This window comes from Phalacrocorax carbo, chromosome 3 (assembly GCF_963921805.1).
Source record: "Phalacrocorax carbo chromosome 3, bPhaCar2.1, whole genome shotgun sequence".
NCBI lineage: Eukaryota > Metazoa > Chordata > Aves > Suliformes > Phalacrocoracidae > Phalacrocorax > Phalacrocorax carbo.
Window position 1 is genome coordinate 112,932,274 of NC_087515.1, and position 142,721 is coordinate 113,074,994.

At 46.3% G+C, this 142,721-nt stretch overlaps 2 protein-coding genes across 6 annotated transcripts; one reads left to right on the forward strand and one right to left on the reverse strand.

Annotated features, from left to right (window-relative positions):
* Nucleotides 1-11,063: 11,063 nt before the first annotated feature.
* On the forward strand, nt 11,064-80,678 carry HPCAL1 (hippocalcin like 1). Of its 5 annotated transcripts, none has more exons than XM_064448029.1 (5): nt 11,066-11,409; nt 30,031-30,077; nt 74,924-75,326; nt 76,499-76,604; nt 79,488-80,678. In XM_064448029.1, the coding sequence occupies exons 3-5, from the start codon at nt 74,949-74,951 to the stop codon at nt 79,583-79,585; spliced, it is 582 nt and encodes a 193-aa protein (XP_064304099.1). In that variant the 5' UTR covers nt 11,066-11,409; nt 30,031-30,077; nt 74,924-74,948; the 3' UTR covers nt 79,586-80,678. The 5 variants fall into 5 exon arrangements, with proteins under 5 accessions (XP_064304103.1, XP_064304099.1, XP_064304100.1 ...); XM_064448030.1 differs by lacking the exon at nt 11,066-11,409 and adding an exon at nt 11,888-11,989; XM_064448033.1 differs by lacking the exon at nt 30,031-30,077 and having other exon boundaries at nt 11,064-11,409.
* Nucleotides 80,679-103,191: 22,513 nt separating this feature from the next.
* On the reverse strand, nt 103,192-109,895 carry ODC1 (ornithine decarboxylase 1). The gene is made up of 11 exons (XM_009514925.2): nt 109,790-109,895; nt 109,508-109,653; nt 109,166-109,339; nt 108,828-109,000; nt 108,411-108,545; nt 108,176-108,257; nt 107,767-107,850; nt 106,334-106,496; nt 106,132-106,244; nt 105,635-105,849; nt 103,192-103,672 (listed from the first exon to the last, which is right to left on the reverse strand). The coding sequence occupies exons 2-11, from the start codon at nt 109,607-109,609 to the stop codon at nt 103,531-103,533; spliced, it is 1,383 nt and encodes a 460-aa protein (XP_009513220.1). The 5' UTR covers nt 109,610-109,653; nt 109,790-109,895; the 3' UTR covers nt 103,192-103,530.
* Between the last annotated feature and the right edge of the window lie 32,826 nt (nt 109,896-142,721).

Here is a 142,721-nt window from a genome sequence, read left to right on the forward strand (position 1 = left end):
TTACAGCCCTAAGGCTTTGTTCAAATTTCACTTGAGTTGGAACTTAGGAGGCATGTTTGGAGGGCATGGAGACACCAAAGCACAGACCTATGAGGCTGCTGCCAGCAGAGCTCCGCCAGCTTCCTTGGCTAGGGACAGAGTGGTCTCCAGCACAGGGGTGCGGGGAGCAGCACCTGCATTGAGGTGTCACTGCCTCCCTCACCAGGCTCACCCCATCTGCCCAGGGAGTCACAGCCACTTCTTTCACTCAGCCCTTTCCCTTGGAGGCTGCCGCTCACACGCTGGGGGTTTCCATCACATGCAGTGGTGCTGAAAGGTCCACACTGCAGCTGCCAGGCTCTGAGCAGGACCCTGGTTCCCCTGCAATTGGCTCTGCAGAGGCAATACAGCAGTGGAAAATGAGATTGAGCCTCTTCTGCCTCCCACATCCTCGTTTGGGTAAGTGCAGAGTGTGTACTTTAATTAGCAATGATACATGAGGGAGACAGGAGATGAAGCAATGTTCAAATTAAGTATCTGCAGAGCTGGTGAAAAGGTAAATACGAACTCTCAGACTTGCGGGATTTTTTTTTTTGGCCCTTCATCTGCAGCAACAGTTTGAGTTTTAATTTAAAAAGCAAAGAAATCATTTTTGTAGCAATTTTTTCCCCAAACCCACCACCTTTGACGTCCACCCGCACAGACCCCTGTGCTTAATGGTATTGGAAAACCCAGGTAGGGTTAGCTGGGCTCCGGCCGTGGATGGGGACTGGGTCCTCCCCATGTACAGCTTTTCATCAGGCAAATGGATGCTGCTCCCATGTTGCAAACCCATGGGGAGGGTGATAGACCGATGCCTGCATGACACCACCGGCCCTCCTGCAGCAAATCACCCTTTAGCAGAAGAAAAACACAATATGTTTGGGGTCTTTTGTCAGAGGTGGAGGCTTCAGCAACCTGCTCGACTCCTCTCTCCGCTTTGCACTGTTCGGGGTGGGGGGAGCTGTGGGTAGACCTCTGCCCCCACCCCTGCAGGCATTTCTGCTCCCACGATCAGGAAGCGCCAATCACAACTGCTTACAGTCATGTACTTTGTACCACTGCCCATCCCTGGGACATCCAAACACCTCATCCTTCATGCTGAGCGTCCTTTTCCCTGTAGGCATGGATGGGGACTTCAGACTTAAAGTGGATGGGATGCTGAACACAAATATTACTCATATGTCATGAGGATAAGTGAAGGTTTACTGAAGCATAGGTTAGCCTTATATTTCAAAATTGTTGTTTCTTAAGCGCTTGACTTCCTCTGTGCCCTGTAAGACAGATTTTTTTGCTTGCTTTTGTAAGTAATACAGTATTTAATTACTGGACAAAGTGTGCTCCATAGCAAAATATGGTTTCTAGTGCATTTTAAACTGATAAATACCAAGTATTCACACCCCCTTTGCTACAATTTCACTTTAATAATGATTTTGGTGTTTCAGTATGAGTCAGGCAACAACACAGGAATTGCTGAAAAAATTTCACTGAAAACCTCTCAGAAAAAACAGTTATGAGTCAGAGGAAATACAGCCAAATTTTACTGGTTCAGGCCTGACTTGGTTGGGTCTGTAATTTCAGAAACCAAATTTCACATCTGGAATTGTCTATAGTTTGGCTATTATTAGGACGTCTGTATTTTTATTTCAATAACACCACCAAGGGATGGGACCTGCCTTGGGGAAGACAGCGGCCACCAGCACCCACCGCTGCGTGGCAGAGAAGACCTTGCTAGAACAGGAGATTTCCTGCAGAGATGACTCAGAAAAAATGACCTTTTTTTCAATGGAAGAATGCATTACCCAATGTGAAAGGAAACCATAAAGAGAAGCAGCCAGGAGAGGAAGACACTGGAAGACCCCAAAGGCTCCAGAGTCCCTACTTTTTGCTTTCTGCCCCTGTTAGTGTAAGTTATTTACCTACCTTTTTGTTACCCAAACCTAAATTTATATGCCATTAAAGGCTGGCTGTTCCCAACAGGAGCCCAAAGCAAACCAGCAGTTGTGTCATTCCTGGGAGTTCACGTGTGCAATGGTAGAAATGTGCTCTTTGCATGGTTGAGGCCAAACTGTACATTAATTAAGCAGTGGTGAAACTCTACCAGTTTATGTTAAAGGCGACCCAGTCCAACACTTTTTAGGAATTCATCTGGTATAGGAACTCATTGGGTGCCCTTTATTGCTTCTTAATCTCTGTCTGCATGAAGGGATGTCTCTAAAAGTCTCTATCAGACAGAATTAATGTCATTCAGATACCCCCAGCATGGAGTAGTAACTGAATTTCTCTTTCTTGCCTGGATATCATTTTATATAAAACAGGACACCTGGTATCATGATAATATGAAAAATCTGGTGGTATTTGCATGGCAATCTGAGTGCAGAGAAGCTGCTGTGGCTTCAATAAGCTGTGCCACTGTTTGCCTTTGAACGCTGTTGGGTGTATTACTGAGACCAGCTGCACTGGTGGGTGCCATGAGCACCAGTTCTTTGCCAGAACACCAGTGGGATGCTGATGAGAACATGGTATCGTGCATTGTCCAGGATCCTGCTAGGAAGCTATTTTATTGGATTATTGTCTGTTTGGAGGGGGAAAAACTACACTCTGCTTGAAGTAAAATGCCTCATGGTTTGTGTTGTGATAAAAGGTGATAATACATACCTGGAAACCACTTGCTTTTATTTGCAAAGTTGCTGCCTCTCTCTCTGTTGGTTTTATAAAAAAATGCATGTTTTGGTAGCGCTGTGGCAAAGGTAGGGCAGGATGCTTGACAGTGCCAGAAAATAACCTGCCCTCTGGAAAAGTCCTCCCATTTCAGCAAGAGCCTTCTATATTTTGCTGTGATATCTCTATCGGGTGAACAGCACTAGCTGCTGATCAAGGTCCTGTGGGGATCCTGCTCCCCTCTGTGCCTGCCTCAGGCCCACCACACTGATGGGTTCTCCACCCCCCTCTGTTTCTGCACCCACCAGGTCAGGCACGGAGCCTGTGTTGCCACCTGTCCCAGCTAAGCCCATCCCAGCTAACCCCAGTGCCCGGTGGGTCAGAGGCCTCAGCAGTGCCTTCACTCAGCCCGCAGGCTGCTGTTGGCTTTGTGGGATTGTACACTGCAATCTCCATCCCATCGGAAACGCATGTGGATTTCTCAGGCAAAGGACGACGAGTGAAATGTGGTTGTCTACATGCTTGAATGATCAGAGGGATGGAATATCTCTCCTATGAAGAAAGGCTGAGAGAGTTGGGGTTGTTCAGCCTGGAGAAGAGAAGGCTGTGGGGAGACCTTATTGTGGCCTTTCAGTACTTAAAGGGGGCTTATAAGAAAGATGGGGTCAAACTTTTTAGGAGGGCCTGCAGCAATAGGACAAGGGTTAACTGTTTTAAACTAGGGGGTAAATTCAGACTAGATAAGAGGAAGAAACTTTTTACAATGAGGGTGGTGAAACACAGGCACAGGTTTCCCAGAGAGGTCATGGATGCCCCATCCCTGGAAACATTCCAGGTCAGGTTGGACAGGGCTCTGAGCAACCTGGTCTAGTGGAAGATGTCCCTGCTTATTGCAGGGGGGTTGGACTAGGTGACCTTTAAAGGTCCCTTCCAACCAAAACTATTCTATGATTCTATATTTCACTCCTTGAAATCAAAGCTCGAGGCAGCAGAATTGGGACATTCCTGCAACAGCACAGAGGATCTGGTGATTATCTAAACATGTAATCAATACTACCATTTAATTATTAGTGTGCATTTGTCAAATACCCAACGTGATTACCCTATTTAAGGATTTTCTCCAGGCATAAACCAACCTTTTTAAAATTACTTTTTTCTTATTGAAAGAGTTGTTAATTAATACTTTTATTGTCCTCCCCTGTGATTTGCTTTCTCTTAATTACCAACAGGAGCAACACAAGAGTGCTCTATCACCCATGCCAAAATTAATCTGACTTCCTCCAAATTGCACTGAATGATCCACATGGCCTTGCCTTCGGGTACTGAGCGGGAGACCTTGATCCCACGGGAAATGCTGCTTTTTGAGGTCCTCTGATTTCACTGAATCATGGAACGGTTTCAGTGGGAAGGGACCTTTTAAGGTCATCTAGTCCAATCCCCCTGCCATGAGCTGGGACATCTTCAACTTGATCAGGTTGCTTAGAGCCCCATCCAACCTGACCTTCAACGTTTCCAAGGATGAGATATCTACCACCTCTCTGGGAAACCTGTTCCATTATTTCACTACCCTAATTGTAAAAGATTTCTTCCTTATATCTAGTCTGAATCTACCCTTTTTTAGTTTAAAACCATTAACCCTTGTCCTATTGCTACAGGCCCTGCTAAAAAGTTTGTCCCCATCTTTCTTAAAAGCCCCCTTTAAGTATTGAAAGGAATTTCAGTACTAAGTATTTCAGGGTCGATTTATGCAGATGGGAGTGGCGTGAGGACACAAATGTCCCAGCAGGAAGGTCTGAGCCCCAGATGAGGGGTGCAGCATGATGCAAAGCCTCTTAACTCCAGAGGACTGGGGTAGCAGCCTCCTGATGCCGGCAGGTGGGGTCCCACAGCTCTCGCAGGGCTCTGGAAGGCATCCTGGAGCCCGAAGGCTGGCAGAGCACTAAATTAGCATCTTATTGGCTCCAACATCCCAGAAAGCACTGTCGGGTTTCTTTCCTTTCCTCTTTTGTTCAGCATATGAAAAAAAAAGTGGCCTTAGCAAAACTGAAAGTCACTGTGGGAAAATACTGGGTTTACTATACTATTTTTTTATTGCTGTGATTGAACAAAAATACTTTGCATTGGTTTGCTTTATAAAGCTTTTGTAATGCCTGGCTAAAACATGATTTTCATTTAGACACACTGGTGTTTTTCACACTTAATTTCTGGCTTTTGCATTTTGCTGTTGTGATTCAAAATAGAAACAAGTAACAGCATCGATATTTTCTGCTGCATAGAAACACCTGAGTTTTCTTACTCTGTCCCACCTTTCTTAGCATAAATCTGCCATTTTGGACCACAAACCACAGAGTTCACTCTGGTGCATCCCATAGACATGACTGTCTTTTTATGGCTCTGTGGACCTCTTCCATTTCAAAGGCTCCCTGTTACTTTTTGCTCAGACAAGCTAGACAGAGCATTTTGTGTTTTGATATTGCTGCTGCTGGTGCGGGTTAAAACCCTGGGTAGGAATGCCAAGACCAAAGTTGCTGAGGCCCTCACCTTGCCACGAGATTATGATGAATACCCAAAGCCCTGCTGCTCTGACCTGATAGCAGGTATCCTTGCATGTAGAGCCCGCAGGAGAACTAGGTTCTTGGCAGATGCAACTCAAAATAAGCATGTACAGGCTATGCAGCGTAGGAAATACCGATTTTTCTAAATAGTTTTAGTTAAAATGCCCCCTGCCCCATACTTTTTTTGATGATAAATCCCAGCAACCATTGTGGCAAACCCTGGTGTACCATGGAGAGAAATGAGACTTTAATTTTCCCTACTTAGCAAGGTTTTTTCCCTCTTTGTGTAAGAAGCTTTAATATTAAAATTTTATCTAAAACATCTAACTTTAGTGTCTGGCATAGCAACTGCAGCCTTGGAGGCAAAATCACGTCCCTTTTAGATTCCCATGTAATAAACTGGTAGACAACAGTAAATGAAATGAAAATGTGCTGGTTTAAGTCATAAATTTGTTACCTCTGTCAGGCCTAATTTTTTTTTTAATATTTCCTCCCTCAGTCATTCCATTATGGGAGAGAAAAACCGTGCAGCCAATTTTCCTTTATGTTGCTTTAATAGTTGCTTTCTTTGACTTTGAAAAGGACACCAAGTGTTCTTATACATGTAAATGTGCCTCATGGCCTTGGCTGATCATATGCTAAGTCCCCCGTAGGCACTGGGGTATCCCTGGGGCAATCTTAATACAAATATAGGTAGCAAACTGCATTTTTTTCTTTGTCCAGCTGTGCAGGTTCAGGTTCACATGTCTTGTTCTCAGGCTTACTGCCAATCCTCACAGCTCTTACTATTCATTTTTCCTTGCAGGGGAAGAAAGCACCCAAAACAATCTCCTGCTAAGAGAAAGAGCAGAAATCACGCAATGATGGAGTATTGCCACTATTTTTGTTACTTTTTTTTTTTACATCTATCCAATGTTATTGGCCCAGCGGCAGGCATAGCAAGTAGGTTAGAGATGAAAAAGCATGCAAAAAACCTACATTAAATATTGTGTTGTAACTAAATTCTCTGAACATCCATTTTCACTTGTTCCACATTATATTATTCAAATTAGACAAAGAGACTCTGGAGGGTACTAGCAGATTCCTCCCTCCTGCCTCTCCCCATCCTCCAAGGTCATTTAAAACAGGCCAGGGAAGTACACTAGAAGACACTGCAGGGAACAATCCTGCCTTGGCAGGAAAATGCACTGTAAAAACATACCTGCTCTTTTCCACCTCCAGTTTCTGTGATCCAGACAACTGGCAAAACCCCTTGGCATATTTCTTTTGGTAGTACATTAAATACTGGGTCTGCCTGTCCAGGTGATTCTGCTTGCCCATACTGCGGGTGAGAGCAATGACTACAGCTGGCATCTCCCAAGTTATGTTTATTTGCCTCTTATGTCCAAGCTGGAGATGCAAAAGGAAAGGAGCACAAAGAGCAGTTAAACTGATGCAGGCGAAGAGTCAAGCCCCAGCATCTGGTAGCAAAAATCCAGGAGGCTCCAGGGTTTTATTACTGGAAGACAAAACTTATCAAAGAAAATAGTTCTGATAAACCATTTTCCTTCATATTTCCCCAAGCACCTGCCATCCAACTTGGCTCTATCACAGTGAAATAACACTGGCTGTGCTTCTCCGTTGCTGTTTTCATTTGAATTTCTCTGAAGTGACTCCTTGGTGAGGGATTTCCAACAGCAAAATTAAAACAGGATAAAAGAAATAATTAGTGTCTTTCAAAACATTGCTTTCTTCCACTGAACGTAAGTTGTGAGGATGCTCAGTGAGGAGCTGCTCCCATGATGTTGTCCTGCATATGCCCCAGCCGGGCAGGACCCTCCTTCCCAGGCTGGCCAGCAGCTCCCCCCTAGAGAAGTGCCATCCACCTTCAGGAGGGCAGCTTGGGGATGATCAGGATGACCACATCCCCAGCTCAGAGCCAGAAGACATGCTTTTGCTGCCACTGTCTGCAGCAGAGGCAAGTCCTGGCTCTTCTGGGAGAGGCAGAGCAAAGCCTGTCTGACCCATGCAAGCGTTCCAGCAGACACCTGACCTGAAAGCAGCTGGAGCAACCAGCCACCTTCAAGGATGCCGTTGCTGACCAGCCCTTCCTGAAGCTCTGGAGTTTTCCATCCCGACAACCACGACAGGTATCAGGAGACCAATGGGGAAAGAGCAGGCTGAATCATTAACCCTTGCCAGCAGTTTCTTCCTTTGTTTTTTTTGGTGCTGGGTTGTCCAGGTCAAGCTGATGAACTGCTTAGAAAAGGTAAATATCGCTTTAATCTATTCCTCAAGTTAATCATGCCAAACCACAGGAGGGCAGGTAATAACTCAAGATTAGCAATAGCCTTGTGAAGCTCACATTATTATCGTAGATATTTAAAGAAAGGAGCATGTCACACACCTCAAATACTTGAGTTTCCATCTAATCCCTGGTGATTAGGATCAGGGATTAGGTGAAGGAATTTCACACAGTATTTTCAAATTCAGCATAGTAAGAGTGATTCAGATGAATCTAATTTAATCCCTTTGTTTCACTCTCCTGACTCTGGAAACAGAACGAAAAGCAGAAAGAAAAAAGAAACAGAAGGTGAGATGCCAGAGCAGCTATGGATTTAATTTTGCAAAGGCCCACACTAGGTCATCACAGGAGCATTACAGATAGGCTTAATGAACATAACACCATCAAAAGAAGAACTTTAAATAAGCGAGATACACCCAGTGAGCCCAATCTTGCAAATGTGCCTACTTTCATAGAATCATAGAATCATTTAGGTTGGAAAAGACCTTAAAGATCATTGAGTCCAACCGTAAACCTAACACTGCCAAGTCCACCACTAATCCATGTCCCTAAGTGCCACGTCTACATTTGTTTCAAAACCTCCAGGGATGGTGACTCTACCACTTCCCTCAGCAGCTTCTTCCAATGTTTAACAACCCTTTCAGTAAACAATTTTTTCCTAATATCCAGTCTAAGCCACCCCTGGTGCAACTTGAGGCCATTTCCTCTTATCCTATTGCTTGTTACTTGGGAGAAGAGACCAACACCCACCTCACCACAACCTCCTTTCAGGTAGTTGTAGAGAGCAATAAGGTCTCCCCTCAGCCTCCTCTTCTCCAGGCTAAACAACTCCAGTCCCCTCAGCTGCTCCTCATAAGACTTGTTCTCCAGACCCTTCCCCAGGTTTGTTGCCCTTCTCTGGACACGCTCCAGCACCTCAATGTCCTTGTACTGAGGGGCCCAAAACGGAACACAGTATTTCACAGGACATTAAGTTCTCATAGTAATATGCTCAAGTACGCACTTAAGTGCATATTATGAGAAGGTAACTGACTATATATGAATCCTAACTGGCAAGTGCAGGGCTTGACAGTCTTCATGTGGCACATTCTCTGAAGAGGAGAGCAGATCTGGGAGGCTGCAGAGCAGGAGCAGCAGCCCTCACAAACTCATTGCAGGAAAAAGTCTGCAGCTTCTTTTCATCTCAGATTGTGAAGAGCTGGTGACTTTCTAAGGTCATCCTTCCTTGTTTCCCAAGGGAATACTGTAACTCAGGAATTGCTCATTATCAGGCATTAGGACTCAAAATCATCTGAAATCTTGGTGGTGTTTCTTTGGTTGGTCATCTGGATCACACCACCTTGTATCCAGTCACAGCCGGAAGGGTGCAATTCTTGAAGAAAGAAGTTGGGTATAAATGTGAGTAGCGCCTCATTTGGTTCTTGTTGTGTGTTCCCCAATAACTGTTGAATCCAGAAATATTTTCAGTATTTATGCAATTTATCATGGGATAATATACAGAATACCAGAGGGATTGAAGGGAGAAGCAGCCATGAGTCCTTCTCAAGTAAGTACTTACTGGCCATCAAACGTCCTGGAGTGTCCCAGCGTAGGCAGCTCCCGGCAGAAATGTTTGAGTGCTGTGCCGAGTGGGGTGCAGTGCAGCAGTGGGGCGCACACCTGAGGATCACCCCAAACCGAGGGCAGGGTGTTCGCAGCCGCTGAGCCCCATCAAACCAGGGCACCCTCGCCAGGAATCGCTGCAGCCTCCAGCAACAGCTGCCGGTCTCATCTCACAGCCTGTCCACTGCAGGACGCCATGCAGAGGAAAAACCGCTGTTGTTGCGGCTACTGGGTGGCAACCACGTTAAAAATGAAAGCAGGATTGAGTGCCCTAAACTGCCTCCTCTTGCCAGACGTCGGCCTGAAGAGCTGTAAATCTCATAGGCCTCAAGCAGGTACTTGCTCTGTTGCCACCTATTCCTGGGTGGAGAGTGATGCCGTCGGCTGCGCCACCGCCTTCCCTGGCAGGGCAGCTGGAGAGGCACGGCGACAGCCCCATTCCCACGGCCGCTGCACTTACATGGGCAATGCTCGCGCAGGGAAGGGTTTGCGGGGAAATCAAGGGGATTACTCACGTGTAATCACCTCCTGCAAGGGGAACCCAGCTTCAAGTATGTGAAGTTGGCAGCGATGGTGGTGGCATACAGTTTTCCATTATATGTTCCTGTTCGAGTTGCTTCTAGTTTTTTAACTGTTCAGGTTCTTTAGTTTCCAAGCTTGGTCTTTGCCTTGGGCCGACATTTTAATTATTTTTTTTTTTAAGATGGCAAAATGGTTGAACTACTTGTGAAAGGTCTTGGAGAAAATGGTTATTGTTGAGTAACATTTTCATCTCTTTGCACCAATATATTCAGTTTCAATGTATTCAAGCTTTGGAGTGGATGTGAAAGATTCGGGTTTTTTTTTTTTTTTTCCCCCCCCCCCCCCGTCCTTACAAAAATGCATTGGACTTAGTACAGAGATAAGCTTTGAAAAACTGCTGCTGTGGTGGTGGGATTTTTCTGTTTGTTCTCATCCCCGCTTGCCTCCCAAGGTTTATTGCTAAAATCTTTAAGCATCTTTTTCCTGGTGTGGCCTTGATTTCAGCTCTATTCAGTTCTTATCTTGTGACTGCACTGAATGTGCTCAGCCTCCTATAAGGGGAGGCAGAGTGAAAGCTACCGATAAGGCACGGTGGCAACTACATTAAACTCTCCATTTATTTTTGACTTGAAAATGTGCTGGGCAGGAGTTGGGGCGGGGGGGAACCCTAACGGGAGGATTCGTTCCTTTGTGCTGCAGACCATATTTCTGAGCAACACTTCCAATTACATCCCTCAGGAAGCATATTAGCATCAATCCCTAAATCCCCTCCATTTTGTGATGGGGTACGCGGGTGAACTGTGCAAGTTCACATCTCGCACAGAGCCGCGAGCGCCTGTCCCCGGCAGGGTGGGACTGCACCCATCCACAGCCTCAGCTGGCGGAACGAAATTTACCCGCACCAAATTCACCTGCATGGCTACCGGCCTTGGCGGGGGGCACTCTGGGTGGCGCGGGGGCTTGTCCCTACCGCCCTGCTCAGCGGGGAAGGTGAGGGGTGTAGCGAGGCTGTTGTACTCGCTTCCAGCGGCCGCTCCAGGGCTGCCACCGTCCTCCCCGCACACCGAAAACTTGCTGCTGGAGATGCGCGCAGGGCCTGGCATGAGCCGGTGCCGGGGGAGTCCTGTTTCACCGTTTCCTTATTTGCTTCGGGGTTAAAAAAAAAAAAAAAAAAAAAAAGCCACAACAAAAAACCAGGAAAAAAACCCGAAAAATCCAAACTTTTGTCCGTCCCACTCCCCACGGCCACGGCCAGGCCCGCGCAGCCGGCGGCCGGGGCCGGCGGGGCGGCCGCCCCCCGCCGCGGGCGCGCAGCCCCCCGGGGCCGCCTCTCCGCGCTGCCCCGCCGGCCCCGCACTTCCTGCCCGCCGGCGGCGGCGGCCCGGGCGATACCAAGTGGGCCGCTGGGCGGGAGCGCCGGCGGCGGGGCCGGCCCTGCGCGGGGCTCGGCGCTGCGCACCCCGCGGGGCGGCCGCGGAGCAGCGGCGCGGTGCGCTCCGCTCCGCCCCCCGCCCCGCCGCGCCCGCTGCCCCGCCGGGGAAGTGGAGCCCCGTCCCTCGCTCTCCCCGGTCCCTCGGCGACGACTCCTTCCTCCCCCTCCCTCCAATGCGCCTCCCGCTCATTTCCTCTTTTCCTCCCCGCTCGCCGCCGCCGCTCCGCAGGCGCGGGGCTCGCCCGGGCGCCGCCGCGGAGTTGTAGCTCCCAGGAAGCCGCCGCGCCCCCGCCGCCGCTTCCCGGGCCGCCGCGGGACCCCGCTCCGCCAGCCGGGTAAGGGGCTGGGGCTGCCGCGCCGCCGCCCGCGGAGCGGCGCGGAAACTTCGGCGGGGCCGCGGGAGAGCCGCGCTGCTGCCTGCTGCTGCGGGCACTGTGGGGCAGCGGAGTTGGGGGGTGGGGTGTGTGAGGGGCTTTCCGGCTTTTTTGGGGGGGTGGGGTGGGTGTTTTTGGTGAGGGAGGGTTGGAAAGATCCCGGGTGGATTGCGGGCGCGGAGCGGACCCCCCGGCCCCGCCGCCGGGCTGCGGTGGCAGCCCCCGCCTCGCCCCGCGCAGCGCGGGGTGCCGGCGCTTCCCCTGCCCTTGAACGCACACAGGTGTGCGTGCTTGTGCCTGCTGCTCTCGGTGTGTGTGTATATACACACACGCAGCCCGCGTGTGTACTCGGGGTGTGTGCGCGTCTCGCCTGGCGATAAAGGGAGTTACGCAGCTCTGCTTTATGGTGGTTAATGGTTTACCCGGCGAAGTTCCCGCCGCATGAATGTTGCAGGGCGCTTTGAGTCAACTCCTTCAGATCCAGACTTCCTATTTGCCACCTTCCCAAACAGCCTCTCAAAAATGCTGGCGTTTGCCTCTGGTGAGTAGGCTTTTTTGGCTGCCTTCTCCGCTGGGAGATGTCTGCGGCCGCGCTGGAGGCCGGACGGCTGCGGCCGAGGTCACCCCGTCCCCTGAACCCGGGGCGAGGGGGGACACCCTGCTCCCGTGGGTCGCGGCAGCAAAGGCATCTGCCAGCCTTGCTTTGCATCGAGCTGCCGGGGACCTGCTGGAGCGCAGGGCTCTGGTGCGCGGTAGCTGCCGGAGTGCAGAGAATCGCAAGAAATAGGGACTAAAACAGGGCAAGTGTGTTTATAAGTGAGTTTTTATGCAAATAAGTTTCTGCTCGATTTGGGAAAAGGTCGTGTAATGCATCATCTGGAATGAAACGTTTACCGCAAAAACCAGCAGGGTGTTCAGTAGGTCTGTGGCTCCTGCTTGCAGCTTGGTAATTTATACCTTTATGACAAAATCCTGAGTTTTTTCACAGGTATAGTTATAGGTGTGCAATATACAGTACTTATAGCACTGGAACTGAGCGTTATCGTGTAATCCCATTGACAAATGAAAATCTGGTAGGGAGATCAAATTTTTTTTCTGCGGGGGAAAGAAAGGAGGAATCAATTACTCCTTCCCCAAAATATTCTGCAGTTTTCCCAGTAGGAGCCATTTGTCATGGTTTTGCATTCAAAAGCTTTTCTTGCCTGAGCTGAAACTTGAGGAGAGACCACAGGGCTGTTTTAGCAGCCCGGTGGCGTGATAAGGCTGTCCTGCGTGGGGTCCCACCGGCGTCACTGGGCGCTTCCTGCGGCGGCCGGGGAGCCGAGCCGGAGAGGAGCCCGCGCGGGGCCCTGCCTGCTCCGGGGCCGAATATCCACCTCGCTTCCAGTGTCTCCGCTCTTCTCGGGAGCATCGATCGGGAGCCCTTTGATTCAGGCAAAAGGATCTTACAACTGCGTTTGTTTGATTTCATCTGGTGTGGTAAGGCTCAGAAAAGCAGATAATCTCCCCACTTCTTCCCTTAGGTTAGGCGGGGAGATGCTGGCCAGCCAGCAGGGCACGTGTCGCCTATTCCTGACACCTATTTTATGCTTTTCTTTGTTTCTTGCCTTAAATTTAGGGTTTCCTCTGTGTAGAGTTGGAAGTGTAGGAAACTGGGAGGGGAAAAAACGCGTTTGCCGCTATAGAGTGGCTGTCGCAACGCTGGCAGCAGCTCTGCTGAGGAGTCAGCTATGCTGGCAAAAAAGTGTTGGGTGTTTTTTTTTTGGCACAGCTGAGTCCGTTCAGGGAATTGCAGTGATGAGAAGAGTCCTGCCAGCTGCAGGAGCAGGGTTTGCCCTTACAGCTGGATGCTGTGTGAGTGTAGACAAACCTTCTGAGCTCCGGAATGAGGCTGTCACTGTGGAGGTGCTGGCGATGCTTTGCTCAGTCTGTGTCACAGCTGGCACCATGGTACCTGGTTCTCCTACCCCAGCTCACAGGCACGGCCATAACACGGGCCAGTAGGGAGCTGATGATAAGAGATTACTTTGTAGCCTAAGCAACATTAAACATGGATTATGACTCTGCAAAAAAAAAAAAAAAGCGAAAGACCAAAAGCATGTGATCTGTGATTAGAAGTGGTTGCAATTGAAAATACTCATGCAACATGATTTTATTTTTTTTCAAGACAATATTCTTTTGCGCGTTAATTACTTTGACATGAGTAAGACAGGAATGCTGGTAGACCAAGGGGGCAATCTGAATTAAAATCCTATATTGCTGGGGTTTTTTTCCTTGCTTTCAGTGATGTGAGGCTGTTAGGAATGAGGTGGTGCTGTCTGTGTATGCAAGATGCACTGATACTCATGGGAGGAGAATCTTGCACTTTTCCAAAGAGCTGTGGGTCTTTCCTTCAAGCGTGACTTCTAGGTCAGATCCAGTAACAAATGCAATATGTTTTCTAGTGAATGAAAGAAAAACAGTTTGGTTTGGGTTTTTTTTTTTTTTTTTCAAACATGCTTCCCATAATGTCTGTATGTGGGATCAGTTTCTTTGTTGGTCGTCTGTATTAGAAAATAGTTTGTGTCCAACTTCAGTATCTTCATGGAGCTTAACTCGGACTGAAGTTAAATTTCTTTTGGCACAAAGTGATTTCATTTTAGCTCATGTTGACTGTATTACTGTGTTGTGTGGGACCCTACCCATGGATTGTGGAAGGATTTGCTCTTGCTAAATTGGTGGGTTTTAGCTTTAATGAGCAGAAAGTGTTTTAAAACAATGCCTGAAATTTCCATTGTTCCAATAATCCTCTACCATCCTGAGAGTATAACAAATGCAAACAACTATCTTCACTTCATCAGCCTTGTGCTGTATAAAAGTTTTCATGGGTGGGTTGTGTTTTGCTAACCTGCTAATTAACCCGTCGATTTCTGCATTTCTTGACTTCCCCAGATAATGTCTTCTGCCTATTGTCACGCTCTCATAGCACAGTCATTGTGAATCCTTAAGCAGTGGGGACAAATAGTCCATGAAGGAGCTCCTTACCTTACCTCCCTGAGGCTTTCAATGGATGGGAGAAAATATCCTTCAGCTGAACCTCCTGGAAATGTGACCTTTCTGGAAGTTCAATGTTACATTGCTTAATGACTGGGAGACCTGTAGGACTGACTGCAGGATGAATTATGCATTCTCCTGCGCTGATTGCACTGGAATTAGAAGGCAGGAGCTGGCGGGGGCTGGATCCATCTTGTAATCTAAGAAATGCTGCAGTTCTTTGGGATTGCACTGCATGAAATATACCTTTATTATTATTAAGAAATGTTGCTTATCTACAAACCCACTGTGTGAATTATACCTGTGAGTAACCAGGCTGGAAGAGATGGCAATGGTACTCTGAGTATTTCAGTGTTGCTTGTCCTGTAGGTGTATATCTTTTTAAAGTCAAATAAAGCAGCAAGTAGTTTAAGGAACTCTCCCTGGTGATCTGTGTTAGTTGAGATCCTGTGGAAACCCATGCCAGCAGCATTCCGTGCAAAAGATGCCAGCTGCAGCCTGGTCAGCTTTTCCCTTCCCTTGCATGCCGCGTGTTTTCAGCAACAAAACTTAGATGTATAGTTACATACAGTTCATGCAGCAGCCTTTGACACCCTCTGCCAGTTTGGGGTTTTTTTGGTGACTTCTGCAGATATATATTAGCCTTACTTTCTTTTTGTGCCCTCTCTTTTCAGGGGAAATCAGGCTGCCTAAATGGAACGGGGTGCAGCTGGATAAATGCATGTTTAACAACTGGGAAAAAAAGCATGCTTGCGAGTATTTCAGTTGCTGTAATCTTAATGTGTTCAGAGAGGTGTTCTGAGCTGATGGCATCCCTTTAAATATCTACTTGGGTTGAAAACACTGGATTTGGGTGACAGGGACACCTGGACACTTCAAAGGTAGAAGGCATGGCTCACACCCACAGAGAGGCTTGCTGGAAACAAGGCGCACTGAGATCCTAACATGCTTGCCAAGAGCAACAGCTAAACCTGGGCAGCTGGTTTAGCAATTGGATTATGTTTTTGTTTTGGACAATGGGTTTATCGTAATGAATTAACTGGTGGGCTAGTCAGAGTGGCAAACGGGTTTTTGATTCCCCAACCGTGCAGCATGCCAGCATCGGGAACGTGCTTCCCGCCAGTGGAATCGCAAGAAGCGTTTCTTATGAATGCCCAGGGAGCGCGCACGTGTGTGTGTTCTGGTCTGCAAACACCAAATTCTTGTGATTTCTTGAAAATACAAACGTGATGGATGGTATAACTTGGGCATGGGATAAGAAAATACATCTTGCTGATGCTTGAAAGTTGGCACATGGCTCATGCAAAGTCATTTTAGAATAGGCGGGGGTGGTGGTGGTGGGAGGAGGGAGGGAAAGAAATGCCTTTGGGGCCGGGAGCCAGGGCGTGGGCGTGCTGCAAGCCTTCCTCGCAGTGCGTCTCATTCACCTCTGCTCCTCACAGGCTAGCATGTCTGTGCAGAAGGGATGCTTTTCCTTGCTCGGAGGTAGCAGGTTTTTTTTTTCAGTTTGTGGGTTTGTTCCCCTCTCCCCAAGGGCATTGTGCGCAGGGTACTCTGCTCTCGGCAGCTCACCCATGGTGCTAGGGGAGAAACCTTGCTGCTTTTGGTCATGCTGCAGATAGCTGCCGTCAAAGCCAGTTAGCGTTTGTGGGGCATCCTTTCCTTTTTCTCTTTAGCAAAGCTTATGTTTTTTAGCAGGTAAATGGTGTTTCTCAAAAGGCAGTGCTTTGTCTTTCTTAAAGCTTATCTGGGGAGAAGCAGACTTTCCTTCTGAGGACGATTTGGGGCTGGTTGATGAGGGGAGTGGGAGTTACAAGGGAGGAGGTCGTGGATGCATAACCGTTAGCAATGTCTTTAATTATGACATGTGTGTTCAAAAGAAAGCAAGTGTACTTTGTGGTGCTTAGGAAAGGGCCTAGAAGCAACATCTGTTAAATATGTTAGAAGATGCTCAAAACCCTGTATCCCCCTCACCAGAGCTGAAGGGAAGACAGCAGCTTGGAAAGCAGGCTTGGCAGGAGCTGCCTGGCTGGTGGGCATCGCAGGCAGCTGCCTTCTGTAGTCACCTCCACAGTGTGGTCAGAGCACCATATATGAGCAAGCCAGGACTTCTGCTGTTCCTTCCAGTTTCCAATGCGCTTTTCTTCTCGACAGTCAATACTCATGTCACCTTTCTTCCATCTCCTCTCCCTGGTGTCTGTCCTTCTAAAGCTCTTGTACTGAGACAGCTGGAGTTGCTGTCAGAGGAGAGGGGAGAAGAAAGTGGACTCAGCATAAAATGCCCTCTGTGATTAGACACCACTTTGATTTTTGTTGGGCTGGGTTTTATTGCTCTTGAGCTCCTGTATGTCAGTTTTGCTTCAGAGGGATTCTGGGGGACTTTCCAGAAAACAGATACTCCTCTGGGTAGGAGTTTATTAAAGGAGGAACTTAAAATAAAACGGGGGTTGGAAATGCAGGTACTTGACAACCACCTTTTAGTGACCAGTCTCTGAAGGCCAGAACTATTTAAATGACAATGAGCATGTGCCTGGCTTTGTGCAATGAAGCCTGCCTGTCCTTGGTGTAAGGAGCCTGATTCCCCCAAATCTCATGGCAAATGATTGTCCTTGGCTTAGGTTTGATGAGGAGCAAAACCACTGAAATCAGTTGTAGGAGACCTTTTCCCTTCAGTTAGCTCCCTTGCTGTTGGTAACTCATTGGCCCGGGGGGGAGGAGTGGAGGGGTTGCTGGGTGTTGTACTCTGTGTAGGCTGTGGCCCCTTCTCAGGCTGTCAGGACAGGAATTTGGTCACTGCACGTGTGCCTGTTCCCCTGGGGAGCACAGTGTGTGCCTGGGGGTGCTGCACTCCTCTGTGCCAGGCTAGTCCCAGGAGCAGCAGCTCTGCCTGGGCTGGTCAGGGGCCCTTCTGGGGTTGTCACAAGATGTATCAGAAGATTTCTTTTCTTTTTTTTTTTTTTTTGTAATGGAAATTGGATTTCATTCCAGCTGAGGGTAATTGGAGCTGTGGTAATGATGTGAAAGTAAATGAGAATGAGCTCTGTAGACTCCAGCCACAACTTTCTGTTCTGCTTGTGTCATGCTTCTTAAAATGGATCTCATTCCTAAAACTGGCCCTAAATCTCTAAGAACTGTGTTTTTCTCAGGAGTTACACAAAGTGAGGGAAGAACATCCTTCATTTGTAATTCACCCTCTAGTCCTCCTCTCCCATCTCCTTAAGGATCCTGTGAACCTGCAGGCAGACTGGCCCAGCCAGGGTTGTTCCCGTGCAAAACCCCCTCACCCTGGTGGCACTTTGCGAAGGAGCAGAGAGCCTGCCTTCATCATCCTGAGATTGTGAACAGCTGTGGCTGGACCCTCCAAGCAGCCTGCAGTTGCAGGAGGAGGAATCTCTGACTGCAGTAACATCTCCCTGCTTGACTGGAAGGAGGAGAGGAGTCTCTGCAGAAGAAAATCCCATCGCCAGCACCTGCCGAGGTACCGCTGGATCCTCCACAGCGGAGAAACAAGGCAGGTACTGTGGCTGCCACAGGAGGAGGTCTCTCTTCTGACAAAATGACTTGCTGTATGCATGTTTTGCTAGGTCTGAGCTCCTCAGCCGCACCGACTGTGATTTCTCCCAGATCTCTTGGTGTTTGCCTGTGCCTTTCATCACCCCCAATGGGGATTGTCAGCAGGCTGTTTGCAAGGTGTGTGCTGCAGCTTTCCAGAACTCCTGTGCCTTAAGTGAAGTGAGCTGTTACGAACTGATAGCACCAGAAACAAGTGAATTTAGTGAATGCTCACTTTTATGGGCATAGTTCAGAAGGCATGATCTGGAAGTGAAGATGTTCTTGTTTGCTGCTTCCAGAGCTCTGGCTTGTTGCAGGACATGTTCAAGGATCTCCTTCCTCAGCAGTTGGCTTAGCCATTGTCTTCTGGGGACTGGAGCTTCACAGCCAGGTGTTCACTAGTTCCATTTGTGTTGGGAGATTTTGAGTTAGCTGCTTCTTGGTGCTGAGCTGTGTTTTCAGACGCTTGGTGACCCTGTCTGGAGTGCTGGGGGCCTTGTGTGCCTCGTTCCCTGGCCCTGCTGGCTTTTTATGCTTGGCAGGGAGACATGTTTCTAACAAAAGTTGTCTGCATTGCTTGGTTTTAGGAAAGCACTGCAAAACCATTTTGGGAAAGGTTTTAATATTCTTGAGCTGTACATGTGCAAAAGGCCAGGCTGGCTATTGAATATTAATGCCTGTTCAGGGGCTTGTAACAAGGATGCCTCCTGGTATAATAGTCATTAGATGGACAGACAAACTCTCAGTGGCTTTTAAATATCACGAGCGGTATGGCATCATGCCTCCTGCTTTCCGTGCAAGCACACTCGCTGTCTCTCGCCTGCTGTTTGGGCGGACTCTGACCTGGGGAAGACATGCAGGTGTTGGGGCAGAGCAGTGCCGCAGGCTTTGCTCCTCAGGGCCAGCCACTGCTGCCGCCTCTGTCTGTGGCTGTGTTTGTGACATCTCCGTGCTGGGTTCTGCAGCTCTGGTCCACGCCCGCGGCTGGCGTGACGTGGCATTTGCAGGGTGCCTGTTTGCCACCACTTGTCTCCTCTCCTCTCCCAGCTCGCCCTGCTGTCCACGTCAAGCCACGGAGATGGCAGGCTCTTGCTTCCTGTTATCAGCCTCCATTTAAACCTAAGCTTGGCTGCAGCATTTCTTAATGTCAGTCAGCAGTGGAAGGAGAGGGAAAAATCCCTAACCAGAGTATCAATGGTGACAGATCCCAAAGCACAGACTTCAAGGTGGTCACCCATCAGTCTTCTTCAGGTACCTCGTTCCCACCAAGTAGAAAGAGGAGGGGACTTCTAGTGCTGTCACCCAAGTGTCTCGTCGGCTCCCAGGGAAGGGCTCACCCAGCTGTGTTTCGGACGGCCCTGCTGCTGGCGGAACCCCATCTCCATGTCCCCTGGTTGTGCTGGGACAGCCTGTGCCAGGGTAAGCTGTGGGCTGCGGGAGGGCTGCCTGCGTGGAAGCAGCAGCCTGTCCTGCCAGAGCAGGAAAGACACATCAGCCTGGAAAAATCTTTGTCACCTGAGGTTGATATTTTACAGCCTCTCAAGCCATGATCAATGTGTGCAGGAAGTTTTGCTCTTAATGTTGCTTTTCCACCTCTCTGGAGGTTAACAAGACACCGGCGCATCTGGTTTTTGCTTTGCTTTCAAGGTGGTTTCCCCCATATAATTATAAGGCTGAGCATGTGTAAATTTTTTTTTAAATGAATAAATGATCTGCCCAGGGGCACTAGTTTGTGATAAACTCAATTTAAACACAGCTGCACATTCTGTAGCTGGAGTGTGGTTTTATGTAGCGTAGAAGAGCCCCAATATGGAGAGAGGGTTAAGGTTATATGAGGTACCTTGTCTGTGCCATAACAGTATTTATCACTGTAATTTTGTTTTTGAATAAATTCAGGCTTCATTCAACCCTTGGAAAGTTTTTGAACTCTTTAAACTACTGCTCTGTTCTGTCCTTCCACCTGGTATCTTAGCTGATACAAATTTGCAATCTCCTTCAATAAAAGGCAGTTGACACTATGTCCTGTGTAGCTGCTTAGCAAATCTAATTTTAGCAGATACCTCCCTTCCCATGACCTTTCTTATTCACTCCATTCCTTCCAAATCTTCATTGTGTAACTTGAATGTAATGTTTAGTTTAGAGCATCCTGTGAAGCAGGGGAATGCAACTGAAAAGGAGGCTGAAATGGGGAAGAGAGAAACTTCCTGGACAATGAATGTGTAATGGCATAATTTAGTTAATTGTATTGGGAAAAAGTTTAAAAGAGGAAATAGAGTAAATAACTGGCACTGTTCTGTCCCCAACTGCCTGCATCCTTTTTAACTGTAGGCTGATCACTTCTGTGCAAGTCAGACCAGGCAGTACGTGGCATTTGTCTGTAGTCTTTCTGGGGAAAAAACAACGAAACCAACGCTGCAATTCAGTAAGGGGAAAATAGTTAAGTAAAATTAATTAATCTTGTTCTGACACTTTAAATTAGATGTAACACATTTAGTCATAGCAGAGTGTTTGAATTTCCATACTTTCCTTTCCTCCTTTCATGCGCATGCAGCTTTTAGGGGAGCTTAGTGCAGTACACGAGCTTATACAACTTACTCTGGCAATTGATTCTGTGATAACATCAACTTACCCAATGTGGCTTCTAGTCTTAGCGCTAGTGCTGTCCTGAAAAAGCCTTTGCTTACCCTTGAATTTGTAAACCTTCCCTACCCTGTTGTGGTTTCCTTTTTTGTTGCTTTTGTGGAACCCAAGTCTGGGGTGTGTTTAATAAGCCACAAGTTTTGCCTGTGTAAAGCTCTGTGTAAAGGACTGCAAATAGTAATCACTCATTAAATTGGGCAGAGGATGTTTGTACAGCTTCCTCACCCCTCTGAAGTGGGTCATCCTCAGTGGCCAAAGGTTATCTCCCAACTTGTGAGAGGGTCCATTAGCAGGAGGGACTGGAGTCAAAACTGACATATAAGGCAGAAATGCAATCTGCAGCTTTAGGTTGAAGTGAGAAAAACTCATCCAAAGCCAGGGGAATTGCATCTGAGACGAATCTGGCAGTGTAGCCCATTATATATTTCATGATAGGTCTTGCTGGCGTGTAGGTTTCTCCTTTGTACGGGCTTCTTTTGGTTTCCTTTGGTTGCCTTGTTGTTCCCCTGAATCTGGCAGGGGTAACTGTTTGTGTTACGACAGCGTCAGTCACAGATAAGATTCTTGTACTGCACGCTTCAGGCTGTTCTTCAGTCAATGGTTTAACCACTACATTGCAGCTGTGTTCAATAAATAAACCTTCGGGGATGCTCAAGAGTGGGGGTTTTGGAGATGTGAAACAACAGTTACTCTCTGTAGACCTACTCTTCTACTGATTTTGGTCCAAGCTTTTTGGATTGCACTCCAAATGTATCTATGCTGTAAAGAAAGCTCCAGCATGGCAGATGTGCAGTGGAGATGTGTGGGGCAGCATGGAGTGTTTCCTAAAATCCCACAGTAAAAATTGAGGGGATAGATGTTTTCATTTGACAGGATTTCTGTGACTCCTGTGAGCCCAATGCGGACGTGTCATGGCTAAGGTGATGTTTCTGCTTGGGTAGGAGCACAAGTCACAAACGGTCTTCCAGACAGAGACATAAGTCTCTTACTCAGAGAGTTTACATTTAAGCACCCAGGTAAATGTCTTGTTGTGCTCTCAGGGCTTGTTGACTTACCTGATAGACCTGAGTGCCAAGGGGAGCTAAGGGAAAACAACTTTCTGCTGGGGCAGGGATTACAACACCACACCCAGCAGCCCCACTCTCCCTGTTTTGTGTGGGTTTTGGTTTGGTTTTTTTTTTCCCAATGGTACAAATCCACCATTCTTTGTTTTCTCTTCTCTGCTGAGAGGTAGACCTTGCTTTGTGTTTCACCTCACTGTTATAGGTTAAATTCATCAAGCAGTGTCAGGGTGGCTTTGTGAGCAGGTGTAGGTACTGGTGATGCTGCAACATGCTTCAGGTTGCATAAATTTGTGTAGGAAAGTTGTCCAAATAAACTGCAGAGGGGGAAAGCCTGAAGGCAGAGAGCTGGCAGGAGCTGGACACCTTCTGAAAATGCAGGCTGCTTTACAGCGTGAGATATCAGAGTAGCTGGGACACTGTTCAGTCTGTCAGTCAATAGGTCCAGGACGTGCTTCAAATAATCAAACATGGCCTCCAAGGAATGTTTTGAACTCTTCTTTGTTGCTGTTTCCTGATACTGTCTGTGCTTGGTGGTTCCTTCAAGCCCTGGCAGCTGCCTGGTTACAGTCTTCCCTGTGAGAACTGGTGTTTTGCTATGGTGACTGCCAGCAACTTTCACTGAGAGTTTCTGGGCTGTGTGACCATCTCTGTGCATATACCCAGTTTGATGCATTCAAGTTGATGTTCACTGTTGTGGTTGTGGTGACAGCTGGAAGCAGGTATCGGGCTTATCTCCTGTCTGCTACCAGAACTGATGCACTTGTGGCTTGGCTGATGGCCTGGGGCTTGAGGGAGCGCTGTTCAATCTCTGACTTAACCGTATGCGTCCTGAGATGTTCCTGGGGAGGCTGCAGGGTTTCCATGCGTGCCCATTGCAGTGGTTGGACCTGCACTGGGGGTGTTGCAAGCACGTTGCTTAAGTCAAATGTCCAAGGCAGAGAAGGAGAGGCAGCAATTTATTCTGTTGACACCACAGAAATCTCTCTCAGCAGTACCAGCCCCTCAGGGGACACACAACCTGAGGTGTATCTGCACCGCAGCCATAGCTGGGTATTGAGGAGAATGCTTGAATTAGCTTTTACATCAGTCAGCATCTAAATCTCTAGTTGTAGCACCCTGGAGCTCAGTATGGGCTAGAAAACTGAGTAACTGAAACATGGTGGGATGCCTTAAACGACTGGGGCATTGCAATGGACGGTTATAAGCTCTTTCGTAAAGACAGGCAGGGTAGAAGTTGCACTCTACATCAAGGAACACCTTGAATGTATCGAAGTCAACTATGGTGATTGCGACTGCTCTATCGAATGTCTCTGGGTTAAAGTCAAAGGGGTCATATCCAAGCAGGACCTCACAGTGGGCATCTGCTGTCGACCTCCTAACCATGGTGATGAAGCCGACGAAGTGATATTTGGGGCACTAAAGCAAGCTTCTGGCCAACAGAACCTGGTCCTGATGGGTGATTTCAACTACCCGGACATCTCCTGGAAGAACAATACGGCAGCTTGCATGTCATCTACCAAGTTCCTGGAATGTATAGAGGACTGTTTCTTGATACAAATGATAGATGTGCCAACCAGGAAGGAGGTGCTGCTGGACTTGCTATTCACACACCAAGAAAGCCTGCTTTGTAATATCTCGGTTAGTGATAGCCTTGGCTGCAGTGACCACAATATTGTGGAGTTTGGGATCCTGCTGAGTGTGCTGAAGGTCAGCTCTAAGACAAGGGTTCTGGATTTTAGAAGAGCAAACTTCAGTGCACTAAGGGCTCAGCTGGGAGGGATTCGATGGGAGGCTTCCATGGAATACAAAGGAGCTAGTGAGAGCTGGGAATTCTTCAAGAACTCTCTATTGGAAGCACAAAACCAGTTTATCCCCCACAAAGGAAAAGGAAGTAAGCGGAACAAGAGGCCCCCATGGCTCAACTGTGACCTCCTGGGTCTACTCAAATCCAAAAGGGAAGCACACCAGAAATGGAGAAGTGGAGGATTGTCCACCGAGAGCTACAAGGGCATAGCCAGGGAGTGCAGAGACGCAGTCAGAAAAGCAAAAGCCCAATTTGAATTTAAACTGGCTGTAGACATAAAAAATAACAAGAAAGGGTTCTTCAGACATGTCAACCATAAGAAGAAAAAGAAGGAAAACATAGGCCCATTGTTAAATGGAAAAGGAGAATCAATCACGAATGATGCAGAAAAGGCAGAGGTCCTCAACACCTTCTTCACCTCGGTCTTTACCAGCACTGTAGGGTCCCAGGCTTTGGGAACAAAACTGCCAATTGAACCAAACACCGACCCACCATCAGTGAAGGAAGAGTTAGTATGTGAATTACTACAGGAGCTTGACCCCCACAGATCAATGGGCCCTGACGCCACCCACCCAAGGGTGTTGAGAGAGCTGGCTGACATCATCACAAGGCCGCTCTCCATAATCTTTGAGAAGTCATGGAGAACAGGGGATGTCCCAGAGGACTGGAGGAAGGCAAATGTTACCTCTATTTACAAGAAGGGCTCGAGGGAGGATCCGGGTAACTATAGACCCATCAGCCTTACTTCAATCCCTGGGATTGATATTGGGCCCAATGTAATTCAACATCTTTATAAGTGATCTGGATACCGGCATCAAGTGTAGCCTGATGAAGTTGGCTGATGGCACCAAGTTGAGTGGGGAAGTAGACACTCCAGAAGGGACAGCTGCTCTGCAGGGAGATCTGGATAGGCTGGAGGAGTGGGCCAGCAAGAACCATATGAAGTTCAACAAGGAAAAGTGTAAGATCATGCACCTGGCAAAACATAATCTGGGAGTGCAGCACAGACTGGGATCCACCTGGCTGGAGAGCAGCTCTCTAGAAAGGTCCTGGTGGGCAGGAAGCTCAACATGAGCGAACAGTGTGCTGCTGCGGCCAAGAAGGCCAACAGGATGCTGGGTTGCATCAAAAAGGGCATCGCCAGCAGAGAGAAAGAAGTCATTATCCCACTCTGCTCAGTGCTTGTCAGGCCACACCTGGAGTACTGTGTACAGTTCTGGTCCCCGCTGTACAAAAAGGATGTGACAGGCTGGAAGGGGTCCAGAGAAAGGCCACCAAGATGATCAGAGGACTGGGAAGCTGCCATATGAGGACAGGCTGGGAGAGCTGGGTTTGTTCAGCCTTGAGAAAAGGAGGCTTAGAGGGGATCTCATCACCGTGCACCAGTACTTAAGGGGTAGCTACAAAGAAGACAGAGACTCCCTTTTTACAAGGAGTCACATGGAGAGGACAAGGGGGAACGGACACAAGTTGCTCTTGGGGAGATTCCGATTGGACACCAGAGGGAAATTTTTCACAGTGGGGACAGTCACCATTGGAATAATCTCCCCAGGGAAGTGGTTGACTCTGACACATTGGACACTTTCAAGATTCGGCTGGACAGGGTGCTGGGCCATCTTGTCTAGACTGTGCTCTTCCTGGAAAGGTTGGGCTAGATGATCCCTGCGGTCCCTTCCAACCTGTGATTCTGTGAAAACCTGCCCAGGAGCTGAGGGAAATGAGCCTACGCTGGCCTGTGGTGGTGTCTGGGCTCTCTGAGCCATGCTGAGCAGTTTAAGTGATCCTTGGGACGTAGGCAGGTTGGAAATGAACTTGGGTAGTGACAATCCTTTGACAGGCAGGGAGAACTGACTGACTCCTCTTCTGGGATGTAGGGGCCTTAAAGAAAACAAAGCTGGAGGATAGAGTCCTGTGGGAGTTCCCTTGTACTGTGGGTTGAATTACATGTCAAGTTGGGATCTCTCAGATCTGCTGGGTGGGCTCTGAGTGTGGTTGCTCTATGGGAGTGGTGTGAAAGGTGAGGAGGAGAAAGGGGGCCAGAGGTGAGTGGGAAGAGATTGTGCTATGGAGGAAGGAGTGGGTGGACACACTCCAGAGCAGTTTGTCAGCTGTCATGAGGGCTGGCACAACTACACATGCAGTGTGAATGCTTCCACAAGCATGTGTAGAAATGCAAAAGCCAAAGGTGAGGCGCAGTAGTGGGTGGTGAGCTGACTGGCTGGACGGGACTGGGGGAAAATGAGAAGAGAATAAAATAGTTCTGCTGGAATGGACCTACAACGATCATCTAGTCCAACTGCATAGCAAGTGGCAGGACAGTTAGTTTCTTGGCTGTCCACGGACTATTCCTACCCACATGTAAAGGGGACTGCAAAATAGGATGTTCTACAAGCCTTCACCAGTTGCCATTTGCAAGAAAAAAATAGGTTTTATAAAATAGCAGAATCTAGTTGAGAAAGAAATTGCAAATAAAGGAGAGCAGAGACTTCATGTGGTGCTGGGGGTTATATCCACTGCCGTGTGTGGTGTTTGCAGGCAGGTCACACCATCCACAAATGTAGCAATGTTAATAACAGTATTGATTTGTCTTAATGCAGTTATGAAAGCTGAACCTTGGAGGTGTGGGAGGGTCTTATCAGTAATCAGCATTGAGATTGATCGAGGATTGTATCAGCCAAAGGGGAACAAATGGAGGCTAGAACAGGGCAGGGTAAAATAGTGGCCACTGAAGGAAGAAAAGTGCCCGCAACACTTGAGACTTCTCCATCATGTAGAAAGAAATCTACTTAGTATATTATGTCTATGACTCGAAGCAAAGGAATGCAGTTAAAATCACTTCAGAAAGCAAACGAAAAATAAAGGTGTCTGCAACGGTTTTAGTGCAAGCTAAGGCAGGTCTGTAGACGCTGCAGAACGTGGCAGAGCTGCAGTGCCCATGGGGGAGGCAGGGGTGGATGATGTGTGACTGTCGGGAGGGAGTTTTACCCTTGCCAGATAGGTCAAAATATGGTCTGGGGAAAAAAAAAAATAGTCACCTTGGTTTCTCCAGTCCATCAATGAAGCCCTTTATATGAGGAGGACCTTTACAAATGACTTTTTGGAACAGTCTCTTCCTTAAGCTTTTTGCTAGCAGCTCTGAAAATAATAGATTGATGCACTTGTCTCTTCCTGCCCGGCCTCCAAAAGTTACTGACATCTCTTCCTTTAACGCTGCTTTGTAATTGAATTTCTGCCATAAGTTGCTTCTGCTAATTCAATTATACCTTTTAATTGGCAGTGGATTTAAATACTTCATGTGCTGCTAACATAGGAATTAATGTGTGCTGCCTTGTTACCCTCTACTCCCTTGGGTTGGAGCAAAGGTTTTGTAAGATTATAAAAAATTAAGCAGCCTTTTTTTTTTTTTCTGAAAGTCTTTTGGGATGCCAGAATCTAGCCAGGAACTGGGAAGTGCCATTTATTTTGAACATACAAATATGGCCAAATAATCTTTCACTGTTCTGTAAGGTTTGTTGAATGGGGAAGGCACAACAGTTGTGTACCAGTAATACAGAAGAGAAATCAGAAGAGCTTGTAGGTTGTTTTTCCTATTCTGCCATTGACCAGGTTCAATCCTTACCTTGCCTTTCCATTGGGTTGGTAACTTGGAGAGGTAATGTCCATCCCTGTGTAAAATGAGGATACCAGGTTTTCTTCCTAAAAAGATACTGAAGCTAAAATGACTTGCATAAATGCTTGTATTGCTATCAGGTTGCAACATTTTTGAGTATCTGCCTGGGGATCTCAAGAGTAATAGAAAATTTCACGGAGTCTTGGATCTTCCTTCCTGTGAGCAGAAGACTGATGTAGTTAACATCTGCACTGACAAGGGAAGATACCAGGATAAAATAGGAAAAGAATAATTTAGGGAGCACTCGCTTAAGGGTGTTTTGGTTTGTGGTTTTTTGGTTTTGTTTTTTTTTGGGGGGCGGGGAGGGTGGTGGTGGTGGGTGTTGGGGTTTTTTTGTTGTTGTGTTTGGTTGTTTATTTTTTTAACTTCCCAGTTCTCTGGGCTTTAGGGAAGGGTTTGTTTAAAACAACCCTTGAGATGCTGGGGGGATGCATGTGGCAAGGCTGGTCTTCAGTAAAAGCCTGTCAACCAGCACCACCAGTGATCAGGGGAGCGGGCACCTGAAGGAGGTGGATGGTGACCCCACGACACGGCGGGATGCCCTGACCTCACCTCCAAGACACTTGTCTCATTCTCATGATTTGTAGAAGGAGCTGGATTTCAGCTGGCTGCTTGACTTCACTTTACAATTTCTTCTGGGTGATTATTTCTGAAAACCTGTGGAGAATTTGTGAGGTTTCCATAACAATGAAAAAGCAAAAAATATGGTGCTAAATTTTTAAAAAAGGAGAAGCTGGAATTGCAGTACAACCAGTCTGACTTTTATTACATTATCTTCCTGGAAGGTAATAAATTATTTCCCACCTAGGCATCTTCTAGATGCATATGAGTAACAGTCAGCTTGGATTAGTCCAAATAAATCATGTCAGACACCCTAATTTCCTTCGACAGCAGGCTAACAGGTCTTGTGGATAGAAGAGCAAATGATATGATGTACTTCAGTCCTAGTTAGGTTTTTGGCACTGTTTTGAAATTCTTAGAAGGAAACTAGGGAAAAGACATTTTGGTGAAGCTTTTGCCTAATGGATGGTGCAATGTAGGTGTGCTAACCATGCTCCAAGCTTAGCTCCTGTATGTCACCAAGTTCAGCAGTATTGGGTGGGGATTTCCAGAGGTGGACCCTGTGGCTTGGGTCATTGTAATTGATGCATTTGATAAAATCCTTGTTCAGACTCAACAGGTAGCACCAAACTAGGGAAGGTTACAAGCACTTGGGAGGAGGCATTAGTTTTTCAAATAGCTTTGGACAAAAACAGAAAATTAACTTGGAGGGTCCATCATTCACACCCAAAAGTGTTAATGTGGGCTTGCAGTTATCCCTGGTGCATTAGTTGGCTGTACAGACTACCCAGGGGTGGTTGGAAGAGCTCCACTGAAAAACGTCTTGGGGTTGTGGTGAGTCACACACCACTTTGCCAACATCATCCTGCCCCAACAGCAGCAGACACAGTCTTCATAAACAGAAGGATGGCCTTGCTGTGTCCTGTGTTGCGTCTCCTGGTGCTTTGGCATTGCTGGAGTACTGGAGCCAGCATGGGGCACTGCTTCTGGGGGAAGAGGTGGAGAAGTGAGAGAGGCCAGCAGGGATCTGAAGAACAGGACTGAAGAGGAAAGATGGGAAGGAGTGGGGTGTTTGGTCTGGAGAGAAGGGGAAGGATTGGCACAACAGATTTGCAGTGTCTAGGAGATTGCCATGAGTGGAGAAATATGAAACCTCTGCCCCATGTCTGCAGGGGTTAGGGCAAGCAGTAATGAGTTTGAATGGTATCACAAAAGGAAGAAACTCCTATTGTAGGGGTGGTGAAGCGCTGAAGAAGACTGTTGGGAGGCTTTGGTAAAGTCTGGGATCTCTGTGGCTGGAGTTTTGCATTGGGCAGACCGAATGTGTGTGTTATGGGTGAGCTGGAGGTGCCTGGGGGTAGGGTCCCAAACCTGGCAGGATTTTGCTTGCAGGAGTTATAGGGTTATTGGGTCAGACAAGGGTCTGGTGGAAAGAAGTTGGTGTGGTGGGGATGGAGATGTTGGGCTGGAGGAGATGAATGCTTCCCAGCCGTGCCCAGCCTTGGCAGTGGGGGAAATGATGGAAGGCTCTGTGGGGTGGTGGGAATGGGAGCGAGTGACTTGTGTTCGCTTTTCTGATCCATAGACTTTGAGAGATTAGGAGTTGCAGGAGCAGGTGAGCTTGCTCCTGGTGCTCTTGTCTGTGACTCCTTAAGCACTGATGAAACCTCAGAATTCACAGCTGGCAGATGCTGAAGGAATGCAAATTCTTATACTCTGCTTTCTTGAGAAGCTGCTCAGTGCAAAGAGAAGTGTTTTCTAACCATTCAGAGCAATGCTTAGTGGCTCCAGAAAACTTGAAACTGACTCCCTCATATTTTATTTCTTTTTCTCCTGTTTTTAGATCTTGATACAGTAATATTTTGAGGTATAAGCCAAGCAAACCTTCTGAATCTGAACTTGATACTTGCTTATTTTGAAAGATGAGCTTTACAAAAAGGATTTAAAGTAGGAAGGGTGGTTTCAGCAGATTTTTGAATGCCAGAAGAATTTGCTGTCTGAGTTAGAAATCTGTGCATTTTTCAACATGGAAGCTGTTTTCTATTTCAGAACAAATAATAAAATGCAAATGCAGGAACAAAGTTGTTTCTCAGTGTAGGGTAAGAACTGGAGCAGAGTTTTTACATGTTTAGATTAATTCTGATTTCTTTTTCAGCTAGGAAAATTGGTTTTTACAGGGGAGGCCAAAAAGTGGGAAGGTTGTCACTTAAAAGAAAACTGTAATGTAAAGCATGTTTGGTTTGTGTCTTCTCCTCCAGGCAATCGAGCCCTGTGGACTTTCTTTGAAGAAGTTCCAAGATAGGTGGTGAGTACTTTCCAGAGCCTGCTCCTTTCAAGGCACTCTTTAAATTAGTAATAGAAAAATTAAATTAGTAATAGAAAATACAAGTGCTGGTTTTTGTTCTGCATCGGGTACAGAAGTTCGAGTTTGCTGAGCTTGTGACATGCTTTAATTTTAGAGCTGGCAGGGCTAATCTTTGAGTAGGGGTTTGGCATCAAAATGCTAAGTTTTACCTTTGCACCAGAAGGAATTTTCTGAGACTTGATTAATGAAATAAATGTGTTATTTTCAAAAATACTTGACTTTAGGGAAATTCTGTAAAAATTACACTGTATTTTTTACTAAAAGCCTACACTGTCCAGTGGGGCAAAGTATCTTCTGTGTCAGAGAGCAACCTTAGGTGTTTTTTTCTTCCCTTTCTGTTCTGACCATCTGTGTTAATCTAAAGGAATGCAACTTCCAGAGGGTTAAATGACCTGCGTAACTCATGCTAATCTCTGCTCCATGTGACTGACTTTGTCCTGCCTGCACCCAAGACTTTGAAGTATTTTATTTGTATGCACTTCATTAAGTCCTTATTTGTAAGTAAGTGAAACATTAAACCAGTAAAGAGCTGCAGAAATGCTGATGTTGTGGCGTTGCAGCCGGAGAGCTACCCCTTGCACTGATTTACATCAGTGTAATTTCTTTCCCTCTGGTGGAGTTGATGTCTTCCGGTGAATGCCAGCTGGGACTCTGCTCTGTAGCACCCTTTGCTGTTTGTTGTCGTTGTTTCTAGAGAAATACGTACCCTGTTTTCTCTTTCAATTCTAGATTTCTTTCCAATGAGATTAACCAGATTATATCATTACCCATTAATTGCTCAGGAAGTTTATTCTTTAGTTGCATTTCCCTGGTGCACAGGATATAAGCTATTAAGAGCTCTTGTGGGTTCAGACTGACTAATGAACTACAGTTGAATATCCCAAGCCTCTAATGGACTTCTCCATCTTCCAAATTAATGTATTTTCCATAGATAAGGTATCTTTTGATACAGGTGGTCCCAGGTTGAATTGTCAGTACAGCTGAAATGTAGCCATCTGCACTTGTTCCTTGTCAGGGTAGGGGAAGATGCTGGGGTTTGGTGTGTTGTACTGTGCTTGTTTTCATTTTGGCCAGAAAATGTTTATTTAACACTTATAAGGATCTTTTTTTTAATGCACCTTAAATGTATTTGTCACCAATTACATCTTTCATTGACGAAAACATCCCCTGCTTAATAAACTGTTGCCCATGTTTTCTTTATAAGGGGAGCTCATTTAACCCCAGACGGTCCTTCTGACTAAGGCTTATGTCCATAAACCATGAGTCTTATAAGGCCAAATTATGAATCCTGTGTGCCTTTTGCCAACATGCTCTTGTGAGTAATAGTATGAAAACCTCCTCTCCCCCAGCCCCGCAGCTATGAATGGATCTGTATTATAAACCTGCATGCTGTTTGTACTGATAATTGCTATATTGGGACCTGAATCATCAGTTGATCTTTTTGAGATGTTGCAAGAAGAATCAAGCTCTTTCCTGAGGGCAGAGGAGAGTATGGGGTCAGTGGCACTAATACCATGTGTAAAGGCCAAGCAATTTTAAACTGTCAGTTTAAATTGTACTTACAATTGACTTTTCTTGTTGTTTCAGGTAACATCTGAATAGATTATAAGCAAAAAACCCCAACTTGTTAATACTCTAGACTCTGCTTGCCAGAGTTAGTTTCCTTCCCCTGGGTAGACCCTTGGGTAGTGCTTTCAAAAGCATGAAGGTCCTGTGGTCTTTTGGGGAAACTTGGGCTCCCGGTGCAATTTTGCAGAGTTTAGAGGTGTCAGGTGTTTATACACCACATTTTTGCTGCTTTAATGGTCTGTATTCCTCCTCACCTTTTCAAATTCAGGTCTGTCCTTTATTCCAATTTGGGAATTTAGCTGATCCGTACCAGTATGAAGGTACATCTCCAGGGTGTAACTGTTTCTGTATGGAGCCTTACAGTGGTCTGGCTGTGTTGATTCATGTTTAACATACAGTAAGAGACAGACTTGAAGGCAGAGTGGTGCTGAGCCAGCTGGCCATTTTCCAAAATGTAATGTGTGGCCAGTGGCACATGGGTGGCTTCAGAGCAAAATACAGCTTCGCGAAAACAAAATATATTTGAAAGTGCCTGAAAGTAGCTTGGATTTTACCCCAGCTGAGCACACCTGGAGGTGAGGGTGCTGGCTGAGGAGGAGGGGAACAGGCACTTGAGTGCTCTTCTGACGGGGTACTCTGGGATCTGACAGGGCAAGCTGCTTACCCGTGTTTCGCCTCTAAGCTCATAAGCAGCTCTGAGCAGCAGAGAGTGGGGAGCCAGGCACACGACAGGAGATGCACCCGCGGCAGGGCCGCCTTGGGCAGGATGGCTGAATCGGCACCCGGGCTGGGGGTCTCATGCCTCGGTGTGTTTCGGGGTGCTGCTGGGGTGCTTGTGCCAGGAGGTTGGAGGTGTGGTGTGGGCATGAGGGCCATCTCGGTCCCAGATGTGATGTGGTCGGGCTGCAGCAGTGGCATTACTGTAGCCTCTGTGCTGTTTCAGAGGAGCGCATGAGCAACTGTGCCCATGGCCAAGGGAGGCAGAGGACAGGCCATGAAATGGCATGAACAGCAGAGACTGCCTGTTGCTTGCATGGATGTGGGGCTCTGCAGCTGAAATGGCTCTTCTCGCTCCTCTGGTCCAGCAAGGTGTGCATCGCTGCAACATCCAGGATTTGAGTTTTGAAGTGAAACTTTTTGTAGCCAAAGACCTGGCAGATCTGTCCTACCAAACTGGCTTTGAGAAGCATTTTATTTTTAAACTGCAGCTGAGCTGAAACCTGTGCAATCTTTGTTTTTGAGGGAAGGTGGCTCCCCTTGAATGGGAGGTCACATGGAGTACTGGAGGGTTGGACTTCTGGACATGCCTCAGGACTGCCTGTGGCTTAGCACTGAAATTAGTGGATGCTCTTGCTGTTGGTGCTGGAGTGTTTTTGGAAATAGTCCTGTGCATAGAGTGGGGCCGTGGGCACCTCCCCATGGCCTGACTGTGACCCTCTCCATCATGAGGACACCCCCCTCACTGGGATGTCCTCAGCCCTGAGCCCAGGTGCCTGCCAGCATGGCTCCTCCTCTGCTGTCCCAGCCAGCACCTCCCTGCCTTCCCCACAGGCCACCCGTGTCCCTGTCTCCGGGGTCCTGCAGGGTCACTCTCCCTGTGAGCATCCTCTGTGGGGAGGAAAAACCAGCAGCAGAGGCAGGCTGAGCACAGGGATGGAGGAGGGAGGAGCAGGCAAGTCAAGGGGGAGCTTGAGGCTGTGTTCCACTTTCCCTGGGCATCCTCTGCCCTACCGCCTTGGAAAACTCCCTAGTTTGAGGACTCAAATCCTGTTGGGGAAAGGGAGACCTTTCAGTGTTGTTGCCTTTCCCCACAGTCTGCTAAAACCCTCTGGAGGAAGCTGCAAGGGCCAGGTGTCTGCCATATGTATGACTATACTGCAGTGGGGGGAAGAAAAGTGCAATTCATTGGAAAATGTGTCTTAAAAAAGAACAAATGGGGAGCACAACGGCAATACCCAAATAGCACCTTGTGTGAGTGGCTTATGTAACGAAGTAATTAAGAAGAATTTATTATGGTTTAATATGTCACTAATCAAAGCTTGCATTTTCCCTCCCTACCACCTTTAGAAATTGGTATTTGAGTGTGTTGTCTATATTTTGAATACAAAAAGGGTTCATTATTTTCACTGATGAAGCATTTCTATGTTGTATTGTGCATTTGCTTTCCATATACACTGTTTACTTATGCAAGGATATTAAGAAAATAACCAGAATGAATATGCAACACTGTTGTTCATCCATGTTTGTTTTTATGAATGAATCTTCTGCCTGGTTGCACACAGGCTTCAGGATAGCCCACTCCTAAAATTCAAACTTTTTCATGAGTTCTTTACTCTGATGGGGGAAGTTAAAAGCAGGCTTTGCTTTTAAAAAATGCAAGGTATTAGCCAAGATTTCCAAGCTCAAAAATAGCAGGGTGCCAGGTTTGTATTATAAAATAATAGCGCTGTTTTCCCTGCCGTGTACTGTGCCTCCTACAAACACCACCTCCCTTCTACATTTTATATAGATGTTGCTATATAGCATGAAAAAGGAGCGTCTCCTAATGCAAGTATCTCATGTTGATTCACTGCTGTACAACTGTTCATCCTCTAATAGTGTGGGATTACAAAGCATTATCATCCTCAGATTGACTCAGGTAGTGCTATTTTTATTTAAGCTGTATTAAGGTATCATTGTGAATCTTTGGTCTCGCAGCACAGAGGTAATACCATTTACTATTTTTATAAAAAATCAACATGGCTGTACAAACCCTGTCCATAGCAAGAGCTGCAAAAATTCATCATGAGCTCAGTGCTTTTTTTCCCTTTCCTCTACAGTGAGTCATTAAATTTTTAGTTTTCATGTGACCTCAATCATGTTGGCCAGGCTTGGAATAAAATAAAAGGGTGCCTTGGCTTATGGTCAGGGACTTGGTACTTGCTCGGAGAAGCTTTGGTGTAAGCAGGGGCTTGAGCAGGTTTGGAGATGCTCAGTGGAGTTACCTGGGCAACCGCTGAAGGGATGCAGTGGATTTCATCCATCTGAGCATTTGTGGGGTCATCTAATTCAAGCAAATGAGACCTCCCATGGACATCATACCAGCACCTGTGCCCCCCCACCTCACAGGCCCTGCCCCTCTTAATTAAAAAAAACTGTGATAATTTGGTGTGGATCCTTTCCTCACTTCTCTCCTGCTTATCACCCTGCAGCAGCTTGGTGTGCTGATAAAGCAAAAATAAACATATGTCCTGGGGTATAGGTTGGCTGAGGGGTGCAGTCAGAGCTATCTATGGAGAATATGTCTGTCTGGATGCCTGTGGGTTGGATGGGCTGCCAGATATTGTGGTTCTGGGGGTGGGGAGGGGAAGCATAATCAGGGATCACTTTCCATAGGTGGTTTGGATGCAGCTCCCTTTCTGGGGATCGTCATAGAAGGGACATCACCCATGGGTGCACAGCGCAGCCCCAGACTTCCCACCTCCAGGATTTGCTGGGACAGGGTGCTGCTTCAGAGCAGGGGATGTAGCACTGTCTCTTCTGGGGAGTTTCTGGACATATTTCTGGCCTTTGTGAGAGTTCAGAAGAGGAGGTGATGGTTGACAGAAGGGGAGTGGTGGTAGAGCTGCTCCATGTGCCCCAGCAGCACGCATATGCTTGTGGGCATCCTCCTGGTCTCTGCATCCCAGGGAGTCCTGGCTTGCAATCTACTTAATTGCTCTAATTAGCTCATGGCACCCAAAGGCATTACGATCCTGGCGGGAATGCTACCATGAGCAGCCACAGTGGTCTCAAGCGCGATCCCCAGCTGTGCGAGCATGAACATGTGGGGAGACACAGGGCCTCAGCCCGCAAAAAAAATTAGTGTTTCCATCCCCTTCAAGTCTTCATTTGAAATGAAGTAGACATTCAACAGTGGGTATTTTTACTGCTTTCTCTTTATCAGGAATGCAGAATAACTTTCAATAGCTACTTGATTTCTACCTTATATAGAAAAAAAGCCAGTGGTGGTGGCTGGATGCTCCACTGTTCAGCATGGGCAGCACAGAACATCCATTGGAAGGGGTGAGAAGATGCTGTAGGTTTGCCACTGCAGCACCGCAACTGGCTTTTTGCAAAGGCTTTCAGTCCCGTTCCCAACTCAACAGCTTGTGGTCAGCTGGGTATAGGAATGAGCTGGTGAAGTCTGATCTCCATTTTGCCGTTTAGAGTAGAGGAACTTAAATTGTCAATTTTGCCATAAGAAAATATGTGAATAATTTTGATGTGGGATGCGTGCTGGGTTTCAGAATAGCCAAGCTTGAAGGCAGGGAAAATTTTATGAATGTTAATTAAAAGGTTTTTTGGAATGAAAGCTGAAAACCCCAACTTATTGTGAGGGTTTTGACCTAACATGTTTGGCTCTTTAAAAAGAACAACATCCTCTGTTCATTGTACCCCTTTTTATGCTTTACATGTATTTTAGTTATATTTAAGTATTTCAGTAGCAAAGTTAACCATTTAACTATCTAACCACACACAGACTTAAAGGTCTGACAAGCATTTTGCTGCAGCCTCCTTGCTGCATTCCTGCTGCGGCCAGGGGCTGGGGCTCCATTGCTTTGTTAACAGTTTGGTTTTGGGGGGGAAGGGGAGGTTGGTTTGGAGTTGTTTTGGGTTTTGTTTTTCTTTCTCTCTCCCCTGACACCTGTTGCATCTACATTGGCTGTTGGGTCCAGGCATCTCCTTCTCCTGCACAGCGTCCTGGTGAAATTCCAGAGGAGAGTATGGGTAGGTTTGGTGGGATGCAAACTCATCCTTGTGTGAGAAAAAAGGGTTTGAGCTAAGCCAGACAGTTTTGCTTCCTTCTCCCTAAACATTCAGTATCTATAAATACTGCTCTTGGGTTACCAGAAAATCTTGTCTCTTAGCAATCACAATCCAGATTGCTCCCTTCCAGAGAGCTGCCCTTCATCGCTGGGGGAAGCAGATGTGGCTGTCAGACCCTTGTTGCTGTCTTCTCGGGTGAAGCATCAGGATCTGCAGTTGGACTACATGATCGTTGCAGGTCCCTTCCAGCTGAACTCTCCTCCCTTCTCCTCCTCTCTTCTCATGTAGACAGGACTGGGGAGCTGGAAGAAGACTGGGCTGTAGATCCCAGCCAGTATCTCTGTTCCTGCTTTGGTGCAGGAGGGGTGGGAGAGATTTTCTTTGCTAGGTGCTTGTTGGCTGTCTTATACTGTAAAGCCTGAGAATGAATTGTCTCAATTTTGATTTCATCGGCAAATGGAGTGTGGGCTTAAAAGGTAGTGAATCTGCTACAGTAAAACTGAAGTGGGTTGAAATACAGAATTTTCATTTCAGAAAAAAAAAAATTGTCTTCACTGAATTTCAAGGGGAATATAATTTTACATTTTCTTCAGTAACACACCAGAAAAAAATATTTAGGAAAAATCATAATTTTTCTAATTTGTGGGAGAGATTTCATTTTAGGGGTTTACCATCAATAGATTATTTCGTGGCACATCAGTATTAAGGCATGTATCATTAAGGCTGTATCATGTTTCATTGTTTGTTATGTACTGTTACTACCTACAAGTCAAAATAGTTTATTTTCTAGTTCTGAGCATTTGTATTGGAATCATTAAGGCAGTTTGGTTTTAAGTCTTTTTCTAGGTTAAAATACCTTTTTTCTGAATGATGATGAAAAATTTTTAACGCTATAAGGAGGAGCACAATAAATCTGTTAATGTAAGAGTATGAAAAAAGAAACCTCAGGATTCAAAACCTTGAGCAGATTGGTTTCAGAATATATCAGGACTACCTTCCCTGAGTTTGCATATGCTTCCTAAGTATTTTGAATCTGAAAAAAAAGGAAGTTGTTTCCTTTTGCTTTGCTTAGGTTTTGGTTGGGTTTTTTGTTTTAAGTTAGACCAAATGTATTTGACAAACTCTGCTCCTCACTTGAATAGTCAAGTAAGAGGATTGAATGGTCCCTGTTCACCACTGTAAAGACGGAGGTGAATTTACCTGCAAAATGGCAAGTGAATTGAGGATTGAGGGATGCCAGCATGTACAAAAGACATTTCAAAGCAGGAAGACACTAAATGTTGAATGGTAGATTACTTCAGGTTGTTCTCTTGAATCAGTGTGCTTTTAAAGATCATAGGCTGGGTCTCTAAGAAAAGGGGTTCAGTTTTCCAGGTTAGCTGGTTCTCTCGTTTTTTCCAGACATCTACCAGCTCTGTGGTGGTGTTCCCCTCCAGCCACATGCTTTCGCTGCACTGTGGATAAAGCGTGACCTAGTAGGACAGTGGGACTTTACCATGCTCTCAGTCCCTTCCCGTGATGGCAAGGGAGTTGTTTTGTCTACTTCTAGCTGAACAAATATAAAAGTTTGATTTTATTTTTCATTGCATCTCAAGCATCCTTCTCCCTTCAGCCTCCCATGCTCTGGGAGATTCCCTGGTCAGGGGTGACGATGGCTCTGCATGGAATTCCGGGTACCCCAGGGGAGCAGAGCAGCATCCATCTCCGTGACAGCACCCAGGCAGAATCCAGGGTTTATTATGCCTAAACGCAAGTCAAAACCTGCAAGAAGTGGTTTAATAATGGGAATGTCAGCAGACCCCTGAGTACAATGATGCTGCTGGATGCTTCCATAAATCTAGAGTTTAGGGATGACAGTTATGATGCATGGCACTGGGAGAATGTGAAACTGCAGTCATTAAACAAAAATGGGCTTTTAAACTAATGGAAGCTGCCTAAACAGTTTTGCTGTGATGCAGATTCCCTTAGGCTACCATTCTTCAAATAACACAGGTCCTATTGACTTCAAAAAAAGCCAGGAAAATATTTTGTTTTGGTTCTGTAGCACTGCTTTTAATTCATCCCAAAGGTCAGGCTGCTAAGTGTTTGCAGGGTTTTAAGCTGGAGGTGTTAGAAAATAATGAATGGCAACATTTCCAGATAAGTCATTCATCATTATTCCTCTGAATTAAGCCATTGGCAATACCAAGGATTCACACCTGTTCCTAGATTGGTTTCCAAGTGAGCATGGGGGCACTTTTCTCCATCCAAACTCAGCTGTGTTTAACCCAGTAGGTAGTTCTGTACAATGTCTCTTTTATACAGAATTTTATCCAAATATCTCCATCAAAACCTGTTCCAACTCCTGCTGGTTTAAAATTATACACAATAAAGCAGCATGTTGCATTGTCTCCTTTGAAACCATCATTCCCAGCCTAAAGCTGGAAGTGTAAAGATGCATGTATTGCCTTTTCCTTCATGCCAGAGAAATCCTGATGGACAGGTGCTACCCGTGATCTCAAGTGCGTTGGCCAGTTCCTCGAAGAGGCATTTCAAGAGTGTTTGGTGGTTGCAGAAGGTTGACCAATCCTCAGCCACCCGCTTTCACATCTTTTGTAACTTTTACTTTACACAGGCTTGGTTTCTTCCTGAAAATAGCTTGTTTTGGCTCAGTCTCCCTGTCCCCCTCGTTCTTCAGCTTGATTAGAACTCATGATCTTTTTTCTTTCCTTATTTTCTTCCCTCGTTTTATTGCAAGGATAGAGGAGAGGACAGAATAACCTTGGCTGTGAAAGGATGCTGAATAGCAGAATTTGGAGGGGTTTTCTGTCTCATCTCTCTCTTCACAACATGCACAGTTCGGAGCCCATTTCTCTTCATAGAAGTCCAATTTCAGCCTGGGGCTGGCCTTGCTGGCTAACTCCAGATATTTTTTAAAATATTTTTAAAATATTTTTTAAAGCAAACAGTTCCATTAGAATTGTATGTGAAATCCATTGCCACCAGTCGTATTTCACTTTGAAGCCCTCCATGTCATGAGATGACAATTTGAAGTTGGATGTTGTAATGCTCTCTAGTTTTTCTAGAGCAAGTCCGAACAGATGTTGGGTAGGATGGGCTGGAGGGCTCCTGTGTATCAGGGATGTTGAACACAGCTTTCAGAACCTAATTGAGTTAGTTCTCTTCCAAATGTCACCTGCAGTCCTGTTCTCTGCAGGTTTTGGCTGTCCTGTGAGACCTCGATAACATACTGCTTCTTTCCACCACTTTTCTCCTTTGCTTCTGTAGTCTGTCCTAACCATAAACATATTTTCGATGGGCAGCTCTTTGTGGGTGAGGAGAGCTGTATAACTGTAGTGACTTCAGCCAGGTTTTCTTCTTCCTGGGGAGTATGCTTGGGTCAAGAGAGGGGAGTGGAAGAAGAAAGGTTAAATTAACTATGACATGAACATTTAAACAGATGGCTGACCTTCGTAACATGAAGAACTGTTTACTTTTAGGAATTTGCAGGCTGTTTTAGGTTTGTCATGCTCTTTACAACAATCTAAACGTAGATATATGACATGATTTGATTACCTTACCACAAGGCTCTGTTGCTTAATTTCCCTGCTGTTTAAAACACTGAGCTTTAGGTGGAATAAGCAGGATTCAGGAGCATTGATAGGATCGGCTCCCTTTGTGCCAACTTTCTTTAAAGTCCTGGAAGCTGAGGACAGAGGGGTGCTCCTGGTCATGCTGGAAGAAGCTCATCTCGCTCCCCTGGGAGAGCTCAGCTCTAGCAGGGATGAGGGTCATGCAACAGTTAATTGTGGACAGGGTGGAGACAGATGATCATCCTGCCCCAAATCACTTAAACATCTTAAGGGTCTAGCTTGCTTGCCTGAACCAGTGAAGTAATCTTTCAGTGAGCCGCACAAGTGAGCACTGAGCTATATACAGTCTGAAGAGAGAGGTGACACAAAGTTATCAAATTCCCCTATACCATCCCTCCCCAAAAAGCTGTGTACCGTATGCCTGCTTAACAGGGGAAGAACGTCACTGTTCAGAGCAAATTGTTTCAGCCTATGGTGGGTTACCTGTCCTCTAGAGGGTTTTTATGTCAGGCTGTATATCTTCTGAAAACATTTGTGGTGCAGGCCAAGTGGGTGGTGTCTTGATGCAGAAATTCTTGGAGAAATTCTTTGAGTCAAGGGGTATTGGACTAGATTGGTTGTTCTCAAATTAACACTTTTTGTGAGATCGCAGCAAATTCTCAGGGGCTGTGCTTTGGACAGTTGTGTGGTGATTTGGAAAAGCAGTATCTGCATGGTGGCCACACATGAAGTCCTTGGCGCTGTCCTGGAGGCCTACTGGGATGAGTGATGCCAAGGGCCCCATCTGGGATTCAGTGAGTCAAGGGTGGAGGAACATGTGAAGTGCTTGGAAATTGTCTTTATAAGGAGTGCACTGTGTTAGTCCACCAAATAGTGAAAGAAAAAAAAAAACAGTATCAGCACAGCATGTATTTCTTTTACAGAAATCTGGCTTATCACTATGGTTGGCTTTTCTTAATTACTGTTAATGCTTCTGCAGGCTGTGCAGTTGGAGCTGGAATGTGGCTGGCCCGGAGTCAGGGCACGGAGGCTTTTACTCAAAGACAGGCCATCTGCAAGATGTATTTATTTTTTTCTTATTTGTCTTCTCTAAATAAAAATGTGATGCTGTGAGAATGTCCGTTCCGTCCTCTTACTTCACTCCACTAAAGCTGCCGTTTTCTGACAAACTGTTTTAGAAAGTTATATTTGGCGAATGGCTGTTTACTTAATTCTTCTTCTATCATTGCTGCTTGTCTGTGAAACCCAATTCTGTTTGCGTGCAAGCTCAGCTGTAGCTCAGTTCAGAGGATTCTTTAACCATAATTGCTTTCTGCTCTTGTTTGCTTTTTTTAGCTCCTTTTCTCTCATGATGGAGGAGCTGCAGGTACTTCATATCTGATGAAGGCAAATCCAGTACCTGCAGAGCCAAGGCTGTTAGAAGCCACGTGGTCAGGTTTCCTTGCTTACCCCAAGTGTTGGAGCTTCAACACTCTTGGCATCCCACAGCTGTAACACAGAGAGGATTAGATTTGCAGGGGTGAGATTCTTCTGCATGCAGAAAACCATGTAAAGCTCCATGAAGGAGCAGCCACACATGTTAGTTCCCCAAGTCCTGCTGGCTCAGGTCCTCAGCCAACAAGGGAGACTTATCCATGGTTACCTTCAGCAAGCCTGGCTTGTCAGGATGACTTGGGAGAAACAGCTTGTCTTTTGGTTTGTTCTTTTTTCCTTTAAAATAAAATTATTTCTATGGGCTCAGTGCCCTTTTGAAGTGAACTTACCTGCTTGGGACACTGGGATTTGTTCTAGAAATACTCCTTCATCATGGACCTCTATGCAAAACTACTGTTTAAATCACTGGGGGAAAAGGGAGAGTCCCTTGATGAAACCAGTTGTTCCAGGGTTTTTATTAGACTGATAAACTTAAGGCTGTCCCTGGCAAAGTGAGCTTAAGCAAGGCTTAACATGCTTTGCCCACAGTTAGTGCTGTATAACCCAGCGTTGGCCACCCCAGCCTAGCAATGGGTGTTTCTGGAGAAAGTTAGAGCGTAGGGACTGTAGTTATAAAGGGAAATGCAATTATAAAAGCAAAAGAGCAAACAGTTGTTTATAATCTATAAAAATTGATACTCATCGCTCTTGGGTTCGCCTTCCTTGCCTTAAGGTTTTCTCATTAGAAGCAGTTTCTGTAAATACCATCTCTTTCTTTCCCCTTGGAGAGATCTCAAATTGCTGGGCTGGAATTGTTGTCTGGGTAATCAATAAACTTCAATCTACATGACAGTTCATCTTCCTTGAAGTTAGTTCTTTCTGTACTGGGGATAACATGTCTAAAGCAAATGTAAAATGAAGAAGGGTTGGATTCAACTGGACCCACTCTACAGTTTTGCAATATGAATGTCTTCAAAAACAATTACGGTTATTGCTAAGTGGACACTAAATGATTAATCTACGAGCAGACAGCAAGTGCAGTAGTGTCTTTGAAACAATTTTTGAGCCTCTTCCCTGCTGTTCTTTCCCTGCAAGACTGGTCTAAAGATAAGACACTGACAGTAAAATAAATTGTGATTTGTAGCCCAGTTCTCTTTCAGTCTGCTCCTTTGGTTCAGCATTGCACTTCTGTCTTACACTGAAAAGCATGTAATGAAAGAGGTTTAAAGTCTGCCCTGAGCACAGAAGATACTCAATCTTGTATTTCATTTGAGGTGTATGCTTAAATTATCATGGGGTTGGCTGGATTTATTTGTGCACTTAGATCCATGCTTAATCAAATTATGTTTGAGAGCTTTTGTTGATGGGAGGTCACAAGTTCTCTTCTTCATGAGTTGGTGGCATCATGTGCAGAGCATGTGAAAATATTTATTGATAATTTTACTGTCTGGAGTAGTATTTGTAATGAGAATACCTACTTACCTCCTGGTTTTCCTCCCAGAAGGTCTCTCCTTTTGGCGACATGCTGTGGAGGGAGAAATTCCCAGCGCTTAGTAAAGGAGCTGAATTTGCAGCTTAATTTAGGGGGATGACTAAACACTTTAAAATGCAATGATTTGTGAGGGAAAAGGCAAGACTGCAGAAAAGAGTTCCTCGTACATTTTTGTAAACTTGTACATTTTTAACATTTTTACAGCGACAAGTCATAACACTATGTACCACATTGCATCAAGACAACCAATTCAGAAAAATCATCTAGAGTGCGTTGATGCTGTGGACTTGCCTATTAGCTAGTGCTGGTTTTAATTGTCTCTCTGTTTGAGGAGGTGTCCTCAGATCTGACCTTAAATTAGAGGTTAAGCTATTTCTCATCGCTTTGAATGGGAAGGATACATTTGGTTGTACGTCCAGCTGAGCTGGCTCAGAGCTGGTGAGCAGCAGTGGAGCTGGGCGTAAGTCATGGTGTTACTCATATAGCTTCTTACCCTTGCTTTATGTTGTTCTGGTTAATAATATAATAATGATAATAATAATTCTGTACAATAACAGGTTTGTTTCCCTGGCTTGTGTGATGGCAATTCTGTTACTGCAGAGGTTTTGAGCTTAACTCTCAGTAAACTGCAGGCACAAAGCCAGTTACTGCGTGTATGGTTGAATACTGGCTTGATGCAGCTACAAAATATTTTCTTTGAAATGTTTTCTTGTCCCTTAAAGGCAACCCTGTGCTCTGATAGTGACACTTTTTTTGGAGAACAAGAAGGCTTACAAATTGGCTTATACTGCATACTTTTTTAGCCCAGCTTTCTCAGATAAATGAATCACCTTTTCTTAATTCTGTGCGGTGGAAGAAACCCTCGTGACTGTTTATAAATGATGCAGTTTGCTTTTGCTCAGGATGCTGAAGTTCAGGAGTGAACTCCAGGCAGACAGCTGTGCTGTGTTAAGGTTCTTCAGAGCAAAGCTTGGTTTTAATCTTGATGTATTTACTACCAAATTTTAGTAAGTAAACATGAGACAGACTGCTCCCACCCAGCAACAGATATGATTGTTTGGTGGTGTAGCTTTGGTGCCTGTTCCAAAATGACTCAAATGACCAGTGCTTAAAAATAAGCACCCTCCCATCCTCCAAACCTCCGGGTGTGGGAGCTTGTGCTGCAGCTCCCGCTGAAGGAGATCACAGAGGGACGATGGCGTGCTGAAGTCAGAAAAGGGATGTGAAGGTACAGAAGGAGACCACCAAGAGTGGTCTTGCCTGTGAGTGCCGCGGGATAAAGCAATTAATTCCGTTTAATTTTTAAGATAGTTTAAAATAGTTTTCTCCATGCATCATGAGACTCTGTCATCATCCTGTTGTTTAGGTTTCTCTGTGAGCTGGTGGTGGTCAGCATGTTTCAAAATAGCAAATTTCATGAAGCTCTGTTGATTGCAAAGCCCGATCTTGTGCTGTTGCAGCGAGCGGCGAGTAGACTTCCAACCCGAACAAACAAACAGGTCCCCTTTTGGGTGTTTGCCCTGCTGAGGGGCTGTTCACCTCCCTCCCTGATTAGAAAATGCCTCACTTTTAACTTATGGTCTGTTTAATAATTTGGGTTGGTGGGTGTTTTTGTCATTGCTGTGAGTTTATTTTTTTCTAACTGCTCTTCACCATCCTGATGCGGTTACAGCAAAAGCTCCTCTCCCTTCTTGTACTTTCATTTTACAATACATCAGCTGAATGCTGCTAGTCTGCCACTTTCCTTAGCCTCTTTTTTTTTTAAAAAAAATTTGTATCACTGAAGAACATTTTCAGCCTTGCTCTGTATTTTTATTTGCGTGATCTAATTCAGCTTGACTTTGGCAATTTCTTTTTACCCCTTAGCTTCCTGACCTCCGTGACATAGCTGTCTTTGCCGAGCAGCCCTTCCTTTCAGTTCCTCACAGGCACTCTGCTCAGTCCTAAAATCCCTTTTTTGGTGATTGTTTCTCCAGTTAGATCGGGAATCATTCCCTAGAAGTCTTCCCCATTTTGCTTGGGGTTATAAGTACCAACTCTTTTTTTTTTTTTAAAAAAATCTTTGCCATAAAGATAGTCTTAGCTTCTTCCAAGTGTGTCCTTGAGCACTTCAGTCCTGTTGACTTCCATGCCAAGTTCCTTTGATTCCTCAAAGCTTATGGGAAATTGAAAATACAAATTTCTGCATATTCTTCTGCCTAAACCACCTCTCCGTGATTACAGTTGCCTCCAGAGTTACTTTCTGTGAGAGCTTACAGCTACTTACAGTGTCTAAATTAGTATCACCCTTTTCTAGTTCAGCAGCTGGAGGATTACAACTGCTGTCTGCTGTTTCCAGGAATATCTGTGGTCAGCTCTTAACGTTAATAGTAGCTTCTTCAGTTGAATGTTTTCGGAAGTTACAGTCCCACAGTAAGGTAAGCCCTGCTAGCACTTGTTATCTTGCTGTGGACCTTGCAATCTACGCTGCACTCCCATGCAAACTCTGTAGGGTGTAGGACAACCCATGCCATTGTCCCTTCTTCTCCCAGGCAATGTGGACCCCATAGGACCATAGACTGCCATCCTGAGTTTCTTCTCCTTCTGCTTCCTGACTTTTCCATTGCATTGCTCTGGCTCCTGGTATCAGTATTTTAATCCTTGATCTTGTTTCTTACTCATCATCTGTGAATTTCTGGCTAATTATCTACCATCCTATCTGACTGCTGCTATTGATGTTAATATGCTCTTTGTTCTCCTAAGTTTGGATTACATTATGTGTTGCTTTTTTTTTTTTGTCCACATTTACCAATATCCCTGTCTGTTTATTAAAACCAGATGTGGGAATTAACTGATTTTCCTCTCTCTAGAGGTTGTTCTTTTTCTTTAGTTTAAAACTCTCAGCTGTGCCTGCTGTAATCACTGAAGACGATCTTCATTCATGGAGAATCATCCTTTCTCCATTAATGTTTTCTGGTGGTGGAATACTCTAAAACTTCCTTTGCCGTGTCAGTTCTTGAATCATAGGGATGACATTAACTTGTAATGGCTTTTCCTTCCTTTTGTAGCATTGAAAGTCCCCAGGGATGATGCTCAGAGGCTAAGCCTGGTCTCCTCAGGCTCTGTCTGTAACCTAGAGGGAGGTAGGCACCACCGGGGAGCATCTAAAACAGGCTTCTACCCCAAATGGTCTTCCTAGTCCATATTTCCCACTGGCAGACAGACTGTCCTTTTCTGGCTTAAATTTAGTCCTGAGCGTTGTTCGTGCCTGTGGTTGAGTTCTCTATCTGCACACTGAGAGCAAGGGTGCTCTGTCTCTTACTGGAAGGCCAAAGATAAATCTCTCAGGGAACAAGGAGCTTGAATAATCTTAAAAATAAGGATGAAATAAAGTGGTGTAAGTAAACAGAGAGCTGAGGGCAGTACAGTGAAGCAACTAGGAACACGGGCTGGAAAAGGAGATGAAGAAGTGGAGTGTGATGGAGAAAAGTCAGGCCCCCAACACGTAGGTTGTGGCCTTGCAATCAGAAACAGCTGAAAGATTTTCATGGTACAAAGACATTTTACAGCATATCTCCAAGCAGCAAGAATGAGTCCAGATTGCTGTGTCTACAGAGGGTGATTGTTTTATTTCCCATTAAGAGGGTAGACACAAAATCAGATTTCCACTCTGAGTTGTCTTATATTTTTAGCCTGTGATTGGATTGCAAATGCACACTGGATATTTACATTTCTGGAAGCAGGCTCTGGTGCCATCTTCTTAACTAGGAACCAAGTTAATTTGCTGAGCTTCCAGATGGGAGCCATTTGTTTCTTTATTACAAATTTGTAGGAATGCTTAATTTAATCTAGATTTTCTAGCTCAGTAGTTTGCCTATTCTAACATTCAAGCGTTTTCCTTACCTCCCTTTCTGCTTTTTTTCTTTCCCTTCCCCTTGAGCTGAATTATCCACTTGTGTAGAATAAAAACAGGTTTTGCAGAAGGAGCCACCTGTCCATCATCCATCGTGCATGGAAGCAGATTGTCTTTCCATGTCCAATAGAAGGTGTCCTAAGAGGGGACTAAGTGCAAGATGTAGCTGGTAGAGCCTCTTAGCCCTGTTTCACTTGGTTTGTTGAGGCTTATTAAATTTTGCTAGCTTCTCTGTTTAAACCAATTTAATGATCACCTTATTCTGGTCTAGTACATGTGCTGAATAAAGATGTTGTTAAACTACTGGCTTTTCCTCTGTTGTGGGTAGATAAGGATATTTGCAGGGGGAGGCTCATAATTTTCCTTAGCAACATTCAGCCTCCAGTGCATTGAGTGACTTGTGATTGTATTATAGCCATTTCTTTAATGAAATTTTAAACTACATGTCTCTTTACAATCACTTTTGCCTGGGGTTCTTAGATAGCCGTGCAAACGCTATGTATGTCGTTGCCGTAGCGTGCAGTGCGTACTGGAGAAGCAGATGGGGTGCAGACAGGTAAGGTTAGCTCACAAGCCCCTTTCTTCATTACTGCATTTTCCATAACAGTTAAGTCTGTGGTAGGAAAAAATGATGCATCACATTTTAGCTACTTTAGTTTCAGAATGAGTGTATTGAACCAGCTTGAGGTCAACTTTGCTATTGCTTCTACTTGTGTTATGAATTCCCAGTGCTCCCAATAGCCAAACCTCATCCCAGAAAAAGCATGGAAGTGCTGCACAGAGAGAGTGCGTTCCTAAGTCCCAGAGATACAGCATGCCTGGAGTGACAGGCACGCCTGAGAGCTTGTCCTGAGCAGGTTGGGTCAGTGACCTGCAATACTTCGCACATGGATGAGCATCTACAATTGTCCTGCGTGGTTCCTGTGTTGCTTATGGTCATGCAGCAGTTGAAGGAAGCTGGGGTTGGTAGGGAATACACAATGTGAAGCTGTCCTACTTCATTCCTTGCTCAGGATTGTTCCCTGTAAGGCAATGATGATGGGGATGACGTGATAAGGTACCAGAAGACATCTTTTTGTCCTGCATCTGTGCAACATAAAGTCTTGCTGCCTCCTGATCTGTGGCTCAGGCCCCGAGGTGCTGGGGTGATGCTTTCACCCAGGTGATGCTCAACCCTTGCAACAGCAGGACAGAGTAGGGTAGTTGCCTACGCAGTCAGGGGACTCTGGCTGCTCGCTTCTGGTATAAGTAGTCCTTGGTACTTTTACATTTTGGGGATGGAAGTGTCAATACTGGTTTTCCCCACAGCAGATGAGGGGACAGGTTTTAGAATATTTTATCAAGTGATGGAAGCGATGGAGGCTCGCTTTTGGAAGGTGGATGATGGAGGGTGGGGCAGGGCCGGGTGAAGCGATACTGCAGTTGTGCCCAGGAAGGCAGGCATAGGCTTGGCAGCGCAGCCCAGCCTCAGGACCCAGGGCAGGGGGTGTATTTTGTGCATGCTCAAAGGGTTGGGGCAGAACCTGGACTTGATTCTCAGCCCTGCTGGCAGGCTGTGAAATACCACAAAGGTAAATGTGGTGTGGTGGAAATGGTACAGTAAAAGATTATCTGGCTAGCAGTACTCAGGTCAGCATCTCAAGTAAACAGACAATAACCCAGACAGGGTGGGAAATTATTTTAAATTATATAAATGCTACTATAATAGATATTTCATTAGAGTGTTGTCTTCCATTTTATTCTACCACTGTAAAAAAGAATTAATATAAAAGAGAAAGAAACAGCATTGGTATTAAACACAGAAGCTTCTGTAATGTAGCGGTGAGATAAGCTTGTTACATTGAAATAGTCGGCCTGGAAGTTTTCTCCCTGTCGTGCTGTGCATGCAAACACATTAAGACCCTTTAGGAATTTCTCACAGTCTCCCCCTGCCTTAGAGTGAGTAGGACACTGAAAACATGAGATCATGCCTGTGTTCTCCCCACTTGCAGAGCCTTACGGTGTGCACATGTTGTGAAAATTGCTTGGCAAGGCTGCCCTGCAGCAGCCGGAGCTGGTTCAGGCAAATCCTATTAAGTCAGGAGTGTCAATACAATGTGTAAAACTTTGGTTTAGAGGGGGCTATTTATAGCTGCAGTAAGACTATTGCGTGCACAGGGCTTTTCTTTTACACCTACTCAGGCATCTTGGCAGATTCACCATCCCCTTTACCTGCTCAGCAGCTTGGGTGCCAGACCTCTGAGAACACCAGCGTTTTAGCTGGAAATCCAGGTCATCTTCTAAAGCCTCCTGAGTGCCATCGTGGAGGAGGAGGTCATGATTTTCTGCCTGCCTCTGTACAGAATGGACAGCATCTCCTCTTCTCCTGGCTCACTGGGTTCAGCAGTTTGGCTCTCAGGGCATGCAGTGCCCCTCCGTCACTACGAGCACTGTGGTGAGGAGGAGGAGGGCTGCTATATATATGTCAACAATGTCATTAAAATTCTCAAGCTCTTTCCATGATGAGGGAGCTTTCCAAAATGTTTCGGAGCAAAGTGCGTAGGATCTGGAGTTTAGATGGACAGAATGTGGCAGAGCTCCAGGGGCAGGGTAACAAGGGGATGCGCTGGTCTTTGTGGGAAGGATGATTTATGCACCCTGTTGGCAATGTCAGTTCATGGTTTGGGGGTCTGGCTGGGTAGGTAGGAAGGACTCGCATGTAGGAAGTTTCCCATCTAGAGTAATCCAGCGGTAGAGCAAGGACCTCCTTTGTGAGCAGGTGTTCACAGTCTGGTTTTAGGCTTTGGCATTTGGCGAGCACACTAATGGTACGTGAAGGACTTGCTGTTAATTTAATTTTAAAATAACACAGTGTTAGTGGAGCACAAACAGCAAAGAGCAGCGAGAACATGCTCCTTCCTGCAGCTGGCCTGGGCTGGGGTCATCCCACCACTACTAGCCCCCAGGATGCTGCTGCAAAGTGTAAATAAATGTGTTAATAAAGCGTATGAGCTTTCTGCATGCGTTACAGTGAGCGAGTTGATTATAGGGATTGTTTATTTTATGGGTTTTTTATATTCTTATTGGGAGCCATTTGCCAGTCTGCACAGAAATCTGATTAGCTGAGAATTGCTAGCTCTCTGGTATACATTGACCTATAAAGTGAAGGATGCAGCAATAAACACAGTCCATTAGGCTGCTGGAGAAGTCTGTACTTCGTTGGAGGCTGGAAAGGAGAGGTCTTGGCACTTAAATGCCTCTCGCTTGGGAACTCGCCTGCGCTCAGCATGGGGGGCCTGCGCCAGCCTCTCCTGGGGGGGCTAGCAGCCCATTTCAGCCCAGCGGCACTGCTGTCTGCTGCTGGAAACCTGGGGTCTGGGTGTCGGTGGGTCTCTCTGCCCACCCCGGTGGTAAGCTGAGAAGGAGCTGCCTTACTGTAGGTGGGCTTGCGTGAGAAGGGAGCAGGACACTGGTGTCACTGCAGCCATAAATCTGCTGTGTCAGCAAAGTAGTGCAGCAAAGTTTCGGCCAGCGGGAAAGGGGCTGTTTCTGTAGATGAAGGGAATAGGGAATTGTAGTTGACTGTGGAGCTTCTGTGGTGCTTCCTAGAAGTAAGCTTGATGCTCCTTGCAGAGCACAGTTCGTTAGTTAAGTAGGTTTAAATTCAAGTCTCCTTCAGGAGCCAGGAGCGCAGCATGAGGCTTCTGCTTCGCCCAGCAAATGCATTTCCCATTGCTCCACATAAAATAACTTTCAGTTTTTAAGCAAGGGATTATTTTACCTCGGCACTGGGCACCTCGTTGTGTCGCTGGAGGGTGTTGAATAGGCACTGTACACAAGTGCGTAAAATACAGACAAGGGGACTAACGACACCTGCAGCCTTGCAGTGATATTTTTGTGAAATGTCTCCAGTGCAGCAAAAGCCTAGGGCTGCTCTTGCCAGCATCCCGCCCCCCATTTTTTTTTTTCTTAATTACAACAAAATATTTAGTTTTTTGTTAACGGTGTAGGAAAAACCTTTGGCAATAAGGCAAGCAGAGGCTGTGGAGAGCTTTGCCCTCTGTGGTGGTGCATTCAGGATGCCGCTGCCAGTGTCACGTGGGGTGAGGTGGTTTGGGGCAGCGGACTCGTGCTGCTCCTGCCCCTATCCTGGCAGCACTGGAAGAAGCCAAGCCTCCATCCAGGACAGGATAAAGGTATATTTTTAACTACTGTTTTGACAGGATGAGTTCAGCTGCTTGGTCGAAGTGGATCAGGGCTGCAGCGTGTCTGAATGGCGTGCCAGTGTGCGGCCTGCCCCATCTCTTCTGGGTGCCCTGATACATTGATTTGTTTAGAAAACCCAGTCTGGCTGGTTGAGACAGACCAAGAAGGCTGAGTGAAAGTGAAGCAAGGGGTGGTTGTTAGCTAACGTAATCTGCTGTCCTAAAGCCAGCCTGTGTCTTACCCATGTGTTTGTTGGATTGGACTGGGGAAAGATGTCTATGTGTCAGCTCTGCTTCTTAAGATGCACAAAAATATTTGACAGCCTTTCCAAAAGATTTTTAAATTACTTGAGGCATCTGCAAGGCTGCATTGAAACTACCTTTTATCCTTGTGCGGAGGGCTACTGAGTGGTTGGAGTGGCCCAACCATCTTAGCTTCCACCTTTTTATATTCACAAACATCTTATTGTTGTTTTTATATTCATCAACATCTTGTGTTTCTTCACGCCTTGTAGTGCTTTAAGCTGCCCAGTCCATCCCTGAGCTACTGAACAGTGGCATACCCTCCAAATTTTTCTTGTCTTGGAGGTAAAAATCAGCAGTGAGATACTATAAAAGTAGTAGATGCCTTCTCATTATTTTAAGTGACTCTGTTTTGTTTTTGAAGTTTTCTTTCATCAAAATGATGGCTTATACTTGTTGTCCAAGCAGTATGGTATTCAGCAAGTAGTGAGGACATTTTTCTGCCTGGGATTAGGCATCACCGGTGACGCCAGGGTGGTGCAGTGCGGAGCTGGTGTGGCGTTTGCAAACAATCGCTCATAAAAACAGTGCTGTGATTAATTAGGGTTTTCAGGGCTCTGAAAGAGTCATTTCTATATTAATAATGCTCACGTCTGAGTGGCCGTCCACTGGTGTGGGTTTTCTCTTTGAACAGAGGTAGAAACAGGTAATTTTGCCATTAGAGCCTGAATATGTAGTCACATCAGGCTGTGGGCACAAATTGGGTCTTGTGTAAACATATTTGCTTGTTGAAGGTTTTCTTCTCTTTGATGCAGAAGTCTTGCTGCTGTTGGTGTAAATATGTATATGCTGACCTAGTGCCCCCCTTTTTTTAAAGAAAGATCTGTGGATTTCTAATAGGCACATTTTTGAAAAATGGGATCTTTCCACTTTTTATCTTAATTTTACATTTGAGGGAAACTAAGTACTGTGCCAGAAATTCCCACAGTGGATGGGTGACCAGCCAGGTGGTCTCAGAGCTCCAAAAATTCAACCTAAGGAGCTGTAGACTGCAAAACCATCAACTGCTTGGAAACCCTTCACCCCTTTCTACCTGCCTGCGTCTCTGAAACTAAAGTTTGGGGTGTCTCTTCAGATCCTGTATCTTGTTTAACCAAAACACCCAAAGATACTGTAAGTAATGATGTCTGAGGAGCTTCAGAAGAGAAGCAGCAGTCAACTGCTGGCTAGTAGGGATTCAAAACTGTGATTTGAACTGGTGGGAAGGGACAAATAATCCTACACTAGCTCTTCTTTCTTTGAAATGTCTGCAACGAAGCTTTGGAGGTGTGAGCTGCATCTTCTGCTGGTGCTCCTGGATGTCCTAAGCCTGGATGGGTTTTGGGGAGGTGTGAAAGAGGGAGACAGGCTGAGAGCAGAGCCACCTGCCTGGTTTTACACTGTAGCAGTGCTAAGGACATGCTCCCTTTCTAAGCCCTCTTCAGGCTTTGCCTGCTGCTTTACTCGAGAGACTTAATTTGGTGTTTGAGAGACTCTTGTTTTGCCCGTGTAGGAATGGAGCTGCTGAGGGGGATAATGGAAATGTTCGGGGTAGTAGGGTGACGTCTGTTCTCCAGCGTCACCAAGGAATTTCCGAGTGTTGGAAGGATGTAAAGTGTAATACCCATCACTGGGTGGAGTGAGGGTGGACGCGTGGTTTCTGCACATGTTTTCGCTTTGTATTTAAGAAAAAAAAAAAAATCTAAAAATAAACTGCCAGCTTGCTTCCACTTCCTGGTTTGCGCGGGGCTGTGGCGGAGCAGCCGGAGGGATGGGGCAGCCAGTCCAGCCCAGGGAACCCCCCACCTGAGCCCGGGGTGGCCGGAGGGGTAAGGTGAGGGTGGGGGGGTGGCCGGCACCCCCTCAGGCAGCTGGCCATGGAGCGGGGCTGGTGGTGCGTGGCCGGCTGTTCTCTGGGTGTGGGGGGGGTCATGCTGCTGTCGGTCGGTATGTAGGCACCCTGTGGGTGTCTGTCCTGTGTGAAGTCCCTCTGCAAATACACGTCGTGGCATGGTGGTGCAAGTGTGTAGGTCCTCCATCGGTCCTGAGCATATGAGTTTTGGCAGGAAGGGAGGTGGTTGGCTTTGAACCCTAAATCGTAGAGAGTGGGTCAGAGGCCTGGAGTGGAAGAAGCAGCTCTGGGTGAAACAGGTGAGCAAGCAGAGCGGTGGTGGTGCCGATGCAGCGGTGTGGTGTGACAGCGGTGTAACCGGCACCGAGGCTGGGCTCGCTAGCCACCAGGACACTGCAGCGGCAGCCGTGCCAGCTTGTAGGGGGCTTTGCTGTCTGGGTAGGGAGGAGCAATGCAGTGCTGGGGCGGTTTGCTGAGCTGGTGCTAGGAGAGCTGCAGACGGGAAGCAAGAAAGGCAGCGCCTAGCTGAAACCATGGGGCAGCATGTTCGTCAAGAGATGCCTTGGGAGCTTATTTTTTCATTAAGGATGCTGTGCTTCTTTAAATTTTATTTATTTATTTATTTTTATCTGAGAAGGCCTAATGATATTGTGCGGGGGACACACAGGCAATTAAAATGTTTGTAATACTAAATTGTTTATGAATAAGCTGCTAAAGGCAATAGGAAGTTGCGTAGTTTTCTCTGCTCTTTACAGTCAGGATTGAAACTCCCTGAGCTTGTGGTCAGTAAGATGCTGCAGAGCCTGGTTCTGGCCCAAGCTGCCAGCAGGGACCTTTTCTTTCTTCTCTGTGTGACCTAAATCCGCTTTACTCCATGAGCCTCTATGAACCTTGTTTTTTACTTCCATGAACCAGCCTCACTTGTCTCAAATCCAAAAGCCGGCAATTTGGAAAGATTTCCCTGAAAGTCCTTCTAAGTTTTATCAGTGATTTCTAACCATTAGTCCTACTAACATATATATCGTCTGTATGTTTACACTGCATATTTATACTTCACAGCTTGTTAGTTCTCAGAGGTTTAGCAACCCACTGGAAAAATTTGCACTGATGGGGGAATCAGTGGCTTCAGCCTTTTGTGATCTCGGTTTTCTGACCTGTATTTATGTGTTTTTCCCCCAGCCCAGAGGAGGTGGCGCTTGCAGTTTCAGCAGTGGGCTGGCAGAGTGGCACTGGGGCAGTACAGGCTTGCCAAGCCATGGGTTGCCCAGCTGGGGTGGCCAATGAGAAGCATACAGCATTTAAAAAGCATTAGTGGACAATGGATATTATATCTGTATGTAAAAGGTAATTTAAAAAGTGCCTGGAGGGGTTGCAGGTTGCCCATCTAACTGGTGAAGTATCTGAAGAGCAGAGCTGCATGGGGGAGCATCTTTTCCTACTTGGGGCTTTTCTGAGCAGGAGTAAAGTTGATGGATACAATTTAGTTTCTGGGTGACTGTAGGCAGTTTTGCACAAGTAATCATGAAGGGAGTAACCATGGGTGGAAAGGAAAATGTGGCTAGCGTGGCAGAGAAGGGCTCTGATGAGTGTCACAGATGATCTGGGTTTCCTTTCACCTCTTTTCCCCTGAAGAAAGTCCGGGGGATCTGTGAAGCCCTGTGCTTTGCAGAGCTGCTGCAGCCGCATGGGGGGATACTCTGACTGCAGCCACTGGGTACCAAAGCACCCAGCGGGGAGGAGATGCTCCTGCACTGACTCAGGTGGTGCCACAAGGGACGAGTGTTGTGATGACGGCTGCCATTGTTTCATCCTTGCTAGTGTCACAGCCCAGGGATGGCTAGCTGATTTTTATTAACTGCTGGTTATTTATCCACTTGGTTTTCCTCTGTGGGGGAAGAACTGGTTAAAGTGGAGGGATGCTCCTTGGTGTATCCGGTGGTTTCAACTCGCCTTGAATTTTGTGACTAATTGCTGCAGCAATCAGATTTGGTCTCTGAAGGCAGCACCGCAGTCATGCGAGGCGCTTGGGAGGGGACTACAGTAATTCTTCTATTTAGCTTCCCTGAAAACTTCTTTTCATCTGGCCAGTTTGGCCAGTTTGGTTGTGGGTTCATTGGGTTTTTGATATTTTGAGGTGTGTCTGTGGGTTTTTTGTTACTAAAGAAAAGACGAAACAATAGCTCCTTGCCTCTTTAATGTAACATAATTAGAAAGAGGAGCAATCTATTGAATGGTTCTGGCCAGAGCTATGAAAAAGAAAAAATGTAGCTGCTGTTATATGAAGAATCTTTCTTCTGCTGCTTTTATGATGATGACTGACCATTTGTATTTCAGGATCTGTTCCTGTAAGAATGTGGAAGCAAATGAGCTGGCTCAGCAGAAACTGAAACCCAAACTAATCTCATGCTGGAGTAAATGCTCAATAGTCTCATTGTCCGTGGGCACTTCAGCAGCAAACCCAGAAAAAGAAAATCAGCATTAAAAACCGTAGTAGATGGCAGAGAAAGCATCAAAGCCCTTTTGTTGTTTTCCCCAGCACCCCGCAGGCTCCACACATGTGCCTGGCAAGCACAAAGCTCGGCAGCTCGCTGCAAGCTTTGCCCTGCTGCTCCGGGTGCTGGGCACGGGGTCCCACAGCCGGTGGTGCCGCAGCTTGGCTTCACCGTCACTGGTGGGGCAGCTGGTTCCTGCCAAAGGTCTTTATGAGCTTTCCAAGGCTGGCTGCCGTGCATCCCACAGAGTCCTCCCGTCCTTTCACCCTGCGCTTCCCCACTTGCATAACTGACTTAGGTGTTACCCTCTCTGCACTCCTTGCTGTGTCTTCAGCACTTGTGCATCACTTGGCCTCTTTGTTTTGATAAATAACTTTCCAGCCAAGTTGGTCATTAGGTGAGTCCGGCAGTGTTTCAAAGCAGAGACACTAAGTTTACATTCTTGCCTATTTAATTTTGCAGATCAGTTTCATACCTAAACTCAGTGGGATTATTTACCGAAAGTATATGGAGAATAATATTTCTCATTTAAAAAAAATACCAGTTGCTTGTGAACTCTTGATGCTTCCTCTGGTCAGAAACTGAAAGCGGAATGGATTTTTTTTTTTTTAATTACTCTATCAGACTGAGAGAAATGTAGAGATTAGCAGAGCGTAAACAGAAGGAAGTAAAGTAGTTCTCAAGTGTTTTAATGATCTGAGTAGCCAGTCTGTTTAGCATGAGTTGTCATTGAGCCTTCAGTTTGGCACTTTGGGTTTTAGTTTGTTAAATTAAATAAAGCATGGAAATGGAGTTTCTAGAAATTGTGGTCTAGCTTTGCTGTGCATACATTCTTCAGTCCCACATGCGGGATTGCTCGGCCTGTGCTGGTGTTCCTTGCCTGGGCTTTTTTTTTTTTTTTGCAATGTGTTGTCATGTATTTTAACTTATTAATGACACAGACAGGGAGATTGAGTGCGCTCTCAACAAGTTTGCAGATGACACCGAGCTGAGTGGTGCAGTCGATATGTTTGAGGGTCACGATGTCATCTGGGGGGACCTCAAGAGGCTTGAGAAGTGGGCCCATGTGAACCTCATGAAATTCAATAGGGCCAAGTGCAAGGTCCTGCACATGGGTCAGGCAACCCCCAGTATCAATACAAACTGGGGGATGAATGGATTGAGAAGGGCTTGGGGTTACTGGTGGACAAAATATTGGACATGAGCCAGCACCATGCACTCACAGCCCAGAAAGGCATCTGTATCCTGGGCTGCATCAAAAGAAGCACGGCCAGCCAGTCAAGGGAGGTGATTCTGCCCCTCTGCTTTGCTCTGGTGAATCCCGACCTGGAGTCCTGCATCCAGCTCTGGAGCCCTCAGCACTGGAAGGACATGGACCTGTTGGAGCGGGTCCAGAGGAGGGCCACAAAAATGATCCGAGGTCTGGAGCACCTCTGCTGGGAGAACAGGTTGAGAGAGTTGGGGTTGTTCAGCCTGGAGAAGAGAAGGATCTGGGAGAACTTATTACAGCCTTCCAGTACTTAAAGGGGGCTTATAAAAAAGATGGAGAAAGACTTTTTACCAGGGCTTGTTGTGACAGGACAAGGGCAATGGTTTTAGAGTGAAAGAAGGTAGGTTTAGGTTGGACATTAGGAAGAAATTCTTTACAATGAGGGTGGTGAAACACTGGAACAGGTTGCCCAGAGAGGTTGTAGAGGGCCCATCCCTAGAAACATTCAAGGTGAGGTTGTCTGGGGCTCTGAGCAACCTGATGTAGTTGAAGATGTCCCTGCTCACTGCAGTGGGGTTGGACTGGATGACCTTTAAAGATCCCTTCCAACCCAAACCATTCTGTGATTCTGTGATTACTCCTGTGAGATCTGGTGCCAAAATCTGCATTTGTTTACTGGCAAAGGCTGCGATGTTTCGTAGCTGATATTTATACTGTACTTGAACAACTGTTGGCACTGATGCTCGATGAAGGTAAGCAAAATTGTTGTGTCTGAGTGGAAAAAATGTTCTTCAAGTTTAAGACATGACTCATCTTATATTTTCAGTCAGGGTAAATTTAATGATATTTAATGGGCCGGGAGGCAATGATAGGAAAGAGGTCAGTAACCTTTTAAAGGAAAGGAAGCAGGGTTTGGGTTTTTTTAGGTTTGCCCAGTGTTGCCATTTATCAGGCAGCTCCTCTTTACCCCCAGCCCCTGTCCTTGGACCTGCCCAGGACTGTTTTGAAAGGACACTCCACTTTGTCAATGGAGGCTGATGTTTGCTGTGCCAAGTTGTGTTTCCCCAGCCGGCTGCTTGGCAAAGCAGGGAAGCTCCGTCGGGTGCCTTTTGTACTTAAATTATCTGATTTTTGGCATAGTGACAGGCTCTTTTTAGCCCCGTGCATGGTGCCTGGCACAGTGGAGGCTAGATCTCAGCTGCCACTTCTCTGCATTGCAGTGGGATACCTCCAGCATCCGACTTTTTGGCTGGGGCAGCCACTGGCAGATGTGATCCCCATCACAGAGCCAGAGTAGTGGACTTCTACTGGTTACCTTTTAACATGTGTCAGCCTTAGATGTGCCTTTAGCAAAGAAACAGTAGCTCCTACCACTCTTACAGAGGTGTGAAACCAGGCTATTTGTGTTAAACGTAGCACTGGCTGGAATCTGTTTGTGCTGTGGTTTTCTCCAGGTAAGCTACAGGCTTAGAAACACTGGCTGCAACAGCAACTTCAGGAAATTCTGTGTGTTTTGGTGGGGTTATTTGTGGGTAAATAGTGGTGCTCTGTTGTTGACAAGATCTGTAAGCTGTGCCTGCGGTGCTCCTGGCAGCCCCTGCAGCTTTGCGGTGCAGCCTTGAGAAACGTGCTGCCGCAGCTCCCCTCCCTGCCAGAAAGAGAAGTTTTGGTCAATAAACAGTTGCTTTTTATAGGAGAAGTAGATCTGGGGGATTTATGTATGCACCAATTTTGTTAACTGGTGTGCCAAGACATGTAGAGGTTTGACGCTTTTTCACAATTCATGAGTCAGAAGCAATGGGCCATCGGAGCAAGCACCCAGCTGAGCACGCTTGTGCGTGGCCAAACCTACCCGTGTGCCTCAGTGTATTTCCAAATGCCATTATGGCATGGACCAAAGTTTTGGTAAATTTTTAAAGTTGCGGTATTTTTGCATGGTTTCTCCCCATCCATTTGCTTGCATGGGTACCCAATCTGGGGGTGTCTTTCTGGTTTTGCAGAGGGTCCTGCCATGTTGCTCTGGTGCTTGGAGCTAGGGGAGGAGTTGTGCCAGACTGCCGCAGTCCTGCTCAGGAGGTAAAGCAACAAAGGGCATGCTTGTCTTGATGTCAAAATAAAATAAATGCTTTTCTCAGTGGCAAATCTCTCATTGACTGCAAGCACTGTTTGTCTGTAAGTGTGCAAGAACATGTGTTTGCCAAAGAGTTTCCCCTGCCCGTACAGCAGATCCTGAGGCTGCTCGTGCTCAAGGGGGCTGCAGCCTGCTTGTAGCATTCAGGGTTATTTCAGTTACCTTTTTCACTGCTCTAGTAAAGGGAGATATTATTTTTTTATTTTCAGAGCAAACTGCCTAATGGCTATTCTGTTTGTTACAGTCATTCCTCTGAAGTGCCAGATCTGAATCTCCCCCTTTAGGAGGAAAAAAAAATGCTTATTATAGATAAAATACCAATATATGTGTGTGAGAAACTGCACTTGCTGAACATTTTTTCTAGTACACGGATCTTATTGAATAGCAAATAGGGAGTGATTGTGGTCTCCCCTAGTTTAGGCTGTGGTTAGATTTGTTTGGTTGGTTGGTTTTGTACAAGCCTGCTGTTTTGTTTATAAAACAAATTGGCTGTTATTCCCTGCTCTCCCACCGGGAGGGAGGTAGAAGTGGTCCTCCTTGGTTGCCCAACATTTATAGCTGGGAAGAAACTGGCAAAATCCTTATATGATGTGCACTGATAAGTTTTGCATGTGGAGATGTTCCAGAAATGTGTTGGATCATTTAGTTCTTAATGCTGTTTTTCCACTGAGCTTCACATCTTTTCCATTAGACCTTATCAGCAGATGGGTTTTGAAGCTCCACATTTGGAAGTGTGTAGATCAGATATCTGATGCCATGACACTGGCGTTTGTCGTTAATGTGAAAGAAGATCAGGACATGGTTCTGAGAGAGCTGGTTAAACCTGGGGATGGAAGTCACAGAAAAGGCAAGAAATGCAGGGGAAGTCCACCTCTGAAGGGGGAGAAGCTGCTTGTCTGGAAATGCAGAAAAGATCCCGGGCAGAGCTGAACACAGATTGACCCAAGGCACTAAGGTGAAAAGACAAATCCCCTTCTTGGACATGTTCCCAGTGCAGGTAAGGAAACTTGGAGTCACTCTGCAGGCACGGGCAAGACCTCGTCCAAGATGGTGCGGTGTGGTCCCAGTGACCAGGAGTCGGGAGGCTGTCGCTGCACTAAGTGCAGAGGAGGATTTCTAAACACAGGGAAAGGAAAATGTGTGTCTGAGAGGGGGCAAGGAGACCCTGCTCAGTTAAGCCAGGAAAGTCAAGGCTGGTGTGAGAGTGATTGTCCTCTATACGTGCGTATGCAGAGGGGAAGTTCTAGAGAAGATTATATTGGGATCAGATCAAATGCTGTAACCAGCACTGAACACATTTGGGCTGGAAGTTAGAAGACGATTTTGAGCTGTTAGAGGACTGTGACTGGGCTGATGGGAGCAAAGCCTGGCTGGCTTTTGGGATGAAGCTCAAGAAAAAAGTCAATGAGTGATGCTACACCTGCTGTACCAGGGGCCGAACCTGGTGAGCTGGATGATCCCTTCCCCTGTTGAATCCCCACTGTTAGCTCAGTGGAGTGAGTGGAATTGCCAGCACCATGAGGTTGGTGGTATCAGTTATACGACGAGGGGTAAAGCTTACCTGGGTTTATGCAAAAGTGATCGTTGTCTCAGCAAAAAGCAGGAAAAATGTGCAGTGCAGGGGGACAGCCAGGGCTTTCCAGTGCCACGTGTTCCCTGGTGTGACAGATGAGCTCTTGTTGGGCATAACCATCCCTAATGCATACCTAACCATCCAAACGCGTATCTGTGTGATGCTTTAAGGGCCTCAACGTGACCATACTTCCAAGAAGAGCAGCTCATCTTTAGGATTATTGAAAATAGTGAGTATTGACTGTGTTGAAGTGCAAGTATGTTGAGGTACGTCCACACTGGCATAGCTCTGTACAGAAGCCATTAGGACAAAGCTGAGTAATGGAAGCTTATAGGACACTGATGTGGTTTGGAAGCAACAAGAAAAAGATAAATGACCTGTAATAGCTGAACTGAATTTGCAGGAAGGGTGGCACTCAGCGTCTTCGCCTCAGTGCACGCCTGTGGTGGATATGCTGCCTCTCCAGGGCTGGCAGTCAGGCAGCTCTGCCTCTCTCACCCCTGGCTGTGAATTCAGTGTCACCACGGGCTGTTTCTTACTGCACTCCGTCTAATTTCAACCCAGCAATTCCGCCTTCTCAGCTGAGTGCTCCCTGTATTGCCATAATATGAATTAGTAGAGATAACCCGGGAGTTTTATAACAACAGTACGTTTACTGAGTGCATTTTGTTGTCCAGTGAACCCAGAACCTGGCAGATAATTGCTATGAGAAATAGTTTTGACTCTTTCACTCCCTTGCAAAACTGGGGAGGAGTTGATAACTTTATCTCTCCCAGTTTTGGACCAAGCACAGTTTTGATGGCTATCTCAGCAGGTCAAAACCACAGATGTCTGTTCCAAACCGGTGGGTAATTGTTTTGTGCAAAGCCATTCATGAACTAATTTTTTCCTCCAGGAAGGGAAGTTTGTTTATTCAACCCCATTTCAAAGCCATTTCTTACCAGAGGCCAGAGCAGAAATGTGCGCACAAGTCGGTTCTTTCTGACCTGCCTATATCTTCAATTTTGTTTTGAGAATATAGTTTGCAGTATATTTTTTCTGCATTGCTTCTTAATCTGTCTAGCCTGATTATTTTCCAAACCTGTGGTTTCCTTCCTTGTCTCCCTTATTTTCTGTTACTAGATCTTCCAGGTATTTTCCATTGAAAATATGAGATGTATATTTAAGCAACTTTGGCACAGCACAAGTCTTCTATTGGGTTAATAGGCAATGGGTGCGCCAGCACATTAAGCACGGGTTGAAAAATGAGAGGCTTCCTCCTGCGGGCTGATGCTCAGGGTGGAGAACAGGGCAGGTGAGAGGTGTGACAACTGAATATGTATGTTAAAACGGATAGATAACTGATGCAATACTGTACAGAGGAAAGATCTGGGTGATCTGCAAATATGTATTACTGTATTTAGGGTCTGATTCTGTTACATCCAAGCAATGTAAATATTCTATTGGTATTCATTAGGAGTGTGATTATTTTTTTTTGTCAGTGCCAGTTGTTTGCTTATCAGTACTGTTGCCCAACCTACTGGTTGTCCTGGCTCCAGTGTTCATGGTCTACAGGTGGGACCATGTGAGAGGCAGGAGGGAGGCAAGATGGGAAGGTCCAATGTGGCTGCAGAGGTTGGTTGGGAGAGGAGGTGGGAGGCATGGATGAAGCAGGTTGAGTGTCTCTGTCCATCAGAATAAAGGGGGTGCTGCAGCCCTATGGGCTATACAGGAAGGGTCTAAAAGGTCAGTGGGGCTGAGAAATAGCATGATGTGGAGATGGCATTGCAAAGTCTCTAAATATAGCTTCTTGATTTTTCCTTTTTCAGCAAAGGATGTTCGGGGGGGGGGGGGGGGGGGCAAGTCTGGCTCTGCACCTTTGGTGGGGGAGCTGAGAGCCCTGTCCCAGGCTTTCCACAGGCTTTTTTATCTGGATGGTGCTGGTCACAATGGGACTGTGGGCAGCCCAGGCCTCCCCTTCCCACCAAGGTGGTGGGGACCACAGTGGGGTGGCCACATCCCGTGAGAGACCCCCAGCAGCCTTCAGCCAGGTCCCAGCCAGACAGGACTTTCTTGGAGCGGCAACCTGTTTGGTCTTTAGCAGGGCTTGGGAGGAGGGTTATTTAAAGCCCTCGTCCTTTCTGTGGAGTATAGGAAGTAGGAAGCACTTCCTCCCCGTAGATCTCTATCCAAAGCTTTTGTCTGCTTCCTTACAGTCCCACCCTGCTTGGAGTTACTCCAAAACCCAGCATGCTGAGGCCATGTGCCGTTGTTCAGCAGAGTCATCCTCATCTGCAGCTCCTATCCTTTTCCAAAACACAAGCTTTTGGCACCAGAATGCTGAAGAGTGCTGTCCTGGGCTGGGCTATGGTATATATAAACGCCCATCTGGCCACCCTGCCCCACCACTACTCCTGCAATTGGAAATGTTGGTGCTGCAGAGAGGAGATATGGGGGGCAACCTTCTTTTGGGAGCCCAATCGATGCTTGCTGCTGCATTTGAGTTGTGAAACTTAACGGAGGTCTCAAGATAAGTCTGACAAGTCATGATCTCTGTGATAAAGAGTCAAGAAGCTAAAAAAATGTTAAACACAAGAATATGAGGCCTAAAATGCTTTTAAGATACTGCCTGCTCTTTTCAGAGCATGAGAGGGGAAATGTGGGACTGTTTCTGTTGTGCTCAGGGAAGTCCAGCAGGAGGATCGTGCCTGTGTTTGCAGAGGGGAGAGAGAAGAGGCAGATCATCAGCTGGAGGATCTACCTGGTGCCTCCATGGTCTGGACTGCCTTCAGCCGAGCAGATAAAGCTTCACCTTCATTTGGCAGGAACCTGTTCCCCAGTGCCAGTGTGACTCCAAACATCTACATCAGTTTTGGAGCTGACTCCCCTGACCCTGAAGATGGTATGTTCGCTGGTCTTCCCTTTGATCATACGTACTGCCAACAAAAAGCTGTTAGCAGGCTTCAAGGGGAAGGGAGGTGGCCTCGCTCTTGTGTGCTGAAAGATGATGTCTGCACACCCTGGGAGAAGGCATCGCTTCAGAAACTTTCAATTAGTGCACCATCCTCCACCAGTGTAGTCCTCCTTTAAACCACTGCTGCATCCTTTAAACACTTTTTTCCTGTTCCTCTCAAGAGGAAAAAATTACTGTGTTGACATTATGCAAATGTTGCACTTACCGAAAGGTCTTGTTGACATGATTTCTCACACAGGATACCTTCTCCTTGTGCAGAAAAGTTGCTGAAAATTTCCAGGAAAACAGATATGTCATCCTTTTGGAGGGCATATTAAAAAAAACATGACAGCCTGGTGGCTAGCGTGGATCTTGGTTTGTGAAAGATGCAGAAGCGGGTGAAAGTGTTGGGTTTAGTAGGATTTTCTGTAGCCCTGTTAGGAAGTGGGGCTCACTAGTAGTTGATATCAGGTATAGCTTAGGGTCTCTTCAGAGACCAGAGTAATAAATGAAAAGATTAAAAAGTGGCTGAGATCAGTATCCAAGTATGGCCGGACCCAGAAGAGCTTCTATGTCTATGGCCTGATACGTTAAAACTTTACTGATGATGTGCTTTTTATTTTTTTTTTTCTTTTTGCCTTTGCTAAAACAAAGTTCATGAAGATAGTGCCACCTGAAAGAGGGACCTTAAGGTGGTAACAGGAGTAGGTTTTCTCCCTCATCCCTTTCTTCCCCATGAATGCGCCCCTTCAACCTCACTGTTGAGAGAAGACGCTCATTTCCTGTTTTTCCAGTTGAGACCTTCACTGGTGGAGCACCGAGGTGGTGGAACAGGATGTGCCTCATGTCATCACATCGTGTGGTCACAGGTGGAGGTCAGCTTTTCTCATCCCATGCCTGTTGGGATAATGCCTGCTTCAAACCCATCGCATCTCCTTCCTGTTACCGTGCCCAGTTAGAAACAAAAAAACACCCATTTGGCCACTACTAGCATCACTTAGATAATAAATATAAAAATCAGCTTGATTTGATTTTGCATTTGCTGTCTTGCCCAGCCTGCTGAGAGAGACTCAGCTCCAGGCAGCCTTCGCCCGCAGCGCTCAGAAAAGCACATTTGGTGTGGATATTGCTAGGGATGGAGCCCCGTGGTGGAGGTTAATGAAAAAAGAGATGTCTTAAATGTGGATTGCATGGTTTGCTTCTGAGATGATTTGCATTCGAGTGTTGAACGCCGTGTAGAAATGCTAGAGGAGAGAAAGGACTTTCAAAGGGGTGTTCTTGGTGACCCTAAAAATATCATCATGTGTTTGGGTCAGGGGGTCTTCAGCTGTTTCCTCTGATATGAAGCACTCCCGTTATTTTAGACAGTCATATTGCTCTTCTACATAATTGATAGTAAGTGAACGCACTTAAGAGCAAATCATACTGCCAAATGTTCAGGATTAATGCAAGTTGCAACTACTTAGCACATGGGCTGGGACTGGAGGTGTCCTGCTGTGATGCTACATCAGCCCCTGCTTGCCATGGACTCAGGTGCTGGGGAAGTCCAGCAAGTGCAGTGACTTGCCTGACAACTCAGCAAAGGGGTGTTGTCCATTTTTGTACTGCTTTTGCAGGAATTAGTCACAAAATAATCTGATGGCTCCTGTTTTCTGGATCACTTCTCCCATATTAATTGATGGGAACTTAAGTAAGAGGTGAGAGGGGGTATTACTCATGTCACTGAGCATCAAGCATGGTCAGAGAGATGGTATGTCATATTACTGCTGATCAAGATGTCCTCGTCTCTGCAATGGTTATGGAAAATGGCACTTTGTGGTCAGGATCCACCTAACAGGGGTGTCAACGCCCCGCTCATTCCTGTGACCACTGGGTCTGGAGTTCACACCACCAAGGTGCTGCCTTGTGTAAATGCCCATGTGTGCCCTTGCACACGTTGCCCATGGGGAGCCACCAGCCTGGGCACGCCTTAGCGTGGGCAGACCTTGCCATCCCGGGAGCACGGCAAGAGTTTGCTCCAGATGGGTGTCCGCATCCCAGCACAGATTTTGCTATAATTCAATATGAGGTGTTTGGCATTGTGTTCTCAAGGTACAAAGGCGTGTGGTTGTCCTGCTACTAACCTGAGCACAAACCTCGCATCATGTTCCTCACGTGATGCTCTTGTCTGCGATGTGTGCTGGTACGTGGCTTTCCAGCACGTGATAATAGTCTCTGCACTTTTGGCTCCTTGATTTTTTAAAATAAATTTTCAGAAATCCCTTTGAAGCTGGTACAGTCACCTGCACCAAGACTTGAGTAATATCCTCAGCTAGCGTAGAGCTTGGGCTGATTCTTAGAGCAGAAGACTGGGTCTCCTGCTGCCTGAATTGCTGCATCCAGTGGAACTAGGTTCCTTCCTTACTGGTGGGATGCTGTTCTTGCATAGTTATTTTACTGAGTTTTTATTTTACAGGTGTTTTACACCTCTGCAAGAAAAGAAAGTTAAACTCTATGTTTGCTTTTAGATTTTTTTAACATCGTCACTTTTTTTCATCCAAGAAACAGAACAATAAAGGTGTGCCACAATTAGATTACTGTCAGTAGTGGTTGCCACTGAAGGAGAAAGAGAAGCGTTTTGAGAATTTTGGTTTAGTGGAGTTTATTTTTACAAGGAAGTTAACCAGTGGCTTTGGTGCTATTTAAAAGTGATGATCTGTTAAAGAAAAAACAAACTCATTTAGAAAGTTAGATTAAGAAAATAAAGGGATGCATTTATACCAGACTTGAGATTTTTGGAACAAAAAATAGGGTAGTAGTAGAAGTAGCTGTGATTTGGTGGATGAAAATGCTAGTGAGAGTCTTCTCTTTTGGTAGAGTTTTTCATCCCAGTGTTTCAGTATTTTTAATTAAGCATCTAAATAAATGTTGGTTGAATTTTTGTTAAAGGTAGCTACTTCCCATATCTCAAAAATAACATTTTTCAGCATTTTTTTTCTACGCATACCTCTGCTAAATAATGCTTTTTTAAAAAAACAAAGTTTCTTTCCACTCTTTGAAAACAAAACGAGTTATCTTCTCTTCCCTGTTTCAGATTAGCTACCCTGAAATCCCCTTGATTCCTCCAAGCCTCATATTTCAGCCTGGTACCTGCAGCTGGGGAAGGATGTCAGATTTCCACGCCCCTTCGTTTAGGTGTCATTAACAGTGAGGATGGTCAGTGATGGCTGATAATCATCTGTCACTGTCTCTTCAGCAAGTGTCATTGTCCCCAGACTCTCCATCTTCTGCACATGGATGGCTCTGATGCCACAGGTGTGCAGCAGCTGGCTGTTGATATTGCCATATTTTAGCTAATTCTTCTGAAATTTAATCCAACTTCCTTCCTGCTAGGGCTGTAAGTATTCTGTAGCAAGGACAACTATGTAAAAAGTAAGAATACAACCCACATTTGTCCCTCAAATCAGTGCGTACACATCCCTTAAGGCAAGCAAGCAAGACTTAAGAAGTCAGTGTACCATTGAAAGCCCTTTTAATGTTTTAGGGACTTTATAAAGGCGGCTTTGCACACCAGAAAAGCAAAAGGACTGATATGCCTCCCCTGGTGTAGCAGTGCGCTCAAGATGCGATGCAGCAGTGTCTCACCTCACTGGACATCACCTGTGATGCATTGCTGCCCCTTCCACTGACCCCCTGCACAGAAATGCTGCGCTAAGGAAGCTTTCTGAGGATGGCCAGCAGGGAAAGGGTGGGAAGCTGCGTGTGATTTACCTTCGTCACTTAAATAAATGCATCATATAAAACTTCTAACATCCAATGACAAGACAGCCCAACTGTGCTAATTATGTGGGTTTAATTATATTAAAAATATAATGCCCTGTGCTGATATTTATTGCCTTTTTTCCCCTCTTTGTAAACTGTGAGACTGCAAAATTCTCTCTGGTTTCCTGGTTCGCACTGGGCACCTTCCCTGTCCTGCGGGCCCATGCTCGCAGAGCTTTATTTAAGATTATATATCACAATAGTATCTTCAATGAACATGACGTGGATTTTTCCTCATGCAACACAGCATTCCCCAAAAAAGACCTTGTATGCTAAGATATTGTGCTAACATGTTTTCCTTGCTTTCTAATATTGTGTAAACAAACTGTAATTTTTTTTTTTTTAAGCCTTGCCAACTTTGCACAGTGTCTGAAGACAAAACAGGGCTGGCTTCTTCTCCACTGGTTTTGTTTTTTTTAAAAAAAAAAAAAAAGGAAAAGGCAAAGGGAGGAGACAAGGAAAATCCACTCATGATTTTCTTTTCCTGTCTGCAGTCACAAGCTGCATTGCTGCCCAATCTGCTTTCACCCAAATTAAAGCAATTTCCTGATTTACTCGAAATATTTCTGTGCTTTTCATATCGTATTGGGTCTATTTGCCCTTTACAGGAATAAGCTGTCCTCCCTGAGCTGGAGAATATTATGGAGAGCTCCTCGAGGAACTGCCACTTTTCTGGTCCCATGCAGGTCTCATTTTTTTCCTCATTGGCAGTAATTCATGAACATTTGGGGGTGTTTTGTGGTTCTTTTGTTTCTTTGCAGTGAATTTGTAACCGTGCCCTCGATGGCAAGCTCTCATCTCCTGGTGATGGCGGTCAGCGTTGGCGGGCGCAGCGGGTACTGGCGTGTCCTGGCTCATGCAGTGACTGCTGGGAAGATACTGCCGCTATCGTCTGCAAATGCCTCTGCACTGCATACTGATGATTCAAACATTAAATGGTTTTCGGGTTAATGCATTGATGCTCGATGTCAGAGACTAATTGATTTTCCCCTCTAAATCAGGAATATAATCCTGAGTAAAGTGACTTCAATAGATAGGAGCAATCCAGAGACCTGTAAGTGAATTTCTTAGGTTTCAGCCCTTACAGCTGACTCCATGAAATTAATGTGCCAGCCTGGAAATATTCCTCTCACATAGCTATTTGCAGGATTTGTAATTTTATCTTTGTAATTTTAATCTTTGTAATTTTATCTTTTCTTTGGTGAGCTGGGGGTAGGTGGTTATCTGTAATAGGGTTTCATCCTAGTCATGGAATTGGGTTTTGAAGACCACACCATTCCTGGGTATGTGTTTATGGATAAACTTAAAGTAAGGTGGCTCAAGGTCTGTTAACAATTCACTGTGCCTTTTGGGAGGATGTTCAATGTATGTACCTGATTTCTGGAACTGTGAATGTGGGTGATACAGGGGGTGCTCCTTTCTCTTCACCTACTTTTTTTAGTAAGCTTCTGAAAAGGATTTAACTTGAAAATAAGTTGCAAGCAAGCAATGTTACTTATTTAAATATAAGCATGATTAGTCACTGAAAGTGAAAAATTTAAAAAGCCATTTATTTATTTAGTACGGTCTGTTCCTCGCTTGTCAGGTTTCATTTCTTTCTTTTCTGTTTCCCCAAAGGCAGCAGAGGAAGGAGCTTCAGCTCCTCTTGATGCCAGCCTTTTACATCTCAAACCCCGCAGCATTTCTGCAGGGTTTGAATTTTTCATGGCATTATTGACTGAGATTTCTCTTTTGTTTTGCTGCTTCTATTATTAACTTTTCAAGGGGTGAAGATATTCCTTGTTGCGCTTCAAACTTTATCAAAAGGTGTTACTTTTGGCCCCAAGTATACAGCTTGGGAAGATGAAGCAGGTGCTGTGGTAGCTGGTACGTGAGCATTCAGCGCTTGTCAGGCCACACCTGGAGTACTGCGTACAGTCTGGTCCCCCCTACACAAAAAGGATGTGGACAGGCTGGAAGGGGTCCAGAGAAGGGCCACCAGGATGATCAAAGGACTGGGAAGCTGCCATATGAGAACAGGCTGGGAGAGCTGGGTTTGTTCAGCCTTGAGAAAAGGAGGCTTAGAGGGGATCTCATCACCGTGTACCAGTACTTAAGGGGTAGCTACAAAGAAGACAGAGACTCCCTTTTTGCAAGGAGTCACATGGAGAGGACAAGGTGGAACGGACACAAGTTGCTCTTGGGGAGATTCCGACTGGACACCAGAGGGAAATTTTTCACAGTGAGGACAGTCACCATTGGAATAATCTCCCCAGGGAAGTGGTTGACTTGGCCACGTTGGACACCTTCAAGATTCGGCTGGACAGGGTGCTGGGCCATCTTGTCTAGACTGTGCTCTTCCTAGAAAGGTTGGACTAGATGATCCCTGCGGTCCCTTCCAACCTGTGATTCTGTGATTAGCGCTGCTTTTGCTGCAGGGCAGGAAAGGAGTTCATATGAGTTTACCAGGCAGGACCAGATATCTATAGCAACGTATTTGTATATCCTGTGCCTTCCCTATTGCAATGCTCGTTGCTTAGGATACTGGAATTACAACATGTAATAAAATCTGCTCTTTACTCCAGAGTTCATTATCTGTCCCAGACACATTTTCCCTCCCAGTTCAGATCCAACCTGTAGACCGGCCCTGGGCAAAGCATAGTCCAGAGGATGCCGTTATAATCCCGTTTTGCAGCATGTTTGCTACATGATATTTTCTTACCACTGGGCGTTTATTGCTAGCTGAGGTGCCTGAGAACCCACCTCCCTCTTGCAGCTTGCCAGGTCTTAGAGTCTTCTGTGTTGACTAAGTTGGTGAGCACTGGTGCTACCAGAGCCCCAAACAGTTTTTTTTCTCTGAGGGTGTGTTCCTGAAGTGTGGTGGCACAGATTTTTATTTTTACTATGTGTGATTTTTTTTGTGTGGGTTTTTTATTTTTTTTAATACAAGGATCAAACTGTAAAAAACACAGCCTCCAAACAAGGCACCACAGTTGCTGAATTGCCCCGGGAGAGCAGGACCTCCTTATGGCTCTTGTCTTCACCTGGCTGTAGGAAAAAGGATATTGAGGCTATTTCACAGAACAGTTGAGGTTGGCAGGGACCTTTTGAAATCATTCACTTGCCCTGCTCAAGCAGGGTCAGCTAGAGCAGATTGCCCAGAACCATTTCCACTTGGGTTTTCGGTATCTCCAAGGATGGAGACTTCACAGTTTTTCTGGGAAACCTGTGCCAGTGTTTGACCACCATCACTGTAAAACAGTGTTTCCAAGCAAAGCCTTTCTTAACATGATGCTTCACAAGGTCCCTGTGCCCTAAATCCTTTTTGTCTCTTCTTCTGTGCCCCAAGGCAGAAGGCATCAGTGATGGATCTGATGCTTTAGGTGTTTTAATAAAAAAAACCTACCTCCCCTATGGGAACGATTCTTGTATTTCAGGCCAGCTTAGAGCAGTATTTGTTGCCTGGCTTATGTTGTTCATTTGCTTTGGGCTCCTGCAGTCCCAGAAGCACTGTGCTGCAGCTTCAGGACCATAACAGTCTTCCGACACACTTGTTCTGTTTTATGAGTGATCACCGCAAGAGAAATGGTGCTAGATTTTCCCCTGCAAAGCAGATAGCTCAGATAATGTAGAGTATTTATTCTGTTTCTCTGTGCACTGTCTCTCTCTGCTGGAGAGCACCTCTGTCCTACAGGCAGGCATTTAATCAATTTTCCTCTTTTTGTTAGCACTAAATCAGTATCCAAGGGGGTTTGCGCAAGAAATTGCATCTCTCAGGAGTCACTCCTCCTTTTGCAGCCGTAACTGATGGACTGAATGGATCCCAACAGGAGTTCAGTTTAAGGGGGTTTTGCCTTCAGAAGGTTTGCAGTGAAAAAGCCGGGTTGGTCTCTGGCTTTCTGGGTTATGTGCTCAGAGAATGCTTCTACCCACAGTAACTGGTGGTTGTTGGAGAGTTCATGTAAAAGTGGGATGCACTGAGCTTTGTTGCAAGGATTTCAAATACTTCAGTGTGTGGATGCTGACAACCAGCCCATCTATTGGTAAAAACACAGAATTGCTATTTCAGCTGTTTCAGGGTTAGCTGCAGTTACTCACTGTAGTGCTGCATAACTGGTGGGTGTCTTGGTCTCAATAAAAGACCTTTTATCTCATTCCTAGGCTTTTGCTGTGACATTATTGCTTATTTTTGTTGAGCCTAGAAGGACAGAGGACATACTCAGGCAGGTGTTCTCTGGCATCTCGGTTTCTAGCCTGGCTGGATGTAGCTTATCGCAGGCAGCAGCACCGCGTAATTCTAACAAAAAATTTGGTGTGAAACTGGAACAAAAATGGATCTGCATTTCCCCTGTTTGAGCCTTAATATGGCTGAGCATCGCTTTCATGAGCAATGATACACTTGTGAAGTCTACTGGTCTGCAGTTCTACTTCCAAGCTTTTCCTTGTCTGATCACCTCAAGGGCATCCCTGTGATTATTTTTATTACTGCCGAGATAGTGTCAGATACTCTGAGGGCTTTTGCTCACCAAGCTAGGCAGGGACGGACCTTGCTGCAATGTGTGTGGCATCGCTTCCCTGGATTGCACCCTGGTCTGGTGGGAAGTGAGGGACAGGCAGGCTGTGTTGGAGCTAGGTCTCTGCTGACTGCCTGGGGCAACGCTGGGTGCAAGGGTGTCTCTCCTCCTTTGCCTTCTACACCCACTGCAACAAGTGATTTGCCTGGTACAGGCTCATTTTAAAAAAAAAGAAAAATACAACCCTAATCACAGGACTGACCCACTCCCTGTGATTTCCATTAGCAGCCATTCTTTGAGTGGTCTTGTGGCTAAATCAGCCACTGAGCCTCTGGAAAGTGATTTGATGAAAGCATTTTATAGCAATCGAATGAAATGTCAGTTGGATGTCAGCAGCAGGGGTTGCTGTCATGATTAATGAGATATTTAGGCATTTCCTTTTGGAGGAGCTACCTGCAACACAGTTCACATTGAAGCTGGGTTTTTTTAGATGGGCTTTAATAAATTAATGTTAATGTTGGTTATTTAATTATTTATTACAAATTGTTTACTACAGCTGCAGGGTTACATTTGGGTTGAACACATTATGAAGCCTTTCAAAAAGCTCATATGCAAAAAAGGATTGTGTTCAGAGCATTGCATATTACTTTTCTGATACAAAAAGATGTAAAAAAGGAGGAAGGGTTGAAATAACCTGTAATTTGTTGAATGCAAAGACTACTTTAATATAAGCTTTCAAAGCTGATATTAATGAAGCATCCATCCAAATAACAGGATATACCTTACTGCTAGTAGAAGTAGTGAAATCTAATAAATGAAGTTAAGATCTTACCTTTCTGTTGTCTAGGGGCCTCTATTTTTAAGGGAACAGGAATGATAAAGGTATTATAGGGAGAAATGGCATTAAACCTTTTCAAATTTCTTTTAACTGCTGGTTGGGAGTTCTACCGTGTGTTTCACAACCCTGCATGAGATTAAAGCTGAGTTTATTTCTGCTTAAAGTCCAGCTCCTGCATTAAGCAGGCTCTGCTGCTCTTCCTGCCCCTCTCCCAGGGAAGTCTGAGGCAGCTGTCAGCAAGGCAGGGACTGCTTTTGGACCAGGTATCATGAAGCCAAAGGGCTTGACTGAAGTATGGGACCCAAAGGCATCTCCTCACTCAAGGACAGAAACATGGTGTTACCGTTTCTGCTCTTAAAAAAAGGACCACGGTCAATCTGTTATTTGCTCCAAGCCACTGTTTTCTGCAAATTGACTGCAGTAGAGTAGAATATTGTGTTTTCTGCCTTTGGCACTACAAGGATGAATATCTGAAGCAGGGGAGATTCAAAGATGGAAAGGCAGCGGGAGCAGCTGTGAGTTAGTGGTTTAACTGGAGGGCAGCCCAGTGCTCTCCTAGGGATGATGCTGGCAGGGACCGGGAGCTGTAGCATCCCTGTGTGTTGGGAGCAAGCAGAGGTGTGTCAGGGGCCCGGCAAAAACTCTGCAATATAATGGACAAAAGTAAAGCTTTGGAGCTGAAATATTGGCAGCTTTTCTAGAAAACAGAAGTGCTAATGATAACACAGTTTTCCGTTAAGCCTGATGCACTGAACTAATGAGCAGCTGGCTGGTTTTTGTCTCCGAGCATTAAGCCACAGAGCAGGATGTGGATTTTTTACATTGCTGAGGCGACGCAGAGACTAAGTAGAATACAAATAAAATGAGCTTAAATTCAGCTGTTGAAAATCTCTCTGCTGTAGAGTAACTTACTTTTTGCTGACCGTTGACTTTTTGTTGTTGTTGTTCTTGTGCATGCCTGGGATTTTTACTCTCTGGGAAGTGCTGAGCCCCTTTTGTATTTTTCCCCGTCTCTGCATGCTTTGTTGCTGAGCCCTTGCAGTTCCCGAGTAGCCATGCGGTGTTGGCCTGTTACTAACCTGCCTTATGCACTGTCTGTGAGCGAGCCTCACAGGGGTGCGGCAGGCTGTGTAGGGAAATGGCATTTATGCCGGACCAGTCACAGGGGTTTGGGTGTGACTTCATGCAAAGCTTGTGAATAAACCTCTTGAGTCTGGGGAAGGAGACGTAGCCCAACCTCTTGCTTGGCCGCTCGGTTTGGTACTGCTGGGAAGCCATGAAGGCTGAAAGGGATAAAAGCCAAAAGTGCATCATGGTATCTTTTTTTTTTTCCTGTTGTTTTCTAAGTACAGATTAACTGTCTTGCATTTTGTTGAAGGAGCTTTCCTGTTGCTGGACAGTCTTACCTGCATAGTCACCTGCTCATCACAGACACTGTCAGAGGGGAAAACCCAACGCCCTCCTGAAATCCTGATAAAATCCTGAGGTTGAAATGCCCTTTTGCCCACATTGGGGAATACTGAACTTACTGAATAAGCTTGTATAAAAGCATAAACCCCAGTAAACCTGGAAGGAGTTACTTTGCCAAACATTTTGCTTTAGAAAGCCCTTTTCTCCACTTGTCTGGGGAGGCAGAGGATTGTGATCTGCTGGAAAGGATGAAGTCCCTCGTGCTGGTGCTTCTGTCACGGGAGGAGGGACGAGATGCTCCATAAGCCAAAGGGTCTTAAAGAGCATCTAGATGATGCGAACGTGGCTGGCGTGGAGCCACCTGCCCTTCCAGCCCCTCGCTTCATCCCTGCTTACTTTCACTTTTGCATAGATGGATTTTACTTTCTGTCACCATTGTTGTCCCTTCCCGCTCGGTCATCACAGCAGATCAGCCTGCTGGGGTGGGTCAAGAGTTGGGATCCAGACCTGGGCATCACAAGCCTTATGACAGAGGAGTGGGATTGTAGCAGAGGAATAAAATAATGAGGATTATTATTCCCCAAATAATGAGTAATATAAGGATTTATATTTCCCAAATAGTCCCTCCCAAACTGCCTTCCCTTGTCCTTCCATGGCATCCTAGTAACTGAGAGAGCCTAGAGGAGAGGAAAAGAGACCAGATGAAATGAGATATTTTCCTAGTGATTTATGGCATCCTTTTTCTCCTCCTTCCCCCTTGCCCTGGGCAGGGTCTGCGTTTCCCACAGGGCTCTGCCTGCCCCTGGCCTCTCTCCATGGAGAGGGGGGCTGGAGCTCAGGCAGATGCTGTCTTGCTTTGCAGCTGCTGAATCCGGATCCAGAAGAGGATGGGGAAGCAGAACAGCAAGCTGCGCCCCGAGGTGCTCCAGGACCTGCGTGAGAACACTGAGTTCACAGACCATGAGCTGCAAGAGTGGTACAAGGGCTTCCTAAAAGATTGCCCAACAGGCCATTTGACTGTGGAAGAGTTCAAAAAAATATACGCAAATTTTTTTCCCTATGGTGACGCATCAAAGTTTGCGGAGCACGTCTTTCGCACCTTTGACACCAATGGCGACGGGACGATTGACTTTAGGGAATTCATCATCGCCCTGAGCGTCACCTCTCGGGGCAAGCTGGAACAGAAGCTGAAGTGGGCATTTAGTATGTACGACCTGGACGGCAACGGGTACATCAGCCGTGGGGAAATGCTAGAAATAGTGCAGGTGAGGCATTGTCTCTATTTTATATTTTATTCATGTTGCTGTAACTTCTTTGATCTGAGACAGCTGGAGCTGGAGATGAGGGTTGTGCTGAGCTGGGTCCCTCCTGCTGCAGGCAGGCTCCTGAGCCCGTGGTCCCCAAAAGAATACTGAGGACCATGGTGGGACCTACAAGGTACAGATGAGGAAAGAGCCTGAGAGACCAACACGGCGCTGTGCAACTGGCCCACAACCAAAATCTTGCAGCTCTCCCTGGGGATTTCTTAGTGGGGTGTTGATGGGATCGAAAAACCTTAAATGCAAATTTTACTGACCTGATTAATCTCGAAATGAATACTTTGGAACTTCAAATCTGAGTTGACATGAGCTCCAAATGAAAGGCCGTAGCATGTCTTTGCCTCCTGAAGGCTGGGGGCGCAAAGCTCACGGGCTGTACCAGGAGGCTGTGTGGGGCAGAGCCCCCTGTGGCCCTGCCCCACATGCTGACGAGGGCTTGGCCTCGGCAGTGGGCTGCTTGCCATTTGCTCCGCAGCTGAGATGTGTCTCCAGTGCACTGCAAGGGGCACTGGGAAGCACGTCATGCATCCAGCCAGTGCCCCAGCGGTGGCTGGGCAGGCATAATTTAGGAGGAGGGCTAGGACTGCAGATGTCCTAAAGAGATCTTTATTAATCTTTATTCATATTCCTACAAGACTGAAAATGTGTTTCCTTACCCATCCATAGAAAAAAACAACGCCTATTCCTATATATTCATATTCATCTGTAATCCATACAACACCCCACATGCATGCGTGTTAACTGAGCGTATGAGAGCCATCTGAAGAGGCAGTGGCTTAGCCCAGTTGCAGAAAAGAGATTTACACACCATTGCCTCCTGTATTTTAGCTCAGTCCTGCCATACATTAATCTAGTTCCTGGCTTTCAGTTAAACTGACCCAGCGGTGCGGGAGCTTCTTTTGAAGTGCGAATGAATACAGGAAAGAAAAATAAAAAAAGCAGCTGTCAGAAATTCCTATTTGTTTTGGTGTATAAAGTCCCGCAGCTGCCTACCAGGGTCAGCTGCCTTTTTTTTTTATTGCGACAGGGTTAAATTCTTTTTCTCAGTCTTGATGCTTTATTGTTTTGTTTGTGTTTTCCCTATGTATTTTCTTTTTTTTTTTTTTTTAAATACTCAGGCAATCTACAAAATGGTTTCATCAGTAATGAAAATGCCAGAAGATGAATCTACTCCCGAGAAGCGAACAGACAAGATCTTCAGACAGATGGACACAAACAACGATGGTAGGATCTCCACCAGCACTCCTCCTTAGGCTCTAGAAATACAGGTTTTCTAGCCCAGCGTTGGTTGAAGCAGGTGATGGTACTTAGGGGGTGTGAGGGGGACAGGGGCTAGAGGGCAGAGATGTCCCCACCTATATTTCTGGTCTCTGCCTGCCCTCGGGGCAGATATCTCCAGTCCATAACAAAGAGGGCGAATAAGTGGTCAGTGGGTGACAGGCTGCTTCTGCTGGGGTGACGAAAGGATGGGAGGGGAGCAGTCCTGACCCAACATTTCGTAGGTAAATCCCCTTCTGCAAAGGCTCCTCTGAAAATCCCCTGAGCAATGTCTTTGGGTTATTTTCTCTGGGTGTAGCACGAACTAGGAACAAGGTTTTACTCCTGTTGGCCCTGACAGAGTTGCAGTCCTGGGCTTGTCATCAGTAACGTGGGTCGGGATGTGGTTGGGTACCTGAAAGCAAAAATTCCCCTGGGTCCATAATGCGTATTTTCTGTGCGCGTTTATGGTATGTGTACGTATACTTATGGTCACACGTGGTCCTGCAGATTACTTCATTGCAGTGTGCATATCAGGGGGATGTAACAGCTCCTGAGCCAATTATGGAGCCACTTGAGAAGTATCTGACAGCGTACCCGTCACGACCCCTCCACCTGAACTAGCTCATTTCCATAGGCTCAAAAAACACAGGAAGAATTGAGCAATTTCCTCTGGCCATCAGCCTGCCGACGTGTTTCCTCTTGTCCCAGTTGAGGTGGAGCTTTCCCTGGGAATCACCCCAGCAGCAGCCAAGGTAGCAGCTGCCCATGTCGAAATCAGCTGTATCCCACTGACGTGCTCACTGGGAGCAAAGATTTGGTTCTAGCACTGAGATATAGAGACCTGGAAAAATACGATATTGTATATAGGAAGGTTTTTATTTAAGGGAATTTTATGGCTGTGTTTTGGCATCTACTGCTGCAGCCTCCAGTGCAAATTCCTGGCCTTGCTGAAGTTCTCGAGTACTTTACCGTTGACTTCATCTCCCGACTTCGAGTGTAGAGGGCCCTAAAATAACATGATTAAAGTATTTTTGTTCTGTGGAAAGTAGCAACACATGCAGATGTGCGACAGAGTGTGGTCACAAAACCTGCTATATACATCCTCCATCTGTTGCTCTTTGTTGCTGAAATATTCAAAGTCATCCTATTCCCAGTAAAATACCAGCCCTGCAAGCCGTGCAGTGCCAAGCAATGAAGTCAGAGCATGGGGAAACACATGTGTTCTCGGTGGCTGGAAATGTTTTTTCTTCCCCATCTGACTGTTGGACATTGCATATAGATTTCGATTTGTGCTTTGCCTTTAAGTTATTGCAAGGAGAGGAGAAAATTCATAAATGATCAGATAGTTAAGAGTACTCTTTTTCCGGCTGATAAAAACTTAAGAAAACACTTGGTTTGGGAACATTAGCTTAAAAGCCAGAAATTAGGACAGAAGGTGCCATGGGTTTTTGAGCTTCTGTAATTTCTGGAAGAGGAAGGTTTGCTCATTCCTCCCCAGCCAACCTGATTTGGGTACTGGCCACCGAGCTCAGTCCTCTCCCCACCCTTATGGCAGGCTGGGAGCATCCTGGGGCTGCTGAAAGCTGGCACGATGAGCTTGTGCCTCCCTCCCTTCAGGGGCACTTGGCCAAAAGTGGCAGCAGGCAGCTGCCAAGTGCAAGGTGTTCATGCATGGGTCCTGCCTGTCTCGAGCAGAGCAGTTTGGGCTGGGTAAGGATGGCCCTGGGGTGTTGTGTGAGGCTGGGGGTAGGTTGTGCTGGGAGCACAAGACAGATGGGAGATCACTAGACACGGTGTCAGGGATGCAGCAAATGCTTGTCTCCGCCAGTTTTAGGGAAACCTGTTTCATCATGAACATTGTTACAGCTTATTTCTGCCATGGTTCAGAGTGCCAAAGGAGGAGAGTATTGGTGATAGCAGGCAAGGCAGAAGCTGCTCACAGGATCCTCATGGCATTTGTGCAGGGGACTGGTTCTGAACTCAGGAAAAACCTGCCAGGAGGCTGGGTCACCCCAGGATGAGGTCTGGGAGACCAGATGGGATCTTTCCTCCTTGCCGTGCCGAGCCATGCCATGCCATGCCACAAGACTGTTGCAGCCAGGGGATGATGAGGTGGTTACTCTTCATGATTGCTCCTCCAGGGATCACCTTTTCAGACCCACAGGCTGTTATGGGGTCTGTCCAAGTCAGGGCCCCTGGCCTAAACCGAAGAGGTATAAATCAGAAATGCTCAGGAGCGACACGTGGCAATAGGCAGCTCTCCCAAGGCTGGCTTTTCTCGCTGGCCCGTGAAACAGGCCCCGTTCCTGTACACCCTGCAGGCTACAGCAAGTGGCTTGTAGGTGCAGGAAAAGCCATCACTGCTCAGCCCTACACGTCACAGTAAACTGGGAGGGTGAAAAGTGGAGCCTTTTGGGATACTTTTGGGATATTTAGGTTTAAAATATCGTAGTAATATGGGCGTAATTTTCAAAGTGTACATGTGTTCAGGTACTATACCTTGTGCTCGTGTGTCACGTTATTTTTATAGTCTGGTTCTGGGCAAAAAGCTGCCAAATGATATTAGAACAGTTGGTTTTATATTCGGTACTGTCTTTTTAAATAAAAAAATAAAAATTATTATGCTAGATTGTTTTGCAGAAGAAAATGCATCTGGGCTTAAGAGCTTGAGTAGGATTTGGCTGCTGTGCGTGCACTAAATTCCCCTCAATGCCTTTGTGGTAGATTAAATATACATATGTTGCTTCAGTGAGGAAGGTTTTTTCTAAGCTACAGCAAAGGTGGCAGCAGCAGCCGGCTTTTTTTTTTTTTTTTCGTTATTTCTATTTTGCTTTTCCTCCCTTTCAGGTAAACTCTCGCTGGAGGAGTTCATCAAAGGTGCCAAGAGCGATCCCTCCATCGTGCGGTTGTTACAGTGCGACCCCAGTAGCGCGAGTCAATTCTGATTAAAGCGGACAGTGTGCACAGAGAATCTCGGCTTGTGTCCTTCAAGCTTTGCTCCCAAACGGATGCCTTCTCAACCATCCCTCCACACTTTGCGGATAAGATCCCATTGCCAGATTGTGTGCGTGCGCGTGTGCCCGAGCGAACCAGCCCTCGCTCCCCTCACTAACACCAGTGCAGCTCTCCTTCGGCAGCTCCGTTTCTGCTTCCCCGTAATGTTACGATTCACTCTACATATTTTAAACGTTAATCGAAAGATATGTTTACATGCAGCTACAAAAGAGTTCAAATTGCTGGTGAGACACCACTTCACTTAGTCTGTAAGAAAGGTGATGTTCTAGTAGTTCCCGGGAAGATGCTAGGTAGGACTTTTGCCCGACATAGCAGATGGTAGATAATTTATTTTGCTTCAGAAATTACTATGTAAAAAAAAAAAAAAAAGTGGACTGAATGGAGTAGAAAGTTCAAAAAAAAAAAAAGGCAAAAAAAAAAGCGGCTTTCCTGGGCATGGTTCCAATTTTCTTTTTGAGGAAAATTGCTTGCACTTATCTAATGGTCTTTACTTTCTTTTAATATATATATAAATTATATATATATGGTGAAGTAAAATTTTAACTATTTAGGTCATCTATTTAAGGCATAAGATAGAACTCAAGCTTTGTTTCTTCTAGTTGTCTGTGATTTATTCAAATCTTGGAGATTGTTTTTTTGTGATATTTATGCATTAGCGAATTGCTGTTCCAGAAGAAATGCATGACTAGCAGTTTGTGGATATTTCACTCTGTTTAATTCCTGAATGCAAATATTTGTTCATTTTTACTGTAAGTTGTTTCAATGTTACTGTATTAACAGAAGACCTGAAAGGAGTTCATCCTCATTTTGTATTTCTCAGTGGAGTCCTACTTTCTGGTGGTTGCTGCGTTAAATGGCTTTTGAGTGCCCCGAGGTGATGTGACTCGCACTGCTGTTCTCGACTTGGCTACACCTCCTCCCTTTTGCTGTCGATATGTTAATAGTCTTGTGCATTCCAGTGTTATTTAATATCTGCCTATGCCAAGAAATATTAATTGAAATAAAAGACTACTTTTCTTGTCACTTGTCTTGGTCTAACCCATGCAACAAGTTCCTAGCATCATGTATTTGGGGGAAGGGCGAGGCTGGCTCCCTGCCCGACGCGACCCTGTCTTGTCCAAGACACATTGCCTTGTAAGTACGTAGGGTTTTTTGGGAGCCCCCTGTTGCAGCTGGGTTAACGTAGCGGTGTTGGTGCCTGTGGGATCCTGCTCCATCCCAGCTGGGTCCTGGGCGAAGGCAATTCTTTGGTGAAGACAGCAGGAAGGTGACAGCTCGGTTTCTGCTGGCTGCAGAGCAGATCGAGGTGCCAAAGGGAAAGCTGCTTGCCCTGCTGGCCAGGCTGCTGTGACCGCAAATTTAAAAAGTAAAAGTATCTTGTTCCTCGCAGGTACCAGGTATATGCTGTTAGAGTAACGTTTAACATTGGTGGCATGGAAAGCGGTTTTCCCCATGTTCATTGAGTCTGCAGGTAACCGCTTAAGCCTGTCCTCTCTGCAAAATAAAGTATCAGCAAATGGTTTGGCCTGAAGTTAACGTTAAGCATGTAATTATAGGGATTTTTGCTGTGTAGAATGACCTGGTAGTAGTTAGGTATTAATACTTTAATATTAAAAAAAAAGAGAGATGGTTGCAGTATCCAAATGGAAATACATCAGGTCAGAGTCAGTCTACAATACAGGCTCATGTCAGTGCTGCCAAGCAGAAAAGTGTTCATTTTTTTTCCCTAGAAATTCAAATTTGAGCTATTAAGCCAACAGTACTTTCAATCGCAGCACCCTGCTGATGAGCACAACCCTGAAAGGAGAGTTAATCAGAAGCCTACCTGTTTTCCCTGGGTGAGCCCAGCAAAAAAAGCAAAGTATCGGGGGGAAAAAAGTATAATTCAATTGTTGCTTTTATAGTCTGTCTCCAGACTGTTTGTGTTCATGCTGGCTGGCTGCCAGAAGATGCTGTGGTGTTAAAGGTACTGCACATATTCTTACACTAATGGCTTTTCTTGCATGGGCTAGGTAGCAGTTGTTTAGATGCACAAGGTTTAGATGGGAATCGGCCACCGTGGGCTTTAGCATCTCTCTGCACTTGAGACAACGTGCAAAAAACATTTCTGACCTTGTCATGGGATGGTGCCTCTGGGAGGGCCCGCGGCATTTGATTCTTGTTTGTGTGATCTTAAAATGAGTCAGGTATATTTTTAGTTAAGATTGCACAGTATCCTTTTCTTGGGTACCAAGGATGTACAAACTGTTTTTCTGTAGCATTCATAAATGCAGCAGTTCTTCTGTCATCAGTCATCTGCTCTTTTAAGTGGGACTTATGTCACCTTTTCCTAACATCCCTCCTCCTCTGGTTTCCACTTCTGTCCGTAGCGAATAGCAAGTTTAAGTTGCTGTTTAACAAAGCCCAAACTCTTATTTGAAAAGGAAGAAAAAAAACCTCCTCACAAAAGCTCATTTTGAACTTGTTTTTGCAGAAACAAAATGGAAGAGTCTAAATTTCAGTGGTCAAAAAATTCCCATTTCTTTGACTTTATAATTTTTGCTCTGAAATGTGCTGAGGTACCCACAATGGAGTTTGCTGCCCACCACGGGCTGACAAGCACCTGATCAGCCCCATACAAACACTGGGATTGTGTCCTGCTTCATCCGTCCCAATTTCTTTTGCCTTTCTCTTTGCCTCTTTAAACTTTCCAGTCCTAGGTTTGATTTTTTTTAGGTGGTCTCCTACTGCTTTCCCAACTTTTCCCTACTGCTAAACTGCTTTTAAGAAGTTTCTTCTTTTCAAGTGGGTTGGCTTTGTTTTGGACTGGGGCTGGCACAGGGTATGCGACCAAGTTGCTCCCAGCTTGCCTTTTGGAAAGCAAGCGAGGAAGATGCCCAGGAAAGACGGTCGTGCACAGCATCCCGGGGGAGCAGGGAGATGCTCTGAAGCCCAGCCAGGATGAGCTTTTCAAAGGTGGCTTCTGATATGGGGAACCTTTTGATTACAGGCCAGCTAAGTACTGGAAAGGGCTTTAGCTGCTGCTGCCAAGCAGCTCCCTGAAGAAAATCCGACCTGCTTCAGAGGCTGAAGTTGTGCATCCACAGTCACTGGGTAACTTTGAACATCTTGGCTGTGCTTTGAAGAGCTCCTCTGAGGACATGTCTGCTTCCCTGGCTGGTAAGGAGGACTAGGAGGGGAGAGCAATTTCCAGGCTCGTCCTCCAGGATGTGTAGTTTGAGAGTTGATCCAGGCAGAGTTCAAAACTGATGGAGAAACCATCAGTTTTCATAGAAAAGCTTGCAGAGCTTTACTGCTCATCAGGCTCCTGGAGTGTCTTTCGGGGATGGACTGGTGTGTAGGGGGCTTAATCACTTGTGAAATGATGCCCAACTGATCAGTAGAAAACCCCAACTTGTTAAGTGACTTTGGTGTTTTGGCAAATTGTATGTTTAATCAAAAGTATAATCTAACTTAGCAAAAGTGGAGTTTAGCATGAAAAAACCCTTCAGCGGGCCCATTTTTGCCTCACTTTAATAAGCTATGTAATTATTTTCTCACCACGGAGATACCTAGCACTCTGAAAGCTCTGGCTAATTACTACATAAATTCAGGCTTTTCTGTATGAATTGCAGGTCCTATTAAGCTAATTCAGAATTATGTCATTGCCTTTCAAATTAAGTTAGTGCCTGTCTGGTTGCAGCTTAACTCCAGCCTGGGTGGTGGAGGTGCTTGGATTCGGTCTTGTGTTTCTCTGTCGCCAGGTTTGCATTAGCCCTTGGTTTTTAAATAAGGCCCTTTGCAATGTATTTTTAGCATTAGCCTGAGTAATAAACTCCTGTGGAGAACAATGTGAGCATTTCTGCAGCCACCGGGCACATGGTCTCCATGGACAATCCCCAATCCATTATGGAGGGCACCATCTCTTCAAATTTAAAGATTAGGATCAGCCATCGACTTTAATAGTCCAGTGGGCAGACTGGCATTTTGAGATCCCCAGGCTGTGTGGTGGCAGATACATTGCTGATGAACCCAATAATTGCTGTTATCTCTTGTGGGAGGGGAGAATTTTCACTGGAAAAGAAGGAAACAGGAGGTAAAAAAGAGAGCAGAACATCTCTCTGTAGAAGCTTGGAGATGTGCCTGCATCACCAGGAGCTGTTGCCTGTCTGTATCACTGTGAAGGTTTGGACCTGGGCATCCTTCTGAACACTCTCTCATGGTTGCTGTGGTTAAAGGGCAGGCAGTGCATCACCAGAGGGTTGGGTTAGTCCCAGATCGGTGGCCATGCCAGACAAGTTAGAAACCACTGAGTACTGAAGGAGCTAGCAGATGTTATGGCAGAACCCCTCTCATCATTTACCAAAGGTCTTGGCAGTCTGGGGAGATTCCTGCTGATTTGAAGCTAGCCAATGTTATTCCAGTCTACAGAAAGGGTGTGAGGGAGGACCCAAGGAACTGCAGACCCATTAGTCTAACTTCAGTTCATGGAAAAATTATGGAGAAGATCATACTGGGTACTACTGAAAGGAATTTAAAGAATAATGCAATCATCAGGCACAGTCCACATGGGTTCACAAAGGGAAAGTCCTGTTTAACTAATTTGATATCCTTCTATGATAAGGTCACCCACCTAGTGGGTGAAGGGAAGGCAGTGGATGTAGTTTTTCTGGATTTTAGTAAGGCTTTTGATGATGTCACTCACAGCATAATTCTGGACAAGTTGTCCAGCTGTGGGATGAGCGGGTTCGTGGTGTGCTGGTTGAAGAACTGGCTGAAGGGCAGAGCTCAAAGGGTTGTAGTGAATGGGGCTACCTCTGGGTGGCGACCAGTCACCAGTGGTGTTCTTCAGAGTTCAATTCTGGGGCTAGTTCCGTTCAATATATTTATCAACAGTCTGGATGCGAGAGCTGAATGTAACATTAGCAAGTTTGCTGATGTTACCAAACTGAGGTGCTATTGACTCTTGAGGGACAAGAGGCCTTGCAGGGCGATCTTGATAGATTGGAGCATTGGGCTATGGTTAATGGGATAAAATTTACGATGTCCAAGTGCCAGATCCTACATCTAGGATGGAGTAATGCTAGGCACAAGTATAAACTGGGAGATGAGTGGCTGAAGAGCGTCCCTGCAGAAAGGGATCTGGGGTGCTGGTCAACAGCAGGCTCAGTATGAGTCAGCGGTGTGCCCTGGCAGCCAAGAGGGCAAACCACATCCTGGGCTGCCTCAAACACAGCATAACCAGCTGGTCAAAAGAGGTGATTATCCTGCTGTATTCGGCGTTGGTGCAGCCTCACCTGGAGTACTGTGGGCAGTTCTGGGCTCCACAATTTAAGAAGGATGTGAAGGCCCTTGAATGCATCCAGAGGAGGGCAACAAAGCTGGTGAAAGGGCTGGAAGGCATGTCCTATGAGGAGTAGCTTGGGTTTGTCTAGTTTGGAGAAAAGGAGGCTGAGGGGTGACCTCATTGCTGTCTACAGCTTCCAGAGGGGAGGAAGTGGAGAGGGAGGTGCTGATCCCTGGTACCCACTGACAGGACATGTGGGAATGGTTCAAAGCTGCACCAGGGGACGTTTAGACTGTGTTTATGAGGCATTTGGACAATGACCTTAATAACATGCTCTAACTTTTGGTCAGCCCTGAAGTGATCAGGCAGTTGGAATGGATGATCATTGTAGGTTCCTTCCAACTGAAATTTCTATTCTATTCTATTCACTGGCCAGAAGAAGGAGGCAAGGAGCTGTCGTGGCAGCTGTCTGTTGTCCTCAATGGTGAGAGTAAGCCCACAACCACCAGCTGGATGGGTTATTTTAGGAGGCTGACAGTGGGCTGGCTCTTCATGGTGGAGGAACAGTTTATCCCAAACTCAATCTTCACTGGTTGGGCTATCACTAGAGGGAATTGCCTCTCACCTGAAGGTGAGAAGAAAGGTTCCCTCCTTGCTCATTCCCACCGAATGTTCCCACACCTCAGTGTTCGGTGCTGCCAGGACTCAGGTGGGTCAGGCTGGTACCCCAGGTTATCCTCAGCTCCCCCAGACCCTCCCTGCCTGTAGGGCTACAGCTCTGAGTACATCTTACTAAGGTGACCTGCTTAGTGGATGAGGGGATGGCTGTGGACATTGTCTACTTGAACTTTAGTAAGGCCTTTGACACTGTCTCCCACAGCATTCTCCTGGAGAAGCTGGCTGCTCACGGCTTGGACAAGTGCACTCTGTGCTGGGTTAAAAACTGGCTGGATGGCCAAGCCCAGCCCGAGTGGTGGTGAATGGAGTAAAATCCAGCTGGCGGCCGGTCACGAGTGGTGTTCCCCTGGGCTCAGTGTTGGGGCCGGTCCTGTTCAATGTCTTCATTGATGATCTGGATGAGGGGATTGAGTGCACCCTCAGTAAGTTTGCAGATGACACCAAGCTGGGTGGAAGTGTTGATCTGCTGGAGGGCAGGAAGGCCCTACAGAGGGACCTGGACAGGCTGGATCTATGGGCCGGAGCCAATGGTATGAGATTCAACAAGGGCAGGGGCTGGGTCCTGCACTTGGGTCACAACAACCCCGTACAATGCTACAGGCTTGGGGAGGAGTGGCTGGAGAGCTGCCTGGAGGAAAAGGACCTGGGGGTGCTGGCTGACAGCCAGCAGAACATGAGCCGGCCGTGTGCCCAGGTGGCCAAGAAGGCCAATGGCATCCTGGCTTGTGTCAGGAATGGTGTGGCCAGCAGGAGCAGGGAGGTGATCGTGCCCCTGTAGTCGGCACTGGTGAGGCCGCACCTCAAATCCTGTGTTCAGTTTTGGGCCCCTCAATACAAGGACATCGAGGTGCTGGAGTGTGTCCAGAGAAGGGCAACAAACCTGGGGAAGGGTCTGGAGAACAAGTCTTATGAGGAGCAGCTGAGGGGACTGGAGTTGTTTAGTTTGGAGAAGAGGAGGCCGAGGGGAGACCTTATTGCTCTCTACAACTACCTGAAAGGAGGTTGTAGCGAGGCAGGGGTCGGTCTCTTCTCCCTAGTAACAAGCAATAGGACAAGAGGAAATGGCCTCAAGCTGCATCGGGGAAGTTTAGGTTGGTTATTAGGAAAAACTTCTTCACCGAAAGGGCTGTCAGGCATTGGAAGAGGCTGCCCATGGAGGTGGTTGAGTCTCTATCCCTGGAGGTATTTAAAAGAAGGGTAGACGTGGTGCTTGAGGATATGGTTTAGTGGTGGACTTGGCAGTGATAGGTTGGCAGTTGGACTCGATCTTAAATGTCTTTTCCAACCTTAACTATTCTATGGTTTTATGATCTTTGGTGCCTTCTCTTCCTGGTCCTTGGCACTGGGAGCTGCAACACTAAACCTCCGTGTGCCACCAGCCCACCTCCTCCCTAGCTGTGCTCCCAGGCACCCGCTCCAGCATTTTCTTACCTTTCCTGCGCCCATTTGCCGAGGACCTTGGCAGCTTCCTTTACCTTAACTGCATCTGACATGCAGCAGTATGAAACTCAGTGCGTAAGGCAGATCACACTCCAAGTCTTAGCTGGTCACAGATATATGTCGTGGTTTAGCCCCAGTCAGCAACTAAACACCACACAGCCATTCACTCACTCCACCCACCCCTGTAGGATGGGGGAGAGAATTGGAAGGGCCAAAGTGAGTAAACTTGTGGGTTAAGATAAGAACAGTTTAATAATTAAAATAAATCAGTAATAAATACTATAATGAAAAGGAAAATAATGAGAGAAAGAGAGAGAGGTGAAACCTTGGGAGGAAGGAAAAAAAACAAGTGATGCAACCGCTCACCGGTGCCACCAGTCCCTGAGCTGTGATCGTTGCTTCCCCTGGCCAGTTAATACACTGGGAATGATGTCATATGATATGAAATATCCCTTTGGCCAGTTTGAATCAGCTCTCTTGGCTGTGCCCCCTTCCCTCCCAGCTTCTTGTGCACCCGGCAGAGCATGGGAGGCTGGAAAAGTCCTTGACTAGTGTAAGCGCTACTTAGCAACAACTAAACCATCAGTGTGTTATCAACATTACTTTCATACTAAGTCCAAAACACAGCACTGTACCAACTACAGTGAAGAAAATTAACTCTATCCCAGCCAAAACCATGACAACATATTACAGCAAAGATGACAAATTACATCCTGGATGATATTTGCTTCTGCGTTCCTGCCTCTATCACCCAGGCCATTCTGCAGGTAATGAGGTGTAAGCGAGGGAGCTTCTTTCTCCCCAGTGATGCTGGCCATGCCTCCTCTTCCCCGGTGGTGGAGATGAGGTTGCACTGCAGAAGAGAACAGGAGTGGGGACAGGTCCTGCTTAAGGGTCCCATCCTGTCAAAGTCACCCACAGCAAAAGCTTTCATAGTCTTTCCCAGGTTGGGGGACACGTGTCTTTCCAGTCACTATTTGCATTTTGCTCTTTAGTTTAAAAGTGAAAAAAGTAATATCCCAAAAACCCAGTATGGGTACAGTTTCAGCCAGGTTGAATCCAGGCTTTCTTCATCAGTGTTTGGAGAAAAGGAGGCTGAGGGCAGACCTTATCACTCTCTACAACTACCTGAAGGGAGTCTGTAGCAAGGCATGTGTCAGTTTCTTCTCCCAAGTAACAAGAGATAGGTCCAGAGGTAACAGCCTAAATTGTACCAGGGGAGGTTTAGATTGGATATTAGGAAAAATTTCTTAACTGGAAGGGTTATCAAGCACTGGAACAGGGTGCCCAGGGAAGTGGTTGAGTCACCATCCCTGGGAGGTATTTAAAAGATGTGTAGATGTGGTGCTTAGGGACATGGCATAGTGGTGGACTTGGCAGTGCTAGGTTAGCGGTTGGACTTGATCTTAGAGGTCTTTTCCAACCTGAATGATTCCATGATTCTATGAGTCTAAAGTCCCAGCCAGGTGGCCATGCACAGTTCTATTCCATCCTGTCCTCACTGGCAAGAACAGGGATGTATTTCTTCTATGTACTAAAGCACCTCTAATGCATTTCTTGACTTGTTTGCACAGGAGGAAGCTGCAAACCGCCATGTCTAGGAGGTGTCTTCAGCATGGGTACATGCAAGAAGAAACATCTGCATCCTCCCATGTGGGTTCAGGTTGTAGCCAGTACTGTGCTGAGCATGCCTCAGTAGGCGAGAAGTCTAAAGGAGTATCTCGCAGGCAGCCTTCCCGGGGTTTGCTCCTTTTCACATCTGCAGGACCCTACGTTGCTTCTGAGAACTCCTCTACTGCATCTTTGCCATGGCAGTGGCTGCAGGGACAGCCCGTGCTCCCTGCACTGTGGCTGTGGGAGCTGGTCAGGGCCAGGGGTCTGTGGAGCAGGATTGGGGTGCTCCTTGCCCACATCTGAAACTGAATATGTGAATAAAGCTGGGTAAGACTCCAGTAAGAGAAATCAGGGGCTTGTCTGGGGAAACGCTGAGGTGCCCAGACTCCGAGGAGAGTGCCAGCTAACTCATAACTAGGATATTGGCCCATCCCCTCTTATGGAAAAACACAGAACAGGTATAGTTAAACCTGTGCCTGAAGCTGGGATTCATCTTCCATTTGGGCTGTTTCTCCAGGGGCAAGATGTCTTTGTGAGTGCTTTTAAAAGTGTTTTCAGAGCAACTAGAGGAAAGGCTACATGCTGAGCATCACAGCATGGATCTGGGGAGTGCCATCCTGCTGGGGACACCAGGAGCCCTTGCTTGTTGCAGCCAGCAGAAGCAGCAGACTGCCCATCTCCAGCTCCCACAGGGATGCCACGCAGGACCACCACTCTCTCCCCACCGTATTGCAAAGGTGCAATGGCAAAGTGGTGGTGGGAGAAGAGACCATTCCTCCTCCCGCCAGACCCAGCTGGTGTGAGCAAACACCCGGCTCCTGGGACTGCGACAATGACTGACCCTCTCTGCCACGAGCCAGGTCGCTGCTGAACATGTATGGTTTTCCTCTTTATTCTTTTTTAAATATTTTCCTGGATTCTTTGCAGGGCAAATACCTGAAAAAAAATTGATTCCACTGCTGAGTGGATGCTGGGGACGGCAGACACAATGCTAGCAGCTGATTCCTTGGGGAAAGGTGAGCACAATGGCTGTACCTTAATATGCCATTAATAACCAGGAACAAAGCACAAACACAGCACATGCTTTCCTTGGAGAAAATAAAATAAATTCAGCTAATTTAGATATTAGTGTTGCACAGCCATTGTTATTCCTGTGCTGCTTTCCTTCTGAATTATTAATACTTGTGAGGCTCACGACAAGCAGGTTGGATGCCCTTTGAAGGACACAGGTAGCAGCACTGCATGCATATGGTAACACTGAGGAGCAAGGCTGGGGACAGTGTTGGTGCTCTAGAAATAGGTTGCAGGTGCCAGGGTTCACCCCACACTGTGCCATCCTCCATCTTGCCAGCATCGCGTGTGGTGATGCTCCAGTGTGCTGCTGCCACCAGGCCCTGGCCATGCTGGGGAAATGTAGTCTTTGGGGAAACTGGCTTTGGTAGCCTGCCCTCTGCCCCACCTGGGAAGCCCTTTGGGCTGAAGATAACTGTAGATAAGAACTTAATTTTTAAGTAGAAGTGGCTTAAGGCAGCTTAAAAGCAGCTGTTGAACCCCTGTGAGATACTCAGCAGGAGATTTCACAGCCACTTCTCACTGAGCTGCTGGTGTTATCAGCTGCCCTTCAGGCATGCCATCACTAGCCCACTGTCCCCTGTGGAATCCAGTGGTGGCTGCACAGTTTAGCAAGGCTCCCAGGCAGGTCTCCACAGGGCTCCAGCTCTCCCACAAGGATCCCAAATTCTTTTGGGTCTGAGGCATCATGGGCCACACTGGTGAAACCTGCAGGACTTCTCAATTGATGCAACTCACCAACTCCAAGTCTGCTCAGCCCTTTGGTAACTGCCAACACTGGTGCTGGAAAACAGGTAAAAATCCAGGAAAAATGGGGGTTTTTTTCTGTTTTTCCTTGAGTGTGATGCCTTCCTGTGATACCTGTGAAGGGAGATGCTGGCCACCCTGGCTGGACCTCCATGTGGCGCCCACTGCATGGTACCCAGGTGATGCTTTCCAGGCACCAGAGGCCAGGGCTGACTCAGTTGTTATGGCAACACTCAAAAAAGAACCATGAGTTTAGCTTTTATTCCTTCTCAAAGCAAGGCAACTTGCTTGAAGAAAAACCTCACTTTCCATTATGGAAGGTTTTGCAGCCCCATATTCACCTTTTCTGTGCTGGGCAGGACGCTTGAATGGGCCAACAAGTCCCTGCTGAGCAGCATGTGTGTGACTATGCATGGGATGGTTAGGTGAGGTGGCAACGCAGTGGACCAGAGCCCTCTATTTCTCTGCTCTGTTGTAGCAATCATCTGGCAAAGTTATTCACAGGGCAATTGTGCTTTGCACTCCCCTGCATTTCTGGGGGGTTTTGACACCACGCAGGATACAGGGAGACGGACAAAGGGGACTGTGAAGGACAATTATAATGCATTTACATATTCCGGTAGCTGATTCTCAAAGCTGAAGTTAGACCATTCCTCCACTAGCCAGCAAGGTTTGTGCTGTTTCTTGCATTTCCACCACCATTTTGCTGGTTTTTAATTTCTTCTGTGACAGCCTTTGTATGCTGCTTCCACTCAGCTGCAAGTTTCAGTGCTCTTATTTGGCTTGTGTGTTTAAACTTCCTTTTCATGCTTGAGCCACCACCAATTGATGGTAATTCCCCCACCAGCCCATGGTTGCTTGGTTGGGGTGTGCCACAAATCTCAGCAAGCCTCCTCGCAGCTGAACTTGCCTGAACGCAGGAGGCACTGGTGACAGCCACATGTCTTGCCAGGGAGAAGATCTCCTGCTCCCAGGTTTCCTGTAGGCCACGTGGCAAATTCGGACATTCCCAATTGTCAGAGCCCATACCACCTACCAAGAGCAGACCCAAGAGGACTTGTGGGCTCTGCTAGTGCTGCCAAGAAAAGATAGCGCCTTGTTTGCCATCCTCCCCACCAGACACAGTTCTTCCTTGAAGGCTGGGTTACTTTGTCATCTTCCAGGTCCCTGTAGAGGACCCAAGATCAGGTGATAGATCACCACTTTTTACTGCCATCAGCCTCAGCTGATCTGGCCTTACACATCACAACTGTGTCTCCAACAAAACCTGCCTGGTGTCAGCAGCCATCCACAGCATGGGTGGCCTTGGAGAAAATCCCTTCTGGATGCCTGTTGTGCAAGTAGGAGGCAGACGTTAGCCCAACATTCTTCTGCATTCCTGGTATATCCAGATGGTATTGAGCCCTGCAGGGCCTTGTGGTGCAGCTCCCAGCGGGGCAGGCTTTGTGTCACCGGCCCCAGCAGCTCTGACCTTGCAGACTTTCCATTCCAATCGCAAAGGGAAAAAATAGCTCACCTGGCAAACAAGCGTGCAGGGCTGGATTGGCACCATCCACCATGGAGGTGACCCGGAGGGAGGGAAACAGGGTTAGTTCCCACAGGTCCTAGCAGACATCCTGCTGATGCCAATGTAAACGTACCAGCCACTGAGGGTGCAGAACAGATTGTGCCGGCTGCTGGACACTGTGGAGGTTATCCCACGGGGTCACCGTGCTCACAGACAGCAACTGCCTGGAGTGCGAGGGGGGAGCCATGCTGCTGGGCCAGGGCCCGCCTTCGGGACGGATGCCTTTCCTCTGGTCCATGCTGGTTTCAGGCAGGGATGAGCCTTAGGGGGAGCTGGCACACTGGCTGCTGTCTTGAGCAAGACAATGAGAGCAGTTGTTCTCCATGGGATGAAGAGCAGTCCTTCCCCACCCCTCAGCCACTGTGTAGGCGCCATGAGGGGCTCTTTCCCCATTGCCTGCACTTGGGTATGCCAGTGGCCCACGGAAACAAGAAAGGACTTGGACCTCTGAGGAGGTAATGAGCTCGATGCAGGTTCCTCACTGGACCTGGAATGCCAGGCATAGATGCTCCTTGAATCAACCAGATTTCACCTGGACTGGGTAGCCAAGGAAATGGAGCAGAGAGACCCATCCCAGGTCTGGAGGAAGAGACTCAGCTGACCTTTCCCAAACAACTTTAGGATTGCATGCAATGACATTCAGCAACAAAAAACCCCAACATGTCCCGACAACAGCCAAGGCCATTTGGCCATGATGTTACAGAGCTCATCTTCCCAGAGCCACTTGCTGCATCCAGCCTCAAGAAATAACCCCTGTCCCAAGCGCCCTCGAGCGCTGAGCGCTGCACTGGCAGGCTCACTGGCTCCTAAGGTCTAACTCACTGGGTCCTTAGCTGGCATGATTTTGGCACATATCAGCTAGCAGTCTCTCAGCTATTTCCTTGGCACAGTTTGGGAATCAGCATCTCTTCTGCCTTGGAGGCCAACCAAGGTCAGCATCAGCTCAGGCTGCTCCATGCCAGGAGCCTTGGGCAGGTTTAGTATGGGAGGGGAGCATTTCTCATAGTATCCAGGGGAGAAAAAGGGACTTCAGCAGGAGGAAGGGAGAAGCCACTCTCCTGGGACCTGCTAGTTTGCAGTACAGTTTGGGTTTACACCACACTCTGCCAGCTGTGGCTGGGCACTTGTTGATGAGGAGGCAGGGGGATGGAGTGGGCTGAAGGGGGCTGCAGCCCCACATGCCCAAATGCACTGCTGAGGGGTATCAGCCTGTGTGTATGCATGTGTCTGCAGCTATACTGGGGATTTATTTTCAAATTGCCACTGTGCAGGTCCAGCACAGTGCACGCAGGCAGGCTCTGGCAGGGAGGAAGCAGCAGGAGCATGCTTGCAGCACAAGCATCTGTGCTGGGGAGGTGTGTGGGGATGGGACAGGAGAATAGCCTGTCCTGGACAAAGCTGCCAATGCATGGCAATATGGGGTGCCACACAGCGACTGGTAACTCCAGGTGGTGTCTCTTTGCCCAGCGTCTCTTCCCATAAGCTTTCTTTGACCAGGACCTTTTGCACAAGCACAAAATTCAGCAGCACCATTTAGAAACAAGGGAGGGACAAGTGGACGTGAGGAAGAGGACGGGACTGGCAGTGGGAGGCTGAGGCTGAGGTGCAGCCTGTGGACATGATGGCAAGTCACCCATTTAGACCCACCAAGCAAGGGGACTTGAAACTGTCCACCTCTCAGCTAATACCACTAGCAGAGCATGGAGCTGATAGCACAGGCAGCGTGGTTCCTTGCTGCAGCGCTTTATACTACTTACAAGCGCTCTCCTAAGGGTAAAGCTAAATGTCCTGCCTCTGGGTTTGCCTTGTTCTCCCCTGGGATGAGCACTTCCCACCTCTGTCCTGGAGCATGAGTCACTTCAAAGTCTTCACCACCATCAGCTGCACAGCTTTGTCTTATGGGCTTTTTCTGAAGGAAGCCTGCTAGTTGATTCTCTCCTCAGTAATGTGATTTAAATCACCCTTCAATCACTGGTCATCTCCACACCTTATGGCAATAAGGATAAATTAGTACCTTAAATGAAAGAAAGGTGCTTCTAGGAAATGGGTTTAATTTCTAACAGGTTTTTGAGAAAGGGCTGCCAACCTTGGATCAGTTGGTTCCTCTGCTGTGGGTGTACGAAGGAAAAGGGCACAAATAGGAAAAAAATGGTACATGCCTGTATCATGCATGGCACTAATACAGGCAAACACTTTCTGAGTGCCACAGGGAGCACCTGGGGGGCTACTGGGGTGTTGTGGTGGACTCTCTCTGCATCCTGTCTTCAGGCGCGTTCACTAGCTCTGCTCAGAGGATTGAGAGGAATTTTGGTACTTCAGAGGATCAACCACAGCCTTACCTGCCTGGACAGACATCTTGGATGACTAATTAGTGATTGACAATGAAGTGGCTGTCGTGTCCTGGGAGAGAGGATGGAGTCACACAGTGAGGACGTGAGTAAACTGGGTCTGGATGAAACCCTTACCCATAGACATTTGCTGTGACTTTAGATTTCATGCAGATAAAAAGAGCTGAAGTGAATGGATTTGGCCCAGGCGGGTTTTTACCTTTATCCATACACCTTAGAGTAGCAAGCATGTTTTAAATCTCAGAATAGTAATATTTTACTATCTATGCCACCAGCATGGCAGTGAGAAACCAAGCTTCAACAGTTCATTTCCTTAATCAAAAGCTGCAGCCGTGGTCCCCCCCAGCCACGGGTGACAGCAACCCAGGCTGAGGAGCTGCCGCCACCTGAAACACCACAGAAAAGGTTTTCCAGCAGCCTGCTAAAACAAATAGCAACAAATTGCTCAGATCAGGTGGTGCCCACCCTAGTGCACCCAAAGAGCAGAAAGATGAGAACATAACCTCTCATTTTTATCAGCCTCTGGCAAACATGATACCAGATTATTATTAGCATTTTTTAACGACTCTAGGGTGCAGTCTGAGGAACTCCAGACCAGTAAGCCTGATGTCTGAACCAGAAAAAAATGGTAGAAATTATTTCAAAGTACAGACATTGCAGATCCTAGGAAAAATGTGATGTATTAGGGAAGAGACAAAATGTGCTTTTACAAATGGAAGTCTTGCCTGATTAATCTGTTCGTAGTCTCTGCAGGAATGAAGAGGTGGCATGTTCCTAAATGGTCTGGAAGGGGGTGGATGGATGGATAGATACAGTAAGATAAGGAAGTTTGCTAATGATACAGGATTGTCTAGGATCATCAGAGATGGTGCAAAATAGTTGCAGAAGTGTTTCTACAAATTGATAACCAGGCCGTAAAAATGTTAATTAAGCTACCTATTATTAACTAAGAAAAAAAAAGACTCATAAAGTAGTTCTAACCCTTCATACACTTTGGTGCCCAAATTAACATGATTTCAGGATCATTTTGGGTAGAGGGCTGAAAATCAGCTGAGTGCTTAACTTATACCATGAATAAATTTTTGGGGAGTCTTTGGGTTTTAGATGTTTCTGAGCTGGGTAAAAGGGTTCCCCAGGCACCACACATATCATGTGGGGTTACGCTGGCCTCCAAAACCTCCCTTTTCTGCTCGGGCACAGCCGTTTCTCCCTGTGCAGCCCGTGTGCCCAAGTTTCTGTGCCCTTAGCTCCCTGATTGACAATTTCAACTTTCGGGCTATTTACGTGGCAGCCGGTACCTGGCTAAATCACGTACAGTACAGCATGGTACTCTGCAGACTGATGGCAAATAGCTTCACAGCTGCCTAATGCCAGCAGGGAACATTTTGATCAGCCCGTTGTGACCCTGCGGCTAATGCAGGCCAGTGAATCTGCCTTGGTAATTTGTGTACCAGGCTTGTACCTTTGGCCTGAGGCTGGAGAAGATGCTAAACATCTGCCGCCGGACTCCTGAGAGTGACGTCAATACTCTTTTGTCTTAAGTCTGGTACCGGCTCAGCTGCATCCATCTCTCACAAAGATAAATTATACTTTATTGCATGGTATTGCTCAAGACAGAAGAAAATCTCATTAGGCACCAGCAATTCACTGCTTAAAGCCTGAAGTAATAAGTAGCTTGCTCAGGGTAGCTTTTTGTCCCCTTCCACTTTGACTTTCCTTTTCCCCTTTTTGCGTGAGGGGCTGGCCGGATGGCAGAGGATGGTTGTATGGTGTCCCTGGGCATTACTGGGGACAGCACTGGGAAGCCAGACCAGCGGAGATGTGCTCTGCCTCACTGAAGCCCCACTGGCATCATCTGCCCAAGCAGGGTGGTTTTCTTCTCTGGGAGACAGCAGTGGGAGAAACTCGGGGCCTCTCCCAGGGCATGTCTCAGGGTGCATCCACACTGTGGGTTGCATCCAAGCCTCAGCTTACACCTAGGCTGAGCCATCCAGCCCTGGGTATGGGGTGACCTCCACTTCCCACATGGAATAAGCACTGTAAGGCAACTGGCTCCAGCCCTCCTTGGGCCATGGGGTGCCTGTCTGGCCCTGGGAAGGGGACATGGGCGGGAATGCAGGGAGCTGGGTGCAGCCAGCCTCATCTCATGCAGAGATTTTTAGGGACCCCTCATTCCACCAGCCTGCCCTCATCTCTTAGCAGATGCTGCTACTCCAGGGAGTCTCTGCTGTGTCCTACAAACCCCTGGACTTGGTGACATCAGGCCGAAGGATGACTGGGGCTGCAGGTAACCCATCCGGAGGGATGCATGCTGGGCAAAGTACACTTGTGCTCTGTACTCTGGCTGCCTCCCTTCCCACCATCTTCTCCCCAGCACAAAAGCCAAAGGTTTAAGGGGTTATGTTTGCCCTGCAATCACTGTTTCTGTGTTGGCTCTCCTCAATGCAAGTCAATTTATTTGCTGGTAACAAAGAAATGTCCTTGCTCTCCCCCCCAGAATAAAGCGTGCAGGCAGTAACCACAGCCGGGGGAAGATCCCAGCGCTGAAGGCCTTGGTTGGCTGAGGAGCAGGCGGAAGCAAACCCTGAATCCCAGTTTTGGGATTAAGGAGGGAGTGGGTAAAGTGAGGTCCTAACATGGGCTGTTGCTGCCATCTAGCCATGCATGCTGCTCAGGCGCAGCACAGCCCTCACCCACAGGCCCTTTTTAGTCTATTTTCTCTGCAAGTTACTGGTTTTCTGCATCTTTCATCTTCTAAGCCACCGAGACAGTATCTTTTAACGTCTCTTCCTTTAGTCCACCCTTTCTGAGACTGCTGCAGTAGCTGCTGCAGTACTTGGGGCCAGGGCATGCAGCAGCTTGGTGGGCAAACCAGAGCGGAAGGTGCCAGCTGACTTCCCTTGCTCGCTGTGGCCGTGGGAGTGTTGTGAGTGCTGTGAGCCACGCTTGCTGGCTTGCATCTTTCCACCCAGTGAGACTCACCTCCCCGGGGGAACACACCCTCCATGCCCTGATGCTGGCATGGACATCTGACCCCGCAGATGTCCCACCACCCTGCCCAGTGTCCTAAACCTAAGTCTGGGAACAGGTTTCTGCTTTAGAAGCTGTTTGACCCCTGCAATGTCTGTAGATATTGGCTGACCTGGGAGGAGGAATGAATGGCAGTCCTGAGTCTGATGAGCAGCACATTCAGCTGGGGATGGAGGGAAACTGCTTCAGGAAGGCAAGATGCCACCTTATGAGGGTCAGGGCTCCTGGGTGAGGAACTTTCTTCACCCCATGGAGCAGGACATGGGTCTTTCCTTTGCTCCAAAGGAAATTGCACCGTGGAAATGATTTAGCATCTATTGCCACTTCTTTTTTTCCCGCCTCCCCCCCATCCCCCTTTTTTTGTGAGGCAGGAGTGGGTCACCTCTCCTCAGTAGTTCCTCAAAGGCAACTGTACAGCTTTGTGACCCCATTCTTAGACCCATTTTAGCACTGGAGCACCAGCACCTCACCAAGCACAGCCTCAGTGGGAAGGCAGATGAGCTGGTGAGGTCAGTTCAAAATGCAAAACCCTTTGCTGGACCGAGGGGCCTGTGCTGCTGGGGTCAGCCCTACAGCAGTGCCAGACCTGCTGGGCAGCGGCGTGGGGACAAGCACACTAGGACTGCAGGGACCCCAGGAGGGCTCTAGCCCAATGTCTTGCTCTGAGCACATTCAGCTGCAAGGCCAGCCCAGGCTGCTCAGGGCTTTGTCCTGTCAGGTCTTGAAAGGCTCCAGAGACAGAGCCTGGCCAGCCCCACCAGCAGCCTGTCCTCTGCCTGCCTGTCCTCATGGGGCAAGTTTCTCCTTGCACCCAGCCTGACCCCCCTGGTTCCGGCTTGTCTCTTAACAGCAATCCTGCAAAGCTGCTCTATGGGAGATGGTATAGGCCAGTTCCATGGACTTACCCACACACACACCCCCACCCCCCTCCCCACCAAGAAAACCCCTGACAACAGGGAACCTAAATTAACCCCGGAAGTGATAAAGGAGAATAAAAATGTTGCAGAAATAGCTACTGGAAGAGCCAAGCCTTGAAATGGGCCACAAGCAGGAAGCTGGAAGCTGACAGGACATTGAGGTAACAGCCTTAAAAAAGAAAAAGAAAAAAAAAGCTACTAATTTTTAAGTGTTCTGTGTATTAAAACCCCCAATCCCTCTGTTTCCTATTTCTGTGAACAGAAGGGAAAGGAGTTTTGTTTGGCTGGGTTTTTTCTGAGCTGTGCAATGGCTTAATTATTACTTTGTACATACTTTTCCCTTGTACTTTCTTATTTGTGTTTGTTCCCCCTAATAACATCTTACTTATGCTGCGGTCTAACATCGGGAGTGTGGGATTCATTTGAAAGCTTTCCATTTCTCTCCTTTCTCCTGCTTTCCCTGGCTCTGTCGCAGGGGGTTTTTTTAAGTTTTTGAGCTGAGCTCCATCTTGCGGGCTTTTCCTTGGCTAATTAGCCACCACATCATTATCTCTGAGAGGGTCTCCCTTGGCCCAGGTCAGAAAAACACTCCCCCTTCACTTACAGTCAGGTATATTCACCCCACTGGGGGATGAAAGCCGCATGGCACAAGCAGATGAGTCCTTCACACCTACCTCCCGGGGAGTTTGGCCACCCATCCTGGCAGGGTGCAGGAGGACTGTCCCTCCCCCACATCAGCAGTCTCCATGGTGAGTTGGCTTTTTCTTTTGCTTTTCACTTTTGTCAGACACTTGAATGATTTAACGTGAGTTTCAACTGCAGGAAAGTGGAAGAGTTGTTACTGAGAAATATTTATTGAGCTGTTACGGCAAAATGCTGTTGCTACTGTTGAATTGTACTTCACAGTGAAGAACTGGAGTTTTTAAACAGGAATTTTTTTTACCTAGCAACACAATAGATTATTTTCTTCTTGACCTTACAGAAAGGGCAGCAGCACCTCTGTTATGTTACTGAAAACTGCATCTGTGATATCCTGTGCAAGCATTGCATCCCTCTTCCTTGTAAGAGTGTCAACCTAGAGCTAATATCTTGTTCTTCCCAACTTAGTAGCCAAATATAAAAGGGTGATGCTTAAGCCCACTGAATATCCAAATCCTGATCTTCTCCCAAGGTAGGGAACTGCATTTTAAGGATGGATGAAATACCGGTGATTATGAAGTTCTTTGGCAATCCTTTGTACTGAGCTGCTACAGGTGCCCTTTCTCAGCTTGTATGTGGCACTTGCTGCATTATCGAGGTATGTAGACTGACCCTGCCTTTCCCCAGCAGTTGGTAGCATGTTGGTAGCACTCCATGGGAGCACAGCTCCCTTTGCATCACCAGACTGAAAGTGTCTCTGCCTTTGATTCCTTCCCTGAATTGCTGTGCAGCCTTGCTATCTCTTGGCTGCTTTCTAGACTGAAACACGGCAGTTGGCTCTGAACCACAAAGGCAGGATGAGCCAATTAATCCTTTGCACAGCACTCTGTGAGCGTGAATTGAAGAGAACATAACTGGAAGGCACTCTTTTTTTGTGGGAATACTATGGGTAAAACCGGGACCAGCTCCCTAAAATGAGGGAAAGGAAGAGGGAGGGTTGGTTTCAGTGTGCTGAGGCTTTTGCCTTTAGGCAAAGACTAACAGACTGAGGAAAATTGTTGCTGTAGTATAAGCTTTGAGAAGCACACGCAAATAAGAGTCTAATACTAGTTGGACTGTAGTGATATTTGCAAGACAACATGGACATATGCAAGACTGCAGTGTGCTCCCGAGGGAGCTGCCTTTGTTTGCCAGTGCTCAAGCATTTGCCAGTAATGCAGGTGGCCTGTCCTTACTGAGATGGAGGGAATGCAAGGAGCCATCAGTCCGTGGTCATGCCCAAAGCGCTCACCTTTGCATTAGTCCTCAGACTTGCACTGCAAAGGGCCACATCTTGGTGCTGTACCACTCCGAGCACTCACAGCCAGCTTTCCAAAAGCGGCACCGCTGTGGTTTAGCTGCTCTAAACACCTCCTGCATGCAGGACTACAAAAACAGCTGGAGAGCAATGGCAAAGCTTGCCAAATACAGGTCCCAGCCCCATACATGCTCCCCATTCTCAAGGTATTTTCAGGATAGTCAAACACAGCTAAAGAAGAATTTGAATTGGAGGCATTTGTGACATGGGTATTGAAACCAGACCACAGACACTGCGATACCTACTGCCTTCAAACTGGCAAGAAAACCATGTGATCATGTCAAAACCAGGGACACTTCTCTAAAGCAAATTACTTTCACTTCTTTTGGTACTGATTGCTGCTTATTTCAAGATAAAATTAAAAATAATAATTATTAGTGCAATGATTGATGGCCTTTTACTTTTTGACAATCAAATAACTTATTCATCTAAGTTCTACTTGTGGATAATGATTATTTTTTTTTGTGGAAGAGGATTGTTTTTGACCTGGAAAGAAAGCTTTCCATTTCAGTCTTACTGCAAATTGGTGCTGTGTTTAGCTATAAAAGATCTGTTTAAATGATAGTACTTGCTGGGGGCGAGGTCTGTGAGAGGAGAAAAGCTCTCCCTCCAGCTCCAGGTTTGCTCCTGGACAAAGCCGCACTCCTGCAGGTGGAGCTGTGGGACCCCTGCTCAGCGAGGCTCCCGGCTCTGGGTTAGTCTGCTGATGCAAAAGAGGCAGCAGACTCACCTCTTCCAAGGCAACTCATGTACTGATACTGACTGCAAGGCCTGTGTTGCATTGCAGCCTACAGGTGAGCTACTTAAAAATTAAATTGTGAGTTAAATGTTCTGCCCCACAGTACACTGCCATCAGCAACTCTCCCCCCATCATTTACTTCCTCAGTCTGCTCCCCCTACTTCAGTATTCTCCACTCTCTCCTTAAACCATTCCCATCTTTGGTTTTCCAGCTGATATAATTTCAGAGTACCAGTGTTTCTCAACTTTTTTTTGGCATATAAACTACATTTGCACCAAAGGATGTCAGATGAACTCCAGAACAGGCCACGTATAGCCACAGGTGGACTTACAGAAGGCCTCAGATAGACTCGCATCAGATCTCAAGTAGCTTCAGCGCTCAAGAAAGGAATGGGGTGATGGGAAGCCATGCCCTCATCTCAGGGAGGTGTCTTGGTCTTTGGCTCAGATACAACTCTCATCTTTTAAGAGTGATCCCAAGAGAACTGATACCACCATAACCAGTGCAGGGAGTGACTGCCAGGGATGTTAGGAGCAGGAACACCGCAGTCCCTGCAAATGGGCCAGCCAAGTCCACAGTGAGACAGGCACAGCACTGTACAGAGCATGGTTAGCAAGGTACAGGTTATTCTTGGCTCCGACTCTGAGAGTTGTTGAGCTAATTATGTAAGACATGCAGCTCCTCTCTCCCCTATGAGACAAGCTTGCTCCAGGGAGGAATAATTAAGACATGCAGTTAGAACAACTGGATTTGACCAATGAACAGGGCAAAACAGAGCACAGACTTTGATGGCCCAAGACTTGGTGAAGATAGGTCAAAGTAAACCACAGGAGTTCACTGCTTGCTTTGTTATATCTGTGCTGTCCCACACAGTGCTCCAGCTTACACTAGGAAACATATTTCCCTAGTTTGGATGGTAGGGAATCCCCACGGTCACCATATGACCAATTCCTGTCCCTTGGGGTATTTTAAAATCAATTAAAAGTGAAAATAAACCACTAAGATTCTATGGCAGCCACGATGAGGTCAGCTGTGAGATGAAGGATGTAAACTCAGTATCCCAAAGCCCAGAACATCTGCTCACTGTTTCTATCAGCAATTCTACCCTTTGGATGACCCTTCAAATTTTAACACTTAGTCAAAGTTAGCTTAAGCTTTACATACTTACTCAATATATTATTGTTTTTCTCTTTACACATCAGGCATTTGCTAAGGGATGCCTGCAGTCCAGGACCTTCTGGCAATCACAACCGATCCAGATCTGGGGCCAATTAGTTTGTCAGAAACATTTTGTGATTTTAGTGCAACAAGTGGCAGCAAACTAGCATCAGGTTAAATAGAAATCAGAATGCTCTACTCCAGTAAGTAGACTCACTAATTTTAACAATATACCCTGTACTGCCTCCTAGTATTTACTACTGTCATCTACCACATTTAAGCCAAAGTCAGGAGTTTAACAGGATAGCATGTTATTTTCATGACATTAAATAAGAGTTTCTGATTGTACTCCATGCACAAAGGATGTCAAGTCCCATCCATTATCATCCATTTTCTACTAAAAGCCTAGGCAACAAGGGTCAGAGAGTAGTTATCACCTACTAGTCAGCCACATAGTTTCAGCTTCTTAAGTTTTCCCGTGATACATTTTAATCCTCACACACAACAAGCAGCCTGTCAGTGGCAGCCATGGAGCCTGTGCTGTATTCTCCCATTAATGACTAGATGTGTTTAAATAGCCATCAGTCCTGGCCACAGCAGTTTAGACTAACATGAATAAAACCAGCACTGCATTGAACTTAAAATATGCAGCCATGTTAAGCCCATGTTTAATAGTGACAGACAAATGTGATTCTATAATAATTCAACTAGTGTTCAACTTGTTGACAGTCAAGCTTTCTCTAATCACAGAGTAAAAAGAGACACAATTTAGTTGCCCTACCCATTAAGGAGTTCCTTCACTTCGGTAAGTTGGGAGAGCAAGGGTAGGGGAAAGAGACAGCAATTGTGTTATTCTTTCACTAATAAAGCTCTGGGCTCACAGCATCTGGTCTGCCTTCATAGATGTTATAAAAGCCATCCATGACAGATTAATATTCTACAGATTAACCAAACACAGGACCAGTTATTTCAATATAGTTTATTTTAAAACAGATAGGTCACAAAACATTAAGCTTAGCCCATTCTGCCATACACAAGCTACAAATACTTGTTTGACAGTTGAGGGTCAGTCTTTAGTAGCATACTTGAAAGGTGAATAAAAATCCATATAAAACAATATTCAAATAGTTTCCATAGGAACACAGATAATTGTGACCCATCTCCTAGTCATTTTTGTTGCAGTTACGCCAAACCTAAGCTTTAAAAAAAAACAACAGGTAAAAAGTCTAGCAAGAATTAACTTAATGGTCCCCCAATGCCCTAAATTCAATGACTAACCTTGCCGTTAATTACTAAATATTACCTATACATTAATACTAGCTGAAGCACAAGTTGCTGGATATTCAATTCCGCTTTCCCAGGCACAGGAGAGTGGCAGACTAGCAACATCCTGCTCCTCCACTTCAGCTAGGAACCCTTGCTCCTTGATCTGCTGCATTAGTTGCCTAGAAAGAAAAAAAAAAAAACACAGTCAAAAAGTGTTCACTGTGATGTGCCTCAAAGAAGGTAAGCAGCAAAGCACTTTGTTTTTACTGCCAGGGAGCATAAAATGAACTCTTCACTCATCATCTGCAATTGAGACAATGATACTGGGGGGGGGCAGGGTAATCAAAGTCAGTGCAGGTCACTTCTGGTACCAAGCTGGTTTTACCATTTCTGGGTATGACCTAGATCTGCAAAGATGCACCTATATACCTGCAGCTATGTCTGTATACCACATGCCATACAGATTTAATGACTTAGTGCTGAACAGTTCAGAATTTCAGACCTATGTCACTCACTATTCCTTATCCCACACCCACACATTCCTGAGTAACTTGAATCAAGTAAAAGTATGAATGACAGACTAGGAATGTAAAGGAGCTGATGAGTGAGAACCATGCAACTCCTTCCGTACTCAGATAGGAGTTGTACTGGAAGACAAGCTCAGAAGACCTTTAGGTGATTGGATTTTTGAACTGAGTTATCTTATACTATAGGTAAGGCTAGAAGTTGTACTACTACATAGCTCCCTATATACTACTAGGTTTTACTTAGACATGTATAGTCATCTTGTCCCTTATCTTTCACATTTATCTAGCCACAAGTACGCCTTTATACATGTAGATTACATTCCAAAAATGTTTTGCTTGTGCTAGAAAGATCTGTACCATAACTTCATCAACTCATCTACCTCAGTTAAGGGCTAGCTTGTATCACAGAATTTTCTTGCCAAAACAGAAAACACAGGCAGTCATGTAGGGCTGTAGCCTTGGATGATGGTTACGTCCACACAATTAAGCTCAGCGCGTCTCAGACCAAGTATTACATTCTAACAGAAACCCAGTACCTACAGTGCAAAAACTAATTATTCTCCTGCAGAGCCATTTTTAGTCTAATTAGACACAAGTTTGGTGTCTTATGGGAAGTCTAAAAGCTTCAATCCATTTGAGGAATGCTTCAATTGACAGGAGGTTTTACTAAAGGAAAGAAACAATACAAGCCTTACTTACAGATGCAAGGCTAGTAAAAGAATGGAGGAAGCTTCCTTACTTTTATGGCAAAATTCCCCTGAACTTAAGCATTTTCAGTAAATTTGAAAGCAACCCAACAGCAATAGTAATCATACTTTAAGGTAATAACTGCTGCCCAGATGCTCTCTGCCAGTTTAGTAGGTAGACTTCAATATAGACATAAGGGCTTCCTCTTACAGGAAACCCCAACTTTTATAGAAGATGCAATCCATTAACCTGTCTTGCACAGAAGGGCATCCAGGTTACTTTAAACTGCTGTTTAAGGTGCAGTTTCACAGTATCCTTGCATTCAAGAGGTAGTCCTCTTTCTTTGCTTACCTGTTTAATAACTTCCCATGGAGATCTAGGACTCTGCACTGAGCAATGAGCCAGAGCTCAACCTAAACCAAGGAATAGCTCTCAAATAAACAGACAGATCATATTGTGAAGCAGCATGGTTGAGTGTTCCTGACCACAGGACACAGGATTCAGCACACTATCAGTTTAGAAGACAGTGTACTGTTAGAACTGATTGACTGGTCTCTAATTACTGGCCACAGAAGCTAACTGTCGATAATCCATATTCTATACATTGTGCAAGAGTGAAAAACACCAGCTAGAAGCCCAGGTTAATTAAAAGACTCCTATTATTTCCCCTTTAAAAGCACTTTTCCTGGAAGTGAGTACATCAGAAAAGAGTAATTGGTAGTGTTAGCATTGTTCTCAGCACAAAAGCAAAATCTAAGCAAAAGCCTCCAGAGGCATTGCCTTCTGGCACACCACAAGGAGGTCTTACAAGAGCTATGGCACCAAAACTATGGCCTGGTTTGTAAAGGGGCAGCCAACTGACAGGAGCCATTCACTGCAGCCCCCTGTATCAAAAGCACCGATAGATCGAGATACTTAATTACTAACCATGCTGGTCTCGACATCACATAGTGTATTGTTGGCCTCTGGAATCCATTGAAGGTAGAAGCTGCTGCAACAGTATAGGCACCCATGTTTTCAAACAGGATCCAGTCACCAACTTGCAACTCTGGCATATTAAAACGCTCAACAATACGATCTAGGCCATCACATGTTGGTCCCCATATGCTGCAGGAATAGCAGCTGTCATCTGGTTTAGGCCGCTAAAGAAGATAGTTGAGTATAATTAGTTTGACTATCAAAACAGAGCTTCCAGAAGTAATTTCATAATTAGTATAACATTCCACCTCACAAGGGAGGAAGAGCTGCTTGCAAGTCCTTCCCCACCCTTGGCTTTGAATTAATTCCACTGCGTGCTTTGTAAGTCAAATGCCAAATTCTGGCAACATGAAGGGGGCAGTGAACCGAGAAGTGACTGCTGTGACAAGGATCCTCCTGCATCCATAATACACAACTAGTGTGTGATACTTTCTGAACAAGCATACCTTTTGCAGAACTGGTTTAACATGTGCATGATCATACAAGATGCAGTTGAATGATCCATAGACTCCATCGTTCACATAGTACATAAGAGTTTTGTCATTTGCATCATCTTCATCTGGAAGAGGTTGAGACACCAGTAAGAGAGAATGCTTGGAAAGAAACACACAGTTGGCTAGAAGTAAGATGAGGTCTAGATTTACATACCATCAGAACCTGCTTGCTCCTTTAACACTATTTTTTTTGCGATGATGTTGACTGCCAGGGTGAATGCTGATGCAACATAGTATCTTCCTGGCTCTGCAATAATATTTACTCCAGAATCTGAAGGGAAGTATTTATCCAGTGCTGGGTTGATTACACTTGTGATCTAGGGAAGATTCAGTTGCCAGTATTAGAACTTCAGCAGTTATTCAGGTGCTATTTTAGAAGTCTGAGGTGAAGTCAGACTTTCATGCTCACAATGATATGCCGGTCAAGTGTGTAACAACTATTAGCATATTGTAATCTCCATCAATTGCTTTTGTATTACTTTCCCATTCAAAGTTTTGTTAGCAATCAAGTTTGCACAAAGCAACAAAAGCAGACATCACTTGCAACTTAAAATCTTTAAGTGACCAAACAGCTCATGGTTGAGTCTAAAGGAAGTCACCCCTCCTGGACTCATTAAACCAGCATTAATGGCCTGCAAGTTTTGATTTCTAGTCCGCTTGTAGTTCTGCTAAGTCATGCAATATCCCCCAGCTTACTGCACCCTAAAGAAGTAATCTCACAGGATCTTAAGAATACAGAAGGCTTTGTCATCACCTTTGAAATCCAGTTGCCTTCATGAACAGTTATTTCCAAGGTTTGCAGTTATCAGTGATTATTAAGCTGCCTTCAACTGCAGTGTGACTGTGTTATGCCATGGAGCCCAATGACAGTGTCATTTGCTCTTGATGTTTCATGTAGGCCAGTACCACACTATGAGAAACCAGCCTTCATTAAGAGGTAACACAAGTGAGAGAAAGTTAGCCCACATTATTAGCAGAAAACTCACTTTATGTAACTTATTTGCTATCTGCTTGTGTGAATGTGTAACATCATTTAACACCATGTTAGGTTGAACTGGCAGGTACTTTGACAACACTAAGTGGAAGTCCTACTAATACCCAGCCACCTTGTCTCTTCTAAAAGCAGAACTATTTCTGTCTGAAAGCAGGCTGATTAATTAAAAAGCAAACCAAAACCTAGTCCTAAACCAGATCAGACACTGATCTAGTTTGCTGCCACCCAGAAGGACATTATGGGTTCAGGACTACCTTTTCACCCTGTGTGGGAGCACTGCCAATCTAGATAGTCTGAAGTACAGAATCAACTGGAAGAACTCTATGCCAGTGAAGAATCAAGCCTGCAGTTAAAGCCTGATTTACAAGTCTGATATCTCTGCATGTTTAAGCAGTCATTTAGCTGTGTACCTAATGGGTTCATCTAATTCACTTTTCAGATTAATTCCCTTTTTCCTCTAAATGTCTGACCAAGCAGACAAGTTTTCTTGCAAATGTGTCTGCATACAAATAGAAAAAGGGAGATGTTGTTTAATCCAGATCAACATTCAAAGAAAAACATCCACAACCAAGAAGTTCTTAGCAAAGCTATACCTCTTCAAATTTAAGCTTGACATCTTCAGAGCCAGGGAAGCCACCACCAATATCAAGCAGATACATATTGAAGCCAAGTTCTGCCTAAAATGAGATAAATGACAATGCTGTCAAGAAAGCAGTTCTTAGTTTATCATTTTAGCTTAAGTAGTAATGTAAACTTGTTTTATTAATAGTTGGGACAGAGCTAGCTCATTGTGTTCAATAGTCACTTGTGTTTGAGCTGCTGATTTTAGCACATTTGTAGATGAGTTTTGCACAACTGATCAGAGCAAGCCATCATGACCTCAAGAATTCCAACAAGAAATAGTGACTTAGCTAGCTTTTAACCCCGTAACAGTTTTACACTTGATTCTGTTTTGTCACAACAGTTGGGCAGTAGTTCCAGAGAGAGCAGAAATAGACTTACTCCCATATCAAACACACAGCGGGCATCAGAAATGGCTTGAACAAAGGTCTCTGGGTCTGTACATCCACTGCCAACATGGAAACTATGAAGAGATATGAGATATCAGTTGCTATCTGGCAAATTAGTCAAGAAGTTTATACAAAATTCAAGTCACCAGATGCAATGGTATCTTCATTGTCAGGTAGACCACTTAAGTCTTATTTAATACGGCTGTATTTTGGTATTATCAACTCACCTAACTCCAATGATGGCAAGGTCAAGTTCTTTTGCACGCTCCAGAAGCAGCCTGCTAGTCTTAAGTGTAGCTCCAAATTTAACACTGAGACGACAAACAGCTTTGGAGTCATCAGTTGTAATGCGCAAGACTAACCTAGGAACAGGAAAACATGAGGGTATAAGTTCCAGTAAAAGACATTATCAGGCACGTATGGCCTCAGAATGGGAGTGAGCTTAAACATGCAAGCTTTCCTGTCTGTCTCCTAATGTGCCAGTAAGCTATACATGATTAGGCTTCACTGGCTAAAAGTAGGCTTATTTTCCTCATAGTTTTGCAGCCTATCTTAACTAATGAGGAACACGTGTCAGATAACAGGAGATATTTCTGTAACTTGGGAACCCAAGCAAGAATTATAGAACAATTAGCATAACTCACTTGGCTTTTGGATGGGCCCTTGCAACTTTCATTAATTCTACTTCACTATCAAATGTCATCATCTGTACACCACTGCTGGCAGCATGCTTGATTTGAGATACTTGTTTGCAGGGATTTGCATATATTATTCTCTCAGGAGGTACACCAATGCTCTGCACCAGCTGTATTTCAGTCTGAAGAAAGAACAGATTACACTTGTGAAATATTTCTGGACAGATGATCAAATTAATCAGTACAATAAAAGCAACACTGCTTGGCTATGCTTAATTTTATATGAACACGTCTTGAAAGATGAACATATACTAACATCACAGATCAGAACACAGTCAAGATCTTACCTTACTGGCACAATCAAATCCCGCACCAAGAACAGCAAGTGTCTTCACTACAGCTTTGCTGTCATTACATTTTACGGCATAAAAGGGGGTTACCCGAGGAAGGGCTTTATGCCATCGCACATGCTTCTTTACAATATCCCCGAGGTCAGCAACATAGAAGGCATCTTTATCATCCTAGAGCAATACACATCTTAAAGTTACAAACAACGGATAACAGGATAAGCCTAGAGGTCAGCATTTGATAAGGAGGTTGCCTTGCAGAAGATCTGCAAAGGCAACTTGTTCCATTAGGTTATAAACTTGTAGCGTCATGAAATGCAGTGATTTTCCTATCATACTTACAGAAGATGATACTTCATTTATTTTTTGGTCAAGGATATCCTTGGCAGTAAAGCCTTCATCAAGGAAGGTGAATTCAAATTCTTCATTGCTGAAGCTACTCATGATTTCCAAGATTTCAGATTTATGTGAAAAGTTTTAAGTACAAACTGTTGATACAGAAAAAAAAACCACTCAATACTTCATTTAAATTCATACGGCTTACATTCACAACTTAACTTAAATTCATAGAAATTATACATCTCCTACAGTGATCACTGATAGCAGCATAGATGAAGAACTTACACAGATGACAGATCAGATGTAATCAGAACCAAGGAGGCACTCCACAAAATAATCTTGATAGCTTGAAGGCAAGTTCTCTGTTCAGCAACTGTATGATATACTCTACCTATTCAAAAGGGGAAAAAATATCAAATAAATACTGTCACATATTATTAGTTTAAGTCCCTGGAAGTTTCCACTGTCTTTTTCTTCACCTCCACATCAGAAGTGTTAATATTATGGCTAGTGCCAGTGTCAACCTACTTCTGAGTAGCAACAACTCTCACTAGATCAAATCCAGCTGAATATCTGGATTCTCACTACAGTTCAGACTACATATAAGGCAGCCATGAGATCAGGGTTTTCCCTGAAGCTGCTTCTGTTGGTGGTTAGAGCTTCCCTCTTCTACCCACAACCTCCAGGCTACATGAAAAGAAAACCTCAGCTGTCAGGAGCAGCAGACACAGACTAAAACAGTGGTTCCCAACTGTGATCTGCAGACAAAGTCTTAACAGTGATCCCAATTAACACTTTATAATGGGATTTTACAGTAGTCCATAACAAATCTTCATTGTTAGCAGGAATCTACTAGACAAGTAGCAAGTCCCTTGAGAATCAGAACTAAAGTGCAAAAGCACATTCCTCTGCCATCCAAGACCTACGAAGTCCGTGGAAAAGTGTATGGGTGAATCTTTTACCGGGTAGTCCAAACAGAGAATGACAGTCTACTCCATTAAGCTGTTAATTCAAGCAGAAGTATGTGCTACCTTTTAAAGACCTCAGCATTGCTAATGACTCATAGGGAAGATATGGTTTCATGTAACCAGGTCCAGCCCTCTTCCTTCTCTCAGCACACTTTTTTGAAGCACACTCAATCTACTCATACAGATTTGGACTGAAGATTATGTAAACTCTAAATTATTCACTAATCTTTAGTTACATCACTGTTCCCTCTATGTTCAAAAAGGCTGGCTATAAACAATATGAAAATTACCTCACATTTTATAGCTGTTACAAATTAACAAGACTAACAGAATCATTCATTCCATACCCTGGCATATACTAGAATCCATTAAACTTTATCGACTGAATGACTTTGAAAAGTCAGTGATTATACAACTTTATTTCAGCCTTCAGAAACATATGGCACCTGCTAGTGTCAAGAACTACTCATCTTTTGATCAATTCTAATTTATTAGACACAAACCAGATTTGAGATTCAAACTAGATCAAGATTTAACCATAATGAAGTGAAACCCAACAATCCACCAAGACTCATTCCCCCCTGCTCTCATTCGCATGCTGTGTTAAATCTCCCAGAAGCTGGATTAAAGGCTTCTTGTAAAAGCCTCTTTGAAAGGAACTTAAGAAACAGCAAATTAAACACTTCTCGGGAAGCTGTTTGTTACTAAAGAGAAGCTGCATCTTATCGCAGGACAATTTCAACAAGATGTTGCAGCTTTGCAGAACGCAGTTCCGGGGCTTCTAGCTGTGGTTAAGAGAAGTGAACGCCACCAGGAAGAATTTAGTTTATCCTCCCCTCTGCACAGCGCTGCATGAAAAGCACTTTCCCTGTTAACCTGTAAAAAGGCAATGACTTTTGCTGGTCACAGCAGACTTTGCTAAGAAGTTCTTACAAGCTTTCCATCTCCACCTTATTGCACAATTTTAACTACAGTGTAATTACACAGAGTACAGACAGCACATGATCACGTAGATGCAAACTGTAGCCTCCCAGTGCATACTTCTATTTGGATTGTGTGCAAAGCGTCTGCAGCTTCCCAGAAGAAAGGCAATTTGCGCTCATTTAGAAGTTGCTCTCCAGAACATTCCCTTATTCAGCAGCTGTATTTAGACGCAGCTGAGTCATGCCTGGAGGCTCTGGGCTCAAATAACCAGAGCTGCGTCTAGAAAGGGTGCCCGGGGCGCTCCTGACTCTGGGGTTCACAGACGGCTGCTGGGCTCTTATCGGGAAGGAAGCGGCTGGCTGCCCTGATCTCACCGCCGGTCTCCTTCCCCGTGGACCCAGGCGGCCGCTCAGCTGCCGGCTCCCCGCCTGGGCCCGGGCCGTGCTGCCTGACCCGCCGCGGGGCGGCGAACCCGCCCGCCCGATGCGGAGGCTTCCCGAGGCGGCGGCTCGGTTTGCTCGTTATTAAAGCCCTACTACTTCTTCCTGCAGCTTGGCCCCCCCACCCGGGACCCCGCCTCAGCCCAGGGCCCGGGCGGCGGCGGCGTTGCGGGGCCGCCCCGCAGTACGGGCGGGCAGGGCCGCCCCGGGCCGCGCTCCTGCCCCGCACCTGCCGCTCCCCGCCCCGGAAACAGCCCGGCGGAACGCTCCCCTCCCCCGCCGGCGGAGGGCGAGCCGGCCTGACCCGCTCGCAGCCTGCCTTCCCCCGCGTACCCTCCCGTCCCGTCCCCCCCCCCCCCGCCGGGGCTGGGGATTCCCCGGGCGGGGAGGGAGGCCCCGTGCCCGGCGGCGGGAGCCGGCGCCCAGCCCGGGCCGCCTTGGCAGCGGCCCCGGAGACACGTGGCTCCGCGCCGGCCGGCTTCCGCCGCGCCCGCCCCGGCCCTTCCCGCTCCCCTCCGCGCCCCGCTCGCCTCACCTCGCCTGGCCCGCTCTCAGGCAGCGGCGGCGGGAAGCCGCTGTCAAGCCCCGGCGGTCGGTCCCCTCGCTCCGAGCCGCCGCCTGCTGCTGCTGCTGGGCGGTGGCGGTGCGGGAGGCGCCCAGCGCCTGAGGAGGAGGAGCGGGGCGAGCGGGGCGCCGCGGCTGACAAAGCTTCGCCACGACCGCGGCGCTCCTATATATAGGGCAGCCGGCGTCGCTATGGCAACGCACCAGCTCAAACCAGCCCCGATCGGCTGCGACCGGGTAGGGACTCTGGCCAGCCGCTATTGTGACGTCGGCGGCGAACACGCGCCGGGCGCGCCACGCCCCCTCCCCCGCCCCGCCCACGCCGGCTCCTGCCGTGCGCTGAGCGCGTCGGGTCTCTGTGGCGGCCTCCGCTGTGGGTCTCCCGTGGGACCCCCTTCCTTCCCCCGCGGGGCCCGCACCGTACGCGGTCCTGCAGGGCGATGGGCGCCACCCCAGCCCGCTGCCGGCAGGTGCACAGGCCTCGCCGCCCCGGCACAGCACCCCAGCACAGCACCCTTGGCGCGTCCTGCTTGAGGCGGCTGCAGGAGGCCGGAGAGCTCTGGCTGCAAGGGATACTTTTGGCAGATGCTGGGGAAAGGAAACGCAGAGCCCAGAGCATCACACATGTGGGGTCGGTGGGGTGACACCTATGAAGCGTTTGTCCCCCCTGAAGCCATCCCTTTCTCTCAGCACTCACACTCCCCGTGTCGCGCCTGCCTCCAACCCTGCCTGCCGAGGACGTTATCCAAAACACATAACACTGACCATCTTTTATTTCTTTGCTTTGACACTGGTACCCGTTTCTCCTGTACGGTTATTTTGTCTCCCTGCGTGCTGACTTGTGTAAGAACTGAGCTTTGAGGGAAGTTGTAAGCAGGTATAAATTCCGTGGTGCTTTTAACCTGCTTCTGTTTTAGTCCTGGAACTACTGTCATGCCAAAAAGGGGATTTTTTTTTTTCCCTGCCGGCCCTGGGGCACTTGCAGGAAACCTTTCTGCAGCCCACACTGCAGGATGGAGCTCAGGGCACTCCTGCTCCCCACCTCCGAATCACCAGTGGGTATTTTAATTAAGAGCTAACGGAGAGCCATGGCTTTCTGAAGGCAGAGACATCTGGCCAATCCCTGCCCTTTTCCATGCCTGCCCGGTGGGAACATGTGCCGTGGGGAAAACCCTCGGCCCCTTGTAGGGAAAGGTGATGGGGAGCGCCAGCTGCTGTGGGGCACGGCATCCTGTCGTGGAGGGACCAAAAAGGCTGTGCTCACCGGCCTCTCCCACTGAGCCCAGCTGGAAAACCCACCGTGTTTGGGCAGAAGCAGAATGATGGGATGTCCTTGTTCCCCTGCAGCTGCCGGAGCTAGGTCCGTGGGAGGGGGGCGGCCAAGGCTGAGGCTGCACAAGCATCCCCTGAAGGACTAAAATAAAGGAAAACACCAAGATCAAGCAGATAAGAAACAAAAGGCAAGTTGGGCCACAGCCAAAAGAAATGTCTGGGAACAGAGCTGGCTTTGGTTAAAAAATTAAATGAAAGAAGGAACAACAGCTCCTAAAAGATAAAAAAAATTATATATTTAGCCCGTGTGTATGTGGCCAGACACACGGGCATGAACTGGGGAAGGTTTTATAAATAACAGCAAGCAGGCAGTGGGGAAAACCATCCCAGCGTGTAGCATCCACATCAGCTGGTCCCCAGGGTGCTACCTTCTCTTGACAGCTATTCTCACCAGTGTGTGAGCATTGCCTGTGCTGAGGTAAGTCATCAAAAACGCAGAGGAGCTTCACACCCCCTCCTATGCCAGTTAACAGGGCAAATAACGGGGCTCACACGCCTCTAGATTTAGCTCCCTGAGCAGCAGATGTAATTTAGGTGTCAGAAAAGCAGATGGAGAGGGAAGCGAAGGGCTGTGTCACCACTGCAGGAGCCCAGCTGCTCACTGCGTTGGCAGAGAAGCTGGGGCTGAGGCTGGATGGGGGTGGTGGCCATCACCCAGCCCCAGCCCTCCACCATGTCCCTGGTACTGGCCATTGTTCCCCCTCTCCCACCCTCCAGCTGAGGCTGGGGGAGAGTCCCCAGCTCTGTCCCCACCAGGGTCTAGGTTGACCGGCCTTGGCTGACGCAGGAAGGCAGCCTCTGGTGGGAGGGCACCAGCATGGCTCAGGTACAGGTGTGACAGGGAGATGTGAGCCTGAAGAGTGAAGGCAGAGATGGGCAGGACTGCGAGCAAAAAGAGGCAGCAAGAGCCTCTCTGGGGTGCAATTATCCGAGGAACTGATACATTTGTTAGCTGTTTGCGGGTGATTAATAGTGATGTTATATGAGCTTCTCAGAAGGATGGGATTACCAAAATATTTTATCCCCCCTCCCAGTTCTTGTCTCTGGAGGCTCCCCAAGAGCTGCTGGTGGCAAGGGCTGGGCTGCGAGGGACACAAGGTTTGCAGGAGGTGCCTCAGTACAGGGAGGGAAGGGATCTGTCCCTGGGTCTCCGTGCAGGGGGACAGCTGAGGACAGCCTTCAGACACATCAGGTGAGAGCAAGACGGCACATCCTTTGCTGCCTGTTTTCTGACTAGTGCCCTGAGGGCATGCTCTGAAGGGCATGAAGAGCTGCACAGGTCCACAGGTGACAAAAGCAAAGTAGATCCTGGGTCTGAAGAGCTGGGAGATGCTCCTGCAGCTTCTTGCAAGTCACCACCAGTCTCAAACTACCTTACACGAAGCAATTGCATGGGCCAAAAATGTTTTCCAGAAGAGGGCACTGGAAAAGCATTTGTTGGCAGGAGACTGGCCACATCTTCCTGATGTTTCCCCTCCTCGCTTTCTCTCCAAGCAGGGCCTTTGCTGCCGTGGAGGGACAGGGGATGGGGAGGACTGCCTGGCTGCCCTGTAACTGTCAGTGTCTCCTACACCTCACAGCAGCAGCAACCTGGTGGTCCCTGGTCCTGCTGAGTGATGGGTCTCCTAGCTCTTGCAGACCCCAGAATTTGGGAGGAGCTGGAGCCAAGCCCCAGCAGGCTGGTTCCTGCAGCCACCGGCCAGGTGATGAGAGCTGCCCAGCAGGAGAGGGACAGGCTCCCTGGCCAGCACCATCACAGCAGATAGAGGAAACTTCGAGGTAACGCCTGATATTTCTCAACTTCTTTCTTTCCCTCTGAGCCCATCAAGGGGCTTTGTGCTTCTTAAGAAATTGAGCCTTGTGACAGCTTGTAGAGGTAAGTAAATAGTACCTCTGCTTTACAGATGAAAAAGTGGCACAGAGAGAGATTCAGGTATTTACCCAGGATTGCAGAGAGTAAAATCCAGATCAGGCTGTGCCAAGCCATGGACCTGTACAAGGTGGAGATGCTCTGCAGGCTGCGGGGTGCAGGACACATGCAGGGGGGACTCCTGTGGAGCTGCCTCCAGCTCTCTTGGGGCAGCAGCTCCTCACTCCGTTTCAGTTTGTTGGCCATTGCATGCAGATAAAAAGCTCTAAATTGTCCCTGTCATCCAAAAAGGGACATTAGAGGAAATCATATATTTCCAAGCTACATTTTGCCATCTTTTATTACACTTTTCTAGGTATTTGAATGCAGTGCCTTGTCACTCAGTGCTGCAAACGTGACATTGTGTTCTTTTGAGTCTGAGCAACAAACTAAAGTAGCTCGTCACAGTGGCAAAGCTAAAGGAAATGGCATGACTGAAAACCTTGTGGAGTGACCAAAACCTTGTGAAGTGACTGGAAAGCTTAGCTTTGCAGCTCAACTGCAGAAATGCTTACGGTTCTGTTTTCTAACTTGCCTTTTTTAGGAGAAAGTAGCCCCAATGTGTTCAAAACGAGTCATTCACAGACACATGCCATGAGGTGAAGCACATAACTCTGACATTACAGCATCAGTTTTGTGTCTGAGGCTTTCCCAGTCCTTCACATTTACAGATTTGAGATAAAAAAAAAAAAAAAGAAATTAAAAAAGCCAGTACTTTAACTTATGAGCTCAGCACCTAGCAGAGTGAGCCAGATAGTAAGATTTGGCTCTAGCATTTGTTATATTTAACACATTGATTCTACAGGCAACATATAATGATATAATGGACTCTTAAAATACTTTGTATTTTAATAGGCTCTTCATCTCATCTTGCTCTCACTGAAGACAATGTCAAAATTGTCTGAGAGTCAGGAAGAGTGAGAACAGCTCTTACAAACTCGAGCATGAGCTTGAAAAGCAGAGGTCAGCCTGTACTGGGGAATCAATGGAGAAGGAACCATGGAAGGGACAGAGTAATTTTGTGCGTACAGCCAGCAGAGTGCTGTTTACACCAGAAAGTAGGGAGGTAATGGCCAGTCCTGCTACTCACAGCACTGCAGTGTTCAGCCCATGGACCACATCTCTCTCTCATGTAGAGAATTGTCTTCTGCCATGATAAAGACATTGCTGGGACCAAGGGGCACAGCTGTCACGCATCATGCACATCCAGCGTTTGAGCCTGCCACAGACAAGACCTGAGAGTTTGAGTGGGTTTCAAGTTTTGAGTAAGGAAGCATTTGGTGCTTGTAAACTTGCAAAGTATCACACCAGATGATGACCACTGACAATGTCACTGATGGATCTGACCCCTGTGTGTGTCTTGTCTGGCACATGCTGCAATGGCCACTCGGAGATGAGGTCGCTGCTCAACATGGTGAGCAGCAGCAGGACCTGAAATATGCCACAATTTGCAGAAATGAACATTTGCAGTATTGGTCATTTCTTTAACGCCTAAGATCTCTCCCATGGATCCGATCTTCAGGCATTGTGCAAACGCAGTGAGGTCACAGACTCAGCAAACTTGCAACTGCTGGAAATTCAGTGCATGACGTGAGGAGGCAGGGGACGACGGCAGTCCACGAAACGTGTTGCTGAGCACAGCCCAGCCCCGTAGGACTTTGTATGTGTACGGTGCACATACTGATATCTGCTCACAAAGGTGTGTCTTCTGGTTAATGCATGTCCCAGTGAAGAGCTCTGAGTTATCACTAACATTTGGTGGTAAAAAGAAGGATGACTGGGAAGCTTAGTGTCTCAGTTTTCACTGCAGCCTTCTCTTCCTCTGATTTTTACTGTCTTCAGATAGACAAGTGACAGGAAGCTGTAGGACATCTTTCTCTTATAGTAACCCAAAAAATAAGAAACTTACCAGAAGTCAGTGTGGTTTCACAGGGTTTATGGCAACATTACGCTTCAATTACCACCTCCAGTAGGAGGAATTAACGACATGAAGGGTAGAAGTGAATATACTGGACAGTACATCAAATCATGGCACAGTACATTTGGAGGAAAAGAGAGTCAAGTCTAAAATTTAGAAGACTATAAATTCTGGATATGTTAAATGTAACAACTATTCATTCTCTTCTGTGATAATACTAGCTATATACCATGTAGCAAACAGTTTCCCAGACTAGCTGAGAACTTCTGAAGTTTTCTGCGTCAGGGGAAAGAAATAATACAGTATCTGGATCCTACCTTCCACCTCTGGAAAGACCTTCATTCAAGAGAAATCTTTTGAGACTACACAATAAATGGTAAAAGACATTGAAGAGGTTGTGTGTTGGTTCCTTACTTTTAATTCATATTCAGAGACATATAAGTGTTGCAATCTCACCTACACAATACCCAGTGCAAATGGCCATGAAGCAACACCTTGCAGCTGAAAGCCTCACATTTTGGATTATGATTACAGTTTAATTTAGGATTAGTTTAATCTGGTGAAGAGCAGTTTAAGAGGTGACTAGCTGAAGGGTAGCTACAAAGATGGTGCAAAAATCATCTCAGTATTGCGAGACACTATTGTGAGGAGCAAGGGCCATAGATTGTGGCATTAGAGGTTCAGGATGGATGTCAGGAAAAACTTATTCTCCAGGTGATTAGTGCAGCCCTGAGACAGGTACCTAGAGAGGTAGGGTGGTCATCCTTGGAGATTTTCAAGCTTAAGCTAGAAAAAGCTATGGCTGACCTGATCTGGTGCCTGGTGATAGCCCTGCTTTGACTGCGAGGTTGGACGGGAGACCTCTTTTCCAGCTGGCGTTTCTGGCTCTGTGTTCTGCATTCAGGTAAGCCCATGGGTTATGCAAACAGACCTCACGACGTTTTTCTGACCTGATCCATTAAAGGTGTGAGTAGAGAGGTGTCTGTGTGCCAGGGACATGGCATGGAAGGCACGGAGGGATGTCGTGATGGTTGACCTTCCCTGGGTGACCGCTTCTCCTGGGAGACCCTGTTTCCCAGCTGTTGCACAGGCCTGAGGTGGACCTGTGCTTCAGATGAGGATGTTGAGCAGGATGGTCAGACACTCCCACAGGCAGGGGATGGAGACCATGCTGTTCCAAGCCAGTGCAAGGGGGAAGGAAAAGCAGAGAGGTCTTTTTAGGAGGGGGACGCAGGACTGCCAGGCTTGTGCAGCTGTGGCCTTGCTCCCTGCTGTCCTTTGGCAAAAGCCTGAAAACCTGTAGTCCTCCTTCACTTGCAAAAGCACACACAGGGAAGGGCCCAAGAGGCACATCTTGTGCATCAGGAATTACATTCAGCTGTGCTGATATCCTATATCCATTAGAGAGAGCAGCAAGTTACAGCTGGGCTAGGCGTTTACTTCCCTTCTTCTCTAGCAGGTCAAATCAACCTCTGAAAAACTGAGCTTTCAGAGGGTCAAAATTCAGATCCAAATTTTGCCATCTGCTCAGTCCTTTCATTAATGAGATGGATGTAACTACTGACAAGCAGCAGCGGTTTCAGGGAGCATGACAGAAAGTTATGTGTCTCAATGCAAAACCTGGAGGCACACACTGGTTCCCAAACACTTTGAGTGCTGCAATTGTCCCATGGACAGGACCTGCCTGAAGTCAAGGGGAGCTCTGTGCATGAAGTGTTAGAGCAAAAGAAAGGATCAGGCCCTCAGAGATATATTTTCATCATAATGTTTGAAGATTTACGTGTATAACTACGCAACTCAGGGTGAGACTGTGCCTCTAAGGCAAAACATATGAGCTCATATAAAAAATTTATCATTATAATAACAATTTGCATTTCTATAGAACCTTTGATCTTAGGATCTCAAAGTGCTTAACAAACACAAATTAATTAATCCTCACACTCTCCTGCAAGGTAGACATGTATTATGGAGAGACGCTAGCAGCTAGCTTTCCATTATAACTCTCATTTTAACTACCTCCTAACTTTGCCAAAACTAAACCAATACACACAAAAATTTCACAAGCATGATCTTGTCCTTGGGTAGGATCTTTTTAGAAATTGTGGGGCAAATAGGATAAGATAGTTTAAGATAAGTAGGTTAAATGGGGAGACCAGGAATATATCCCTGAATGAACTAATGCACATACTCCATTAGTCCAGAGGGGAGGGAAATGTAGAATTTGGGATAGACACTTCCTTCTCCATAACTTGCCAGCATGGAGATTCCAAGGTGGTAAATGGTTTTTCATTATCCATTAATTATTTATTAAATTGGTGAGCTAGACAAGTGCAGGAGGTGGCCTGCTTTTATAAATGGAAGGGTCCTTCTCCAGGAGCTGTGCTTGGCCCTGGCTATGAAAAGGAAATCGCCGAGAGACACATATTACCTCCTTTGGAGGTAAACTCTTTAAAACCTTTGGGAAAAAGCTGGGTGAGCAGACCCAGCAATGGTCTGGCATCATGTGTGGAATATCTTCTTTAAGGAGAAGCTGCCAAAGACAGCCAGGGAGCCGGTGCCTGGCAGTGTGCCTGCACAAGGGATGGAGAGCAAGAACAAATTCTTCCTCCTCATGCCAAAAAAAAAAAAAAAAAAAATCAAAAAGAAAGAAGAAAACCAGCTCGGGAAAAAACATCTCTGACTACTCAGAGCTGCTCAGACCTGGGGCCCGGGCGTGGAGGAGAAAGCAGGAGTCCTTCCTGTTCCCTTCCTCCCCAAACAGGAGGGCCAGGTGTAGGAGGACAACAGGGCGGAGGCTTGTCCCTTGGCTGCACAGCAGGGTTAGCAGTTTGCCCTGGCAGGCTTATGCCAATAGCAAATTGCTGCCACTCCCAGGAGGAAGGAGGAGGACAGAGGATTATGACTCAGGTGTTTTTAGGGGGGTACAGCCTCCAGGGGTGCTTCCTCAGCTGGGGGATCCCATGCCCTATGCTTGTACCATGGCCCCCACTGGTGCACCACTTACCAGCTGCACGCTTTCACCTCCCCTCTGGTGTGCGGGAATAATTCAGACCCTGTAGCAAGGGATGGAGCCTGTGACACTCCAGATCATAGCCACGCGATGCCTCAGCCCTCGGCCAGGGTGCAGCGTGTCAATCTGCTGTGCACCACTGCCTGGCTTGGTGGCTGTGTTTTGGTGACTCTTCTTAAGCCATGCTTAAAAAAAATAAAACAAAGGCAAAAAATTACTCAGAAAGGTTTTGTAAAATCTGTTGTGAGCTGGTTGTTGGAGCGTTTTCCAATGATATATGGTTAATATATACAGCAGTTAGTGTCTGCAGTGTTAAAAACACTGGGTATAGAGTCACCAGGGAGATCCAGTGGGAACTGACTATTCAGAAAGGGGATTTTACCCAAAATGGAGGGTCAGGGAGACTCTTCTCCCAGCACAGAGTCCTTCGGATATAGGTAAAAGGAAGAATCCCCTTCGTGAAAGCCATCCAAGCCTAAATACCCAAGAAAGGAAGAGAGAGGTGGAAAAGACCTGAAACACTGCCTTTAGCCATGCAGGCAGCCTGCGGCGAAGCTGGCAGCAGTGTCTGCTGCCAGAGCAGAGCCCGGGCACCGAGCCAGGGTCAGCCTGGGGCACCCCGAATAAGCACTGCCTCCCTTTCACCACTGGAAGGTTGTACAGATCAACAGATTGATATCGAAAAGAGCTCTGGAGGTGCTCAGATAGGAATTATTTATGACTAAGTACAATAGATTGATGGTGTTGGCTTTGCGGCAATACATAGTCCAATGCCAGTAAACTTGGTTGCAATCCTGCCATGCAGTTATCCAAACCCTTGCCTGTTTTCTTCTACTAATTGTGATTGGGTGACCTTGTCCTTACGTGGGTAGGTAATATTTGGCCTCTGTTTTCATTGCGTTCATAGCTGTGCAACAAGTTTAGCATGTGGCCCGTTGTTATCAGCCTTGTTACGGTGCTGTTATCAAGGGAGCAGAAGTACACTGCAAGACCAAAGTATTCTGCAGGCTTCTGAGAAATGAAGACCTTGATTCCTCCGGTCTTACCCACGTCAGATTGTGCCTTAGGCTTTAGACAATCTTCTGTGTTTCAACAGGACAAGATCATAATCTGAATAAGAGCACTATTATTGGGTCTTAATGAATTTAAAATATGTCCTTCAACAGCTACTTAACTTATCACATGCATGTGCTGTTTCATACAAAGGGACATGGAGTAGACAAAAATCACAATAAAATTAAATGCAGGGGTTATTCTCCAGTAGTCCTTCTGGTCAGAATTGCAGTGCTCTGCAAAGCTGCATACATCTTCAGGGACCTGCGTGTACTGCCCTGGGCAGTGGTCTTCGCTGCACGTTGTTGTTAACAAGTGCTTTGAATACAGTCTCAAATGTAGGGTGGCACAGCGGGAGAAATGCTTTGAGTTTTGATTTACGAGTACTAACCTATTGAAGCAAGAAGTATGGGAGGATTAATCAGTATAAGCAGCTTTGTTTGTACTGTTGAACGATACCAGCAGTTACCTGGTAGCTATTATTTCCTTGAGTCCTTCCTTGAGGCTGATGGTGAAACCCAACAAATTGATTACTCTGGTGCGATAAAGCCTTGGATTGATCTTCAATTATTTCTTTGGTTAAAGAACAGCATTCTGTTCTAGTTTTCTTCCTTTTTCTGATCTGTTGGATGAAAACTTTTTAGACAATGCTGATTGATCCTTGGCACGTAGGTTTGCCCTGTTCCCCGAAGCTCTCTTTTCTGCAGAGTGTCACCCCAGAACAGCTCCTGCACTCAGTCCCTGTTTCCAGCCCACTGGCCCTTCCTGAGCCTCCTAGTCCCTGCTGCGGGTAGGATCCACCTTTCCTGTTTTCAGAGCTTCACTGAGATGTTTTGTTATTGCAGTTTTAAGTGCTTGGTCTCAGGGGAGGTGTTCCTGCTTTCCTTCATTTACCGTACGCTCACTGAACAGACAGCGGAGAAAGCCCCAGGCTGCCTGCTGAGGTGCTCCCCTCTCTCTGCTGACCACAGAAATGCCTCTGTACATCCTCTGTGTAAGCTGGGCACCTTCCTTGGGAGTTTGAGGAACTGATGCAAATAGTTAAGGGCTTCTCCCCCCAGCAGCGTGCTGTCAGCACACTAGTGCTAGAGCACTAGCACTGGCTGGCTAGAGCAGCCAGCTGGAAGGGGGAGGATGTCACCTGCTTAATCTGACCCTTTTAGATGTGGTCATCATTAGCATAAAAGCAATTTCAGGAGTAGGCATCATAATCTCATAGGATAATTCAGGTTGGAAGGGATTTCAGGAGGTGATCTAATCCAACCTCCTGCTCATAGTAGGGTGAGTTATGGGGTGAGAGCAGTTTGCTAGATGCTTAGGTTTCCCAGTCCCCAAGCCGTTAGATGAATGCCCTAATCAGAAAGCTAGAGTGAGGCTTTTTTCTTCCTGCTTTCCCTGCTTTCATGCCTGGTTGTACAATGATTTAGACTCAGTCAGCAGCTTGGTGTTCCCAGGTGAGATACCCACGGTGTTGATCTCTTGTGGTCTAAGCAGAGTATAAAAGCCCTCCTTCACACCTCCTGCTCCACTCAGCCGGTGTTCAGGAGGAGGACACTAAACCATCACTACCCAACTGACTTCTGAGGAGTCTCCAAAATTAACTCTGCTTAAGTTCAGCCACTCTGCACATACAGACTTCTACAGCAGTCGAGAAGGCAGACCTCCAGACTGGGCTTGGGTATCCAGAGAGCTGTCAGACCAAGCACGAAGGTGACCAGTAAATTTAGCTGTATGTAGAGTCATCCAGTCCAGAAGCCAGGCACACAGGATGGATGGCTGCAAGGCAAGTGGGTTTCATAACCCAAGTCCCCGCTTTGGGGGCGTCTCATTAGGCTGGAAGCCATTCAGTGTGCAGAAATGCACAGCAGATTTAAACTCCTCTCTGTGGGTGGGTAGTGAGACTCCTCTGTCTGTTTTACACATGCCTACGTTAGCATTTGTATCAACATTAACAACAGTTAAGTGTAGAATTAGATTAATAACTCCATTATTTTCTCTATTATAAGCATCATGTTTCTTAAATACTTCCTGTGTGGAAGTCACAGTGGTTAAAAAATACTTGTGATAGTGTTTTCAAGGAGAACTGAAGTGGGAATATGGGACATCATGGGAAAGTTCCATGAACGCAGGAGGGAAAATCATACCATCAGCACCCAGGGAAGGCAACCACACTGGGTTGGCCTGTGCTGTGAATGAAATTACTGGCAATAATGCTGACGCCCTCCACTGTGAAAGAAAAAAGGCGATTAGGAAAACACTGGTGATGTCAGGGTTGTTTTCACAAGGGAGGAGATGAATTCAAGGACGTTTTCATGGTCAAAGACAATCACGCTTCATAATGATTCATGATCAGCAGCTGGTTTGCAGTGTCTTTTGGTGGAAGCAGAGCGGGCTGTCAGCTGGATGAATTTCTTGTCGTGGCTCTGGCTGCTGTGGACCTGCGACAGGAGCACATTAGCACTGCTTTGCTTCCACCTTATGTCCCCCCTGCCACATCCCAGAGCAGAGTCATGGCCAGACATAACACAACAGTGGGAAGATCAGGTTCCTTAGCTGAAATACAGTGCACAGTTTGGGTAATTAGGAAAGCAGGGCTGCAGAGTACATTCAGTGCACGTTTCTTTCAGTGATTTATCTACTATGCCATCATGCATGGGCAGGCAAAAATTGCTCTGCCACAAACCAAGCACTAAATCTTGTCCTCACACAGAGCCGTGCTTAGCCTGACAGCAAGGGTAACGCTAGAAGCACGCAGTCATCGTTATTTCAGAAAGAAAAAGAGGAGACACAGCATGAGGGTGGGAATCAAGAGCTGAGCTCTGTTTTGTGCTCTATCATTGAATGGGTAGAAATCTGGCACAAATGACTTGTCTCTAACTTGCTCCCTGACTTTAGGTATCTGACTGAGGCCCCAGCAAGGCACCAATGCTCTTCTGAGTGGAAGTCCTCTGTGGGAGTCACAGAGAGGATGCATCCCTTCCAAAAAAGCAGCACACACCTTTCTCACTCCCTGCCTTCACTGATGGTAGAAGGATCCTAGATGCCTAAAGCTAGAAGGAGAAGCATGGTCTTTGTCATTTCTTTTGCCATAAAGGGAGGATAATGATGCTGACCTTTTTAAAGAGCTTCTGACATCCACAGATGAAAAAAAACTTGTAAGAGACTATTATTATTGTTATATATCTTTGGACAGAGGGAGCAATGACATTTCTATGACATTTTATAATCCACATGAAATGCTGCCATACTAAAGATAATGACATGTATGATCGACAGAATATGCTTAGTTGTGGTATTTGGCAGTGATAATTTGGCTTACTTCTATTCCTCTGTATTTTCTACCAGGGGGGAAAAAAAAAGAAAAAAGATTAACAGACACCTCTTGCAAATCCTGCCAAAATCAAAACTCTGCTGAATTCAACATACACAGAACTTTTTCAGGTTGTAGAGAAAATACTCAGGTTAAGCTATTTTAGAAACAGATGTTTGAAAATGGAATTGCTGGTCTCTGTGGATGGCACCATTATTACACTGGTGAGAAAGCTGACCCTCCTGCAGGAGCTGCGCATGAGAACTATGCTCAGCAGTACCGGATGCTCACACTTGACTTCAGGGGTGATATTTTGCCATCTGCCTTTTAATGGAGTGGGGACTGCAAAGGTCTCCCGGAAATGATTAGGCTGGGCTCAGCTTTGTGTTGTGTCTCCTTCCCATGCACACACACATCTTACACCAGGCACTTACAGACAGAAGGGGCATAAGGACACAAGAAAGGACCTGAAGCATCAGACTGGTGGTCCACCCAGGCAGTAGGAGGGCAACAGCAGATGATGTCATTTAGGGAGAGCATGCAAGTGTGGCCACGTTCTGTGGTCCACTGCCACATCCAGGCCTGCAACCCTGTCCAGTCATTTTAGTTATACATCTGTGGACCTGTCACCATGAGGTCATCAAAACCCTTTCTGACCTGGCGGCCACTGTGTGCCTCTCCAGCTCCCTGTGGAGCATGAGAAGTAAGTCCATGCCCATTATTGGTCCATGGCTACTAATAACATGGTTCCATTTTTTCGATCCTTTTTTAAGAGCCTTTTATTAGCTATCTTCGCTCACTCCTTTTGCAGACCAAGTTTAGCTAGGCTGTATTAGGCTATAAAGTGAATCATGATGTAACCAGATCTTGGGACACTTATACTGCAACTGACTCCACTAATGAGGCTGAATGTTGTACATGGCCACCGATTTTGTGGTTGGAGAGAAGGCACCACAAACTGTGGATGTTACGAAAGGGAATAAAAATCTCTTTCCCTGTCCAAGACTATTTGGCAGAAACTTCTTAGGAAATAGAAGACAGAGGGAACTAAATGTGCGGTTTAATATACATGTAACAGGCTCAATAACACTTGGTGATCTTTGGTATATTGCTGCCAGAAGGTATCAGAAACAATTCTGAGGTTACATTTTGCAAGAAAAGCTCTCATGAAAATTGGTGCCTTCAAATCTAATACAAAAACTGATTTATCCCCTGGCCTAATTGCCGAGTCCTAGCCTAAACCTAATCTAGGTTTGGCTCTATGTGCATGGCCCACCTCCAGCCATAGCAAGACTTTGAAAGAAGCAGCCCACCACTCCTTGGAATGAAACTTCCTGAACATTTGCCAAACAAGCACTTCACCACAAGACTTTCTGAAAACCTTACTAAAATGGTCGCTATCAGCCTCCCAGCACATGGAACTGGAGAGAAGTGAAAAGGGGGGCGGGGGGCAGATGGAGCACAGAGGAATGAATGTTTCCTCTGCAGAAGCATCAGCAACATCTGCACTGGAGAATAAAGGGGGACATAGGTTGTTCTTTGGTCCTGAGGCCAACTGAGGGAAAACCAGCTCAAGTCTCTGAGACAGGGAGTCTGCATTAAGGGATCTGCTGTTAGCTGTCCCTGGCCCATACCACTCCCTGAGCTGGCCCTGGCCACTGTCTGGGAGAATACTTGAGTCACTACCAAAACCACTCCAGGGACTGTGCCAACTGCATGGGCAATCTTGTGCCAAAGCCCAGGCCCGTCCCCTGCTCCTGTTTACTTCCCCTGGATAAATGTGGCTTCTTTCCCACCTTTTGGAAACTCTTCTCTTCTGCCATGAGAGATAAACTGCATTGCACAGATGAGCTAAAACAGGGCAGAACAAGAGGGCAACTGCAGTTGGCAGCTGTGACTCAGAAAATACAGTTGACCCACCGTAGCTCACCTCTCAGTGTCCAGCTGGTTGTGGGAGTGTTTGTGGGACAAGGGGAAACAAAAGGACAATGGCATTTTTGTTTCATCTTAAAATCTTCTTCCCACTGGGCTAGCAACTCAGCTCAGCAACACAGCAGTTGCTTGTCCCCAAAGCTGCAGGAATCCTGGGCGGGAGTGCGAGACACCACCAGGCAGTGGCTGCTGGAGGCTGGGCTGGGTCTGCAGGTGCTGCTTCCTGACACAGGGTTTCTGGCTGCAAAGCTGCTCTGGCAAATGTTGTCCTGCTCGAGGACATGGCGGCTCCATTGTGCCCCAGCACTGCTGCTTTCTGCCTTTTCAGCTGAGCCACCGAAAATGTCTACAGGGTGATCCATAGGGATTAAAAGAAAGAAACCAACTTATTTGAAGGCAACTTCTTTGCTGGCCAAAGCAACCTTTCATTTTTGATCCTTGTTTGAAGATCACAGTGCAAGCCCTGCTGTAAATGAATTAATCCTCCATTCCTAGAAATTATATTATAAATCACTTTATCTTTCGGTTTTATTGTGTCCCCACAGAGTGCTTTTGGTATGATATCAGTGGCTGGTAACTCATTTTAGGACAGGTCACATGAGCACTACTGAAGTTAGTTGCTGCAAAGGCAGTAGCCTCCTGACCTACCCCCTCCCATCCCCCCACCCCCACCCCATCCCAACCCACCCCCTGTGGTTTTCACTTACATTTGGAGCTGCTCCTCTGAGAGAAAATTAAGAAATGCTGTAGACTAGTGCATGAACTGCAAGGTGGGCAGGGTGCTCACTGCATAGAAGGTAAGGGGAAGAGGGAAGTATGAGGCTGGAAAGAGGTTATTAGTGACAGTCCTCAAGGATTATTCCCAGGAGTCCTTGTGTTTGAATCTTATTACTCTTCCCCTGCTTGCCCTCACCAAATCCGGGTGTCCTTGTCAGCCTTGTCCCTTGGGTCAACCATCCTTCCCTGTGCCCCAGGACACCGCCTGAGCCATGCCCTGCCCAATTAGTTCCTCATGGGCCAGAGCTAGGAGGACTGTGAGCTGGTGATGGCTGTGAAAAAGGAAAGTGTGACACGGGGATGATTCAAGCTAAGTATTCCCTGATTCAGCAGTAAAATAAAGACACAAAACCCTGCAGACAAATGCTGAAGTGCACTCAGTGGAGCACCATTTAGAGACCCCCCCCATCTTGCTGCTTCTCCTTTGGCTGAGGCAGCAGAAGCAGCGATGCTCTCTGGCTCTTGAGCCCGTGGGGCAGCAGCCAGCAGTGGTTTGCTGCCTCTCCCAGCAGTGGGAGAGCTCCAATACCACCACTTCCAAAGGTGTTGGGAGGAGGTGGTGGCCCCAGGTTGGGGCTGTAGAGTGTGACAATGTGGCACTGATTGTCTTTCTCTATTAATCTACATCCTAATTCAGTTGAGCTCATAAGCAGAAGTGAAGCTTGCTTCCTTCAAGAAAGGAATGAAACTTAAACACACAGCACCTCAAAATCAACATCCTTTCCATTGTCTACATTCACTCCAGAGAAACCTTCTCTGAAACATGGAAGGATAGAAAATTTCTGCCATAGGTGATAAACATAGCCAGAAACTCATCAGTGCCAGCACCAAGGTGATTGCAGACCTTCCTGCAAGGGAGTGGTGGGATAATCCCATTCCCTGCTGCTGGTCTGTATATTTATTGCTACACTAATTGTCCCTTTTACCAGTCATTTGGGCACAACCTGTAGGACCTTCACTATGAACATCCAGGTAGAAATTTCATTCAAACAGGAGATTTTCTCCAGCTCTGCATCACATTCAAACATCGTCCCTGCTGTGCCATCCCCCATGTCCCTTGCTCCCTGCCACAGCCACCCCATCCCCACTGCTTGCTGCAAACAAAGCCATCCCCAGCAGCATCGTCACTGCCTTCTGCCTTTCACTCTTCAGGCTTTCAGAGAGGTCTTTCCTGCCCAAATATTTGGACAACCAGCTATGAAGCCATAATCTTGGTGCAGAAGTGCAACCTCAGGGTGTGCTCAACTTTAACCTTGAGTTCAAGCCCTCTAAGCTACATCTCTTTAGCACACTTCTGAATGCTGGTTTGAACTGGGTCCTTTGGATCTGAGCCACAAGGGCACTGGGGAAGGTCACCTTTGTGATGACTGCATCAAGCTTTGAAACCTTCCTTCCTGTCTGGTCTCCTGAAAGAAAGAATCAAGTTCTTCAGAGCTCATCATTCAGAGAAGCCACAGAAATCATACATGGGTAGGGCTGCTGATGTTCTGGATGAACATCAGCGCTACCTACTTTCCACCTCTTCCCAGCTGCTGTCTGAGACAGCAGATTTAAAATTCCCCTTGGTCTCACAGCCAGGAGTGCTGGGGAGGTCCTGTGCCTGTGCAAGCCCCTTCACACATCCAGGGGATCTCCCTGGAGCATGACTGTGCACACACATGCAGTCAGGTACAAAATTCAGGCTGTACATAGCAATCCCCATGGTGCAGGGACCTTGTCGTTGTGGAATTATGTTTCCTACTCAAACATCTGCAGGATCAGGGCCCTTCAAGTGCGGGGAAGATTAGGATCTGGTTCTGTGTGGTATCGCTTGGAGGCCTGTGCCCAACTCCAAGTGCACCTACCGTTGGGAGCTATGCACTCACCAAAGGGAAATGCTTGTGTTGGAATGAGCTCATGCTGCTACGCTGCTGTTCTGTGCATGTCAGCAGTTTTGTGGACTCTCATGTTTGCAGATGTATGAATTATCCCTTGGCAGATGGTTAGTTTCACCCTCCTCTATGCACGCATATGTTTAAGGTAAATGTAAAAGCATATTCACTGTTGTAAGCTTTTCATTCATGTTCTTATTCATTTATGTGGATAAGAAAAGAGGTTTCTATGTATGCATGTTGTCAGCCTCAACAAATCATTCTGCTGGGCAGGAGCAAAGAAAGGGACTAGGTGATTTTCTGAGGTTCCTCCAGCCCTATAATTCTCTGAAAAGACCAGGGGCAAAGCTGATGTCGTAGTACATTAAATAATCACAGTGTTTCTATTATGTAAACCCCTTATTGTATATATCAGACAACTATTGACAATTTTTTTCATATTCTTTATAAAGGAAGAGCAAATATGATCTATCATCATATGTGGATGGCTGTAGGTAAAGGCAAACAAAATCAGCAAGCTGAAATCCTACCACTTATTCTTAATTCTGCTGGTATGAATGGCTTGAGCAAGGATAATTCACTTGTTTTACCTACCACAGGCTAATAAACAGATTCTTATATTTATTTATATATTTATAGCATGTATAGAGTGGTACCATTTCTGGAGCCTGAAGTTGCCCCCCACTTACATGCATGGGATCCTCACTCCTCTGTTGTGCCCAGCCCTACCCGGGACTGTGGGGGAACTGAGGCTTGTCCCAGACCCACAGGACACACTGCCCCACACTAGGATGGCATCCTCTGCCTGCAAATAGGCAGGATTCACAGCGACAGGACACCTTGGCAGTGGCATGAAGCAGCAGAGGCAAGTGCATGCCTGTAGCCTTATTGCTGGGTCTTACACTCTGCTTGCTAGGTAGCTGCATAGGGTCCATTTGCTACCAGGGATGAGCTGTGGTTGTAGAAACCTGTGCCATCAGCTCCAGTTAGCCCCTGAGGCACCCTCTGGGTGCGTGCAGGGCACCCAGCTGCACCTCAGCCGTGCGCAGGCAGACCACAGAGCACACACCCAGGAGTGTCTCACTGAGCCTATTAAACTGTTAACAGGGGAAAAGAAAAGCCTTTAAACCATGATGCACTAATGACAGATTAATCCACCCAAGAGAACAGTCATAAAGTAAAACGACATATAAAATAAAACACATCATTAAGTACAATTGAAGTATTAAGTAATAAGGATCAAAATACAGGATTAAATTTGTTCCTGTGTGCAGGGCCAGCGAGTGCCCCCTTGCCCCATGCTGGGACCAGCAAGCAGGCCAGGAGGAGGTTTTGCCCTGTTCCCTGGGAGGAAGGACTTAACCCCCCAAGAGTCCCTCAGGACAGCAGTGACCATCCTCTTGTCATCGAGCCATGACACAGCACCAGCTCTGCTAAAAATGCTCTTTGCAGCAACATGGGTACATCCATGGTGGTGACAAATGGTCAGAGCAGCACTTTCTACCAGGGTCCAGTCCGTGGCGCCTGTTCATCTGTAACTGAGAAGCTTCTGAACTCATTTGCTCCCCAACCTTTGCTCCCCGTCAGCATCACTCCATCTGACTTGAACAGCCGATACTTCCCTCAGCAGTGCTGCACCTCACAGCCCTTACCCATGGGTAAGGATGCCCCTGCGATTGGTCCCCTGTGAACACCAAGCAAAGAAGTTACACCCAGCACTGGGAGAGCAGATTTTGGGGTCTCCTCCTGACCAGGCCCTTCAACTGCACCAGTACAACTACTTCACGGGGAAAAGACCAAGCACGTGAAAGACCCCCTCTCTTCCTTTTCTTTTTTTGGCCAGGGAAGGAGGGGAGAGCCCAAGGGCCACTGCTCCTACCACACAACTTGAAGAAGCTGCAGCTTGAGGAGAGAGAAGGGACACCCACAGAAACAGTTCAGTGCAGAATTTATGAATGCAGAAATTTGTGGGTGTTAGTAGGGTAAATATGTATTAACAGGTACATAGTACATATAAATATACCAGCTAATAACACTCGCAGGTCTTTGCATTTATAAATGCATGTAGCTTACAGCTCTGAGAAATGAAGAGGCTCTGGGCCTGTGTAGTAGGCACACAACTGAAGCCTCCTCAGGGCCTGATGGTGCAGGAAAGATGATTGAACAGCTGTAGTGACCAAGAAAAGCAGCCCTCTCCTAGACAGACACCCTAGTCCTGTGTAAGCACCACTGTTCCACATAAGCAGCATTATCAGCTGCATTCATCTAATGTCTGTATTTTCCAGTCCCCCCCGGAAGTTTGGCACTGCAGAAAAGCAAACCTGACCACTTTTCTTGTTTGTGGCTCAAGTTGCCCCTTGGCTTTCCCTTCTTTGTCATGCTCAATTAAACAGTGAAAAGAAACTGTGGACACCCAGGACTCCATCATTAAATCTCAGTCACTGTAAATTTAACCACTAATTTTATCCCAGATCCAGGAATGTCTCATTTTCTTATCAATACCTGTATGAGCCTCCCCAACATGCCAGTACCAAGTCAGGGTACCGGGTGGCAGAATCTGCTCCATGGATTTTGTGTTACTGGTGATGATGCATTTGGCAGTGAGAACCCAGTTGAGTCTTGGGAAGCTAAGCCAAGTGTGCTGGAAAGGTGTTAGCAGATGACACCACTTGTAAATGTAAACCCAAGCAAACAGACTGGTGAAGTCACTGAGACCTCTTGAGAGTGAACACTCCTGAAACCCTACAGCGCTATTTTTAGAGCTGTATCTTAGATAAGAGCTCTGTGTGTTTGACTGGTTCTCATTATAGACATGTATTTACCCTTCCCTAAGACAATTCTGTTTCACCTTTTTTTCCTGACAATCTTCAGGCAAGTAGGCAAAAGATCAAAAAGGCTACGCCTTGCAAAATAAAATAAATTTGACTCTTTTTTTTTCTTTTGATCTTAAAAGATGTCTATCCTGGGTTCTAGGTGCCCTGGAAAATATTAAAGATGTGGGGTGGGATTTTCAGAAATGCCCTGTGTTGCCTGTTAAGTTGCGAACAAGGACAACTACTTGTGTCTTTTTGCTTTCCAATCATGGTTCCTTATGTCTCCTCTGATTTAAGAAGCAAACAGCAGCCCAGTTCCTTCTCAACATTGTTCCGGTACATCTTACCCTTCTGCAGCATTTTTGCTGGAAGAATTCAGTGCCTTTCAGCAGACACTGGTGAAATGAGCCTGTGTCTGGGCTATCCTGGCATTGCTCTTGAGAGACAGGTGATTTCCCATGGCCATCTGATAGAACTGCCTGCCAAGGAGACCCTTACCGATGGGCTTGGAATGATCACTGAGGATCTCAGAGTCATTGCCAGCCCTCTGCCCACATGCTGCTGGCAGCGCTGCACTGTGCTCCAGTCTGGACCTGCTTGGCTGACACTCAGCTGGTCAACACACAGCTCTCTGCAAACAAAGCCCTGCCCACATGAATGTGCATGCTCAGTGCTCTAGGCAAGATGGCAGCCCGGGGCAGAGGGTCCCCTGGCTTCCCCCGTCCTGCAGCCTCTGACCATTCCCACCCCATCATCTCCTGGCTTCTCAGTGGCCCCCAGCAGGCAATAAAAATGGGCTCACAGAAGGACTTTTCAGGACTCCCCATGGGGAGAGTAGGATGTCCCTGGCAGAGGTAAGTCCTTTGAGCAGACTGGATGAGAGAGCCAAGGTGGCCAGATGTGGCTGTAAGGGCAACAACAGCAGCTTCAGTGGCAACTGTTAGACCACAGATAAACTCCTCTGAAAATTTTCAGACCTCAGAAAAATGGTGAAGATAGCAAACACAGTAAATCTCACTCGATAGAAAACAAATATTTAGCAAGGAAACATCATCCCTCCCTCCATCTCTTGGTTTTCATGGTGACCTACATGCTGGCTCTACACCACCTCCTTTCCCCAAAATGCAGACTAAAGGGCAGAAAAAGGGGCTTACCAGGTGCGGATGCAAAAAAGGGATGAGTGCTCCTGCACAGAATCCCCCTCTTTCAAGTGGAAATTTTAATTCATGGACCCTTATTTCATTGATCACCTTGACAGCAGGGACAAGCAAGGCAGAATGCAAGTTATGAATCAGCTGGCAGGTCTATGAATGCAGAAAGGGTGGGATATGGTGAGTCACCATCACAACCTATTTCTCAGCTCTTCCGTAATCAATCTTTTTGTCTCTTGCAGGCTTGACAATGACTCATTCTTTGACATGCCTTTATAGAGCTGCTTTGTGTGTTGCCTGCCAGCCTTCCTGGTGCTGTTCAGTTTAAGTGTTGCATAGTGCCAGCAGAGGTTCAGAAATGCTACACCGGATTGCCGCAGGATGACTTCAAGAAAGAGAATAAATCGCTCCAGTGATAATGTAGGTAAGGAGCACAGTGGCTCCAAGACACAAGGGCCATGGACTAGAAAAGCACTTGGTACAAGTCTAATGAATTTCTAAAAATGTTCAAAAAGCATCCTCTCCTTAAGCACAGCAGAGAGAAAGCCAGCAAGCGTTGCACCCCCCAAGCCCTGTGGCCCAAGAGGCTCTTGCCTCCTCCTCCACAAGCCCTTGCTGTCCACCTCTGGCCTCTAGGTATCCTGCAGCACCTGCAGCTAGTGGCTCCTACCAGCTGTGGGACTTGCCACCCTCCCTGGTTTCCGGCTGAGCTCTGCCAGGCAGGCTGGTGCTTCAAGCAGTGACTTTTATTGATTCAGTGTGTTCTGTGTTGTGCTTCACTGGCTCCTTTGACCTGTCCTTAAAGAAGTCTGCTTAGCATTGGCAGTGGTGTTAAGCAGGTCTGAGACTGAAAACGGCCCTTAATATCACATTAATTGGCATAATGGCACATTCAATATAGATTTCTCCAGACTGGAGCTAATCTGAGGCTTTCCAAGAGTCAAGGCAAGACTGAACTCATGTCCTCATGGATGAAGTCTCAGGGTTTGGCTGCTCTGGCCATGGCACAAAAAGGCACAGGTGATAGTCCAGGTTAAAGAGAGCCACAGGGCTCACATATCCCTCCCTGCTGGCTCAGTTTCCAAGGATCTTGATACAAGCCAAGGGGGATCACAGCTGTTTGTATGCAACTTCCCTGAAGTCTACTGCCTTCCTTGCCGTCTCCCAGGCTAGCCCTGGGGCAGCCTGGTCTTAATCTCCACTTCCATTCACCCCACAGTGACCATTTCTGTAGTCAAGCAAATCTCTGTGGTGTTCAGGCTGCAATTTACTTCACCATTTCTTCCTGCTTTCCTTGGTTTGCATCATCTCACTGCAGAGAGTGACAGACCTGCCCAAGGGCTGTTTATCTAACTCTTACCTTTAAACCCAGACTGAGATCAGAAAATGAACAGTGACATCAGATCTGCTCTACAAGTGCCGTACACAAGCCAAAATAAATGTTTCTCTCACTTTTCCTCTGAGTAATGTGGCAAAGCCAACACAGCAAAGCCAGAGTATGCTGAATTACCTTCTGATATACACCTCCTGCAGAATCACTGATTCCTTTGTCACTGAAGACAAAGAGAGACCCTTCAGAAATGGGAGGGTGCTCTAACCAGCTTTCAGAAAAAATGCTTTTTTATTGTACTTGTAAATTTGCAAAATTAACTTCGGATTAGGAGTGTCCTTGTCTGCACTGCTGGTGGCTGTCATTGTATTTCACTAATGCACTCTGGATTTTTGCCATTTCTGCTGCAGTCATTCATAAGGATATTAAATATTTCCCATCTGAACTCTCATCCTCCCTGGAGGGACTTATCCCTCCAGCCCATCAGCTCCCCATTTGACATACCTGGCTGCCATCCTTTTTTAAACCACTTCTTTTTCACCCGATTATAGTTAATGTTATCCCATTTGGTGCGATACCAAAGGCCTTATTGAAGTCCAAGTAGACTAGGTCTGTTGCAGTTCCCTAAGGCATCACTTGCCTAGAAAGACAGTGTGTTATTTCTACACTCTTCATCTTTAGATATATCTCTGTAGCATTTTTTCTTTTCTGTTTACCCACATGTCTTTAATTAGTTTTTCAGTCACACATTTTTACACAGCAAATCATTTGGATTTTGCTTCCACCACGACTGTTGTAATATCCATTTACATAGAGACTCTCTCATTAGACAAGTTGTCTTTGCCCACAGGTCTTATGCTCATGTCCTGATGAGAAACTCAGGTAAGGTACTCATTTAGTTTTGGAGCCAAACCTACATTATCTTTCATCTCTACTGCTTTTCAGTGCAAAGCCGAACCACTTCATCTTCCTTGTTCTCTTTTTATTTATAGAGTGAAGAAGCCTGCCATTTGTTTCAATAAATTTTACAAAGCTGAAATCAGTTGGATTTTGGCGGTTGTCCAGACACCATTTTCCTTGCTGATCCATACTTTCTTCCATGCTTTGTAGTCTTTCTGCTAACTCCTAACACCAAGTATCTCATCTAGTCTGGCATCATGCTTGACAGGCCTGTGATTTACTATGGCCACTTGTTAAAACTGGCTGTCAAAAATGAGTCCCAGAACAATTTATGTGGCAAGCCAGCATGCTTTGCTGATCTCTGAAAACATGAGGACAACCAGAATAGCAATTCTTCTTGGTTAGGAGTGCCCACTTGTATAGACCTTCCTTTTGCCTGAGCACATAAGTCCTAGGTTTTTGATATCTTTTTGTTCTATCTGCAGGTCACTCGCTGTCCCCATAATTCCTTTCTCTTTTTTTGCTGGTGTTAGCTACTCTTCTTCAACTCTTTTCCTCTTTTACTGTTTAATGTCTTTCTCTTCCTTGCCTTTATTATTCACAGGTACATGCCAAACAGATGGACCTGGACAAGAAGGATAGATGCAACACCACGACATGGAAGTCTGTCTTGTGTGGAAGATCTGGTTAGAATGAATGACAACTATTAAAGTAGATTTAGAAATGGACCAAGGAAGCAAGATGATGAAGATGAAAATCACATCTTCAGATTCTTGTCCCAGTTCTGTCCTTGTCTTCAAGTCTCCACGGATCCAAAATACTCTTAGGTCTTCTTTTCCACTGACTTTATCAAGCAGCACTAGTATCTAAACAGTTTTTGCCTGTTTAAGCATCATATGCAGACAACAGTTTCTGTATCTAGTCACCTTCATTGTTTTCTGCCTTTCTAGGGTCACTTCTAAGACTGCCTCAGTAATTGCCATCAATTTTTCCTGAATGAGATGCCTTTCCCTTTTATTTTTCATGATTACTTATACTAATGGTTATGATATTGACATATTCAGTACAAGAAAAGGGTATTAAAGCTCCCTTATGCCATACAAAAATCATTTGTGGGGCATAAATGTGTCTTCTATGTAATGGTAGAAACATTCTGGCATAGGGTAATTCCTAACAGGAAAGAGACAACATCAGAATTCAGCAGTTCTTCTTGTCCGACAGCAGTAACAGCAAAGACATGAATGGAAATCCCAGAACATTATGGCAAATAGTTGCCTCTAATTACAGGCTGTCAGCACCAGGCCTATGGGAGTGCAAGACCATTACAGATCCACTTCTGACCTCCTACTGGCTTCAACGCACAGACAACACATCAGTTTATTGAGACAGATACCATCTCACTGAGGCAATGCTCACGCCTAAGAGACTGAGGGAAGATTGCAAAGGAGCTTCCTTTGGGATGAAGGTATTTTGATGGGGGATGGTGGGCGTTTGACAGGCATGAGTGGGAGGCTGTTCTAGGAAAAAAGGTGAGTGTGAATGATGGTGCCAACTCAGCAGTAAGACACAAAGCCAAGGGAGTGGTTCAAGGCAACACGGGCAACAGGTGAGTGCGAGGAAACAGGATCAGGCGAGATTGTGTGCCAGTGCTGATCCCATTGACAAGGATTGAGAGTTGCCTCAGAATTTGGTATTTGCGCAACAGCTTAAATTCAGCCTTGAAAAGAAACAGAACAAAAACTCGGTTCTGAAACACCTGGTTTCATATTTTTCTGAACAGAACCTGGTTATGTTGATGAAATGAAGAGCTTGCAGCACTAAGGATGCATGAAGAGATCTTACAAAAACTGCAGGTGGTCTGTCCACTTCCACCTATCCTTGGGAAATGTGGGCCAGCTTTGCACAGGTACTTTAGTGCCAAAAGGTTCAAGTGGATGATTAATGAGAGTTTCAAAAGCGGCAGGTTATCTTCAGTAGGCTGTTAGAAAAGGACAGTATTCAGCAATCTATTTCTTTAGCTACCGAATTAACTAGAAATTACTTCAGGACTTTATTTTAGAAACTCACAATTGAAAAAAAAAAATTACAAAATCCTTTACAATTTATTTTATTGACAAATGAGGAGGTTTTGGGTTTTGAGGTAATATCGCAACAGTGTCTGCTGAGAAGCTGTTGTGACATCCTACTCCCATATAGTAAAACTAAATTAAACATTCTTTCCCAGCTGCCCCTGGTACTTTTCTTCTGGAAAGAGGCTGTTTTGTTTTGAATGTCACAATCTACCTCAATCCAGATAATCTCCCTCTGCAGTATGACCTTTAGGACATTTACTTCTAAATCAGTGGCAAAGATCCCCTTGTTTTCAACGGGGACAAGATCAGGCCAGCGGCAGCACTTTCACTAGAATGGACATGCCCTCAGGGGACAAAGGAAAACAGGAGAAAGGCCAGAGAATAGCTGAGTGAATGCAAACGTTGATGAGCTCTTTGGGATGGATTCAGGCGGGCACGTGGGTTGGTATACTTCAAGGCAACATCCCATCAGTTTCAGCAAATTTAATGATAGACATCAGAACAGTGATGCTTCTCAGTGAATAATGAGTAATTTACATAAATGGCTTTGGCACTACTGCTGTACTCAGTGACTAAATGGCAAAGGTAGGTGAGCTCCCATCTCGATATCATGGTCAAGGGATAAGAAGGCAGCAGTTCTGTAATGCTTAAATGACACATATGTAAACTCCAGTTACCTGGTCTTACCTTAACAGCCGTAGAGCATGGGTGACATCTGAGCTTTTCTAAGGTGTGTCAGTGAGGATTTTCCCAGCTGACCTGCAGAAGACTTCCAAGAAATCTGCAGTAGAGCAGGAGTTAACCAAAGACCCTCTCCACTCTACCTGTCTGCCCCATGGACCCATCTCTTCATGTGGGTGTATGAACCTACTGCTGTAATTCCCAGAGAAGCTAAATGGCATAGCCTGTGGAGATGCTGTGCATCCAAAAGCAGTTTTAATCTATGCATCTTTCTTCTGTAATCACAAAGCCTGAAGCAACACAATGCCCACAAAAAGTGCTTTATTTGCATTGCTATATGAATACAACCTATGGCAGATATTCAATTCCTGTAATCTGCCAGAAAAATCAACACCTTGAAGGCAAGCTCAGATAGGAAATGGGTCATTGACTCACCCTTCTGGCTTGATAATAATAATACTTAGCACTTATTTAATTCTTTACACACATTAAACAATAAATCAATCCTCACTACGTGACTGTAAAGCAGACAGACATTGCAGTTTTACAGATGGAGAAACTGAAGGAGTTCAGTGCTTTGCCCAGCAAAGCTGCTGATGCTTCCACAACATTCCTGTTTCCCTTGTCCCATGTGAATTTCGGGGCTTAGAGACACCTCAGAAACATTAGGTGCTTACAGCTGGTGCTCACACTGGGAGAAAGACCATTCCACAGTCACGGTTAGCACTGACATTACATTTATGATCGGTATAAATAATCTACACTCTTAATAAAGTTGCCTGGCATTGAGAATTCACTATTTTCCACAGATGGGAAGAAGGGGCAAAACGGTTAAATTAATTATGCCATATCCTAGAGAGACTCAATATCTAAACCAGAAGAGCTCAGAGCCTCTTCCTTTATTCTGGCAACCAAATTCTGAAAGAAACCCCCACCCACTCCAGGCTCTTCTTTGAAAAACATAATTTTTTGAAGAATTTTTCTTGAGGTTGTTTCACAGCAGTTTATATAAGGGGTGACCTCTGTTAGAGACTGATGTACCACACACAGGTCTCCTCCAGACGGGAAAGAGCAGAGCATGTATGCCTGTGTAGTTTGTACGTACATGAAGCTCTTATGTAGGGTGTCTCCAGCCAGCCATCAGCACCACTGTTACAAAACACCAGAAGGCCCCTCATTCTGGCTTTGCCATGCCCTGGGGCTCAGCTGTCTCAGCCTACTGTGGTTGGTGCTCATCTGAGGCTTTCTTGGGCAAAGCAGCCAGCTCAGGGCTCTCTGTTCTGGCTTTGGAGGAGATGCTGCTTATTTCCCATATGTCCTCTGGGATAACCTCACCCAACCAAGGACCCCCACGGCTGCTTGTGGCAATTGTTTTGTACCACCCGAAAAAGCAGCATCTTCCCCACAGGGAAGTGGCAGTCCCATGGACCCCAGCTCTCCTGGAGCTTCTTTTGTCTCAGCTCTCTGCGCAGTGACCCTGCTATTGGCTTCTGGCAAGCCAGGCACCGTTGTTCCCAGTTTGGTTGCGCAAAACATCAGTAGACGAGAACTGAAAGGTCTTTTGCTGGGAGAAACAGGGTGGTTTTTTTACCATGAAGGTAGAACACTCATTGCTACTCATAGCAACTGCTCATAAGTAAGAAATATTCAGAGAGCAGCTTCCTACACTTGTCCCTCTCAGATGAAGCTATCCCTGACTGTAATTCCTAGACCTACACTGGTCTCCTCAATATACATCTCTCTAAAACATATACCCTATTTCCACACAAATTAATTTCTATATTCCCATTAGTTGTCCAGCCCTTTCACCACATGATGAAGCCTGTTTCATACAGAGTTTATTAGCTAATACATGACATATGTGTGTTTCCTTCCAAAATGGCACTCCTATTTCCTAACTCTTGAGCATTCCCATGTTTATTCTCCATTTGTCTGCCTTCGATAGCCTTCTCTTGCTACAGCTGTTTCCTGTGAGTTTGATAGGTTTTCCTCCAGCTTGTTGGACTAGGGATAACGGTACTGGGTGGTTTCATGTCAAAGCCTGCATTTCACAGCAAAGTGCTTAAACAGCAGATACCACTTGGCAAAAATAGACTTGATATGCAGGATCTCCTGGTTAAGTGCATAACTTCTTTAATCAAAGGATAAAATTTCTAGCGCTCCTTTGTTTCAGGGACTCCATCTTCTTGGATCCCTAACATAGACCCTATCATTCAGCTGGTCTATGTTTTTGACAATGGGAACTTTCCTCAACACTTCCATTTGCTGCTCTTTTGGGGTTAGGATAAAACATCTGAGGCCTTTTCTGTCCTCACAGGACTTTCATACATGTTTTTATAAGTCTTTCACAATGACTTAAGACATCGCCATTTTAGTGCATGTGAAAAACACAGTGCAGTGCTGCAGAAGCAGTTACTGCTAGAAATGCAATTGGGTTTTCCTGCTTTCCTTCTGGCACCCATCACTTGACTATATGCAAACAAGCATGGGATAACTTTTCTCTGCTTCTAGAGATGTGCTTTAGAATTCCTATTTTTCTGTCTGTTTTTCTTCCTTCCAGAAATAACTCAGAGCCAAGGAGTATGCAGAATTCACAACGTTTGGAGCCAAATTCAGGCTAAGAAGCAGAGCCGAATCTGCTCATGGGTTCCACTGGGCTCTCCTCACAGATTTTAATTTTGCCTTGCCATAATTTTTTCCATGGTTATACTGGAATAATTACCATCCAGCCCTTGTACCATGGCTGGTTTCTTCACAGACCTTGTCCATGCTGGGTCCATCCCTTTTTATGAAGAACATGTTGGTCCAAGACTATGGATCTATGGCACAGGCTGGTCACCTGCAGGAAGGAACTTCACTTTCTCCCAGACTGACATTCACTGTTTCATCTGTAGATGAAATAGGTGCAGCCCAGGAAGGTTTTTGCCTTCCCCCAGACCAGAGGCAGTCCTATCACACATCAGAGTGAAGAACTGCCGGACACCTTGTGAGTTCAAGAGGAAGAAATGACCTAATTGTGACTTTAGTCTCCTGGAGAACCTCACAAAGACCCATGGGAGGGGTGAGACACACACCCTCAGAGGAGCCTCACAGCTCCATTGGAGAGCTCAGTATGGTCCCTTATCTGCACACAGCCAGTGCAGCGTCCCACCCCATGGCAGCTCCACGATACAGCTCTCCCAACAGAAATGCAGCACTCCTGTCCAGGGTTGCAGAGGAGTCTTGGTGTAGCTATTCAGTCTTCTACTTTCAGCAGAAGACTGCCTGAGATAACCCCAATCTCTCCACATGTAAGGTTGCCAGAGTGGTAATGAGCCAGTCCTGCATGCGAGGTGGCAAAAGAGAGGGGAGAGGGGGATGGACGGATATCACAACACAAGTGACACATGGATTCACTATGTTGCATCACACTTGTTTAAAATAAGGTTCTTTTTTCTACCTGTTCTACTATGACCCATAAAACTCCTTTGTTTTGCTGAGGAGGGAATCTCCATTGCCGTTTCAATATGCTGCAGTGAACTATATTAATGTGCAATTAATTATAGAGATTAATCATCAGGCAGTGTTATCAGATGAACACCATGACATACACGAGCATATGCTAACCCCTGGTTCATGCTTTGGCAGGCTGAGGAAATGACTCTTGCATGGCTGAGCCAAGCTCTCAGGCTGGGTGGCCTGCATCTCTGGGTGACCTTGATTTTTGCACATGTTGCACCCACTTGGTTTTGAAAACATGAAGTATCTCAGCAGTCATAAAAACTATGTCATCTCATACAGAGTTTTTTCCAAACAAAAACCCATTGTGAAAAAAATTGCTGTTACATCCAGCATCACCGAGAGCACAGCTCTGTTGCTGCACCTCTCATACACAAATATTTGGAAAAAGATTTTGGAATAAAAGGCTATGATTTGACTACTGACACAATATGACACACAGTGATTTGCTACGTTCAATGATCTCATACAGCTAGATCAGCCTGGACACTGAACAGGGGACACTAACATCCAGGACCATCCAACCTGTCTGGCTATTTTAGACAATCTCTACTAGTTTTTGTGGCTGCACTGTCTTTCCTTCAGACAGAAGTGTTACTCCTCTTTGCCGGATCTGAGTTATACATGGGCAAATCAGCAGCCATTTTGGGCCAAGATCAGCAAAAGGGACATGACATTTGTGCACTGGTGTCCTATGGAGTTGTCTTAACCATGACCTTGTTTCACTGATTTCATAAGGTTAGTGGGATCAAATTGTCCAAAAT

What these genes read in the sequence shown, in the direction of transcription:
- HPCAL1 (XM_064448033.1), top strand. Translation starts at nt 74,949, where the DNA reads ATGGGGAAGCAGAACAGCAAGCTGCGCCCCGAGGTGCTCCAGGACCTG. An exon ending in AAATGCTAGAAATAGTGCAG is followed by an intron (nt 75,327 to 76,498) that starts GTGAGGCATTGT and finishes TTAAATACTCAG; the next exon opens with GCAATCTACAAAATGGTTTC. An exon ending in GATGGACACAAACAACGATG is followed by an intron (nt 76,605 to 79,487) that starts GTAGGATCTCCA and finishes CCTCCCTTTCAG; the next exon opens with GTAAACTCTCGCTGGAGGAG.
- ODC1 (XM_009514925.2), bottom strand. Translation starts at nt 109,609, where the DNA reads ATGAGTAGCTTCAGCAATGAAGAATTTGAATTCACCTTCCTTGATGAA. An exon ending in CTTGCCATCATTGGAGTTAG is followed by an intron (nt 108,258 to 108,410) that starts GTGAGTTGATAA and finishes ATCTCTTCATAG; the next exon opens with TTTCCATGTTGGCAGTGGAT. An exon ending in TCAAGCTTAAATTTGAAGAG is followed by an intron (nt 106,497 to 107,766) that starts GTATAGCTTTGC and finishes AATCTTCCCTAG; the next exon opens with ATCACAAGTGTAATCAACCC.